We start from the raw sequence: 117,570 nt of genomic DNA, 5'->3' as shown, positions 1-117,570 counted from the left end.
CCCAGCTCACTGCCCCAAAATCTGTCCCAGAGTGAGGAACAAGGCCAAAAGGACCTGTAGTGCTGGTCCATCCTAAAGAACAGCACTTGCCTGAAGCAAAGAAGCTCTTTGACTTACTTTAGATTTACTCATTGTCTTAGGCTTCACCAAGGGAATGTGCAAGGCAATTTCAAGACCCAGTTTCAGGATTATCCATTCTCTGCATATAAAATTCAGGGCAGGTTCACCCCTGTCTGAAGCACCATGGTTGATACACACTATGAGATTTGAGTATCAAAAAGCTTTGAATGCCACTTTCTTTTCTTGGACCTCCAGGACATCTTTTTTATTAGTGGTAATTGCTTGGAGGCTTTTGTTTGTAACCCTAAGAACTGGAGACTTTTTCTCTAAGATAAATACATAAATTGCAGATTGCTGTACAATCAGATGACCCCAGGAGCTGCAGCCTTAGGTAATACAGAAAGCATAAGTGTGAGACTGCAGTGCAAAAACTCTGATTGCCACCTTAACTAAACACTTTCTCCCAGGGTGAAATGCTCATTTAGTGCCGAGTACACACAGAAGAAATTTTGCATCATATTATCATATAATTATATGGGCTTATTAAGAGCAATCATGGTAAGAGCTGGACAAGTCTGAATTCCCATGTCTGTAATGAGCACATTACTGAGTTGCCTTGGCTGTGCACAGCTTTCTTTCAAGGCAGCAATTAGAGCAGACCTGATTGCAGCAGGGTGAGCTGACACACAGCGTGCAGAACAATTTACTTTGACTGAACTGCTGTCACAGGTTGTTGAGTTTACAGACACATGCAATTCTCTAGAGCTAATAACAATCTGATAACACAGACAACATTTTTTTTTTCTCCTTCCTTCTTTAATGAATATCTGAGAATTCAGAAATCTAAGTTTATAGAATAATCTTCCTCAGTCCTGACCTTATGATTTCTCTGTGTCATTGAATGGTACAAGTAGAAGTGAGAAGTCAGGTCTGCTCCAGGTCTGATGTACAATTAGATCAAATTTAATATGGCAATATTAAAATGATTGTACCATTTTGGTGAGGTAAAATACACATTAATCATAACTACCTCTATTTTCATTTAATCTGAGCAACATTCTCCAAAACACATCAATGTGTATGTCTGTGCCATCCTAGAAAAGGTTCTTTAAAATGAATGAAATTCAGCACTGGTCACTTGCCTGGGGATGAGTGCTGAAGGCATTTCCCTTTCCTGCAGGAGCAATTGTTAACTGATGACTGCAGCTGTACTGAGCTGAGGCCAGCCACTACAGTGCTACAGTTTCAGGGCAGCTGCTGTTGGGAATGGCCACAGCTGTGTGAACACTTGAGGACAGTAAATGATGATCTGAAAACTTGACTTGGGTGAGTATCATTTGCTTCTAGCAGTATCCACCTGCAGAAATTGGGTGGGAGCATGAAAACATAATGGCACAGCAATTCTCTTGTGCCAAAGAAGGCAGTTTTTGTCTGTTCTTCAATAACCTCTGAGTAAATTGTAGTTCAAATTTATTTGTTTTCAAGAAAATCACAAAATGCAAATCAATGCTTCTGTCTCAAAATCCAAACATAATACATTTCTAGCTTATAGAACTGATCAAAGATGTACTAACACTGTTTGAAACAAATGCTGGTTTTCACATATTCCTCAATGCAAACATTAAACATTCCCATAATTTCAGAGAGCTTTATTAGGAGGCTTTCTTACAAGAGTCATAAAGAAATACAATGCTCATCTTCACTTTCTTGTTCATGGTAATGCAAGGACAGGCTCTAAAGCAACACAGATTGTTGTGCAGATTCAATTTGTAACTCTGGGAACTTCTTAACATCTTCACAGGCTTCACTCTGGATTGCTGCACAATTGATCCAAGATAGTGAAAGATCAGAAAGGTGTTTCACACTGTTTTAACTGCAGGAGGATGGAAAATGGATGCATCTTTAACAGGATGCTAGCAAAGACTGGCATTGTTTAGCAGAGCCTGAAAAGCACCAAACAGGATGGCATCCTGTCTAACATCTCATCAGCCTTACAGCCAGTACTGAGTCCTGTCTTTAAAGGCTTCCTTTAAGGGTTCTGCTACATGTGCTTTTGCAGCTGTACCCACGGCAGACCCCACTGGCCCCTCTGAGTTCTCCTTCTTGTCTTGTGCTCATACCTGCACTACTCAAGCTATACCCAAGTGAGCTTTGTGGCTGAGCCTTGCACTCAATAAGATCCAAAGCTTTCCTCCTGAGCTCAGCAGCACTCCTGAAAACACAAAGTGGTGGGTGAGGAGCAGCAGTCCCTGGGTTAGTGACCTTCCTTTCCACTGAGAATCTCCCAAGGCAGATGGTGCTGCCCTTCCCCCTCATCTGGTGGGAGACAGAGGGCAGAGATTACAGATGGGATAAGAACAATTCACTGGGAAGGACAATGAGGGAAGAAAAGGAAAGTAACAGCAACAGTATTAATAATAAAAGGTATAAAACAAAGAAACTATTTACACAGGAAACCCATGGCAAAGTCTGAACCAGCTCTTCCCCCCACACCATTTTTCCCTGCCCTGAAGGGGTGAGTTCATCCCTCACTCTGCACCTTTCAGTGATGTGAGATGGCTCCAAATCAGCTACTGTAAAAAATGAACCCTGCCCTGTCCCAAAACAGGGACACACATCCACTTCACCCCAGCAGTCCTCTTCCCCTGCTGGGCATGGTTCCAGTGTGGCAGGTCCTGGCAGCTGACGGGAAGAAATGAGTTTGAACTGGACTGCCAATGCTTGCTGTGGGGCTTCACACACATTCTCCTCCCTAAACTGACCCTCTTTTTAACATCCAGCCCCTCCTCCCAGTTTGTTTATTCCCTCCTACAAGGCCCTTCTAACACCTGAATAATCTCATTTAACCTAAGTGTCCTATTTAACCTGGTGGCTCCCACTGTGGCTTAACAGAAGAACCCATATGGAAGAGTGAGGTCATCAGAGACAAGGACAGTGCCCTGGCACACCAAACAGCAGCTGCTTTCCCAAAAACGACCCTGTTTCACCAGCAGTAGGGAAAAGATGGAGATAAATGCAACTTTGAATTAGTGTACAAACTGGGTTTTCAACAATTTCTCATTTCAAAAGTCAGGACCACTTTTTCCAGAACATCTGGCATTGAAACTAATCAGTTCTCTATCTTTGATCCAAACTATTTTACTGCTTTACTACTATCTCTTTCACAATTAATGCAAGTTGTTTGTGCCCCTGTATGGCCACCATATGTTGGAAGGCTGAGCTCTGAAGGCAGACTCAGAGCTGCACAAGCTGTTGCAGTGTTTGAGTGGAGCTGCTGGAGCTCTGCCAGGGGAGGCTCCTCTGGACCATCCTGCTGTACTTGCAGCTGATTCCCAGATTCAGTAACAATCCTGAAAGCTCTAATGATCAGGGAAGACACTTGCACAAACACAAGCAAGAGTATTTCCTATAATCCCCACGGATTGTCAACAATGAGAGACTCAGCTGGAATTTGATATCTGTAAAAGACTCCAGTGAGAAATTTTCCTGGTTTATATGCTGCTCTGTTCAGCAGTTGTTTGATGCCCAACTCAGAAATAAAATACACCATTGTCACCAGAAATTCTCTTGATGAATATCTGAATAATACTTCTAGTAGGATGACTATTTCTTCTGATGTCTCTATTAAAAAATAAATAAAATAAGGCAAGTTACTTAGAAAACAAATTAAACTTCTTGTATATTTTTTTGACAAGAAGGCCAGTCAATTCCCAATGTTTATATAAGTATTCTGTCCTGAAAAAAATAGAGTCTTTGCATCTGGGATATATAATTTTCTGTAACTTTTTTCAGGTAACTTGTCTGTTTTCAAGCTGCAGTACAGGTGTTTTCAGTGCAGGTGATTTCAGTGTAACTGCACAGTCACAAGTGTCTGAATCAGAGTCTTGGATCCCTTCATGTAACAGGGACTATAGTCCTGCACAAATGAAGGCAGCACTAGCTCTGGCTGTCTAAGATGCTTGACAAAAGTACAGCTGGAGCATTTGGCTTGCAATTTTTGGATATCAGACATCCCTTCTTCCTGTGGATCTTCTTCATGGCAAACACTGGCAAATAAAGTGCAGCCCCTGCTTCATTCTTTTATAGAGGTGTCCATACTTCTGCTTGGGCTGTCAGCATCAGTAGATTTGGAGCTCTTGTCCCATTGTATGAAAAAAAAACCCCAAAAACATAATGTAGAACACAATTGTGTAAATAGAAATGGTTGGTTTGATTTTGAGGCATGGAGGAGATCTCCCTGATCAATGAATGCCCCAAGGGAGGCAATATTCACCCAGCAGGGATAACAGAGGGGTGGTGAGGGATGAGGGCAGAGTATGGTATGGACCATCACATAACAGGCTGCCCCAGAAAATACTGAGAAAAGACTCCAGACTGAACAAAAATATCTCTGCTTTTTTGCAGTTGGAAATTGAAAGAACTGTTTGGTGGGTTTGGGGTTTTTTTAATGAGTTCAGAATGCCTGTTACTCCAAAACAGAGGAGGGATAGGGTCTGCCTTTAAGCTGGCTGTCCTGATGGTGAGCACAGTGAACACTGAAAAACAAGACAATTGCAGCATGAACCAGCTGTCAGGTTGAGGATGGACTTCTCCTTTTTTCAATCTTTCTCCAAATAGATGATGGGAGAGGTTTCAGCATTGTCATTTTCTTGGGGAAGAAGTAGTTCTTCCTGCTCAGGAAGAAATCTGAGGAATTGCATGAGTGACACTTATTCTCTCTCTCTTTTTTTTTTTTTTTTTTTTTTCCCTCTTTTAAGCATTGTTATTTCTGTGTCTTTAAGCAGCTTTGCACTGTGGAGCACATCTATTTTGAAACCTAAAGACTGAGTTTTGTACGAATACCAGTTAGAGAACCTTATCAGCAAGATTCAAATCCCCTTAGTATTACATTTTGCATAAAGTATTCAGAATGAATTACATATATTTGTATGGCAAAGGAGGTATAAATTGATAAATAAGAAAAAAAAAAATATATATATATAGGAAAGGATAGCCTGAAGTGTGTATCTGAGATTTGGGAAGTTATGCATAATGAATAGGTAAGCATGCTGTTGAATTTGGATAGTTTCTGTAGGAGGATGATGGAAATTGCACAGCACTGATGTGTAAATAATGCACAATCACTTAATAACCCTGATCTGTTACTTATGAAACAGAGGAGAATGTGCCAGGAAGAGCCTGACAATGATGCTCAAAATCAGCATGAACATGTACAGCTCCCAGCAGCCATTACAAAGGCAGTATGGCAATTTGGGAATGGTATTTTGATGATTCCCTCACCTCTCCTGCCCTCACTCACCACAAAGGGCTTTTTACAACTCTGTGAATGAGGGCTACCATTGCAGGATGTTCAAATACTGAACTTTTCAGTTGCTGGAAGGAAAATTCACTTAAAATGTGTTTTCTCTCTATGTGCAACTAAAAAACAAGTATATGCACAATCTAATTTATTTATAAAATCTCAGAAATGGGCATGTGCTGCTATAGATGAATCTAAAAGAACAGCTGGCTCAAGTTAGATGCTGTGGATTGAAATACTAATTAATGTTTTCCTAAAGGCTGCATCTCATACTGCAATTCACCCCAGGACTAGAGAAAGAAAAGATATTCACAGCAAGAGGCTGAGCATTGCCAGTGTTTATATGCTATTGAAACTTCACTCAAGAGCAGCATAAATTTACCCTGAGCTCTTCCTCTGCTCCCACAGCCCTAAATGGTTCAGTGTTTGTATTTGGAGCAAAACAATTGTAAATACAGAAGCCAGTAAGCAACTAGTGTTTTCCATATCCTGACATTTTATCTACTGCCTGTCTGCTCTGGCAATTGCCATGGTGCTGGCAGTGGAGGGACCCCCAGGTAACTCTGCCCAGCAGGAGCATGAAAAATTGTGTTGTCTCCAAAATGAGCCAGGTGCTGGGGAGTCCTCCTTCAGACCCTCTTGTTTTGGTAAGTAAAAGTAACCAGATCTTTTGGAACCTGGAGAAAATAAAACCTCTACATATTTTTCCAATTACAGAGGACAAGAAATCCCCTTCACCTTCTCTTTGATTTCCACAGATTAACTGGAGGGGACTAAGTTGAAGGCCTGGGTCTTTCTCCAGTTGGCAGCAGTTTTGGTCTTTATTTCAGCCCCCAACCTCTGAGGCACCAGGACTCCTGCTGTTCTGGCAAGTCACTCCAAAATAAATTCATATGGTGGCTTCCCATTGGGCTTTTATTGCCTCACTGGTGAAATGTTCCTTCTTGCTTGGGAAGGGAGCTATAACAGTGTCTTCATTTATTAGTAAGACCAAAGGAAGGTCTTTCCACGGTACAGAATTCAGAGCTTTGTCCCTGTCTGACATGCTGCCTAAAAAAATCAATAAAGGAATCAAATCTTCCAGGAAACATCTTAAATATTTGTGGTATTTCTGCTTGAAGGTGGTGTATGTTTGTCTCTGAATATAGAAAACTAACTTCTGTCCAGTGCATTCAGAATGGATAAACAAGTTTTCATGCATAATTTTAATGGCAAAAATACCTTTCCATGTGTGAAAGAATGAGGATAAATGCATTCAATATGAAATCCTTGTTTATATATGGACATATAGGCTATATTTCTCATACAGGGTCCTGTAATTTCTAAAGTGTTTTAAGGGTTTTATGGCTCCAGTTCTGCTCAAAAGAGAATTCACCAGACCATGTGGGAATTCTCCCCTTTCTTGAAGTGGTTTAGTACACGAGCAAAAGAAGCAGCTGCTGAAGGCAGAAGCCTGATAGGGACAGCAAAAACCCCACAAGAGGCAGCCACTGCCTCCTTTGCCTACAGAAGAGTAATTGCTGCTGGTGGTGAAGGTTTTGGCTGTGTGGGGCAGAGGCAGCTCTGCCCCATCCTTCAGTGGGAGCTGTATCAGATATGCACTGCAAGAAAACAGAAGTTCAGCTCTTTCTGCTCTGTCAAGAAGACTTGCTCCAGTCTTGTCCTGTCCTGACCCACGTAACATTGAACCTCTGAGGAGGATGAGTCTGTGTTTATAACAGGACACTGATCTCAGCTGAGCTTCTCTGGTGTGGTGGGGGAAGAAAATAAAAGCATGAAAAAGGGGCTAAAATATATTTGGAATCTTCTGCCCTGATGTCAGTCACAGTTGCCATGCTGAAGGCAGCCTTTTTCTCAATCAAAACACAACAAAAGGGAACAATTCTCAATGTTGGCACTGTAATTTCATTTCTAGTGGGTATTCTACTATCTGAAGTGAAAGCCCAGCACTGCCAGAGGGCTCTTGAATGCTTTTGACTAATATAAACAAGTATTCAGATGTGATTCTTCCTTTGCAAGCTGATCCCATAGTGTATTTACTTAAGCCATTCTCTTCTGGGGGTAGCTTGATGACACACTTCCAGCATAAGAATCACTAAACTAGATTTAGTCATGCATACTTGAGTCAGTCTTGTGTTACTTAATTTAGCACAGGCCATTAAATATTTTTACCTCTGTATTAGGGTCAGGATAGGAGAACTAATCAAGAGAGATTCACAGAGGCTTTATGTGTCATACAAAGTGCTCAAGCTAATCTTCCACACTCAAACTTACTCCTCACCACACGTGACTGAGAGAAAAATACACAGAGGTCACACATTTCATCATGTATTTACAGGTGAGTTTGCTAAGATGTGTGCATATGTGCAAGGGAAATATTAAACATTTAAACTATCTTCATTTCAAAGCAAAGCTTTTCAAGGTGAGGATAAAGATGTTCCCAGTGGCAGCCAGAGCAGAGGCACAAAATCCCCAGCCTGGTCTGACCTGAAGATGTTTTGTTGATGCACCATGCAAGTATTGCAGGGGCACAAAACACTGCTTAGTTCAGCATTGCTACCTTGGAGCAGGATATGCTTGTTGGGGTTTCAAAGCACATAATTTATTAATATATTAAGAGACAGTTACACTGGTGCAAACATCCTCACTACACAGAGGCCCTAAGTAAAAAGACACATTTGGCACAATCATTTTAAAAATCTTAATCTATTTATCCTCTTTAGTATTCATCTTGTTAAACATGTACAGCACTAGATAAATTGGTGCTACTTAAATATTTATCAAATGTCTCCCTGCATGTTTAAATAGCAAGGAGGCAGACAGTCATAAACACCAACTTTTTTTATCATTCCTCCAGGATCATATGCATTTCTCCTCTGCCCCTGAAAGGCTCAGCATCCCAGCCAGCCCAGTGCAGAGCAGGGAGAAGCAGGGCAGGGTCTGGCAGGCTGTGCCAGGGTGTGGGAGCAGAGCCCAGAGCCCCAGGTGCTGGCACAGCAGAGCAATCCCAGCCTGGGCTGCAGGGCTGCAGCTCTCAGCCTCCTGCCTGTTACCCGGGGCTGTGGGGGCACCAGGCAGGCATCTCAGCACATTTCCATTCACAACAAGGTTTGTTTACCCCCAAGATCCCAAACCTCACTTTGGCTTCCAGCTGTTGTATTATCTCAACCTTTTCCTGCAAATAAGCTTTAAAAACCTGGTTTGCATCACTATCAGGGAGCTTAAAAGCAGAATGGAAAAAAGAGAACTCTTTTAATATAAATTACAAAATCATAGCAACAGCCATGAACACAGTCTCATGCCACCCTATTTTACTGGTGACTGGTGCATTTTAGCAGTGCTGATGTTTGTGCCAGGTGCACACAAGGAATTGCAATTAGAATTTGCTTCCAGCCACGTTTCACACACAGCCAGTGCCAGCCAAGCACAAACATGCACCCCACTGCTGGGTGCTATAAGGGGAGAGGGAAGCAAAGGGTCCTGAGCAGACCTGGGTTCTGACACCAACAGTGCACATCCTACAGGCTCACTGGGCTCAGCACAGTTTGTTTCAACTGCATCAGTGCTGACAGGGCCAGAGCACAGCCATGCACATCCTGCACTGCAATAGCATCTTCCCCTGAGGAGCCATGCTCTTCACACCATCCTCACTTCCCCTTTTACAGACAAGGAAATCAGTGAAAAAACAGGCTATAATAACTTTCTGCCATATGTATTAAAAGTTGGGGACAAGTGAACCAACAAAATCAAACCTCTCTGACTCCTAGTTTTGTGCTATTCTCACAAAACCATGTTTAACCCTGCACCAAGAATACTGATGGTGCATTATTCTTTTCATTGTACACAATAGGACACTTAGTATCAATGATTAAGTGACAATATTTGAAGTTGTTTCAAGTAGTTTTTGGGGGCCCAATTCTGTGCTCTGCAAAACTTTCCTTAATGATAGAGATAAAGCAGTGGAGGGTGTCCTTATAAAATATGTAACTGATGCCAATTTGAGAGAGAGCAGCAAGCATTTTGGAAACAGAATTATTCAAAATAAGTCCTTAGAAACCGGGAAAGTTCTAAATCAAATGTATGAAATCAAATAAAGCAAAGTGAAAAGGAGGAAAAAAAAAATCAAACACACACCAAAAAACCCCCAACCCTGAAAACAGATGCCTTATCAGAAGTACTGCATAAGAGATTCTGTATATTGCAGGAGCCAACACACACACTGAGTATGTGCCTACAAGAAGGCAGATTCATCAGTGCATGAAAAAGAAACTCTTTATGATGTGGGATATTGTTAGTTCTCAGGAAAGAAGAACTCAGCTGGAGTAGCATGTTGACACAGGGGAACTATATGTTTTAAAGGATGCAAATTGGAGAGTGGTCACAAGACAGAAATGACAATATGACTGTTAGGATAGCTTTGAAAAACTGGGCTTTGATCCAGAAACCAGAAGACCAGTGAAAGGACAGGATAACACATTCCAGTGCATGTTTCAGTATTCCAAACACTGTTACAAAAACGACAATCAATTATTCCCCATGTCCACTGAGGGAAGGATGAGTAGAAATTAACTTCATTTTCAGGTATAATATAAAGAATATTTAGGTTAAATATTTGGAAAATCTTCTTAATAAGAGCATAATTAAGTGTTGGCCCAGACTGCCTGAGGGATAGGGTCTGAGGCACTGCCTTCAAGGGAGGTGCTAGAGCACAGGTTGGACAAGTGCCTCAGGATGTTCTGGGGAGACTTTGCAGCTGGGAGGGGGATCTGGGGACCCTTCCCACTCTGTTTCTCTACACATGTGATACATCTCCCGTTGTGAGATACACTGACCCAATGAAATGTAATATTCTTGACACTACTATCTCTCTTAATAGTCATCTGGTCTTCATAGCAGCTTCTGGAGCAAAAGAGAGAGGCTGTAAGTTTGCTCCAACTGATTAAACAACTTAGTTGATAAGACTGAATAAAAGCACTCCAGAGAAATTATTTTGGTCACAAATAAGTTCAAAATTACTTCACATTATGATCAAAGCACTGCTAAATCTGTGCTAAACCTCTTCCTGCCCACCAAGAAGAACTGACACTCTGCAGATTTGAAATACAGCAACTGAGGCAGCCTGGATACAAAGGTTAACCTAGACAGATTAATATGAGCTTGTATAAAGCTCTTAATGCTATTCCAAATGCTAATAGTGACTGACATTATAGGGTTTCCTGGAACTGATTTAGAAAGACAAGAATTGTTTGCAGTAAAAGTCTGTTTATCTAACAAGAAGAGCAGGAATTCCTTAATTTCTTAATCCAGCAATTTAACCAATTATGATCTCATTTAACAGAAAAAAAATTTCTAAACATGGCATTTATCTGCTGATTTCCCAAGACACTGTACCATACACTGCTCTTCAAACAGGGTTCCAGAAGCACTTGTGAAATATCTGTTGGCACAAAGCTGTGAAAAAAGACAAGTTTTATTTTAGCTGTTTTGCCAGTCAGTAGAGTGAACTGCAGAAAGTGCAGTGTTTTCCTCAAGTGAGAACAAGTGGGACAGAGAGATTCCTAGTGAGGGGCTTTACATCCTCAGTGTCCATCCCCATGTCTGCTGCTCCAAGCCCTGGGATGGACAGCTCCTGGGATGGAAGCACTAAAGGATCCTCAGTGCTCTTCAGCACACAGGTGCTCCATGCAGTTGCTTTTGAAGCCTTTTAGCCATGCACATTTCTCCTTTTTATTTCAGCCAAACACATAATTTTCCCTTTCTGTTTTTTTTTTTCTTTTTAGTGAAATAACAAATGTGAGACTATTGTGAATCTGGCAGAGGCATAAGAGGAATTTTGAGAACCTCAGGGAGCTGAGCCATTTCACTGAGAGTAATCTTAACTCACAAATAGAACAGCAGTCCCTGGTAGTATTGCAAATCCTGCTTCAGCAGCAAAAATATCATAGACTTCTTTTCCCCTCTTAAAGAAAAAGACAAAATAATATACTTTGAAAGAGACAAAATAATATACTTTAAATCTTTAAGTGCCTCTGCCAAGAACTTTAGACCAGATGATCCTTGAGGTTCCTTCCAATCTGGTACTCTGTTTTAAGCTTCCAGTTATAAAATACTATCTCCCCTCCTCCATCACAGAAGAACCTCAATGTTAAAAAAGAAATTGAGCTTCTCAGTAAAAATCAAAAGACAAGATACTTACAGAAAATAAATATCAAAATGACTATAATATAAACTAAATTAGGCTGGAAATTCAACTGCAAGAATTTTTCAAGTGTATGTGGTATTCTGTGTCATTAAGTACAAATTAATAACACATATTATTTGATCATTATTATTTTATATTATTGATATCACATATATTTGATATATACCAGAATTCAAATTTGGCCAACAGCTAAACACACATTTATCTCCTCTTGTTGAGTGCAGTTAAAACTGTATTCATTCCCATCCAAGGGAACGTTTCCCAGTATTTCTGGGAATTTTCATAGATTCACATAGGCAGGAAATATTTTTGATGTAATCTCTCTTCTTTTTCTTTGGCAACCCTTGGGCAGAATTACTATGCACACTTTTTATAACATTTTTCTGGGTTTGCTCTGTGTATTGAAATATTCTGCAATCTACTTAAATCCAATTACAAAACCACTGCACTGTGCATGTTTCATAATATGAAACAGCTGCTAAGGAAAGCTCAAAATACATCTCATGTGCACTTTTTAATTATATGCCTTTACTGTACCAACTCTCAGCTCATGCAGAATATATAAACTAATACATTTTACTGCAGTGAATTGTGGATTACTTTTTATAGGATGATTGCTTCTACAACTACAGCACAAATTGGGAATTTATTTATTTCCATACTACAAATAGCAGAGGGTAACAACTACAAAGCTGAAAAAGCAAAAATTCAAGCCTGTACAGAGGCAAATGCTAGGATGAGCAAGCTGCAACAGAGAAAGCTTAGCCAAAACATGGTGAAAATTACTATTATTTGGACTATGCCTCTAATTCCCTTGTAAGGCCTTTCTGTGGCTGCCTCATCAAATGGGCAGAATGAAATGCAGAGGAATTTAATGAAGTGTCCTTTTAGCAGGAGAAATGGGAACAGGAGTTTGCAATCTAAGCTCTAAGCTATTAGATCTCAGATCTTCAAATATCTGTAATACAATGTCCAGGGAATTAAGGAGCAGAAAGACTGCCATGATATGAGTGAGTCCCAGATTTATAGATAAAGCATTAGAATTATAAATAATTTTCTACTTTAGCAGCTGTGGAGGATTTGCAGGCTTCATATGCTGAGGGAATACTGCTACTTTCTAGTTGGAATTGGCACAAAAATCCCAATCTTTTATCTGTCATGTCCACTTTGGACCATAGCCTGTTCCAAGAACAGACTCTCTCTTTAAAATTTTGTTTAATTATTTAATATGGTTTTTTTCTTAATATATTATTAAGAAAAAAAAAAAAAAAAAAGCATAGAAGTTCTACCTGGCAAGATTCAAGAATGGTGCCACACTATCATAATAGCTTCAGTTTGTCAAAGGAAATAAAATAATGGAATAAAATAATGGAATAAAAGTCAAATGGCACCAAAGAGTGTTGGACCAAGATGCAGAGATCAGACTTGAAGACTTACTATCACCCCTGAGTGGTACCACACCTAATTCTCTGGTATTGCTTGGCAGTGTGGACTCACTACACTGATCATCACTATTGTGAGGCTGTTCAAAGGAGAGAAGAAGAAACTGGAAAATTTCACTAGTCTACTGGGGTGAAGGCTAAAGTTTTAGTCTTTAATGATGACAGATATCCATTCAGACATTTTACACTACACCAAAGTGCACCAGGTACCCAGGTGCCTCTTCCCAGGAGTCTGCCATACCTGCTAGCTTAATATTGAAACTAATACAAGTCTTCCTGGGTTTGTGTATGTTGTGCATATGAATCAAATGATGAGTAAACTTGATGGAAGCTAGTCTTTGCTTTGCTCAGATCATGTGTGCAATGTCTCTGTTTTCTATTCCCAGACCAGAGGGTGCAGAATGCAGGATGGACTCAGGTGAGTGACCTGCACCCCCAGACTTCACTATTCCTTGGACTGTACCAGTCTGGAGAGCCATGTGGGCTCATGGAGCCAGAGACTGGCCACTTGAGAAAGATCAACCAAGCACAACAGGGTGGCTGCACCCTGCTGCACTCATCAGCAGAGGGAGGGGAGCTGGAGCTGCAGCAGGGCAGAGCCAGGAGCCATTCTGTGGCTCCTGGAGCATGAGGCTGGCTCTTGCTCTGCTGCCTGCACAAACACAGCTGTGTGCTACCTCAACATTTTAAGATTACAGATTAATTTTAAAGCAGCAAACCTCAGGTGTCCTCCAAAATACATGTTCTCTGTTCTCAAAGGCTTAATGTTGCCATGAAATAGAGCCAATCTTCACAAAATTCTGAAAATACCTTCCTTGGGAAAAAAATCATTACATTACAGAAAAAAAACCCAAGTATTTTTTCTTAGATCATGTTATCATCAGGGCTGCAGCCTTTTGCTCAGCCATAATGAATGGTTTTGTTTCAACCTTAAGAAGACCCAGGAGGGGGCTGGAGCTGTGAGGTGGCAAAGGGGAGAGGCTGCACTCCTGTTTTGTGTGATAACAGCTTGTGGGTAGTAGGCTGCTATCCCACCTGCTCAGTGCAGACTGGGAGCTTGGGATGGGGACAGAAAAATCGGGGGAATTTATACTTGTGAAGCTACATACAAGGAGAGGGAGGGAAAAGTTCATCACCTAGACCATAAAACCTGGACAATGCTAAAAATTGCTCTCTACTCACACTGTAAGAACCTTAGAGATCAAGTGCTCATCATAACTCTGTGAAGGGCTTATAACACCCAGGCCTTTACTACCCTGCTAATAAATTTACAGCTGAGCTCTTGTCTGTATTAGATAAATTGTTATACCTCATATAGTTCATTTGAGGAGACTTGCACTAGGTGTAAAGTTAATAATAGAAACTGGAGCGAAGGGGCCCTGTCAGGTTAATCCTGCACGTGTGTTGTTTATGAGCTCCCTAAAGATGTTGTAGGTGGTGGTGTCATTCTCCCTGAAAACAAAATGAACAGATGACTTCCTTTCCTGTGTTTTGTTGTGCTACAGATTATTTAATACCAATATTAAAAATAACCTTCTTCCAATCTTCTTTACTCATGTCAGACAGCATTTACTACAGAGCAAGCAGACAAAAGAAGGTCACTGCAGCAGCTAAGTTCCTGAGGTAGGATTACATTTTGTAGAAAGCATGGGATAGCCACTCTGTGCTGAGGGGGCTTCTGTTTGTCAGAGAGTCACAAACAGAGATGAAAGCCAATCTTTTTTTTTCCCTGAAAAGTGACTATCCATATCAATGACTTTGCTTCTGTGATAGTGTTCACATATGTACTTGGTTTGGCTGATTAAATATTTTTGCAGTGTTCTGTTCTTACTGACATACAGATGCCTTTATTGGATTCATAGTTTGTGTAAACTGTGTATTACAGCCTTGCCTCTGCCCAAGCAGTCCATCTCAGGTCCCAGCTTTCAGAAGAAATCTACAAATACATTCATTAAAAAACCCAAAATAAGTAAACCACACGGGAGAAAAAGAACCTACCACTTCTAATCTCCAGGTGTCCATGACAGTAGCCTGAGGTGAGGCCACTGTGTAGGCTAGTGCTGTCCCACATGCAGCTGCTGGCCACTTGCATCATCTGCATGGATGAATTCATTAGCCAGGACTGAACTCTGTGACTGTGCCTGTGGGACCCAGCCCAGCTGAAGCCTGTATGCCCCTCACAAAATATCAGTATATCACAAGAAGGAGCTGTACTGGCAGCCAGTGCTTAACTGGTCACATCAAGGAATTATCAGTACTGAGAACAGACAGTCCTATGTCCCATGGCAGTACCCTGATTTCTGAAGAGGAAGGCACCAAACTGTGTGTTTAAATTTGGCAAACAGGAGCATCCTTATTTAAAATCTCTTTAACCCATGTGCAGGAGGTTTTCAGGACTTCATCTGAAAGTGTTCACTCAAAGCCAAAAGTTGCTTTTCAACAAACTGAAATGCCCTTGCTGATAAGGCCATGTCCTCTATCAGACAACTCAATACATTCAGTTCCCACAGAAAGAACCTTGGAGATGCTGACTGGGACTTTTTTATCACTTGAGAAGTGTAAGGTGCTGGAGATGGAACCAAAATCTGGAGTGGTAGTTGGACATTGCACCCCAACCTTTATCAAACATCATCAGGACCAAGTCAGGAACTTGAAAGTAATCTGAAAACACAGAGGAGAAGAGCATGGAATAAAGCTGCAGAAAATCTTGACTTGCTGGAGCCAAAGACATTTTGATTTTCTTTTGGGTTACTAATTTTGTTCTAGTGTCAAAAAGACATGTGCCTTTCCCATTTTTGTTTCAAGCATTCCTGACTTTGTAGTTTATCAAGATGCCAAGAGCCTAGGCTTGCAAGCAGAAATAAAACACAGAAATGATGGAAAGACAGAGTGAGTCGGGGGTGGGATGGGGGGAGCTCACAAAAGAAGATACAAGCTCCTAGTACATGCATCATGTAATCCCTGTCATTTTGTATCTTTGTTTAGCTGTGAAATTGGTTATAGCAACTACTACTGGTTTGTTTCCTCAGAAGAAAAACAACTAATGTCATTTTTAAGTTCCCTGAGGAGTTGACATGCAGATTTATCACAGTCACAAGAAAGGGGCACAACAGAGTGTAATGGCACAATGTATAGCTGACAAAACATCAACTCTCTGAAGGCATCCCAAAGTGATATAAATCTTCCATTCAAATGAAGGCAATCCTTACTGAAATCAGACCCTAAACTGGCATGAATCAAAGGTCTGTAATGCAATGTCACATATTGTTTTCTAAGCTTGAAAATTAATGTGAATAGCATTGTCCATTTCATTTTTTATTTTTCCTTGGGAGTAATAAATTAAGCAAATACATGTCAGAGGATAGCACACAGCAATTGTACTGTTTCCCACTATTTTTATGGATTCCAATAATTCTTTCAAATTTTGCATGTTTTGTGTCTAATACAGCAACATGTTCCTCCTGCTTGCTCTAACTCCAGTTCTCTACTCTCACAGAGCCTGCAGAGCCTGGGTTAGCCTGGCTCCAGCCTCGAAGAGTCACAGCTTGGAGTTCGGGTTGTGAACTCATACAGCCTGTAATCCTTTAAGCCTTGCATCCCACAGAAGAATTAAGGATGAGGAAGGCTGCAGCTGTGGATGTCAGAGGGGAGAAAGGGTGATGATGGGGAGCTGAGCAGAAGGAGGGCATGGGCTATGCAGGTGGCTGGTGAGTGCTGAGCAGAATTTGCTGCCTGGGAGGGCTGGCAGAACCCAAAGGGCTAAGCCAGGCCTGAAGGGAAGGGTGGTATTGAGTGGCAGGAGGAAGAGCAGAGCTTGGCAGGGTGCACAGGGCAGAGGACAGGGAAGGACTCAGGGGCTGTAACCCACAGAAAGCAGAGCAAAGGGGGCAGGCATAGGGTTAAAGGGTAGAGCTGTCAGGAGAGATAAGTAGGCTGGTTTGATTTTGGGATGCTGGCAGAATTCTGGATGCTGTCCCTCTGACACGTTCTTGGCAAAAGGTGTACCTAAATCACTTTTCTCCACAGCCCTGCTGCAGGGAAGGCATGCTGCTCCTCTCCCACACTTCCATGCACCCTTCTCTACTTAAACAAACATCCAGAGGAAAAATAAACACAGCATAAGAGGTTTTCTACCTTGTCCTTTTCCTTTTTGGGAGGTGGAAAGTTTGGAGTTATGATTTTAGTCTCTTCAGGGAATACTATTACCTTGCTTGACTCAAACTAATGAAAAAGGCTATTTATCTAATAGACCTTTAATCACAAGCTCTACTTAAACATCAATTATATGACACAACCATTATAGTTAAGCTCTAAATCTCATGTATCTTCCTGTTATCTGAGGATTTTCCTCTGAGACAACGGAGATGATTGATATGCAGCCAGATTTTCAAATGCTCACCACAGAGTATGGGTCAGGTTATTTTGTCCAGCTGTTACTGTTGTGGATGCTTATACAGCAGGTTTTGGCATACCTTATCACCTACTGTGCTGTGGTTTGAAAGGCTGCTTCCTCATTTATGTGAGCAATTAGGGTTCAGCTGCCTCAGGAACCTGACCACAGCTCTGAGTGCTGACATCATTTAAAAATTTTGGCCATAAAGAACAGAGCTAGAAGGCATCCTGATTAAATTTAGCCCAATTGCCCTAATAAGGCACAAAGGGCCACAAATAGAAGATGATGCATTCCCTCAAAGACAGGTTTTCTTGATGTCTCTGGGCTTGCTAAGACTCCAGCCTGTTTTTACACACTGTGCCTCTCTACTTGACTGTGTTCCACATGCAGGCACACCACAGAGCAGCCCACCCTTCGCTGTGCCCACAGGAGCGTGCAGCTCAGCCAGCCCAGGCAGGCTGTGATTTGGATGGCAGGGACACAAGAGGGAAAGGGCTGCAAACTGCTGCAGTATTTCCCACTATACAGTTGTCTGCATCTACCTGGCGTGCAGTTAGCAGAGAAGAAACATCAAGGAAAGGTCACCAGCTGCTCAGAGCAGTTCCAGGTCCCACACACATGCTCGGGGTTGCCAGCGGTGTAACGGGAGGCAGCTGAAGCAGTCATGCTTCCATTTACCATCTCACAGTGACAAGCTCTGACATCTTAACTAGGTGCTACTCAGAAAACACATTTTCAGGACCCAATACGTTATAAATTATCTTAACTCAGTCACTTCCAGACACCTTAGGCAAGTCCTTTATTTCAGGGTAGATCCAAATAGTACAGAGAAACTCAGATACAACTGGAAAGCTTTCTTACATTGATAGCAACATCCATGAAAATGAACAGGAGATCTGTCATACGTGGATAATACTAATCATAAAATAGGTGTTGACTTAGTCTGCTGAACAAATGCCCCAATTAGTAGTGTTGTTCTTGATTCAGGTTCAGTTTTTGTCTGAAAGCTAATATCTTTTTCCTGTTACTTCAGGTTCATGTCCTTGTTTATGCAAACTACAGACATTTCTCATCCAGAAGTACTGTGGTAGCCTACCAAAAATGGTAGAAAACCTATAACTTGTATAAATTAGTAACCCAAGTGGAAATCTAAATGTCTTTGCCTCCAGCAAGTCAAGATTTTCTGCAGCCTCATTCCATGTTCTTCTCGTCTGCATTCTCACATTCTCTTTCAGATCCTACAGACTATTCCATCCTTGCAGATATCTACCACTGTAGCCATATGTCTTCACTCTGCATTTTAAAATCAGTCAGTGCATCACTGAGGTCAGTAGGACCTGGCTTTTCTGGTTTAACCCTGAATGGAAGCAAGGGAATCAAACTCACCATATTGTCTCAATAACAGTATTGGGCACTTGCAACCCATTACCTGGAAGGAATATTCTCTTGTATTTAGAACAACTTCCATCCAAAGGTTAAGACAGGAATTGTAATTCTCTTTGCCATACTATCTGACTAATTTAACACATTTGTCTGTCAGTCAAGGTGTTCTGTTTTCCCCAAGGCTACTCTGTTGCTCCTCTGACACCTGGCTTAGTGTGCCTATGAGAACTATACCAAGAACTCGGACTAGAGCCTTTCTCTGTGCTCTGTACCAATCCATTTCGGGTTGTGCCTTTAAATATCCTCCTGCTGAACAAGCTAAGATTAGGTCTGGTCAGTTTAATTGTTCTGTTTGCAGCCAGCGTAACAACTTGTTCTTTGATGTACATTGCTGGCAAATGCCCTGAGCTGAAATACAGGTAGATTTCAGGAACACGAAACACCACCTATGGGAAAACAGACTTAAACTGGCAAAGCAGAGTGGTGCCATAGCTGTGCCCTTGATTTGTTTCTGCCTGCAAAAAGCCAAAAACCAGAAACTAACTGCCTTCTCCAATAGATTTTTTTACTGATTTCCAAGGAACCAGCATAACCTTGGATGTCCAGCAAAAATTCCTGCTTTGTCTTGCAATGCATTTGTGATGCTGAATAACAGGTGTAGTAACAGAGGCAAGAATCATGCTCATATTTTATTACTGAAATAGAGTAACTACATTAATACACCGAAACTGCAAATAAAGATCAAAAGCACAAAAAATTCCGCACAAGGCAGAAGGAAAGTACAACACCCTTTGAAAGTGTATTTGCAACCTGTAAGAAAAACGCTTCTCATTTTACCAGTAAATCACTGGCCTTCGGGGACAGAGAACACTTAGGAACAGAGATAACAGCCCCAAAGGAAATGCTAAACCCATCAGGAAACAAGGACAGCTCTCGAGAGGAATAAAACAATTTTTTTTTTTTTTTCGAAAGCTAATGGGTAAGTCATCTTGATGTGAAAAGCAAACCCGCCTGACCTCGAAGCAAGGCGCAGAGGAATGGCCAAGGGGGACGGCAGGGCCGTGTCCGGGGCGGCTGCTCCCGGCTCTGCCCCGCGCGGGCCGGGAGCGGGCGGGACCCGGCCGGGATGCAACAGGTCACGGCTGAGCTGCTGAGAGGGCTGCGGGGTCTGCCCGACCCGCCCGGCTGCGCTACACCGGCCGTGCCTCCCAGGCTTCCACCAGCTCCGCTCGCCCAGCGCGGCCCGCCGGGGTTAAACCCCTCACGCTCCTCCTCTTCCTCCCCTCACCATCCCGGCCTGGCGGGGTGGTCCTGTAGCCCCGGCCCGGGGCAGAGCCCGCCCTCCATAATCCGTGCGCGGGCGGCACCGCCGCCACGGCTGCTGCGGCGCTCTGAGGCGGAGCGGGCCGGGCTGTGCTCGGCTGTGCTGTGCTGGCCGTGCCCCGCCGCCGCCGGCTCGCTGCCCCCGCTCCACCGGTGAGTGCTGCGGGCGGGGGTGCGTGAGGAGGGGTCCCGGGCAGCCCCGGCGGGGCCGAGGGGGGCGGCAGGCGGGGATGAGGCTCCTCCGCCTTCTCCCGCTGCGGGCGGGAGGTGCTGGCCGGGAGAGCGCGGCCCCTTCCCTGGCGGGAGGAGAGCGTCGGCGGGCGGGGGAGCTCCGTGGGAAGCCGGGTGAGAGCGGGTAGATGGATGGCCGTCGAGGGAGGCGGCTGCCCGCGGGAATGGGATCCCAGGGGGCTCGGCTGGGAGAGCGACCTGTGGGAGCGGCGGGATGGAGGCGCTCTGAGAGGAGAGCGCGGGGTGAGGCGGGGGCAGGGGGCGGCCGGCGGGCGGGTCGGTGCTGCGGGGGCTGGGGAGCGGGATGGCGGGAGAGACGGGCTGCGGCACGGCGGCGGGATGCGGCCGGTCCGCACGGAGCCAGGGCGGGTCCGCCCGCCGAGCGGAGCGGGGTGCGCGTTCGCACCCCAGGGGTCGTGTGTGGCGGCGGCGGCTGCGGAGGGATCGGGGACAGCTGTAAGCAGATGAACAGAGAGGAACGGCGGGAGCAGGGCGGGCAGAGCCCTGGAGATCTCCGGTAGCGGGGAAGGCGCTCCGCGGGGAGGAGGAGGAGGAGGAAGAGGGCGGCCGCTGAGGGCACCTGCCCGGTGCGAGGAGGGGGGAGGCGGGCGGTGGGGCTCCTCTGAGCCGTCTCGGGGAGCCGGACGGGGTCGGGGCTGTGCTGTCCTCGAAATCGGCTCGTCAGGGGCGGGGAGGGGGAGGCAGGGCGGCGACCCGCAGGCTGGGCTGTGCGGTGGGTGTGAGCGCGGAGCGGGCCCGTGCGCTCCCGCGGGCCCGGCTCCACGGCAGCGCTGCGGCGGATGCCGCCCGCCTCGCCGGAGCTCTGAGGCGGTGCTGCTGCCGCCGGCTGCTCGCTGCGCACCTGGGCAGAGCGCGCCAGCCCGCCCCGGCTGGCCAGACGCTTTCCTCAGCAGAGGTGAGCTCTGCAGCGAGCCGGGGACATCATCCCAGAGCTGCGGAGAAGGGGCAGTTGTGGGAGTAAACCTGGGCTGTGTCTTCTGCACAGATGCGGAGGAGCCGCTGAGGAAACTACCACATGGGTCGGTATTGCAGCAGAGGCAGAGCTGCGGTACCCGCGCTCCTCTGCAGCTTGCGGATAAGGACTAGGCTGCCTGTTACAGGAGGAGGTCTCTACAATTAACTAATTGCAAAGAAGGTGAAGGAAAGGCTCGGTCTCAGTTACTAGTGGAAAACATGTGCATCGTGTTGCGGTGCCTTGGTGTTGGGACGTGTACACAGCGCTTATCAGTTCACATTTGCCAAAAACTGCCTGTTTATGGGCTGCACTTACTGTGTATAACAGTGTTCTATGTGATGCTGAAAAAAGTAATTTAACAAAGAATGCTCTATGAATACTGGGGTAAATGCACCACTTAGAATCAAGTTAAGTAAATTATTTTGTTGGTTAGTAAAAATGTACTTTAAGTATTTAGGCAATCAGCTGAAAATCAGACCTGCTTACACTTGGGGAAAGGTATCTCACCTGGAATTTTTACAGGTGTGCTTCTGCTTGCAAATGGCTGTGGCTTCTAAAACTGAATAATTTTTTAATGTTGCTTTTATTAGTTTATTAATTTTGAAATGAATAAGAAGCTGCTCAAAGCAATTTGGATTCCAAATATTCAATTTTTCCTGACCTGAGCACTTACTCGATTTGAATATACAGCAGACAAGTCAGATGGGTACCAAAGCTGCCTTGTGTGGAAGATGCTATTTGTTTAGTTTTTCTCAGTGCTGCCAAGCTCTGTTCTGCAGTCCCTAGTGTTTATTAGGTTTATCTGCTTCTTAATCCTCCTATGGCAACAGGTTGTAATTGTTGGTAGGCCTAGGCAGGTTTTGTAACAGAAAAATATACCATTTTAGCCTGCCAGAATCTAACTTGGTTTGTTGTGTTGGGTCTCCTGAATGGAAAGGTGGTGGTTTTGGTTTTTTTTTTGGTTTTTTTTTTTTTTTTTTTTTTTTTTTTTTTTGTTTGTTTGTTTTTTGTTTTTTGTTTTTTTATGCATGCTTAGGAGTTTCAGTCTGCCTATGTTACTGTGTTTTGTAGCTGTTTTAATTTAACTTCTGGTGGCTGCTGGCATGGATTTTTGGCACCGGGATTTTGGCCTTGGATTTTCAAATGTGCAATTGAAAAAGTGTAGCAAATGTACTCAGAACCTTTGTGTGGGCTTTCTATGGAGAACCACATCTACCATCATTCCATCCCATGCTGGTTCACTGCCAGCAGGCAGCACCCCCCTGAACTTCAGCAGTCTAGCCCCTAGTTGATTGAATTTCAGTTCACGAGGTTAATCGTGGTTGCATCACTGCACTGCAGTGTTGTATTTGCATGGATTGCAGTGTTAAACAGAAGGAGGCCAGTCCCGTTGGAACAAAGAGCTGGACAGCATGCTGCCTCTGAGCTCTGTTATTCAGGGTTGGTGTATCATGGAAGTTGCTGAACTAAAGCATCTAGCTCTGTCTCCCCTTGTTAAACTTACAGCAGAGGTTGGTTTTGGAAAATATTTTTTAATAACAGGATATGATACATCTGAGATGATAATGCTGCTGCACGTTTGAGTGATGCTGTTCTCCACAGGTAGTGTTTAAAACCCCAGGAGTTATGCTTAGTGACTTGTACATATGGAATATTAGTTTCAACCAGAGAATAAAAGGCAAAAGCTTGAGTCTTTTCCAAACAAACATTTGCAAACCATACATAATAATGAAAATCTTCAGTTTATTTTAACTTGTTAAGCACTTCATAGGGTGTATAGTAATGAAATGGGTAACTGATTTGATAATTAGTGTAAGCATGTCAGTGTTTCACACAGCTTCCTTTCATTCACTGTTTACTTGAACTTGGAGAGAGTGGTACTGGCAGCTCCTGTAACTCATTGACTGCAGTGATGCCACACTGTGTGTGAGGAAATGAGATGCCCACATGCTGCAGTGAAGATTAGCATAAACTGCTATTTAGTTCTCTTTATTTATGTCACTCCTGTGTCTGTCATTTTTTAAGTTCTCAGAATTACAGATTTCAGGGATAGATTTTTCCTCTTTAATGCTGTTTGTCTAATGTATTTAACTACTAATAAGCTCCTAGCTAAGTTTCTTTTAGATATCAAGAAAGGGAGAACTTCTGGGACCTTTTTACATCTGGGTTATTTTTAGGTAGGTTGAATACATATTACATACTCAGAGGTATCTTAAGTTACAGGCTTAATAGTGTTTCTGCAAGTTCCTGATTATTATTATTAATGTAACCTTGAAAATATTAGTGTTTTATGTAGTATAGAGAGGAACTGGTGTCAGTCTGGAGGAATTGCCCAGTATAGATTGTACATACCATGTTTACTGTAATATACTTGCCAGTAAAGGAAAAGAGTACGGTCATAATTCAGCAGATTTGTTGATTTGCAGGAAACTCACCTGAATTTTATAAGAGTTTGACTGAAAATTGTATAGAATTGGAGACTTACATTTTTTCTATTTAGCAAAATATTGTTAGTTTTCACGGTACAGGGAGTATAAAAAAATTAAAGGAGGAAAATGAACTTTCGGATTTTGACATTTTTTTTCTTTCATTAATCTTTAACAGACCATTCTTTTCCAGATAGGAAAATCCTCATGATATTATGTGTTCTAAATTACTGTGTGCTTGTGTTGAGCATGTTTCAGGGTGGTTGCTAACATTGTCTTTTTGAAAAAAGGTTGGATAATTGTGCTAATTGTAATTGTAATTGTAGCATTATTACTGTTCATTCTTCTTGGTTTTCATAAACCATGAGAAGGAAAGATAGGTTTCTTAACTCATTTGAACAGTGGAGAAACAAAACTATTTCTTAGTCTTTGATCTGATCTTTTATTCCTTTGTTCCATGTTTTTCTTGATCTATCCTTTGGGCACGGCACAGACTACTAAACAAGCTTGCAATTCATTTTCGACTTCTTGCAAAGTATTGGCTTTCAGAAAGGCAGCTGGTGCTTTACCAGAGACTGTAAAGCATGGGAGAGTTTTAAGTCTTCTGTCTTCAGCATCTCTGTGACCTGGAAGTACCTTGGGAATCAAGGTGTTGGTGCAGCATTGGGCTGACTGAAGCTGCCAGGTGTTTGTGTTATTTTGCTGTCGTTTCTGCCAGTGAATGGTCTGAATCCCAAGGTGGAGGCTGAAGGCGTTTCTCCTGGGTAGTGCTGCTGAAAGGGGTGGCAGAGGCCCAGCAGTGCTTGGGGAAGGCAGTGGGTGCTGGTGCTCTCCAGTTGGAAGTGATGTCCTGTCATGAGCAGTGTGCTCCCACACGGCCCTGCCAGCAGCACTCTGGGGGATCATCACAGGCATCCCAAAGAGAAGCCAGCCTGATGGGTGGGAACGTCAGCATGGTGCTCACTGGCACACTCATCAAGTATGTGCAGCTTCCAGAATCAGAGAAGGGCAGCAGCTTCTCTCTTGCCTTTTATTTGGTTGGTTTTGGTCTGTTTCCTCAGACACTGTTGCACACTGAAGTGAAGGAGTCTTACCTGGCTTCTTGCAGGTCAAGACATGGTCACTTGCTTTGTTGGAAACCCAGGAGTGTTTCTGCTTACATTTCTTAAGTAGTAGGAAATTAGACTGCTGTGATTTTGTAGATGCAGAATGTTCTTAAACATGTAAAACCATCCAAAGTCATCTTAATGACACTCAGCTTTAGCAAGCTGTAAATAAAAATTGTTGACTTCTCCAATTTCTAAGGAGAGCCTTAAGATACCTTGAATTAATAGAAAGTAATTGCTGACACCCATTGTCATCTGTCAAAAGGGTGATATTTTGTTGGGTTTTTATTTTGGTTTTTATTTTGGTTTTGTTTTGTTTTGGTAATATGTAATATTTTTCCTCAATCTTGGAAGACAGTTAAGAGCATCTAGGATTGAAGGTTTTGTTAAAATGTGTGAATTAAAGAAATACTGGGTATGACTTGTAATAAGTGTTGTCAACTACAGAACCATCAGGTAGTAATTAACTGCATTATGTAATTGTTGTGACATGACATATTGTACTTAGTTAGAAGCACAATTCATGCAGTGCTCCTTTAGTTTTGTTTCCCTTGGAACTGTACCAATGTTCTGCTTTGTTTTTGAAAACTCACTGACCTGGAACTGTGCATAATGCTTTTTCCACCTCCTCCAAGTACAGTGTATGGAGTATAACATTTTATTCACAAACTTCAATATTTTTTTCTTCCTTGTCTTATCAGGCTCACTTTTGCAACTGTTATGATATGTTCAGTTTCCACAGAAGATTGCAGATTGTCTTGCACTTTGCTATTTGCTTGCACACACCTTAATGAGCTGTTTCTTCTTTCTGACAGAGATGGTGCGCTGAGTCATTTTCAAGAGAGGCTGCTGTACCACTCTGAAGTAAAAATATATTAAAGAATTGAAGGTGTGAGGGTGCACCAGCATTGTCCTGGCTAGAAAGCCACCCCTCAAGTGAATGTATTGAAGATTTCTAAACTTGGTTGGACAAATACCTCTACCTCCAGTTTTATGAATACTGCTCGCTATGGCTGTGGAACTCTGTTTGCTGCTGCTGCTGTTTTGTGGAAGTACTGTTTCAGAGGTACAGCCTATATACAAACCACCTCCTGGAACTTTGGATTTTGGATTTGTGCCAGCCAAGACGTATGATACAGGTGCATACCATGAACCTGGGGCAATAGGAATTTTGTTTAAAATAGTACATGCATTCCTGTACTTGGTGCAGCCAAATACTTTTCCTCAAGGTAAGCAGTTAAACTACTTTTGTTTAAAATGTAGATTTGTTCTTGATGTGTTCACCCTATTGTAGATACCAGGGCCATAATCAGAAAGTAAAATATACGAGGGACATGTGTTATGGTTTGGAAATCTGTACGGTTCTGTATAAAAGAATATTTTTCTGCTAAGCACGATGGGGAGGAGGTTGTTGATGAAAATGAAATGTTGGTGACATTTCACCGAACTTTGCTTACATATATCAGAGCTGTCACTGGTAGATTTGGGGCTTGTTTTCTTAACTGAAACAGCATGTGGTCGAAGTAGAGGATAAGCTGCTTTGTATTTACCATGAAATCCATAAGAGACAGCTGAATTTTGCCTATTGTGATAGGTGGTCATGATGTGATGTGTCAGATAGTTACAAGATTTAGCCCTGGAAATTTGAAATAAATTTTATTTGTTTCCATATATGTGCATCCATGGTCAAGTTTTATGTAAGAGCAGTTCCATTACATAGCCATTTGTAGCTTCTTGTTCCTTTGAAAGCTGCCAGGTTAAAACTGCACTTGTTTTAATGAGACTCTTTTTTCCCATTCGTTTCCTACCCAACTGTCCCTTCTAAAGGAAAACTTAAGATGTTGGAGACATGTGTGCAATCTTATTGAGGTTGCATTGATTAAAACACACTTTTGGAAATTATGTTTTTGTGGATGTGGTAGTTTTATTAACTTTTCAACATGCTTTTTGTTTCATTTCTCTCTTAAAAGTGATAAGTGTTTGTATAATACTGGCATTTAAAATTATGTCAAGGTGAACCTTTAATTAAGGCATTGATTTGTAACTGATTCCTTCCAATTTATGCATTTAAACTTTTAGTAATCTAAAGCCATAATTTTTTAGTGTGATTGGTTACATACATGTATGATATCTGTGAACTACTGTTTGCTTGGATTTTTGACATTTCTTCATGGATCTCTGACATAACTGTAGAAGAGTGAGCTCAGCTGAATTTTAATGAATAAATTAAATGAAGGCAAATATTCAGAGTCCCAGGGGTTAATCAACAGAATAATACCCTGGCCTGTTTTCATGCAGGATGTGTCTTTTGAGCAGGTCTTACTCAAGGTGTAAGGAGGGCTGTTGCATGAAGGTGACAGTAATCTTACCAGGCACTGTTTCCAGATACCTCTGCCTCTTCTGCCTCTTTCCTTCTGTTAAATATGCAGGTGAACTATTTGTGTCTGTGTGAGACCTGATGGTGAGGAGTGCCATCTGCATTCAGCACCTAGAAACAAGCCTCCACTCTGCCTAAAGCCCTGCTTGGATATTTTGTTCTCTTATGATTGTGGAAACTTGAACGTTTACTGTGTTTCTGTGTTACCAAGAATTTGGTCTGTGGTCTTGTATGTCAAAATTAATATCCTGTGTCCTAAGCATGTGAATAATTAGTGAGTATAGACAATAGGTCAAGGTTATTGTCCAGTGGGACTGTTCGTAATAAGTTCTGCATCAAGTTGGTATTGTGAACTCCAGCATTGAAGAAGCAAAGAATTTGTTCTTAGCTTGTAAGCTTTGAACATCTCATGCTTCCCCTTACTTCCTTGAAGATACTTTTTGCCAAATCAGTTTTTTTCAGGGCTTTGCCTTTGTTATTTGCATTAAGTGAAGTCATGTTCCCATGGCCCCACATACTTCGCTGCAAAACACAGATTTGACGGATCATGTCGGTTTGAGTCATACCATTTAATTGGCTAATCCCCATAATCTCTTTTGCCATATGCTGTTCTATTTTCACATTCAGTGTATTAATGGTGCAGTTACGTATTTTAAATGATTGTTTTGTTTTGTTTGGGTTTTTTAAATTTTGGCTTGAAATAGAGTTAATTCTGATTCAGAGATGAAAATAAACACGATGACAAATGGGCAGAGAAATCAAGCCTTTTGATGTTTCTGTTTCAGACTTCATCATTCTGGTGGGACTGATGCTTCAGAGCAGTTAGCTCCAGGTTGATGTCCCAATGCGTATAACCACAACATAGAGAAGTATCATTTGTGCATAAGCCTTGACAGCAGTCACTTAAAACTTTGATTTTAGAAGTCTTATATTTTTTTCTAATACTTGGAAGCACTCAATGTTCGGTTTTGCTTTCTATTAGGAAATCTATTATTTTCTGGAAAGAAAAGAAGTGATAGGAGTGTCTAATTGCACGTAGATCTCCTGCCTTTGCAAGTCATCTTCTAATACTGCTCTAATGGGGCTGAATATTTTACAGGATAACATTCATACTACTTCAGTCTGAAGTATACCTTTGTACTTTTATGCTTTATACTACATAAATATATATTTTATATTTATACATATACTGTATGCTTTTATGCTTTATACTGCTATGATAAAACAAGATATGAAGTGCAAGAGAGTCATTGGGAAATGTTATTCTTAATTGCATGCTGCTAAGACTCAACAGTAGAAAGGGATCACATAAAGAAAAAATCAGTCAAGAAAAATTTTGTGAGATGGTTTTCTTTTAAGTTACATCTAGATAAGTAATTATTTATTCCCTTCTAAATTTGTTCATGCCTTCAAGTTTGTGGAAATGCAACTTTTAAGTTTAGATTTAATAAGTAAGGTATTAATCAGATTAAATATAGTTCTCTTGTAAAGTACAGTAACAGAACCAGGGCAAGGAACTGTAATGCCTTTAAGATTTTTTAAATTGCTGAATCTCTAAGACCAGCACTGTGCTCTTTGGATATGGCAAGAAACTAACTCAAAAGAAGTGAATTAGCATATCTGGTTGCAGTGCTTCAGTGAATCTAAATAGATTCTGCTTTCAACTTCACCAGGCAAATATTTTTGTATGCTCATTACCAGATGATGTACTGCTGTAAACAGGAATGAGTTTACTTAACTGTAAGCTGTTATTAGGGAAGCAGCCTCCACTTTGAGTTAATGATACACTGGAGTGGAAAGGAATGGTCCCTGGTTTGCTAGCTGAGGCTCAGTGGGTCACTTCAATCTCAGTGTGCCTTTGTTCCTCCATGGTAATGAAAGTGCTGCTACACCTTGAAGGCTGTTTAGAATGGAGGTATCATTTTCCTTCTTGTTAATAACACCATTTAAAATAAAGAGATGATAATAGGAAAATTACAAGCTGCTTCTATCACTTAGCTAAGAAAGAGGATGTCTCACAAAACGAATAATCAGTTTTTCTTACTTAAAATTTTTCATAACTTCTAGCATTGATTTATTGATAAAGTTGTCACTTCATGGTTGTAACATAGTGCATGTCATCTGTTGTGTTGGAAACCTTCAGATATGAACTTGGTATGGACAGGGCATGGTCAGTATGATGCTGTGGCTGCTATGAATTACCATAGTTTTGTCTTGGTTCCCATGGAAACAGTTGTTAGATGCAACAAGAGAATGTTAATCTGAGATTCCAGTTGCCAGCAGGATATTTCCAACAAATCTTTGGCTTCACAACTTGTGTCTTGTAATAAAAATATGAAGCCTTCACAAAGGAAAGAAGCTGGGAATAAAGCTCCTGCTCCTGTTTTTAGGTGAAATAAGGAAAATACTTACAAGCCTGTTTACCTTATGCTACTGTAGCTGAACATGCTGCAGAACAATTCTGCCAGTTAAGTTACAAGTGTTTTTCTTCAGCTTCTGGCTTTTACTCTAGATAAGCATTTCTGCTGAAGTGGGAGTACAACTAACATAAAAGTCAGCTGTTGAATGCAGGTACATTCTGGGCAAAAGAGTATGAAGAGTTAAATGTATTGTTTGCTGTGGCAAACAAAAAACAAGATGATTTTTAGACCTGGTCTACACCTCTCAGTTCTTTCTGACTGTGGAATCTTGCTTGCTGAACAGTTTAATCAGACTGAGGATCAGAATGTGAATATTTTAATGTCAGGTCCTGTGTCTGACCCCTTTTGGTCCTTTTCTCCTCATCTAGTCAGCTTTAAAGCAGCTGCAGATTGTGAAGTTCAGCGGGTTAGTCTTGTTATCTCAGTAATAAATCACAAAGGTATTCAGCAATTAATTTATTTCCAGATATTTTTAAGAAGAAACTTGTAACTTGATGCAAAAAATAAACTGCATCTGTAGCTACAATAGCTGTAACAGAAAATGTATATGCAAAACCCTGTTGTTTTGGTAGGTTTGATGAGCTCCTAGGATACTGACTTTTTTTAATCTAGTGGCTGTGTTGAGGCTTTAAAGCAAGTAATCAAAACACTTCATCACCCCCTCACTTAAAATTAGTAAGGCAGAATTACTTGTGTGTGCAGCTAACTTATTTGCCTTTTGTAACTGATTCTTCAGTGCTCATTTTTACTTTAATTTTGCTTCCTGTTAGTAATAAGTCTTCCACAGCTCCCCTACAAGAATAAATATATGTGTCTGGATGTTGGGGCTAAGCTCAGTTGTGTGTAATTGGTAGTGCCCCTTTATTTTTAAACATAAGATTTTCCCAGGAATGTTGAGCATGTCTGCACAAGGTGAAAGGATTGTGCTCTGGCTCTGACTCTGCAGGTGCTACAGTCCAGCACTATAAAACTTTGCACAGACACCTGTAGCCATTATGATGTTCCATAAAAACATAATTTGGGATATCCTTTTTTCCAGTTGTGTGGTGAAGTTTCAGTTTTAGTTTGAATATGATATACTACTTTTTTGAGCTAGTGTTTGATAGCTTCCCCCATGTGCAGGTGGGTTAGTTTTCTCAAAGTTCACGTCATAGAGCTGGGAGGGAACTGAGAAGAAGGGAAGAACAATCTGCCCATTAGTAATTTAGCTGTTAGCTTGGCTTGTTAGGTCGGCTCAGTTCTGTTGTCAAGTGACAGTCAGTGCCTTCACTCCATCCCTGTGGTGTTTTTCCACAGCTGTGAGGAGAACTGTAGTGTGAATTTAAAACAGTGGCTTAAGTGTGTATATCAAAAATGCAAGTGTGACAGGTACACTGCCAAATCCAGTGACAGGTGTTGTATACAGCGGTGGTGGGGAACTGGGATAATAGTGCTCCTTTATTTGGAAATACAGTGTTTACATTGAAAGAAATTTCATGTACATAATGTTGGAAATACTGGGGAAAACGGAGCAGCAGAAAGATATGAGATAATTTAGCCTCTTCTTTTTTCTGCCCACTTGTATACATTTAAGGAAATAGTGTTTTAAAAAGTCACTGCTCATTTCGTGCTGGGAGGTTAAGAGCTGCTCTGTTTGGTTACATACCCATATAAACGAGGAGCAGTCTGAGAACATTTCTGAAGCAGATTTAAGGTTGGCTTTTTAGTTTTCTTAGGCATCAGAAGAGTAATTCTTTTCCCCCTGATTTGTTCAAAATGATAGAGTGACAGATTGCTTGTCAAAATTACTTTCTGTGGGCAGGGAGGAGACAGGGGTTTTAGGGAGGGGAGGCTTATATAGATAATCTACTGGAGGTTACCACAAAAAACTACAGTTGCAAATGTTAAGACTTCTCTGATGCCTTCCTGCCTGCTTCTTTTGGATTATATAAACAAAGACTCTCTTTTGCAGACAGGCATTTTATGAAAAATATGGAAGTAATTTTTTAATCATTATAGCATAGTTGATAATCTGAAATTCTTGCTCTTGCCCAGCTGGCATCCTTTCTCTACCATATCCTTAGTTCTTTCCCTGATCTGGTATAATTCTGCCTGCCAGCTGTGTCTAGGAGGAAAAGCATGCTTTGACAGCAATTGGAAAACATCATCTCAGCTTTACAGTTTCAAAGTTGCACTTAGGACAGAAGGGAGAAACTAAAGAAAACAAACCTCAGCTAGAGCTTCAGGGCATTGGGCTACTTTCCATGGGAAGGGTACTCTAAAGTGGCATTAGCACAGATGGCTGTTTCCTGCAGGGTACCTCAAACAGCCATGCCTCTTGGTGTTTAATAATAATCATAAATTAAAGAGCCTTACAGTTGGGCAAATATTCAGACAGCTCATAATTTCCCAATCTAAACTGCCTTCTCCCCATTCCAAATGGGACAGCTGCATTCTTTCTGTCTGGAGGAACATCTCTGGCCAGTGGGTTCAGCATGTTCTGTGTGGAGTACTGAGGAACTCGGGAAACCTGCTGATGGATACAGCATGGAAAATCCTTAAAACTGTCCTGACCCTGTTCTGTTTGTCTGTGGATGTTAGTGGGAGACACAAGGTATAGCCAGAGAGCTGGTCAGCAGCATTCCCTGCTTCAGTGCACAGGCTTAATTTCTGGATGCAACTAAATCCAGGGGTGCTGACTACAAGGAAGGGAAGGGTGTGAGTACAGGATGGTATTGTGAGTGAACATGACCTTCTTATTTGTTTGTCATGCTAAGCAGTGTCTTCATTGGTGGGGTTTGCCTATTTTTAAAGAAAAAAAGCAAAGAGACCATAGAAATGCATGTATTTAGATAATTAGCACTATTGTACTTTTAGTACCACTAAAAGCATGATAAACACAAGTCTCATTGTTTGAGACTTGCAGAGCATACCTGCAGCATCTCCTATAGTGAGAAGTGGCACAGAGCTGGTTTTGGATCAGCCGCATTCTGGCACCATGGATGATAACCTCTTTGAAAATTACCAGCAATTGCAGACATCTTTTGGGTTTTCAGGCAATTCTGCTGAGGCACCATGGTTTTCCCAGCTTACCAGTGGCTGCTACTGTGCTGTCCATCCTGCCCCTTTATTTAATTTTTACAGGTTTATCTATCTACGTAGTGCTGAATCTCATTCTCATTTCTAGCTTGTAGCTCTGAAACCAATGGGGGGAGAGAGGAGGGGGAATATCACTGAACTTACTGGAATTATGTTTGCACAAGCTTCTAAGGGACTTCTCAGTTCTTTCATCATCTTGGCTGTTATGAAGCATTTTGAGTTAATCATGTGAAATACTGTATGAAGACTGCCTGTTACTGGATAAGCAGTCATTTGAGCCTCTCTTTGTTGCAGACCATCATAATAAGATAGCACAGCCTAGTGCTATTATATTTGTCTGGTAATTTGTTTAGGTGATTGTTCACAGAGCAATAAACTTCCAAGTCTTGCTCAGTGATGGCTTTTTCTTGAATTATGTCAGCTGAAGGAAGTACAGCTTGATAGAACTTTGCAGCAAATCTTTCCACAGTCCTCTACTTAAGGTTTCATTATATTGAATATGACAATCAGTATTTTTTCCTCCCCCTTTTTCTCACTGTTGTTTTTCCTTCTCAAGATGGTCTGTCTACTTTCAAATCTTAACCAAAGTGGTGCCTTTTCCAAGTGAGTACACAATATTCAAAAGTTGCTGGAGCAAAATAAATGTGTAAATATTAATTATAATGGATAAATATTAATTATAATGGATTTTGTAATCCTTTTAACAGCATTAACATTTTCCATATATGTATTCAAGCTTTCGAATATACTTCTCCCTTTTTCCAAAAGCGAGTTGTCTTCATGTTAGAAGAGAAATCAAGTGCCACAAATGCCAGTGTAGTTTAAGCTGATTAATCTGTCAGTATATACATTTTAGTGTAAGTCTGCCAGTTATAAAAAAGCCCCACAAACTTACTTTGGCACCTTTTTCAATAAGCACATAAATTTCTCACTTAAAACACTTGTGTGATCAAATTACGACTTTTTTGCATCCTAACCTAGTCAGGATCTATCTTTTGACAGAAAAGATGCAAAATTACTTTATTTTGGTGAATTTTAAAATGTGATTACACTTGTGAATGTGAATATTGCTATTACTATTAAGTATTGCTTTGGCTGTTTAACTCAGCTGAAAGATGCCTGTACCTGTACCAAATAAATCCGAGCATCAGGCCTAAGTAGCTCTTTTCAGAGTAGCAATCTTTACTTTTGCTTTGATTTTTGAGTGAAGTAGTGGTCTCTGTAGTACTTTGAACCAATATGTATGCCCCAGTTATCAAACAAATGTGCAAAGTTGTGGCTCTTGCAAAAATGGGGAAGCAGAGAAAGGGAATTCTGAGGAGTCTCAGGGAAGCTGCCACAATGCCAGTCACTGAGGCAATCTGGTAGCAGGGCTCCAGCATGTCATTCTCAATTGATTATCTGTGTTCATATTTCCAATAATCCAAGTTATGCAAGAGAAGATTTTCTGTGCTTTCCTCAGGTTACAGCAATTCCTGAGGAGATAAAGGAAGAGGAAAAAAAATGTTGTTCATACAGTCCAAATATTTACTACTTTGATCAATGCTACCAGTCCAGTATGTCTACACAACCCAACCTACCAAGGAGTTGCTCAGCCTGTGCAGCATGCTAAACCAGACAAACATACAGTGCACCAAGTTAAATCTTTGCCTGTAATCTGTTGTAAATCCTTACCAGATGGTGGCCTAGGGAGAACTTGGGGTAGCTACTGCTAACAAAGCAAAAAATAGCTGTCGTGGCAACAACAGTATGCTACAGAAGTTTTGTTGCCTTCAGAAAAAGAGAGAATGTACTTTCTATGTGGAATACTTCAAAGCTTTCAACTTCATTTTGTGTCTGCGTGATGCATGCAAATTCATTGCAACCTCCTAAGGAAGGATTTTTCTAAAGACTTCTCTCTCTTTTTTTCTTCTTCCAAAACTTCAGCAAGAACAGAACTTTCTTTGTAGCAAGGAACAGCTATAAAGCCCCTGCAAAGGTTATTTTCAAAGGAGAAATCTTTCATTCCCTGCATCCTGTAACGGTCGATATTGTGGCTATTTCTTTTTTCTTCAAACCTTTTCCTTGGCCAGGCTCTTTAATGTGTCTGTGCATGTCAGTGGAAAGCAGAATGTGCCTAAAAGAAAATGTGACTGACCTAAAGAGTAACCTCAAGTTCATAACCTCAAGTTTGGGACAGCTGTATGGTGTGAGGATTTCCCGTGGAAGACTTAAATTATTTGTTTGGTCTTCCTGACTAATAACTTAAATTTTTGGGAAATGAGGAACTTTTTTGTGCGTGTGAACAAAGCTCATTGACTTTTATCTGATCCACTGCTGTGCAATTTATTTCTTTAGTAGACTAATGTTTTTTTCTTTTAGGAAGGGTGTAAAGAAAGTCTCCTTAATTTCACATTCCAGTTACCTTGGAAGCTGTTGCTGCCATGCAATTCCTTGTCTTCAGCAGTTCTAAAGCTCTCCCTGTTACACTACTCCTACAGGTTCAGCCCTGCTCATAGCTGTTCATCTCCTCATTACCTACTTCATACTGCATCTCTGCTCCCCAGTGCCTCTCATGTTGCCTCACACTTTATGCAATATAAACTAAGATGCACTTTTAGGTGGTCTGGTACCTTGTCCTTTCTGTTGTGGATAAAGCAGCATACGCTTTACAAATCTGCCAAGACTTTAAAAAAGTGTTTTTCGTGGTTTTGCTTGTGTCATATTGTGTGTTGTTGAATTTTGTGACAGCCAGAGTGCTGTCAGATAACCGTATGTAATTAAAGAATGCAGAGTCAAAGAACGAGAATGGACAGTGATCATGTTGAGGAGAGGAAACTGCATGCTGAAAGTGGAAGAGGATGGCAAGACAGATTGCCATAGCAGATGAGAGGTTAAAATACTTCAGCAATTTAGTATCCATTTGTTGGATTTTTACTTCCATTCAAACAAGTTGTTCTGGGCATTGTGTAATAACAGGTTCTAGGGCTTTATTTTGCACATTGGTGGTGAGGTACAGCACCAAAGTTCCTTTCTTGCCTTTTTCTCTTGTCCGAAAGGCATGGTGATTTTTTGCTCATCTGATGTTCCCAGTAACTCAATGGTAAGAAAAAAAGTAAACTGTGGAGAGAGACTTTGCCTAAAAAGAGGGAGGAGAAATTAGCTAAGGAGGCTGGGGTTACTTTCTTAATTAAGGACGAGGGCTATGTCCCAGGTCTGTCTGAGGAAAGTATTGTGAAGAGGGGAGTGAAGCTTTTCAATCTGAAATTCAAATAGTGTAGACTGTATGAAAAAATGCCTGGATTAGATTCCTTATCTGTGCACCAGTGATCTCTTATTGTGTGGGAATTGGGAAGAGAATTCCCCCTTGTCCTACAGAGTGAGTTTTCTTCCTGCTCTGCAGGGAGAGAGAGCAGAGTGCATGGGGTGAGCAGTGTGAGTGTGTCAGGGCTCTCCCTCTCTGCAGTCACAACTGTGCATGATGGATTCTTCACAGCCATCAGCATTCCTGAGCTCTCACCTTGCTCTGCAGTGGAACCAGGAGGAAGCGATGCTGTGGGATTAGGGAGAGCAAGAGTGAGCAGAGCCCTCATGGAGGCAGGGACAGTAAAGGGGACCAAAGGGAACCTTGGGTTACCTGAAGGAGATGTCTTCAGGGGCAGCTGAGGCTTGAGGCTTTGGGGAAACAACCAAAGCCCCACTCGAGTCAAAGCAAGTATTTTAAAATGTCAGTAAACTGAACTTGCTGTAAAACTTGCTTTAAGACATCTGGAAGGTTTTTGTCTCTTGTAAGTCTGAAAGGCTTTCCTGGTTTTCTTGGTTTTGCAGGAGGTATTCATTAGTGTGATTTATAATTAGGAAAAAAAAAAAAGGACAAGTTTGAAGTACTTTTAATTCATTAATGCCAGACTAATTGACCTATGTTCAGAGAGGTTGTGAACTATTCAATGTGTATGTAGTCCATTGACTCTATTATAGTTGAGCAGGAATGGACTGAAATATTATTTTATACATGAGAATAAGGTAGCAATAAAGTAGTTACTAATTGATCATTTGTATTATCGGTGTAATTCTCTCCTGTTGTTTGGAAAAAAATATTTTAGTGCAATATGAATGTTTCAGTCATGGCTCTTAACAGTTTGTTTGAAGATCTTTCAGAATAAAAGCCTAATATATTATATTATGGATAATTCCCAAATATATTATATTTATACATAAAAAGACATTATTTTCTGGCATAATTTGATTAAGGCTGGAGTTGCACTACAGCTGAACTGGCTCAATAGAATTTTTTGAGGGAAGTGGAAGCATAGCATTCCCAAAGGTTTTACTCCAGCTATTTTTCTGTCACCTAGATTTGAAAAGCTTCCTTGGCAGAAGAATTTGTAATTAATTTATGTTGGTGCTTAATAGCCAGACAGCTTATTTTTAAATCTCTATTATTTCTGCTATCCCTTTCTGTAGAGCAGTTCTAAGAAGCACACTTAGTGATAACCTAATTTTCCTGCCAGAGTAATGAGATATAGAGTCTATATACACAGTACTCTTGCAATGCAGGAGTTAGTGATTATGTTTTCTTAACTGGAGACCCTCAGAGGTGCTTAATATTTCTTCACAAATTGCATTGGTAAATTAAGAGTTCATCTGGCTAGTTAGATTTACTAGGGCAGATGGCATTTCGCATATGTGATGAGAGCAGGAAGGAATCAGCAAAGCAATAATGTAATTAGCTGTGTAAATGAGCCTCAGAAGGTAAATCTCTTTAACCCCAATGATAAAATGTGTTTTGTGCTAAAGCTGTGGATTACTGGTCCTGTGAAACAATGTGTACGGCTAGTCAAGCCAGGATTTCAGGAGTAATCCAGTTAATTTGAAAATGAAGGACACCACTTTTTATCATACCTTCCTAGCACTTTTATGTTTGAAACAAAAATTGGCCTCAAGATGGTAGTTGGCAATAATACAAGAGAGAGTTGTGTGGAGTTACCTGAATTCAGTTGTAAGTAAAAGCTTATTTGAGTGCTAGAGATGAGGTGTTCTAGCTAGGGAGGAAAGATGCTTCATAAAAGCAGACCAAAATCCCAGGCTGAATAAAATGTGAGCTGAGCTGTCTTTTCATTGTGCTACAGTGAGCAGTGTAGCCATATGTAGCTCCTGTTTACACAGTACCTGGCACAGGATGTTTCCCCATTTAACCTTTAAGCTCTGCAGTAGTAACTGTGATTATCAGTGTGCAGTAAAACCTGTAGAATCACAATGGTTTGAGTTGCAAGGGATCTTTAAGGATCATCTGAGCAGGGAGGATTTTGGTGCTGCGAATTCACCAAGGCCTGTTTGTGCCTACAGATATGTAACTGCATTCAGATCTAGCCAAAAGTAGTTTTAGTGGGAATATATACAACTTCCACATTTCATTTGAAATTAATCAAATGAGGATATGTCTAACCATGTTGATATTGAAAGTTATTGAAATAATAAATTCATGGTAAAGACTGGTCAATCACTGTGTGCTGCCTGGTTGGAAAAACACCTGGAGCATCGCGTTACTTCTGAAAAACCATTGCAAAGTAATCTAAGTAGTGAATTTTTATTCAGCAGGGCAGTCTCACATTTTGTAAAATTCAGTAGAAAAAATTGGCTGTGTAGCAGCCCTTTGTGTTGTGCATGTAACCTGTAGTGTTCTCACTATTAAATTTACTCAATCCATGTGGGAACCTTTCGTAACGATTTTCAGACTTTCTTATTTTATTAAACCTAAAGATGTTTTGCTTTTTGATGAACAAAATTTAGTCTCTCAATTTCAAAAAGAAGTATAAAGTGCTATTTTCTGCGGAAGTTGTCATAGTGTATTCAGGCTGACTTGTCATTTTTTTTACTCACAGGCTATAAAATACACAAATAGTATAAATAAAACTATGGATCAGGGACACTCTGAGCAGTTTAGGCATTTCACAAGAAGTTAGAGCAAGTTTTGGGTTGTTTTGGTCTGGGTTTTTTTTTGTTTTTTTTGGTTTTTTTATTTTTTAAGTATTGTATCTTCTTCTAGAGATACTCAAAACCTGCCTGGATGTGGCCCCAAGTAACCCGTGGGGGAGTCACTCTGGCCTGAGCTGGGAGTTTGGACTAGATGATCTTGAGGGGTCCCTTCTGATCTCAGCTATTCTGTTTCTCTTGAGTAGTACTTTCATATGCATAGTGTATGCCTGCAGAGGTCCATGAATCTGTGTGAGTGTGGTTATGGGTGTGTGTTTCTACAAGTATGTAACACTTAATGTAACATGTTTGAGGGTTTGATTTGTTTTTTTTAATTTTTAACTTATTATGGGGACAGACACTCTCATTTATTATTGGGACAGACACTCAACTAGAAGAATGAGTAAATGCCTTCATTTTTTAAACAGGAAAAGACAATACTTCTAAGATTTTCTTGTACCAATTTTCAAAAGTAGGAAATGTATCAAAGGACATTTTTGTCAATAATAAAATCTTGCTTTCTTACATGCTTACTGGCAGTGTTTTTACTACTGCACTAAATAAGTTAGTCATTATGATTAGGATAACTGTGGAATAATTCACATGGGAAAGGGTCTTCAGACATCATCAGGTCCAACTGTTTTCCAAAGCAAGATGAACTTTGAAGTTAGAAGTCTGGAAATGAGAGCAGGTTTCTGGGGGCTCTTCTGGTTGCCTTCAGAGCAGCATCAAGGAGAGTGATGCCACAGAATCTTGGGCAGTTGGCTCCTGCATCCAATCACCTGCTCACAGTCTGTGCTGCTTCATGCACTTAGGGTCACAAAAGCTTTTCCTTTTTATTCCTCTCTATCATATTCTGATTGAAGCTGGCCAGTTTCTCATCAGTGGCTGTCAAACAACGCTAAATAGTTGAATCAATATGTAAACAAGAAAGTTATGTTACCTCTTTTCATGTATGCTGAAAAAAAATGTAGCTGTAAAAAAAATTATTGCATTTATTATTTCATGCGGCCATATTTCTTACATTTATTTGCATAGCATAGAAATGAGTGGGAAGAAAGAAATGCTACTTCTGTTGAATAAGAAAAAAATTCACACAACAAATGTGAATCACGTCTTTGGGGTTGGTGCAGTTTTGCCTCACTTAGACTTGTATCTCCTTGTTAGTAAAACTTTCAGAGAAACACAGATGCTGCCTGTGATGGTCCCGATGCAGGGAGGAATCTGCTGGTCCCAGTGTGTGAGATGTTTCAGAGTTGCAGCAGTGGTTCAGTTGGGTATTCCCCTTACAGTTGTGTGTGCCCTTTTTTTCAGCAGTCTCATGACTCTCAAGATGCAGACTATGAAAGGAATTGCAGGGTTCATAACTCTTTTGTGCTTCCCAGGTGCTTATTCCACGTGTGTTTTGGTTTTATTTCTCTTATTGTGGGATTCAGCCTTATCTTGTACTTTATGTATAGTCTTGAGGTTGTCTCAAAATAGACTCCTTGCTTATGTCCACCAGCACTCTCTTGAGTGTTTTGTAGTGTACTCCTCATGCAAGGAATGGTTTGTGGCTTGGCACTTCACTGATGCATTAACAGATCTTAATTTTTTTAGTTGGCAGTCTTGCTGGCTGCAGCTCCCTTGCAGGGACTGCCTGCCTTAAACCAGCAGTCGGTGCTTTGCTGTTGTGTGTTTTCTTTCCTTCAGCATTTTCTGTGAAGAAGTTTTCAGTATCTCTTCAATCAGTCGAGTTCATGTTCCCACTGCGGGAGGTTGAGGGAGGAGAACTATGGACACTGCTTGCTTAGGAATTTGTTTTCCTGAGCCCTGTGTGGGCTGAGAGAGGAACAAGATCACAGCCCCTGTGAACTTTCTGAACATACTTCACAAGTGCTACAATAAATTCTGAGAGGCCTTGTATTTTTGGGAGGTGAACAGTCGAGTTTTACACCTTCAGGTCCTTTATGAATCTCCAGGTTAGGTAATTTACTGGGGATTGTTTATTAGCTATGTTAATTTGCACATGGGCAGACTGAAAACAAGACAATAGTAGGATGAAGTCCATCTCTGTATGAGCATAGGGAGTAGAGTTTTTCCTTGAGCTGTTTGAGGTGTAGTGTGCTTCCTCCTCAGCACAGGAGACCAGTGGTTGGTCAATTATTTCTCCCAAACATCCAAACACTGTTGCTTTTACACTGCCTAGCATGGAGCACACCCATGGCCTCCGGTGCTTCTCTGGGGCAGAGGGGCTGCAGAGCTGGAGTGCTCCTCTCCTTCAAGTGCAGGGTGTACAGAAGTGACTGGGAGCCACAGTTCTCAAATTAGTTTCCATAGGGTTGTCAAAACCTTAATAATGGTTGTCCAGTGATGCTCCAAAAAGGAGATCCTTTTGTTGCAGCTGCCAGGGTTTATTGAAGGTGCTGTTAGTTGTGTTTAATTCCTACCTGTTCTTTTGTGATTGCTGTATTTTTTTATACTGTGAATGAATTAGAGTGAGTGTTGGATCAATGCACAGTAAATAGTAATAGCACAGTAAGTAGTAACATGTTAGGCTGATTTGTTTTGGTGGTGTTACATACCCTCTGTTGATCCAGAGATCAAAAAAGAAAATACAAAAATAAAAAGGGAGAAAAGGATTGGGATAATGCTTTCATGATAAGGTTCTTCTTTGTACCCTTCAGTCAAAAAGTTATCATTAGCATGCTTGTTTTGCACATTATGTATCTGATGCTGTGTCTATGTATGCATGTTGGCATAAGCATGAGGCCAAGCTGATACCCAAAAGATTGTCCAAGTAATTGATACATATGTGATGAACTTTCAGTGATGATTTTATGGTACAGAGGAAGACCTGTGGTACAGAGGGAAAACCTTTATTGTAATTCAGTAGCAACTGGTTAACTGATAGACAACCTGGCTACATTCCTGTGAGCTCATAAAACACACAGTTGATTAGAAATGTTGTTTCTAGACAGATTTATGGGGACACTTACATGCTTTTTTATGCTGTTGATTGCTTTTCTTAATTCCATCTTGCCAACCTAACACAGAATTCATAGTGTTCTCTTTCCTCTGCTTTTATCAATTATGTTGTTTAAAACTGTGGAATATTCTTGCTTATTTTCAGATCTCATCAGAAAACTAGCACAGCAGCAGTTTGGAAATACACAGGGCGATTATCAAAAGGTAAATTGTCTATGTGTATCTGCATAAAATAATGAAAATAATTATTTTGAAATTCAATTTGCTTGCTTGCTTGGTGGGACTGTAGACAGTGGTGCATCACAGATTATTCCTGCACACCCAGGGAGGAATGTAAGAGTAGGGCTTGGATGAGAGAGTCTCAGGACAAAACTGTTAGACCTTGGATGGTATCCCTGACCACAAGCAGGGTATTTAGTAACTAGTATGTAAGTCATGAGAAATCTGAGACTAATAGGGGATATAGGGTGGCAGTTAAAATATTAGGGTGCTTAAAAAACTGAACAGATACAGGGCACTCATCAGTCCAAATTCTGACCTGAATATAGTGCAAAACCTTGAAACAAATTTGGGAAATTAAAATACATCAAGACAAGTAGAGTGTGCTTCAGAAGAGGGAAGCATCAGTGAGTCAGTTGTGAAGCAGCCAGCATGGCTGAAGATGTGCCCCTGGAAGAATTTCCAATGGAGACAGAGAAGTGTGAATGTTGCTGAAGGGTGTGAATGAGTAGTTAGAAGTGTTTGCTTGTGGTTTTGATCATTCAAATTCAAGGAGAATGATTTCAGACTAGGATGAGTTCAGGAAGTGCCCATTATGGTGATCTGGGAAACCCGTGGATCTTCAGACAAAACTGGAAGGGTTTGCTTAGCTTAGGAAAAGATTGATAAGGGGTGTTGGTTACTGTTTTAAAATACATATGGAGAGGAAGCACTAGGAAGAAGGTTCTGATTCTTAGGCAAAATATAGTTGTAGCACAGAAGCATGGGGGCTAAAATGGACATGTGAGAAGAAGACTTGCTCACCAAGAACTGAGAACAGCCCTTCAGCAGCAGGAACAGGAAATCTGCTTCTCCTATTTATCCTGTTACATTTCTGCTGTCATTCCTCTGTATCATTTTTAAAACCTATTTATAGAATGTGTTAGAGACCCAGGAGGCCCTTCCCACTTCTGTACTGTGTGTTCTAGTGTTCCCAGTTGGACTGTAACCATCAACATCTCCCCCTGTCCTGCCAGAGCAGCAGTCTGCCAGCTCAGCCCAGCAGCTGAGCCATGCCTGCTCAGGGGAGCCAGCTCACTGCTGCTGCCATTGCTTGGCTTCTGCTGGGAGGCTGATGAAATGTGCTGGAAATGTTCAAAATCATACTTGGTACCAGATTAATAAGGGAGGGGAAGTGTTAATCATCCTTTCTTTGATACAGGAGAAAATATGTTAATATGTACAAAATATGATTTTGAGCACTTTAAGTAGTACTGTACAGTAGAAGTTTCAAAAGGATGTGTGTGATGCTGATAAATAAATCACTAAACCTTGAGCATTTCTGATTCTCACACATCAGACTTTGGGCTGAGGGGTCTTGCCATCTTTAGCTTGTCTGCTTTACTTCCACTTAGGAGAAGGGAGAAAGCACTGTCAGCTGGGAATTTGGCAGGCCAAGGTGAAGAGGAAAATACAACAAATTAATTTTCCATTGTGAAAACAAAGGGGAAATTGGGTTCTTCTGAAATTCTGTCATTTAATATTTAATTTTCAGCGTTTTTCTGGTTTTACAGATTAGAAAATAGGTAAGCACTGTTAAACAGATTTCTTAAGTCTCTCTTGAGTGCCTTTTCTTTTTTTCTTTTGAATAATTTAAATTGAACCTTTATATGGTTAATTAAAAGTGAGGGTGAATTTTGTGTATCATGTGTGTATGATCCCAAAACTGCTCCTGGAACTACTAAAATAAAATAAGCACTGAGAAGAAAAAGTTAGTCAAGAATATAATATCAGTTATGACAGGTAGAATTCATGAAGAAATTGCCATACTGCAAAATAAGGCAGTCTCTGGCCTTCTGCAAGATACATTGGGAATTACATGAAATAGATGCTCAGTTAGAAATAGCTGGTCTGTCATTGTTTTAAGGTGAAAGTATTTGTTGGACAAATCCTAGATTCCTTTCATTCACCAGGGAAACCAGAAAATAGCTGCTATGTATTTTATTGTAAATATTTTTCCATAATTATTTAATGGTGCTTCTGTGCATTATTTTACTTTAGTGTTTGTTGTTGTTATTGTTTCTGTGTTGTTAATTGTTATGGTCTAGTCACAGTTAATAATTCATTATTCACGGGATTTGTTTTTTGTGCATGCTGCCTGTGTATTATACACATTCTCCATTTGTTTTGACTTCCACAGCCAGAAAATGTTGTCCTGACTCTTCAGGTAATGTCTTATGGTAGATGTACAGCTTTGAAAAGAAACTAACCATGTCTGCACTGCTCCTGTTAAAATTTCATAACCATTTTTAATGTTACTTTAGATACTATTTTTCCATCTAACCAATCTTAAAATAATATATGCTGTCATACACTTTTTGAAGTGTTCAGCTATATAGAAAACAGTGATTCTTTTGCAAAATTAAGCCAAATTCTTCTTTCAAGCTTGTAGTTCACATTCTTCAGAAGGAAGCACAGGTTTTAACAAGCAGTTAATAATAATTAAAAGAGTAGTTTTCATCCTAGAATTGGTAATTAGGGCAGAAATTTGCAACTCTGCTAATGGTGGTAGTTGCTGTATTTGGCTCAGCTGGTAATTAGTTATTGTGAGGAAGGGCATCAGCAAGGCTGGAACTAGAGCATGATTGATATCTTGTGAGAAATTGTAACTTATTTTACAGGACAGTTATGCAGCCTGAATTTCATCCTTTTGCTGCCAGGCTGCCCTTATGCTGATGGATCTGTAAAACAAAAAAAGGACCCAAAGTACTAGTGTGAGAGTTAGTTCTCCTAAGATGTGGAAAGGAAAGGAGAAAGATTTATCAGGGAAGAAGGACTCCTGGGGTGTGCCCACATCTTTGTGCACAGACACCTCCCTGGTCTGGTTTCAGCTGGGTTATGTTTTGAGCAGAAGCTTGGCCAGCTCACAGCATGGCCAGCTCACAGCAGTCCCCTGGGAGCCACATTTCCTCCCTGCCAGGGCTGCCTGGCCCAGCTCCTTGGTCCCAGGGCTCTTGCAGTGTGAAGGCAAGTCAGGGTATTGCATTGCACCATCCCCTTTCACTCCTGCCAGCATCCTTTTAGTTGCTGCTGCTTTGCTGTTTGGCAGCAGAATGAATGTCTTTACCTGAGAGATCTTAAAATCTGTCAGCTTCTTGATGTTTTCCAGTCCCTAAGCAGTTTTAAATTCAGCACTTTGGAGTAACCCTAGCCGTTGTAATTGATCATCCAGTGAAATACTTCCCTTTGGGGTTCAGATGAATTTTTCTACTCTTAACTGAATAAAAAGGAGAAAAAACGAAGTCTCCATTTCCCTCTGATGAGGTGTTCCTCTAGTTAGCCTTGCTGACATTTGTGGAGCATTTTTGGAAACAGATGCGTGAAACAGTAAATTTGTCATCTGGGAATTCAGATGTGTTCATTTTTAACCTGTTTCCATTGCATTGATTCACATTTATTTCTTGTAAGCCTGCTTCTCTCTTAGCACTCTCTTGTAGTTTGCCTAGCTGATACTCTAGTGAAATAATTACTAGCTGTCAGTATGTAGAATGTTACGTATCTTTTTGTTAGAAAAGTTGTCGATTATTGATAAAATACACCAAGTTCATAACCTCAGTAACTTAGTAGATGGTTTAGTATGTAGTTTGATTTTTAATTATTTGCTCTATATTGATTGCAGTTACTGTGTGATATCTTCTATTACCACTATTTTTGTCTGAATTGCAGGCCATCTACTATGAAATCGGTTTTATAGTCTCCGCAGCCTTGGGATTGCTATTTATTTTGTTACTGCCTCTTGTGGGACTTTGCTTCTGTATGTGTCGTTGCTGTGACAACTGTGGTGGGGAAATGCATCAAAGACAGAAGAAAAATGCTGACTGTCAGAGGAGCTGTTTTGCAACATTTCTTTTTGTTGCATCTTTAATAATAAGGCAAGTGTGATAAAGAGAACAATAACCTTGGTATAGCGCTTACTTAGCAGTGTCATATGACAAATAATATTGCTGTGTTAGCCTACAGGTGCAGAAATTATTTCATTAGACTAAGTACTATTATTGCTTATTAAAGAAAATGTAACTGCATTATAAAAAATGCTGCCACTGTTGCTATCCACAGGTCATTATGTACTTACCCAAGCAGAATGTAGGTGTGAAACAAACAAAATAATAATGTTTGTATTGGGAAATGACATTTTTGCCGGTCTCAAAACAGCAGTTGCAGAATGTTACATTACACTTGTGAATATGAGAGACCGTGTCCTGTGTTCAGTCCCTATCCCATAGAGAACCTGAGATGTCTCATACTGCTCTGTTCTTGGTGAGTGATGTGTAAGTTAGAACTTTACAAGGCTGATGCTACTGATCCCAGACTGACTGCCCACTGCAGTCAAAGAGATTCTCCTGCCCTTCTTGAATCTTCTTAACCAAGGGATGAGAAGATGCCATGCCTGGATCTATTTAAGCCCATGTCAGGTTGCTCACTGCTGTGCTGTAACACAAAAGCACAGTCTTACTGGTAGTCATTGCCCTAACAAAAAATACTGGAGGAAACCTGAGATTTACTTAAAACTGTTTCTACATGTCTTGTACTGTACTCAAAAAGTATCCTTGTGGTGACTGATTTGTGGAAACTTTATTAGCTACTTTTGCCCAAAGTTCCTATGCAATTTCAGCTTAGATGGAAGGTTTACCTGTAATTCTTCCCAAAAAATTACACTTCTCAAGGACTGTGCCAGAGCTGAGTATGTAAACTGTGACAATAACCTGAAGAGTTTAGTCCTGTGGGAGTAAATGCTTATGGCTACTTGCAGGCAGAGCCAAAAGAGTGAAAACTTGATCTCCATTAATACAGGGTTACATTGAGATGTGCAGTGAATTTACTAACTCAGGTCCTGTCATTGTTTGGGTATAATTTCAAGTTCATGCAGCAGGGGAGGCCTTCTTTGGGAGTAGGTATCCAAAACCCCTGCCAAGTGACTGGAATGCCACAGACTCCTTCACCCTGAGCTGTGCTGCTTCACAAGGTGCATTTAGTAAGGCTGGATGCCTCAGAGTACCCTGAAGCCACACCTTTGCTTTAAAGGCACTCCTGTAGAATGTAAGTGTAGGCCTGGGAAGGATTTCAAAGAGGTGGCCTTCTTCAGGATTGCTATCTAAGTGTATGTTCTCCATCTTTTCCCTGTCTCTTGCAGTGCTAGACATTCTGGGATTCTCTTATTGAGCCATTTTTTTCTTTTTTTTTTTTTTTTTTCCCAGTCCTTGATATGGAAAAATGGTTTCAAACTGTCTTTCCTTGGCTGGGAAAGACAGGTTAAATGCACAGTGGAGAGTATTGGTAGTGGAAACACTGTGGATCTTGCAATGGACTGTGTATGTAGGCAACAGCTCTAGAAAACTCTAGTAGCATTGGGATGGGTTTTGTTGTGTGTCAGGATGCAAGGTGACAATGATATGTATGCTGTTCATGCAGATTTTAGATATTTCAGCCAGTAGATTTTAATCATGATGAACATTTATTCTCACTTTTCAACTGATGTAGTGCTGTGGTAATAAGAATGAGGTTTTAATCTCAGTTTACTGAAGTGATGTGTAAAGGAAATAGAAGTTTGAGGTTTTTTGTTTCAATTTAAAATAAGACTCCAGCTAGACCTGCTTTCTGCAGGTGTGGTTTAAGGTGAGAAGTACACTTTCCTCGAGGAGAGGTATAAAAAAGAAATCAGAAAACCTGTGATTATATATGCAATTGTTTATCTTTGTAGGCCTTCAGGGTGTCATTTTTCAGTACATGTGCTTTCTGTTTGAAATACTTCTTTATAGATTGAGTCAAAAATACCTGCAGTGTTTTTGGTAGTTCATAGCTTTTATATGTGAATGTTTCCCTACAAACTAGGATTCTGTTGCTAAAGAGTAGAGGATGTAGAAATAATCTATCAAAGACATAGCTAGGTGGATTTGATATTCCAGATTTACCATAAAAACAATTACATGCTTTTCTTCAAATGTAAACTGAAAGTTCAGGGACAGAGACATGGTATTATATCTTACTCACTAGTCATCTGCAAGCTTAGGCAAACGTGCTTTCTCTGGGAAAGAAATGTAATTTCTTTAGTTCTTGTACATTATAAAGGCAAGGGAGGAACCTTGTATGAATTGCAATAACAAATTTTCAGGTAATAGAATGTGTCCTGATTATTGAAAACCACATATAGAAAACCACATAGTCAGTTTTCTGTGCCTCCAAGAAAGCTTGTGTTATAACCTCTTTTAGAAGTAATAGATGTTAGGGGAAGCCAAGTCTGGAGGAAGTAAATGGTGTTTGGCATCTTGGCAAGTACCTCATCAGGCTTCACATTTCTCCTCTTGGCTTTGTAGGATTGGTAATGCATGTTGTTCAGAAATCAATAGTATCTGAAAGAATTGATGGAAAAGTTGTTACAGAAATTTCTATCCTATGATATTGTTAAATTCGTTATCTTGTAGCAAGGAAGGGGCTATTCTTCCAATATCTAAATGAGCTCAGGTTTTCTATTTTGTCACCTGAAATTTTTTGCAAGTTCAGCTAAAGGAAAAGTTTGGGTTCCCCCCTGCAGCTGGTTTAGTAATATTTGTATGCATTTGTTAAACCTGACAAGAAACTTGAGTGTGGAATATTGGACTCCTGAAGACTTGTCAAAACAATTTTGTTAACCTTTACAGAAGTGGCATGTCTTCTTCATTCCTGCTTTATGACTTTCTCTTCATAGCTGCTTATTGAATGTTGACTCAAGGCTCAGTTACATAATAAATAGATTTTTCCTCTCATGTTGTGTTTGTTTAGTTACATTCAGAGTATAGTTACACTTGTTCTGAGTACCTTCACTGCATGAAGTATCTCCACTATCTTGTTTCCTCCCACTCCTTCCATTCAGGAAGCTGAAGAGAAAGATGATTGTGATGAGATCTTACAAAATACTGTTTTCTTAGCTTCCAGTTGACCTTTCAGATCTCTGAGCATAGAATTGAAAGGACATAAAAATGCTGTCTGTCTAAGGGATGTGGTTATAAACTCTGAGCCTCGGAGCAATATATACGTTTATCTCAAGCTACCAGGAAAAGTAGTTTGTCTTCTGATTAGCAAAGAAAAGCTGAAAATGTTTGGATAGCAGTTGCCATCACAGTAGAGTGAAAAGAAATAATGTATTACTTATATCTAAAACAAAGCTGTTTACTATGCTTGTCATAGAGTTATAGAATGGTTTGAATTGGAAGTTACTCAGTTCCTTGGTATTTAGGCATTCTGAGTTCTCATTCCTTGAGTGGTAGCTCATGATAGTGTCTGCTTGAGTGCTGGTCATAGTGTCAATAAAACTATGCCATTTGCTGCAGGTTGAGGAGGATAAATGTGTGTCCCTTTGTTCTTTAGTGACTTTTGGGAGGTTAAGTAACAGCCAGTTTTAAAGACACAGCTGTGTACATTTGGGTAGAGAAGCAACTTCTTTGTGTCCATCTGGGTCATCCTGTCATGACCATTTTTGGATATTGAGAAAAATGTTAGTGAATGAATCATAATAGATCTGACCTGTAACAAATTGTTCTGCTGTTTCTCCCTGTGACCTGCTTTGAAATTACAATTTTCTTTCAGAGAGTATTTTTCAGAGAAAGAAGTTCTTGCACATGTTATCAGTTTTATGAGGAGAACATGCCTTTACATTGTCTGGAAGAGCAAAATAAAGTTGAAGTTTTAGTATTGATTCACTGAAGGAGATGAGCATTATAAATCAGGGTGTTTGTTCTGTCTTGTCAGGATATACAGATCGAGTTATTTTAGGTACCTGTTAGCTCTCCGTCATTTAATTTATGTGGCTGCATTATGGCTCCCTTCCAATGCATGTTCTTTGGAGCAAGAATTATACTTACCATGTATCTTTTTCCCCATAGACAGTCTGGATTAGGTTTTCTGTAAGTCTTATTTAAAAATACTAGTATTTAAGTCCTCTTGACACCCCAGCTTTAGAAGGGTGACAGTTGGGCAGGAGTCCAGTACCATTTGTGTTAGTGATCCCCTTCTCCTGTGTTTGGGTGTCCATAATGGCCTTTCAGGATACTGCCTCTCTGGTATGGAGCTGTTGAATTGCAATACAAAGTAAGAGACCTAAAAAACGTGCCAATCAGGAATTGTCTGTAACATGCCTGACTGCAGCCTCAGGGCAGTGCCTGTCCTTTGGTGAAATATCCTGCCTGTGGTGAGGGCATCTCAGCTTTCTACTGGTGAAATCTCAGAGTCAGTGCTTAGCCCATCAAATGGGTTTGTAGTCAGCCTGGTTTTGAAGCTGTTACCACTCTGGTGGTTACTCTTGAATTCTCTGGTACTTGTCTGCAAGATTAGCTGTTGTGAGTGTGAGATGTTTAAAATCATCTTGCTCTTTAAGTCTGTTTTACACCTAAACTAAACAAAAACCTAAGGTTCATGTATAATAAGAGATCTTTCATAAGTCTCTCATGGACTTTTAATTGCCCTTTAACATACTGTTAGTGTAGATCTGCTGTGCCATAATTAGAACTTTACAGTGAGGAGTGATCAAATAGAAAATAATCAGCAGCAGTGCTGGCAAGAAGTCTAGCTCACTTCCCACCTTTTGTTTTGGTATCAGGAAATGCATATTATTTTAGCATTAATAGGGACTTTGTGTGCTTTTGGATGATCCATGCAATTATGTAAGTAAATTCTGTTATGAATAAATCTTGCTGAAGTTAGCAGATGAAAAATACTACTTTTCATGCTTAACTGGCAAACTTGCTTGTAGCTGTATCAAGGTTAATGATTCTTGTGAAAGAGCCTAATGTTTCTAAGTCTCATACAATTTGCTTAGGTTATACACATTTTCTGATAGTACCCATGCAAATGGATTAGTAGCTGTACATAAATAACTTCAGAAGACTTTGGAGTAACATTGATTTTCCTGTTTGTTTGGGGTTTTTTTATTATTAGTACAATATTGGCCCTTTTGACTTAGTCTTATAGTCTGCCCATGGTGTATATGAGAACTTGTAGTAATTTATGGAGACCTTTCTTTCTTTTGATAATATTCACTTTCTTTTTGACTATAATTTTTTTGATATGTTAGAGTGTGCACTTACATTAACAAATACCTGTTATCTCTATTCTTTGTAGTGTTGGAGTGCTCTGTGCATATGCTGCCAACCAGCATTTAACTAACCAAGTCCGAGGAGCAAAGAAACTGGTTAACAGTAATTTTAAAGACCTGAAAATTTTCCTTAACGACACTCCAGCGGTAAAGAATTTATTTTTTATGGGGAATGAGGGTGGGAGGGAGAGGTATAAATAAGAAATATTGCAGAAAATAATTTTTTCTTTCTGTACACCTGCAGTATTTTGTTTATTCTTTGTATGTCAATCTCACTAAATAGAATAAATGGTGCAAGGTAAGGTATTTTCACACTGCAATAAGTGCCTGGGAGTTATCCTGATGGATCAGCATTCCTTGAACAATATCTGAGCTGTACTTCAGGAGTATTGGGCTAGTAGGCCCTTGTGCTTCTACTGAACTAGTGTAGATCACATGCAGAAGAGAAATAATTTGGAAAAAAAAGGTTTTAAAAGAAAAACTATAAAAAATTAGTATGACACGGAAATTGGATTCCTTGCTGCACTTTTCTGTTTCCTTATATTTTGAGAAGACTTCTGTGGGCTCTGTGACAGAGCCACAATAATTTCTTCTCCAGGAATATTTTGGTTTTCTGTAAACCAGAGTCACACTGTACCATACTGAACAGAAAAGAATATTTTCTTTCAAATTTCTCATAGAGTTCCATAAGAACTCCTTTGCATATCGTGTTTTGTGTCGGAATAAAGAAAAAAGCGAGTTAGGAAGACTTGTAGACAATGTGCATTTCAACTCTTTGTGAATTTGTAGAGGTGAAAAAGTCTGACACTTCTATTAACGTTGACTTTCATTAGATTTAATTATTTGAATTCAATTTTATTAATCTTTTTACTTTTGACTGATAAATTAGAAATAGGTGGAATTTATGCAGTTATGTGGAATCCACGAGTGTGGCAGCATCTCAGTCACAGTAATTCTGGGGTGCTTTTCTGCTGGCCAGGGCTGTGTGAGAACAGGAAACATCTTGGTGAATGCTTCAAATGTTTTCCTATCTGGAGCTGTTCCCCAAACTTGTTTGCATGTGGTGTTGTGACAGGTGGGTGGTGGATGTATGTGGCAAGAATGGAGGTCATACCAATAATCCCTCTTTGAAAGAGAGTGCTTTTGGTCAGTCTGGAGGTGATGCTGGGCACAGAAGGATCAACCCAGTCACATCAGAAACCACCAGAGTCCCCTTGACAGTGTGCTGCTGACAGTGGGAACTTCAGAGGAGAAAATCTGTTATGTAGAAGTAACTACTTTCATAGAGAAAAAATAGATGCTAGCTAAATGTTAATAAAAACACCTGATTATTAAAAGTGTCACGACTTGAACACTTCTGCCAGAGGTTAGTCAAAGTCTCAGTAGTTTTTTAGTTTCAGTGTGGGATTATTACCTTTTCTTTTTTAGATTTGGTATTAATGCAGTCATCAGATGTATCTCCTGAGTCATTTTATCAGACAAGGTGCATGAGTATCCTGTATACACATGCATTTGTAAGAATTTCTTGAGGAAAGGAGAAGAACTACAGTTTTCTGAAAAAAAGTTCTAGTATTCAGCTAGTTGTTTATAAAGCTCTGAAATTCAAACTGATGTCCTTGACTCATCAGTATGAGGTGTGTACAGCATATAAGAGGATTTGAAAAATAAGTCCTGTGTTAAGAGTTCATGTCACAGGAGATTTGCAGACAGTGAGTATTGAGCAATAACACTATTAGTTATACAGAATTGCCTTTTGTCTGGGACATTGCTGGAGACAATGCAAAACCTGTAGGCCTGCAAAATTTTAGTCCTTTGGTTAACCTAGGTAGACCAAAGCAATAAATAGGCAAAAATATACCTACAGCCTTCTTAGTAAGAAACTCTCAATTTTTTTTTCTCCTATTTTAGAAAAAAGGAGGTCCACTTCCTGATTTGTCATTTAATTTGATTCACTGATCAATAGGTTGTTTCAAGGGTGAATTTTTCTTTCTTTCTTTATTTCACAGAAAGTTTGAGGCTGCAGGCCAGATACACTTTGGAACACATTTGAATCATGCTTAAAATTGGGAATCCTTTGTGAAGTGCATTAACCTCTATACCACTTCAGCTCAGTTGGGGTAGAATTCATAGTGCATTATTCTAAACATGCAGAAATCAATTAATGTCTTTTCAAAATTAGAGTAAGTTTTCCACTTGGAATGGTTCTTTATTAGCCTGTTTTTCCAAACCCAGGATCTGGTGGTAACTGAGTTGCTGGTTTATATTATTACTGTGCCTTGGTAGAGCTCAAGTTGAGACTGGGCCAAATCCACTTGGGGGTAAGGAAAACTATTTGTTTTAAGACAGAGCAACCAACTCCTTTCCACAAGAGAAGCTCTGAGAGGCTGCAGAATGCAAATCTGTTTGTTTGGTGAATTGTTTCAAAGCATCAATGCCATTCCTTTCCATGAAGGAGGAACTAGTGCCGCCAGAAATTCAAATAACAAAGTTGAAGAGCAAGGAGACCAACTGGCCTGACTGACTTGAAGCCTCCATAAGGCCACTGTTCCTGCTACTTCATATTTTTGAGCTGAATCATTGACCACAGAGATGTTCCAATTAAGTAGATGTTCCAGTTAAGTTCTGTTAAGCAAATAAAATAGTTGAAAACAGTAGAAGGCCAGTGTTTGGAGGGGCTGCACAAATACTTTGACTGTTTCAGTGACTATTTGACACATTCAAAAGTGTTACTTTTTTCCATTCTTTTAATAATTTTTAAAATAATTTTCTTCTCAGCAAATTGATTACTTGGTGAGCCAGTACAACACAACCAAGGATAAAGCACTCTCTGACCTAAATAGTAAGTACTGTTATTTAAAGGGGGTTAGCAATGTATAATGTAATTAGCTCATAGTGCAAAGTGAAGTTTCATTTATGAGAATATGGTTTTCAAGTAGAAATGCTGTTCTCAATGGTGAATGAGAATAAAATCCTTTCACATAAAATGTCTCAGCTGGTATAATGCATAGTATTTCCCGAAATAAAAGTATTTTATTGAATTATTATCCAATAAGTCAGGCTAATATTTTATTTTCCTTTTCAGTTTTGGAATGTTTGGAATATTTTGGAATATTTGTCCTCAGTTTTTAAACTGGAGTCAAATATCAACGAACAGAGCTGCTAGCAGTTGTGTTAGTTCCAATGAGAGATCTCTGTTTATTTTTCTTGTTCTACCTTTGTCCTCTATTTAGCTGGAGGTATAAGCTTATCTTCTTTCTAAAGCTGCTTAATGTATTTGCCATTTCAGAGCAAGCAGTTGAAGAGCAGGAGATAAAACTTGAAGTAGAAATGCTGCACTTTCCCCTTTAGCACAGTTACAGTATGAGGCATCACCTTTAAAGCCCTCAGTAAGAAAAAAAAAAAAAAACAATGAGAAAACCGACTTTTTTTTTTTTTTTTTTTTTTTTTTTTTTTGTAATTTAAGATCCACTTTCCAAAATTCCCAATACAAAGGGATGACAGTAATCAGTGCACATAATGATTCAGGGTACATTGTTACCAGGTGTTAATAAATGCATCCAGGTGTGCATTGTTGGATTCAAGGGTTGTTGCTGGGATCAAACTGTGCATCTGTGGCATTGTGTGACTTACAATAAATTAATTCTCATGCCTAGAATATCTGCTTCTCTGTAGGTTAAAAATGTATATCAAAGTAGTTTTCAGTTCAGCCAACTTGGCATACCCTGAGGTTAATGTGTCTTGTCTGTGTAAGGCATTATTGCATATTGAATATGCATGTGAAAGTGGTACTAGCAGTAGTTAAGTAGTCTTCCTACCTACTTAATTCTCAGCGGGAACACTCTGGTCTAAAAAATAGATGTAATCTTTAAGTCTCTGATAATAACAATAATAATAAAAAATTGATGTTTGTATTCTGAGTATTAGCTTGAAGCTTCCCAGCCACTCCAAATTGAAACTTCAAATTAAATGATTGTTTGTTCTCAAGGCAAATTTATAATGTTAGCTAACAGAACCTAACGGGACTGTGATGAGAGCAATCATCAAATAAAGATAGCTTTTATTTTCTTGAAATACCAGAAATAACTGTGTGACACTTGGTTACAGAAGGATTTTTTCCTAAGGGAATCAACAGTAGCAGAAATCTCTAGAAAGCTGTAGAGAGTTCAGTTTGCCCACCCTAAGGAAATGCTGAAAAGTGTTTTCTGCTTGGTAGAAATTCTCATCCCAAGCCAGACATGATAGTGCTGACAGTAAGGGATGCTTCTGTACCATGCAGCATTCCCATCCTATCAAAAGGAAAGCATCTGAAAAATCAGTTTACTGTGGTCTGGAAATGGAGAGGACCTGCTGATTACCTAAAGGATGGGTCACATTAAAATGCTTCACCCAACTCTACTCAGTGTTTCTCTGTCACTTTGCTGAGCAAAGGTTCATTTCTGTTTGTGGCTGGAGGGTTTGGAGGTGGGGGTAGCTGAGCTGTGAGTGTCCATGCTGGATGTACTGCAGGAGGGTGCAGGGGCTTAATGTGCTTAAGGGATTTCAGAGCTGACTGCCAGGTCTGACTTGTGGGTGACCTTGATGTTGCTGGATACATGAGGAGCAGGAAAAAGGAAAGGAATCCACATTTTAGTTTCTCTTTCTCTATGAAAACACAGTGTGTAGTGAAAGAATGTGCCATAGAATTCCTGTCTAGGTGCTGGACCTCCTCAAGATAAATTGTGGAAAAAAATCCTATTTCCAAAATAGTAATAAAAGCAGTGGGGTTTGTTGAAACTCAAGTGTGTCTTTACCCATGTAGTCAGGTGTTAATGAATACTTTCTACCATATTTTGATTTACTTCTTTCATTTATAGGCAGCTGAAACAGAACTGTGTCCCTGCATTATCTTCTGTCACTTAAGTTCTGTCAGGCCTTAGAAAAATTTCAGTAATATACATATATTTATTCATATGTATATGTAGGTATAAATGAAATTGTATATATAATATATATATATAAGCATGCATATATGTATCTGCATAATACATGTATTTGTTAAATTAAGAGTATAGCAACAGGTAGTTTGAGACAGTTTAAAAGAGTTTAAATTGAGGTGGTGTATAATTTGTTGGGTTTTTTGTCTCTCCCTACCACAGATGTTGGACCTGTGCTTGGAATCAGAGTTCAGGAACAGCTGGGAAAAGAAGTGCGTCCTGCACTCGATGCAGCTCTGACAATGGCAGGAGGTAAAGATGTGCATGTTGGTGTAGAATGTTCTGTTGCCATGGTAAAACAGGCACAGCATGGGATAGCTTTGTGCAATACCATAAGTCAACTTAGCATTTTTCTACATGCCTGGATATTTCATTCAAATGGAGGATTTCAGACATCTTAAGATTTATAAATACATTTAAAAGCTAAATCAACATTTATAGGCTATTGTTGATACTTAGTTTTAGCAGTCTTTGAATAGAGAAGAAATCTGAATTTCCTCCCTCTGGTTGCTGTCCCTTTCTGTTGAATGTAAGGGAGACTAGGAAAACTGTCCTTTTAGAGTTGTATAATTATTATAGGCATAACTATTTGCAGATTAGTCTCTAGCAGGTCAGGGATTTTTTCCTGTGCACTGCCAGGGTGAGAGTACAAACCAGCAGTTCTTCATTATATCTTTGAGTTTGGCATTGCTCATTCTTTAGAGAAAATTCCCTTTAGAGAAAATACTTCTTTATTATTTTTCCATTTAAGGCTTCTTTTTTCAGGAATCAGATATATCTTACAGAGCAAAGAGAAGGGATCCATGAACTTGAGTCACTTTGGGTTTTTTTTTTGTTTTTTTTTTATACCCATGAATTCTTTCTCATTCATTTGTCATCGTTCTCCTTTTTTTTTGCTTTATTTCTCTTATTTGTCTTGAAGTCAAAGTGGAAAGGGCTATCAAAGGTAAAAACCACGTGTATTGTGTATTCTTAGTCGTGTCTGTGTGGTTCTTTGTGTACTAAACACCTGTTCAGTGTTTGGGGTCCTTTTCATTTTCTTTTGTTTGGTGCATTTGGGATGGAATCTAAAGCCAGACAGTGTTGAACACTCAGTAATGCTTGGCTGATGGAACATGATCTCCTTACCTTTCATCTTGCAGCTATATGATTTGTGAGTTGGATTATAAGGAAAATCCTGAAAATACAATTTGGTGGATATAGGCTTTTAGTTTGTAATGACCAAGTGTTAAGGTTTTTTACTGAAACCACAGAGGAAGGAGAGATAGAGGTTAGAAAAGTAGGAAGTGGATGAAATCTCAATAAAAGTAACCTGAACACATCAATTACTCTGTAGGAAAGGATAAGTAGTGTATTTTTATATGCAGTAAGTACATATTCTGTGCTAGAGGGTTTTTGTGAGAGGGAGGCAATATTTAAATCAGTATCATTAAGAAGATCATATGATTTATGCATGTACACTTTCTCTTCTTGTCTGTATCTATAGGCTGCTTTCTAACAAAAGTGTTCTTTAAAATATTTCCCATGTTTGCAGCCATCAGAGAAACAAAGGAAGCACTGGAAAATGTGAGTGTCTCTGTAGAGGTTTTGCAAGAGGGAACAGAGAGACTTCATGCCAACTTGACAGAAGTTAAAATGCACCTAAGCAACACCCTCAATGACTCTGCGTGCAATGCAGCTCAGGCTGCCTCAACTTGCAATATTATCAAGAACTCATTAGGGCAACTGAGCATCAATGCCAATTTTAGTGGGGTAAGATCTTTTAATAATATTTTTCAGACTCTTAAACTGTGATTGCCTTGACTAAGCCCCAGTAGTATTTCTGCAGCTCAGTGGCTTGGTGTGTGCTGGGGGTAGTGAAATAATCTGCCCTCCCAAAAATGCTGAGGGTTAAGCTTTGCTTTTATACAGCAGAGTTTTCACAGGTGTTTAGGAAGATTCTCCTGAAGATCACTTTAGTTTCTTTACCCTCTCTCTTAACTTTGAAATATTTACTGAATTAGCGAAATAGCTATTTTGATGTAACTCAGTCATGTTTTTTTCTTCCCAGTTGCCAGGTGTGAGCTCACAGCTTGCAAAGGTCAATGATGTCCTTAAAATAGACCTTTCTAGTCTGGTTCAAAAGGTATGTTTCTTGACAGATTTTTAAACTGTTAATGAATAAACTGGGATATGTGTATCACTTGTTTCCTCTTTGTTTCTCAAGCAGAATTCTTTTGTTGCCACCTCAACCTGCTTCATGGTTGGATATCTCTCATTGTTTTGGCCAAGATTTAACACTTGAAAATATGAATGTAGTGCTTTGTATCTCCAGGATAATAAAAATTTAAAATGTTTTGCAAGTTGTCTGCTTGAATGAACAGTCCTTAAAAAATGAAAAGACGGAAACATGGATGCAGTAGCATGCTCTCCACTTTTTGGTTCAAACTAAGAAGGGGGTTGAGACCCCCTTTCTGCTGCTGCAGTGATCAGGCTTGCAGGGAGTAAGGCTTCAAGTATCTACTGCAGTGCTTTCTCCTTTCTGTCCAAATGAGCTACTGAGCTTGGTCCCCATAGTGTAGACCCCTTCTTTCTCCTTCTCACTGAAGAAGGCATTGCAATGCCTTTAGAGGCAATTGGATTTCATTGTTTATAATATGCATTTCATGTTTGGAAGGCATAGGTTTGGAAACAGGAGGTGCTCTATAGACTGGTACAGGGTAACTCCTTTCACTTGGTGAATCTTCATATGTGTGTTTCTGGCTTTAAGATGAGCTAGATCTGACAGGCAGCAAAGTTAGAAATATCTCTGACTGTTTCATATGTATTTAAATATAGATTTTTTTTCCCCCCCCCAAGTAATATTCTGGAAATAGTTTCTGGAAAACTAAATCTGAAATACGCTTAGAGTTCCTATTTGGTTTTTGCCTTTTCTAATATGCAGTGATAAAACCATATTTTTCTTAGTATTGCCATCTACATTTTAGTATGTGTGTACTTTTGATTTTTGAATAAAAGGAAAAAAAACTGCAAGCAGTTTGACAATGAGAAATATGCCATAATTTTTTCCCCTTTTCTTCTTAGGGTTATGCAGCATTTAATGATACTCCAGACTTGGTGGTGAATCAAACCAGGAACATTTTATCAGGTGACGACAAACTAACTTTTCACTTTCTTTAATGTTTTTGTTTCCTTTTATTGGTAATACATTTTCTTGGCTAAATATCATTAAAAATGGAAATGTGAAACTTTTTTTTTTTAAATTTAGTGCCAGAGTTAAAAAATGTAGAAAGCAACTGTGTTGTTGATGAGGACTCTAAATTAAATTTAAAAATAGACCATGTGGTATTTTATGGAGGAGTTTTATCTGTTAGGCTTTTTACTACTCAAGTAATGAGAAATCTTGGGATCCTCACTCCACACTAATGCATTATTTGGTTGAAGAGCTAATTTTCCTTGACCTATGTGTTTGTGACTTATTTAGGAGTGTGATTTAGAAAAGCTGACCCTGCCTGCTGCTGTATGAAAATGTGCTGGATGGCAAAGTGGAAGTGGATATATGCCTTAAGGATAACTTAAATGGCTGTCTCAGTTGTTTTGTTGCTTAGGCTTTACACTTTCTGCTCTTTGACTGTACCTGTATGGCAGTATAGCATATGTATACTAATCTGTTTCAATTTTTGTTCTTGCATTGTGGACCTGTTCTGCATTATATATAAGCAGCTGTTCCTTGTAAGTTTTTCTGGTTTGTTGTTTTTTTTTTTTTTCTTCCTCTCCTGGGCAAATTAAAGCACAGTATAGATATAAGCAGAGTGTACTGTGTGAATTTGCCTGTAATGAGCCAGTTTTCTAAAACTGATATTATGCTTTTCATTAGGAAATCTCGAGCAGATTTACTAATTTTTCATATCTGAGATGTGTAAACACAGACAAAGCATCTTAATTTATCTATTTATAAATTGTTGGGGCTTTGTTTGTGTAAAAACCGAGTTTGAGTTACAAAAGCAAATAAGATAAGTAGGTTTACTAGAAAAAAGTTGCACTTATCTGTAAACTGCTAAAACAACTGTGATTTGTTACCTGGTTGGATATGAGGAGTAATCATCAAAAAAAACAAAGGCTTGTCCAGTTGTGTTTTGAGAGAGAAGGAAGTGTTGCCTACTACAAAATTACAGCCTGTAGTTACACATTGTGCTTTTTCAAGTATGTTTCTAGTTGAAGGAAGGGAAGAGTATAGAGAAACTTCATTTTACACATAAATTATATGTATAGTAAGTGAATTAATCATGTCTTTGTGTATTGAAATAGTGTCTCTGTAAGCTATAGGTAGAGGGTAGCATGTTTGGTCATAATCTGAGGGGAAAATGGCTTAATGGATTGTTACCTCAGGAGTGTTGCTAACTAATTGGAATCAGTTTATTTAAGTAATCTCTTTTAATAAGATGGACAATAATCAGTGTAGGTTTTCCATATAGGCAGTCCAATTTCTTTCACAGTATTGTGTTCCCAAGACATGGAGTTTAAATAGATTTTGTTCTTTGTAAACTTGGTGGCTAATTGTCTTGCTTAGTGTTGCCATTTGCAATATTGCATGAAAGGCAAGATTTAGGTTGGCTAGATAAAAATTGACACATTCATTATATTAAGAGGAAAGAGGAAGAACTTTGGCTCCACATCTGCATCTTGAATCATTAAACTGAATGCTAAAAGCAGAGTGTGCATTTTGAAATGCTGTTGTGCTACTTTGAAGCTTTATGCTTTTGTTGCCTGCTTGTGTCTTCCTCACACTTGTCTTCATGGCCTGCTTGTTACATGTGGCAAATGGTTTAATAGCATTTTATAATGGATATGTGGAATGTAAATTTCCTCTGTGGATCTGTAATAGTGAAATATGTTTGTTCTTTTAGATATCAAAAGTGTGCTTGAATCCATTGGTTCAAATATTACTACCTTCACGAGAGCACTCCCTGTTCAGAAGATTTTGGCAGATTTGATGGTGCATCTTACACAGACTGAGGCATATGTTCAAGATTATTTTCCAATAGTGGAGCAGTACGATTTCTACAGGTATGTACCAGAAAGAAGGCAGGACTGAAGCACTACCTGTTGTTAATACTTTGTCATTTTTAATATTCTGTAAAGGCAAGTAAACTGTTAATGATGAACACAATGAAGGAAAGATGTGTAGAGAAGTTGTTTGATACTGGCATTTTGGAAAAAGGGAAAAACACATCTAATCACTAACTGACTGCTGTTTCACCACAGAGCAAGAGCTAATTTCTACTCTGTAGACCATCAGGTCTTTTTCAGGGAGGATAGATACAGGTAGATGTCAAAGACATAATGCCCAAAGGAACTGATTATTTCATAAGGCCAGGATGATTTTTATCTGCTTGCTGGTAAATTGTGAGGGCAGAGGACCAGTGAGACCTTGAAGCCAATCCATTGTGACTTCACCTTTTGTACTGCAGAACAGGAGTAGCAGGGATTCTGTTGTATATCTTTGTGCACTCATGCTTGCCCCTACTAGTGTAGTACTGGTCTTTTTGGTTGATTGTACCTTGAGACAAATGCACTTTTTGAGACTTCTGTATCTCTTATTGTTGAGTAACCTCGTATTTTGACATGTAAAGCTTTTAATTTCAATACAATCTGTCTTGGTCCAGATTTAGTAACTTCTGTCCACAAACCCATCAAATTCTCCCTACATTTTGTTTAATACTTTAGTTGATTTTGTGACCAATATTTGCTTCTGTGTTTTTGTCATAAGCAGTCTCACTGCTACAAAATGTGTATTGCTGACTTTAATTCTGTGATAAATAAAAGTGAACAGAAAACTGAACTTCTAGGTTTTTTTATCTGACAGTTTTTGTGATGAACCTTAATTTGACACTTTTATTGATATTTTCATTGAAGCTCATATTGCATTTAATCAAATAAATATTTTGTTTTATTCTGCTACAGGAGATTATATCCCATCTATACAACACTTAAATACCTGGTTTTGTCAAACCTAGCCTAGCAGTATTTCAAGTACAAATGAAACCAATAAGCCCGTAGTTCTCCAAATTACTTTCCAGCTATTTCTTTCTTAATTGCAGGTGCATTATTTGTAGTTCTTAATAAGTGTTCATTTATAAATATGCCTGTCAGCATTCATGTTTTTCTTTTTATTGGCTGTAATGATCATGCAGTATTTTTTTTACAGATTTTTCTTTACAAAAGTGCAGGGAGGAGTAAAGGGAACTTAAAAAATAAAAACCGAAGAAGTGACAGCAGAAGGGAGAAAGAAGTGCAGAGGGCATTGGGAGAGCATGAAAGGATAGATGTGTTGTGTGAATAAATGGATATGCTTCAAATATCTGGACAGATAGAACTGTTACGTGATGTAATCAATAAAAATGAAATTTAATTTCCTGTCCATGATTCTTCTCCTGATCAAGTTCCATTAACTGTTCCATATGTTGAAAGCAGTCCAGCACAGACACATGAAGCCTTGGTTTTTACAGTCTTAAATGTAGTTATTTACAATTACAAACCTAACTCAGTGTGCAAATGTTAGTAAGCCTCACAGTAAGAGCAATTATGTACTTCAGGACCAATGGCCAGTCCACATTCCTAAATTTCTCCATTTATTCTTGAATAAATTGCTGTATGAACATCTGCTTCTTCTAAGTAATTGTTTGCTGCACTTGGAACACTTTGATGCTTCAGCACAGTTCACCTGTGTTAACTGGGGAACACCTTTTTCCTGTGTGAGTGTGTGCTGGCCCAAAATACATGCTAATGTAAACAAATAAGTTTATCTTTGCTGACACTGGTTGCTCAAACAGAACCACAAGTGTGGTTCTGCTATATTTGGGAATATAGTATTGCATGATGTCTCCTGAAGGTCCCCATGTGTTTTTCTTGTGAAAATAACCAAGAACTTTATCTTTTATTCCTTAGGTGGCTGGGTTGTCTCATTCTGTGCTGCATGTTGGTCCTGATTCTGGTCTTTTACTACCTTGGATTGCTGTGTGGCACCTGTGGGTATGATAAACATGCTTCTCCAACAACCAGAGGCTGCATTTCCAACACTGGAGGAAACTTTCTTATGGCGTAAGTTACACTTACCAGTGAAAAGGAAAATAAAGGTAGAAAGTTGGTTTGGTTGAGTTTTTGAAGTACATAGCTATGAAAAGAATTTGATTTGTTGCCTAGGTTTATCTGCTGAGAAAGATAGGAATATTGATTTCACATACTTGCATTGAGGGACTTGGGGATTTGAGGTTGTTCTTTCATTGAGAATCAGTGCTGAAGGATAAAAGATCTGAATTTGCCATTAGAAGGCGAGTGCTGTGGCTAATGAATTTCTGTGCAAGTCCCTTTGGAAACTGCAAAAACTGCGGACAGGTTGTAGAACATATTAGAGGAAATTCATAACTTTCTAGTAGACTTGGAATATTTGTTCAAAGTTTCAAAAGAAGCCATGCAAGAAGACAAGAAACACTTGACCTGAGAGTGTTTCTGGATGTTTGGGGTTGAAAAGTGCCTAGGAGTGGGTTAATGTCATTTCTGCTGGGTACAGGAGAAGATTGCAATTTGAAAGTCTAAAACTTTTTTGAGAGCTCAAGGCTAGAGAGTTGAATTTTAAAAAGAAAATTGTATGGTTTTGTCTCTTAAATGTAATTCTTAACACAATTTGCATTCACAATGCTACTGTGAGGTTTCAAATGCATTTTAGCTGAGGACTTTACAGGGCTGAAACATTTAAGGTGTTTCAGAGAGCAAGAACATATTTGGAAAACAGAACTATTTCAACCATCAATCATTTTTCATATTTCTGTTATAACTGCTAACTGTTGGCTTCACTGTTGCCCCAAGTATGTATGTGTGTATGTATATATGTATACACAATGTGTTTTTATAAAGCAAAAACTTACTCAACTTCTTTTTCAGTGGTGTTGGATTCAGTTTTCTTTTCTCCTGGGTGCTGATGATTGTAGTGGTGCTCACTTTTGTCACAGGTGGAAATGTAGAAAAATTGGTCTGTGAGCCCTTTGAAGATAAAAATTTATTCAAGGTGAGGTTATTCACATTATTAAACAATTAACAGAATCTGCATGAGTCCCAATGGTCTTGTCTGCTCTGTATAACATATCATTTTTATAGGATACTTCAAGTGAATTTGGATCTGGTTTTACTTGCTACTTACAAACCAAATAGAGACATTCATCCTTTCTTGGTTTAATTTGCTTTGCAGTATTAGTGCTGCATGGCTGTCTTCCTTTGGAGACAGACTTTTTTTATTCAGTTGTTCTTTGGTAATGGGGAGCTTTAATATTCACTTTCCGCACCAGAGAGTTTGAATTTGCTGTTTTGCTTGTATTTTTGTTAGTGGGTGATAAGCTTAGATGTGGTTATATGTCAAAAGATCACATGAATAAATACATAAACTTGAAATTATAGTAACATTACTGAATTTTGTCTTCTAGGTCTTGGATACACCTTACCTACTAAATAAGCACTGGAAAAACTATCTTGCTGGCATCATCTTCAAAAATCCAAATGTTAACTTGACTTTTGAAAAGGTGTACAGGTATTAGAGTTATGATTAATGTTTAATTCAGTTCATATTTAAGTCTTCTATTTCATTCAGTTTATACATACTGTTTTTGTGGTATCTTCTATGCTTCATATTTTGAGTACATCTAAAAATTGCACATGTTCCAGAAGACATTCTGGTTATAGTGATTCACAAGCAAAACCAAATTTTTCCTATATATGAGTTATTAGAGATAGTCAGGATGCTACTGTATGACAATACCAGTCAAGCTAATTGATAAAATAATTTGCATCTTTCAGAAACTGTTAATCACTTCTCTTATTGTCTGAGCTTCAAAAATATAATTAGTATTTTGTTTTCTAAAGGACTGATTTTCTTAGAATAAGAAAACATTTTAATAATTCTGTTAGTATTGGTCCTCAAGGTGGTTTTTAGGCTGATCTGTGTATTTGTATTCTTTCAGTGACTGCAAGGAAAACAAAGGAATTTATACTTCCCTTCACCTAGAACATCTGTTTAATATCAATGAGCTTTTAAATATAAGTGTGGTAAGTAAAGAAACTGAGTGAGTGCATGTTTCTAAAGGATGTTGGCTCTTGAAACACCATATAGCATGTCTGAGTTTTATGGTATTTCAGATTTTATACACAAAACATCCTACAGGGAGGCAGGAGCTGATCAATCTAATCTGAAAGAAATAATTTTATTTACAAATAAGGTATTTTTTTTGTCAGGGAAGTGGGCCAGGGAGGATTTTCTGATGTGCTTGTTTTAATGTTCTGATAATATGTTTGTTTTAACTTTGAAATTTGTGTGGAAGGTTGAAGTATATCTTCCAAAGACTTTATGGTGTTCAGTGACAGTCTTCTTTTTATATAAACATCTGTCTGGGTGTGTTCTTTCATTCCAGTCAGATTTATGTTGATCCAGGATATGATGTACCTTGATTCTAAGAATTATTCTAATTTTGGTTGGAAGTAGTTGGGGTAAAATAGTCTTTTCAGTTAAGCTCTAGTGATATATCATTGCACTGTCATTACAGGACTGTACTAATTTTGGGGTTGCCTGTAGTACCTTTCTTCGTTACAGAAACCCCTTGGGGATTGCTCCATTTTGCCAGGGACTGTACCCACCTGATAGATACAGTCCTGCCCTAGGTTAATAGACAATGTAAATTAATAGGCAGGTTCACTAAGAGGGAAAGTTACTTTGAGTTTCCACAATGGACTAATGGAGGAGGCTGCAGAGGAAATCAGGTTTTCAGATTCCTCAACTGTAGGTAGCTCTGCAGCCCCTGCAGGTAACATAGGTTGGGTGCAATGCAGAAAGGTTCAGGTAACAATAACCAATCACCTTTAGTCACCACTAAAGGTATTTAGAGGACTCTCATCCAGTCCTGTGGCAAGGAGTGTTTGTCCTGGCCACAACTGAGATACTGACTTTTCTAGATTCCTTACTTAGGGCCAGGGGTAGAACTTAACATTCTTAAAGGATAACGTTTCCTGGAGGGATGTTAGTTAAAACAGAATGGAAGGCAAGTAATCCATTGCTGTGAAAGAGAAAAAGGCAGATTAGAACATGGCCTGAACATTAGAACATTAGAACATTAAACTAATGTGAGCAAAAAATCAATGTGTGCTTCTTCATGGAAGTGAGGAGTCAGCAAGAGCAGGATACTTTGGGCAGAGGCTATAGCTTGAGTATGTGCTGGTTGCAAACTACTTTTGTACTTTCTTTTGTTTCTCTCTCAGTATACAGAAGATGTAGCACTTAAAATTGAACACATTCAGATAAACCTCAGCAAAATCATTCTGCTGGATGAAATTGGGAAGGAGAATCTTCTGAATTTCAGCTCCTCGGGAATAGATGGGATAGACTTTTCAGCATATTTGACAGAGGTGAGGCTGTACAACTACAGACATGACTGGCACAAAACATAAAATAAAATGTTTGTTTACCAACAGGCAAAACACCAAAATCTGCTTTTGTGTGAAGCATCATATTTTGGAGGTTCAAACAAGTTGGGAAAAAAGCACTTAAGTTAATAAATAAGAGTAGACAGAGTAGGCATTATAGTTAAGTGCAAACTGTCTGTAAATAAAATAACAACATACTCCTTTTCTTACTGCTCACATTATGTTTCAGATCAACAAAAGTGTTACGAAGGTTGATCTTCTCTCATTTGCTAATGATTTAGAAGCAAGAGCAGACCAGCTGGTAAGTTCAATTCAGCAATATAATCATAGATAAAATATATAATTTGTATATCATATAAGGATTAATACATAGCAAAGTAGACTTTATATGGGGGAATTTTTGTACTTCAAACATTTGCATACCTGGTGCATTTAAGAAAAAACATTGAAGAAAAGCGTTGCATATGAGCTGTATTTTAAATGTTACCAATTATTGGCTTTTGTATACTCTTGTACATTTTCTGCTTTGAAAGTGTATTTTCTTAATTCTACTCTTTGCTTGTGCAATGAGGGGAATGGTCCATTTCAGTATTTCCTATTATGGTCTTTACATTTTAGGGTCCCAGTTGGAAAAAAAATTGGTTGGATCATGATGGAAAAAAAATATTTGAATTAATTTTTTTCAGTTCGTGAGCAGGAGATTTTTTAATTAGCAACAAAATTAATACTATGGCAGCTTGTAAGGACTACAGTGAGAACTGAAGGTCCATTGTGAATGGAGAATGCACAAAAAAACCCCTGTCTTCTCTGAAGGGCTTTTTGAATGCAGAACAATGGTCAGAGGGTATTGCTACAACATTGCCCACAGTGAATCTGTAAGTGGCACAGATCTGCATTAACAGACAGTGACTGTTCAGTTGATCTGTTTGTTATGCATGTCCAGGTCAGGTCATACCCACTTTTCAGAATGAGTGTCATGGTTTGGATGGTGGCCCAAGACAGATTCTTGCACTGTGATGCACACTGCAGCATAACAGAAAAGCTACATTGCACATCTACTACAATTTCTTGGATCACTGAGGGACAGAGCAGAGTGAGACCATCTTGTTCGAATATCTGTCCCCCCTCAAGTGGAGGAGGGCACTGGGGAGGCTCCTGGTGTGTTCCTTCCTCCTCTTGCATCATTAATCTTACTTGTTGCTGGGTTTTTTGGTTTGATTTAGGGTTTTTTCCTGCCACACGTGCACTTTTGTCAAGGTTAGACAGCTCTTAAGTGAGAGCTGGGATTTTTCAAACATAGTTCCATAAAGGAAAGTGTAATGTGCTGGTAGGTTGCTTTCACTATTTTTTGTAGAAGACTCTTAAGGAAGCATCAGAATTGAGAATAAATCAGACATATAAAAAGGAATAATTGTGTAAATAAGTGAATGTGTTCACTGTTACAGTGTATGTTTTTCTTTCTTCCTTTATATGCTATTTAGTGTATCTATGAAATGTCTTTAAAAAACCCCAATAATATAATGTATTGTAAAATTCAGATTGTTAAAAAAAATCGTACTGGTTTCCAAGGTAATTTTATAATCTCACTTTGTTAGTAGTGATAGCTCTTAGAACCAAGTAAAAATAAACTAAAAACTTACAGAATTAATTAATTTTGGGTGTCTAGTTTGCATCTTTTGGCACCTTACACAAAATTTAATGTAGCTTTTTAGACTGTAATAAAACTTGGATCAAACCAAGGGGTCAGGGTATGGAGCAAGGAGCAATACCACCAACATATGGTGTTAGGTAAATGGATTCACTTTGTCAATATGGGAGGTGAAGCATCTTGAAGCTGCTCAGTGACCAGCTGAGTGAACACTTCATAGGAAACAAGCACATCTCTGGGCACTGAGGGCTGCCATTGTTATTATTACACCTCCAAAATTGAGTTAGCAGTGTGGATTCCATGTGTATGCAGGGAACCAAATGGTTTTGCCATCAAAAGTAAATGGAAAACAAATTTATATCTGAGAGTAAAACCAAATTTTATGCTATTTGGCAATGGGCATGAGCTCCAGACAGGCATTTGGGCTTGAAAATCCCAACAGAAACTCATATCTTCTGACTGAAAGGTGGGAGCCACAAAAATAGGAAATGCCCTTCACAGGTGTCTTTTTCAAGTGACTGTCTGAAAATACTTCAAATTCTGTGCCCCTCAGAAGGAAGAGGGTGCCTCAGGGTGATGTCCACATTTCCAAAACAGAAGCAAGTACCCATGACTGGGAGATGCTTGTCCCAGCTGGGGTGCAGTGCTGCAGGGTTCTTGCAGTTTGGCTTGTGGCGAGTGCGTGGGAGATGTGCTCACTCTTCTGTATGTAAAATTACTTAGTGCATCATGTGAAAATTCCCTTCAGTTAAATCTGTCCTGATAGTGTTATAGCCAGAAAAGCAAGGTAGTGTGTCTGCTTTTATTGCTGAAGTTTGAATTATTAATTCAGTGTTGGTTTTTTTTTCCCTCCTTGTGTTGAGGAATTCATTTTGCTATGTACCATTTTTAGCATGAGTTATTCTGGAGTGGATGTGTAGCTTTCATTGTTTTTTGCTTTGTTGGAAAGCTTTGAAGTAACTGAACAATACTGCACCATTGCATCTTTTTGCAGCCAAAAGGAGCACTGGAAAATGCCTTAAAAGGACATGCAAACAACATTCGAATGATTCATAACCAGCAAGTAGTTCCACTGGAGCAAGCTATGGTAAAACATTAAAGCAATACTGAAACATACTTGTAGAAAATACAAATCTCTAAATCTCTTAAAGAGGTTAGAAAGGTGGACTTCAATGAGCACAGATTGTATCAATGAAGAGTAATCTGGCTAAAGTATGTATTATATAGTTTTCTTAGTTAAAATACTACCATTTTATAATGCTGTCTAAAAAAATTGCCTTTTTCTTCCCCATTTTTTTCTATAGCTATTTGTGATTATATATGAATAGAAGAAGCAGCAGGAGAGAACTTTATACAACTCTTAACCCTAAAGCCCCCTAAATCACTCATTTTCTTTTTTGCTTGTCAGTGGTCTTCAGTAATAAAAGCCATTATCACTTTGACTCTTATTTCTTGGAGTTAGCAGTCAGCTAATAGTGTTGGAATTGGAAGCTCCTGGGAGTAGTATGTAGAGCCAGTCTTTTTTATTGATGCTATGAAAGGTGCAAAAGACCTGATTCTGCTTTATTTTGACACAGACTTGGATAGTATCAAGCTGTGAATCTCCTGCATGTTAGGTGTTGCTTTTTCCTCTACATAACATGAAGACTTTTAGTTTATCCTAGAATCTGATCTTGTGTGTCTGTACCACTTACAGAGAAATGCTAGGTCTTCTGGTCCACTCTGATTCTATGCTGTTCTTTCCCAATTAACTCCTAATTATTCTCATCTCTTTTTTCTTTTACAAAAACTGACTGTCAAGAAATATGTTAAAGCTAGGGTAAGTGCTTTTTCCCTTCAGAAATTGCACAGTATATAATTCTCTGAACTTGGGGTCTGAGTATAACTGTTCCATTTTCCCTCCAATCTTAGTTTATTGCATCTAACTTGAATTAAATCAGTGCTGTTGATGGACTACTGATTCAGTTATTAAACCCACAATGTATTGATTTTAATGCAGTTGTTGTTGCTGTTGTATACAATGTGATATGTATTATTAATAACAAAATAATCTATAAAATATCAAAGCATGAATATAAGCCTAAAACAGGTGGGCTCTTACCTATAGTAGTGACTTGAAGCTTTTTTTTCTCCCCTCCTTTCCAATAGAGCACTTTAAATCAGAGCATTAGGTTACTGAAGAGGACATCATCTGAACTTATGGTAAGCTGTTCTTTCTGGCAACAGGAGCTTCTTTGTATTTATGTGCATATGCAGGGCATATATTTTCAGTACAGTTTTCTTCTATTTCTAGCTGTTCCATTATTGCAAGAGATTGTAATGCATTGAGGAAGTAATCTGGATTTAGATCTCTCTTCTACATAAAATGAAAAACTAAAAAAAAAAAGAAGATTTGGGATGGTTTTGAGAGTATGAATTGTAAACTGAGCTGTAAGGTGATAAAATAGGCTTCAGTACCAGTCAGTATAGTGTGTTACTCATTTTCCTCAGAGCATAGGGACTTCTTTTCTAGAATCCCTGAAAGCAAAACCTGGGGGGAACAAACAAAAAACACAAGGCAAAAGTACAACTTAGAAAAGAGATCTTTGTGATTAACATCCTTAACCATTTTTTGTTCCATGCCCAGCTCCCACTGGGGTCTGGTTTTTTTAGGTTGTACTCATTACCCTTCTGGTTCTGCACCATCAGCCTTGCTCTGGATTCCTAGATCTGTGTAGAGGCTTTTCCAGGGCAGCCCATGTTTCCCCTCTAAGTAGTGCCTGCACCACAGTGAGACCAGCTGGCTTCAGTCTGGCAGAGAGTGAGCAATAGGATGATTGCTTTCCTGGAAGTAAAGCTTTCAGCCACCAGCCTGACTTGGCTCTGGTAGCAAGACTCCAGCCACGCTAGTGGCATTACAGCTTTATAAGAATTACCTGCCTTAGTGCTTCTCATTGCAATTTTCACCCATCTACAGCAGCACAGTAGTTAGATATCTGTTAGAATCTGTGATTTGAAACGGGGTGATACTGAAAGCCATGACATGAGGTGTTTGTAAGGAACGGGTGATATTTGACTCTAAAGGATATTTAAGAAACATCTCTACATTTTCAGGCTCTGTATACACTGTCCTTTGTGTGTGTTCTGTGAGAGAATTTATGGGGTTGTGCATACATTGAAAAAACATATCAGTCCTTCAGGTAATTGATTAGGGGCATATTCTGGCTGTACAGAATCCTACTTCAGCCATCAAGAGTTGTTGCAATGGTATATGGCCCACTGTTTTCTTCCTGTGCACTTTGTGTGTCTGTAGTGTATATGCAGACATTGGTTTAAGGAAAGAGAGTGGGAGATAACTTATCCAAGTATATAAATTAGTTATGTAGGTTTGAGGACAAGATACCATGCCATAATCACTGACACATCACTTTTCAGAATGAGACAATATTGAGATGATCATGAGTCCTTTGGCAGCTCGGGTTCTGTCTGGAATTGCATTTTTTGTCAGGTTTTGACAGGACAGTGATGCTGGTTTATCAAGAGAGTAGATACCTGGCAGTGGCTGTAGAACCATTGCAACAGCCTGGAGGGGATTTGTTTATATTAAACAGCATCTCTTTCTGTCCAGGTTAAGGTGAAAAATGTCATTAGTGCTGTTAATGCTGCCCAAAATCTCATAAATAACAACGCTTCTCAAGTTATTGTGCAGGTAAGCTCTATTTGATCAAAGTACATTCATTTATGGTGTTAGGGAGATAGAGATTAACTTGCTTTTGTTCTCTTTGATCTGGTCCTAGGAGACAAAAAAGTATGTGGATACCATAATTGGCTACTTTGAGCAGTACACTGAGTGGGTCAAGGAGTCGGTAAGATGCATTTACTTTATTGAGAGATGCTGTGTTTAAAAATAAGAAATTTGAACAGTATTAGTAATAAAATCAATAATAATAATAATAATAATAATGTTACTTTGATAGCCTGTTTATAGTATCAGGTTTTAATGCATTTGTACTTACTGTGAGTGGAAAAATCAGTTTCCTATAGTTTTGTTGTATTTTCAAAATGAAAATGATGAATTGTGTTGGTTGGAATGCAGTACAAATTTAACAGTATTATTTTCAGGGCTGGCCTGAAATCCACCATTTGTGTTAGTACTGTACTGAACCTGAGCCTGCATAGTTCAAATTGATGTTATTAGCATCTTGTTTTATTTTTCTCTTCAGCTACAGCCTTTGAAAAAGTACACTGATGTTTAAAAGCCTTTCAGTTGATAGCATATTTTACTGTTATTTATTTTGAATTTGGATAAGGGTAAGACATAACAATTTAGTAAACTATAACAGTAAGCAAGTTTAGAGATTCTTTTTCTGTTAGGTACTTAAAACTGTAATTTTTTAATTTTTTTTTCAGATTTCCATGGAAGTAGCAGCATGCAAGCCTATTGCCAATGTGATAGATACAGCAGTAGATATTTTTTTATGCAGCTATATAGCTGATTCTGTGGTAAGAAACATTTTGTTACTCAGAATTTGGGCATCAAGGGGAAAATTCCTTGAACATACATCTGTGTTTAATTATTCTGGCTAGACTATTCTGAAGTAAGATAAAAAAGTATCACATACAAAGTTATGCAAGGAAAATGTTCTGCCCTGGATCAAGTCCAAAGACAAACAAACCAGTGCTGGACTTTCTAGATTTTCAGTAAACTTAAGCTTCTATTAGCAGAAGTTCTGTAAAATTAACTGATTCTGCACCACCTTGAAACAAAAAATGGAAAAACAAAGATCTGAAGCTTCATCTGTAACTATTGATAACCTTTAGGTGTGAGATGTGGGCCGGAAGTGAGTGGAAAATACTAAGGAAAAACTTTTTCAGGTATCTTTCCTGAAATCTAGAAAACCTGAATGAGTTTTTATCACTAGACTTGTATCAGACAGATCTTGATTAATTTCTGTGTTTCGGAGAAGTAGCAGGATAGAAGGGCAATATTGACTTTTTCATCTTGCCAAAAGAACTTGGAAAAAGGACAGCATGCATTAGAAGTAAAGTAAGACACCATGTGCCTGGAAAGTATCTAGAATGCCTCCTAACATACTTAACTTTATGGCACTTTCAGTCAGATCCTAATCACACTACCAATAATACATGTAAATCAGTCAAAGCCAAAACACTCTGGCCTTGATAATGCTTAACCATGAAATGTTTGATCTGGCTAATGCTTAACCATGACAATCTTGTAATCTATGTTGTACTCATTGATTAGCTCATACATTTCAGAGCTTCTGTTCTCCTTTGTGAGGGCATTACCCATCTGGTGAGAGGTGGTCCTTGATTTTCCTGATGATAGAACTTAGCTGAGTCGCTTGGAAGTCAAAATGCCTCCAGCCAATACAAATGCCTCCAGCTAATACAAATCAAATCTCAAAAATCATCATTTTAACACCAGGTGATAACTCAATTCAGCTGTATAATAATTAAATTAGTTATACAAATAAGGCTGCAGGTTATAGTTTACAAATTATAAAGTGCCTTGAGAAAGTGCTGGAAACTCGTATTTTGACAAGAGCTGCAATAACTAATTTCTGCTGTGTTTTTTGGTAATAATGGTTAGAGTATCAGGGTGTTCAGTACTTTACTTATTTTTAATTAGTTTTCTCCATTACCTTTTTTCCTTGATTTTATTCTTGCTTTTGTTACAGAATACCTTCTGGTTTGGTTTGGGAGGCTCTTCAATGTTTCTAATTCCTGCCATAATTTTTGCTGTAAAACTCTCTAAATACTATCGTAGGATGGATACAGAGGATGTTTATGATGAGTAAGTATATATTCCAAAATAAGCTAAATGGTAAATGGATTTTTCTAGTGTTTCAGTGAAGGCTCTCTAATTCTTAAACCTGTCCTGCCAGATTAGAACTGCATGTTCATGTGTAATGGTGCAGATTGGGGTCAGTGCCTGCAAAGTGCTTCATGCAGGTGGCCTTTGCTAGCCTGGACTTGCCATGAATGCAGATAGTGCTGGCTCTGACTTTGAGAATCTTATGTCAAAATGAGGTCTTCAGAGCTTTGTGAGCAGCATTTATATAAATCACTTCCAAATGTGCAAGTCATTAGCTTTGCTAAGTAAGCTGTTAAAGTGAATTGTGCCTGATTTTCAGTCTCCTTGAATTAATTATTTGCTTTCTTGCTGTCTTAGTTATTCCTAACCAGTCTTTCCTTTTTCAATTGCAGTTCCTCTGTCTCAGGGACTTGGCATTTTACTTTATGATAACTATTCTTACGTATTTTCCTATCAGTTTTTTTACTGTTTTCTTTTCTGTTCCTTGTTTTTTGCTCATTGTTCAGTTAGCCTGTGCACTGCATTTCTCCCATTCCACAGTGGTTGTTTTTCATTGCACATTCACAAGTCAGTAGAGCAGAAGCAGGCATGTACAGCAGAAATTACTCACTTATTAGTGTCTAGTTAATTACTCCTCCTTTTCTGTGTTTTTTAGTTTTGAAAATATATCCATGAAAATGTAAGACATTTTTACTGATATTTATTAAATTATTTTGTTAATGTGGGAGGGTTTATATTTTTAATGTAACTTGTTACTTCAAAATAGGTAACATGTTCTGTTTCTCCAGACTTGATAGATTATATTAGAGTCTCCAACTCAACAAAATAGAAAAATAATTTATTGATTTTTGGAGGATATAAAAATACTATAAAATATAAGATTATAATTATGCCATAACTCTTGAATGTTACAAAGGAAAAGTTATATTCTATTGTACAGACACAGTTTAACTTTGCATATAATGCCATCATCCATGTCCATGTCTTAGAAGCCATATTGTACATAGTGCATCTTATAGTTAACATGGTCTTTCTTGGTATATTTATTTTATTACAGTACGGAAAATGGTAATAATGGTTATCATAAAGAGCATTTATATGGTATACACAATCCTGTTTTTACAAGGTAAACCAAGTCTGAAACTGCATGCCTTCATGTATCCTTACTTCAGCTTCTCTTTTAATCACATTTCCAATTTTCTTCATGCTTTAGAGTGAATCTCCTAATTCTCTGGGATTTTTTTTTTTTTTTGCATGATTATTCACTATAGCAAATGCTGTAGGATGTTTATTTCTCAAATATTCTTTACATAACAGCAGATATAGAAGTAATTTCCTGCAACTTAAAGTAATTGGTAAATCTGATCTTAAAAATCCATGTAATCAGTAATTTAGTCAGCACAGTGGGTGGTCTTAAATTGACAAACCTATTAAAATGCTCTTATAGCAGATGAAAGTGATAGGATGGAAATGCATTTTTACTCCTAAGTAGGGTTTTTTTAAAAGTGGTGAGAAGAGATGTCCTGGTTCTGCAGGTATTCAGAAAGCATGACCATAGAAAATGGGTGTTTGTGCATGGGTAGGACTAGAATCATAAAGCAAGAAGCTCAAGTTACATTTAAAAAAGGAGGACATTGGAGTTATTTTCTGCCTCTGCAGCTTCTGTGCTGTAGAACATTAACTGCAAGACTCTGTTTCCAGGGGGATAATATTCAGTATCCCACAACTTCATTATTTGGTTTTGCAAAATTTGCAAATTGCTTCGGAAAGAATTAAATTTATGTTTGAAATCTGTAGCTCACTGTGCCTTACTTTGCAACTTCATGACTGAATGGATAGGTGGAGTATAGAGAAGGACACCACTGTGCTTTAAATAACATGTGAATAGAGAGAGCTCTTAAGTTTGGTTACATCTGATGATGATTACAGTGATGAGGATAGTTATTATTATCTAGAACTGTATTTTACAATAATTTATTACTGAACAAATCTTTATTCCATATCTCCTTCTAAAGGAAGTCTTCATATAAAAATATTTTTAGTGATATTTATGATCACAATTGTTGTGGTCTGTTGTGCACCTTAAGGGTGCTTACTCCCCAAATTAACTGACAAGGAGTTTAAGTCAGAAGATCTCTCCACTGGCATATCTAAGGACTCTCAGTTTTAATGACTTTCAGTATTTTACATAAAAGAAAATGAATAATTTCCCAGGCTTTAGAATTCCTTTTCTGGTCTTTGAATCTTTTATATTACTTTTAATATGCTTGAGGTTCATAGCATGTTTTCTTATGATATTTCAGTCATGGATAAATAGTTCAATTCAGTATTGCTGAACAACCTAAAAATAACTAGCATAAAATAATCTTTTACACAAGATCCACTGGTCTGGTCCTGACTTATTTTGATAACATGATAAAATTTAAAGATTCAGTTTGATGCAGTGATGTCTTCTGATGTGCTAATGGAGGTAATTTGAAAAACTGCTAATTATGGCATACATGCTTTGAATTTCTCAGTATGGAATTCCCATATGAATAAAATCTTGATTTTAATTTTCATTTCAGCATACTCTTTGCTTTTATGCTATTCTTGATTTTTCTCATTTCCTACAAATTACTTTAGGAGATACTTTGATAGCTATATGACTTTGAATAGACCTCTGTACACCTATACTTTTGCATGTGTAAAGAATCCCATAGGATTGGGGGATTTTTATCCTTCAAAATCTGTTGGATAATTTTGCTGAAAAGAGATGCAAATATTTTTGTAACACTAGGACATGTAAATGCAAGTCAGAGCTGCATGTCTCACACAGGTATTTTTATACACATGTCAGAGATACAAATAACCTCAAATGCAGCCACCATTTTTGTGAGATCAAAATGTGAGGCTGGATTAAATTTGCAAGAGAGAGGTGTTAAATAGGCAGTGCAAGTATTCATTTCAATCATGAAACAAGATAACCCGAAAGGTTGGTGAAGAAAACCATGAACCCACTTCCTCTTGTTTGAAAAATGCTTGATTAAATGAGTAAAATATTGAGAGTATCTTAGGCCAACTGAGCTTGTCTCACCTAAGTTAGATGCAGTATTTCTGTGTAGGCACAGTTCCATTTGTGGGCAAAAGAAAATGATATGTTTGTTTTTTTTTTTTTCTCATGTAGCTCTGTGGAACAGTGGTAACACATACTGGAAACGTTAAGGGGTAAGTAATAAGCTTAAATCAATTTTAGATCTATTACTACTTTACTATTTTAGGAAGGGCTGCTCTGATTGCTGCAACTTGAGTGGGCTGTAAGGTCTAAAACAAAAAAAGGTTAATCTGTCATATTGATGTTCATAATAAAATGCATCCGTTTGTTCTGTTTATATTACATTAAAATTCAGTCTTTATGAATTTTTTCCTGAATTGTTTTTGTTGTTATTTCCAGGCTATATAAATGAGGCTCAAGACTCTTCTATGGGAGCACATCATTTTTCTTCCAAGCATATTGGCTTTTCCATTCGTCTGACAAATCCTGAGCCACTTGTTTTATGTCAGCTGTACTGTAAATCCCAATGTACTATTGAATGTTCTGCCATAAACTACTGTACAGAATATTTTGTGATCAAGGCACTGCCTCTCAAATACCACTGTTCAAGGCTTGAATTAAAATGTTCTTTTAGTTTTTTACTTTTTTACACTGGGCTTTCTACCTTATACATCACAGTATATAAATTAAGTAGATTAACAGCCTTTGTGTAGTAATTCTCTTAAAATTGTTCAAGTTCTTATCTTAAATTGTTGATTTGTGTTAAATACAGTACATACACGTTTACATAAAAATACATTTTGTATACAGAGACTTTTGTATATACATTTTTCTTAAAACTTCTAAGTGTTTAGTTAAGATTTTAATATTGTATAATACTCTTCACAAATGAATTTACCAGCATGATCAGTGTTGCTATTTGGTGCTCTTGAATGACTACATTGGACTAAATTTGGATTGTAATGGGGTCCATAGTGTCTCTGTGTGTCTCAGAAGCTCAGCTGCAGTTTTGTTGTCTCCCTCTTCATTTTTTTTTTTTTTCTTAATTATTTAATATTTAGTGGGTTTTGCTGTATAGACCTGAAGGGGACTTTTTGGAGAAGTTTGTTTTTAAACTTTGGGTGGGAGGGTCAGGAATATGTGGGATGCATAATGTAGTGAAAAAGCTAAGCTTTCTAGAGTTCAGTAGTACTCAAAAAGAGCATGAGGGATGTCCTATGTTGATGATTTTTAGAATGCTTTACATTCTCTATCTTCCTTTTCTTCTTTCAGACCCACTTCTGTAATGTCCTTAATAGTATCACTGTGGCTCTTTTGGAGGCAGTGATAGTATTTTTGCTACATAATATTAAACTGTGATTTACAATATTGACATTCAAATCTGTTTAGCAATTGGATTTAACATTTGTACTGTTAGAGTTTTTCCTTGAATTTAGGCAAATGGTTGAACTGATGAATTAGTTAACAGCAGACTTTATGAACAAGGCCAAAACTATGTTACCATATTTTACTATGTAAAACCTTCTGGCAAGTGAAGTAGTCAATATATTGATCTAAAATAGTATCTCTTCATCTATCAGTATTGTTCACTTTGTTTCAAACAGAGTTCATTGTCTTGAAGTAGAGATAATTCTGTACATCATTATTATAATTTTAAAGAAATGCTGAAAAGTGATACTAGTCTTTAATCCAGAATAACCTTAAATTTTTCATTTTTATTTCATAAATGGAAACATTTCTAATTGACAGGATGTAGCATATGTGTATATGTAATGTTCAGAACTTCAGATTTTTAAAAGTTTCTATTTTTAATTTGAGAAAATGTTCCCAGCTCATTTAAATAAAAAAGATCTTGCTTAACTACCTTATGTTTGGTTCTCCCTTGTTTTGTTGCACAAAAGTCTGTCAGAAGTGATTTGCACAGAGTTAAAATATTATGAGAGTGAATTTTTTTACCCTGATTAAAAATTTTTGCTATATTTGACTTTGGCAGCAGGAAGGATTGAAAGAACTTTGACTCTAGGTGAGGGAGCTTCCAACTTCCACCAAGAATATGAATTATGGAAAGATGGTAGGATTCAAGCTAATGAGCTATGCAAGCTCTCCATATAACCTCTTTCTGTATAGCACTGACAGCAGAATTAAACATTTGCAAGTTCTTCAGCTCCCCTGGTTCACTGCTGGCATCCTAGCTTACCTTGTAAAAGGACAACTGTTTTCCACTGATATGAGAGACCACAAACTGTTTAATCTGAAGCACAGGCAGACAGGACTGAAATGTCAGATTTTAGAATGAAACTTGGTGGGAGCATGGTAACTTTAACACATAAATATATTTGAGTCCAAGCCTTGACATTTCTCCTAATCCTTGTAGTTTATTTGTTCTCATGATTAGACTTGAAAAACTTTGAGAACAAGAGATCTGAAACTGGTATAAATTAACTTTAGAATTCTTTTGCACTCTTCAGCAAATCTAAAAATTCTCAGTGCTGTTGTGCATAACAAAGTGTAAATAATACATTTGTTTGTCAGATAGTTGGAGGTATTCAAATTCTTGCAGTAGGGGTTTGAAATCTTTGAAATTGAGTGTGAGATGGGTAACAAGATTCTTCTGGCTTGCTGGCTGAAGGGTGAAAAGACTCCCCAGAAAACAATGGAAGAATGAATGGTAAGTCTTAATGGTAGGCTTATGCCACTGTTGTTTTAAGACTTGGCTGGAGCCATGTCACTGTGCCTTGAAAGAGAGAGGAGGAACTAATAGAAAGAAGGTGGAGATGAGGTCTCTGCTAAAAATGTTATTAAAATAGCCATGGAGAAGGAACAAAAAGAAAACAGGGTTGTTCTCTCTCAAGTGGTATTCAGTCATGGGAACTTGATGGAATATTGACTGGAAGGTTAGGATACCCAGAATGGCTGCTCAGGTGGCTGCATCTTCAAGCAGGCAGCTTTGAGATGTTCTGGGCTGCCATAGCAGCACAGTACTCCTGTCCCTCCTCTATTAACAAAGGTTTTTTTGTTGTTGTTGATGCTGTTCTGCTTTGCCATGTGTGTTAAAAGGGATGGTTTTGCCTTGGTATTTTATTTAGCACTACCTAGTGAGTGACTAAATACACAAAATACTGTTTTGGTTCATTATGTGTGGCCAGTCTTAAACCCTGAGTTCTAGCACCCCACAGTTACTGAAGCATACCTACACAATCCAGTAGCCCTTCCCAGGAGCTGGTCAGCTCAGGCTGGCTGTGGCATTTATGTCTTTGGAAGAAGTGCCTGGTGGGGATCTTACTAGCCATAATAGTACTGTGGATTGCCACAGCAGGGGAGGGATTTTTCTCATGACCTTCTGAATGCTAGGGGAGTTAAAATTATTTTTCTTTAGCTCTGTTTTTAGTTAGTGCAGCAGAAACTGCTAGGACAGGATTCCGCACTACAATATTTCTGTTCTCTTGCCTTTGTTTTACAGCATTTTTACAGCTCATTTGTTAGAAACAGGAAAATGTCTATTAAAAAAAAAGTGATGAAGCACAAATATCTGTCTGAAATGCTCTGTATTCTGCTCCCCTGCTGCTGAGAACTGTGACAAGTTAGTTCTGCTGCCTTGTTCTTTTGGCTAAAAGTGAATTGTGATGTGAAAATGATGATAAAACTTCCAAATGTTTGGGGTTTTTTAGACCTGTAATACCTTATTTTGCTCAAGCTTTATTTCTTTTCTTGCATAGTATTGTATTGCTTCTATAGCTTCAAGAATGTGCAGTTGATCCTTCCATACATCCCCACTGCATGTCAGGTGTGGACAAAAAGAAGAGCTGGAGTTGCATTCTTACTGTGAAAATCCACAGAAAGCCCATTCCACAAACCAGCTTTTTTACCAGGAGACTTTCACTATCAGGACGCTTAAAATCATTCAGATGCAGAGATTGCTTTGGCACTTCTTTTACTTTGATATGTTCTTACAAGCTTTAGCATGAAGATAGCTATAAAGCAGCTGGAGAATGGAAAATACCTGTTAAAAATCAAATACGACATGTTCATCCTGGGTAGGAATGTGCTTTTCAGTTATACAACTACCATTCTGTACTTAACTGCATTTACAAGACTTGTCTTGTTACCTTCTTGGGAGTTCACACTCCCAAGGTTATTTGACACTCCCTCAGGCTATAAATTATGGGCACTTGCCTACTGAAGTGTGATTTATTATTTTTATAAAAATGCCCAACCCTTACATCCCATGTTTTGCTGGAAAGAGGCTTCTTTGTGCACTGAGACTTTAAATTGTGAGCAGCCATTTACTTTCTGCTTTCACTTCTTTGGCTTGTGTTGTTCAAGGACCTCAGTTCACTCCTCTCACCATGAAGAGTTTTGCTCTCCTTTTCTTAGTTGTGATCTGTGGCATGGGAGGATTGGGACAGAAACTGAAGCCAAAGAAAAGAAGCAACGGTGAAGAAATCAAGTTTCGGACTAAAACCAAAGATGTGTGCACAATCACCATGAGTGGTGATGATGAGGAGATGCAACTTAGAATTGAATGTAAAAGCCAAGGCATGTCCTACTGGTGTGAATTCACTGGCAAGCCATCAGTCTGTCGTGCTTTTAGAAATAATCCAAAGATTTACTGGAATCAGATCGCTGCAGAACTCAGGAAGATCCCGCACGCTTGCGACTCCATGGATGTGTTGAAGATCACCATGTGCCAAAAGGCTCCCCCAGAAGCTCTCATGAGGCAAATAGCTGCTGGTGTGGAGCCAGAAGATCTAGCAGACCAGGAAAGATCAGCCCAGAAAGCTTCCATCCCTATGAGAGAAGCAGGACAAAACTCTGACCCAACCCAACATGGTCGAGGGTCTGAAAATGAAACAGAAGCAATGAAACTGGCACGGGAGCATTGCTGGGAATCTCTGCATGGTGTCTGCTCCTACATCATTGGCATCCTTAGGGGTTAAGGATTTGCTTCAGGTAAAACTAATCTGCAAGCACAGTAGAATATACCTAGGAGTAATTCTGTTGTACTTTGATTTTGGGGGTCTCAGGGATGTGGAAAGGAGGTGCTAAGCTTGCTTGCTAAAATTTTAACAATGCACGGCCTGTTTTGTGGCTTCTGAGGAGCTGGGCAGCTTAAATTTACAAAGATCCATATTGGTTGAGGACCCCCATACAGCCTCCTGTGAGGTGATCTATGTACTGAGATGTTTGCCCTATCTGTTGTTAATCCTGTGGTATTTCAGTTCTGTTTGAATTGGGCTAATTTTTGCCTTCTGTCACTCCTACCCTCTTGTGCTGACTTCTGGATTTACACCAGAGAAGTAAGATAAGTAACAAATGTATCAGATCCAGCAAATGCATCAGTTAGATCACACTACATTCAGAGACTGAGGGAATAAAGCTTATTCATCAAAACTGCTGGTTAATAATGAAATACTTAAATCTAAAAAATTAGTTCATAAATGCCTTGCAGAAATGTGTAAACCCAAGTGGACTGTCTTGGTTTGCAAGTCTGTTACTGCAGAGGCAATAGGGGATCACATACAAGCACTTGTTTGGTAAGTCTCAGGTTTTTAGCCAGTATTAAAAAAGACAAAGCCTCTTATTTCAGAAATAATTGGTTTGAAAACCACTTCTGTTCCAGCTCAGAGAGAAAGCCAGGATCTGGTGAGTGGACCTGGCAAACTTGAAAGAAATGGGAGTAAATGCAGTGTGAGCTGGCAAGTGTTTAGGCTGCTAATGATAATTTCTGCCTAATACAGCAAAGTGACTAATTCTTTTCTCTCTTTTTTTATTTGTTTTGCAGAGCAATGATATTACAGCTGAAGAAGGGTCCTTGCTGCATTGATAATTTAGACATAAGAATTTTGGTTAAAATCAATAATTTCTATAAATCTTTTAGCTGTTGCCTTTTTAAAGAAAAAATGAAATTTTTAAGAGCTCTGAAAAATTCACAAAACTAGAGTGACTGTGCTTGAAGTGTTAGGATGAACTAACTGCCCCTAGGCTTGTTACACACCGAGGTGTACTGCATTTATGTAACCAAGGATCTGTTTGACCTTGCATAGATGTTGGTGTGTACTGACTTGCTTCAGTTTGTTAGAGATGAAAGCTGTTGATGATGATACAGTTAGTGCAAACAATAAAAATAAGATTTTTGAAAAGTTACTTGGTGTGCTTTATTGAAATTTTGACTGGTTCTGTTTGTATAAAGTCACGGTATTTGACATGTTTCTTAAAAGACTGTTGGTAGAATGTGTAAGAGAAGTTACAGGTCTGAGTCATTGCTTTCCCACTGTGAACAAGTTTGCATGAATATTAATATTTTCAATGTTATGAGGTTTATATTACAATAGTGGGTTTTAGCCAGCAGGAAAAATAAATCATAGAAATAAGAGAATAATGTAATAATACATTTCTGAACATAGCAGATGAAAAGTGTTCACCAGTGATGCATCTGCAGAGTTCAGGGTTACCAGGAACTGTTAGTGGTACTATTAATGTTTGGTTTCAGTAGATATTCTGAAAAGTAGCTTACTTGGCAGCTTAAGCATTTGCCTAAATCTCAAAACACAAAACAAGACCTAATGGCCTGCTGTCATATTACAGCACAATCATGTTCAGTTTATTTTTTATCAATGATCCCTTTTGTTCCCAGGTGAGTTTCACAGCAGGAATGTAACTGGAAATACTTCATACTGTAGAATTTAGTAGTGCTCTGTGTTTGCCTTGCAAAGTTTCTTCTGGGTATTGTTCACTGAAGTACTTCTCCAGCTTTACTCACAGACTTGTAATTCTCACTACACTATTCCAGATCTTTATTGTTCAATCATTAAGCTTTATGCCTTGTAACAAAAGTCTTGAAATAATTTTCTTTCTCCTAGCCTCTTGATATATATGGAAAAGAATTGCAAGTCATGAACACAGAATCAGAGCAGAAGGTTGTCTGTACAAGGCAGAAATATAATTTGAATGCAGATAAAATGTGTAAGCTGTATTTTTTTTCTGCCGTGAATCCAATGTGGTTAATTTTCACTTGTGATCTCAATTACCATTGCCAGGCTCTTGTGCTGTGAGTAAAAAATGTACTAGTACCCCTACTCACCTAATTCTGTCATAGAAATTAATATAATTGTCTGATTTGAAAACGCACAATGCATCAAAGTGATATTAGAGAACTGTTTGCAATGATAAGGGGAGGTTGGGGGTTTTCTTGAGCTGTGTTTTTAAATATTTTAAAACTCCTGTTTACATATGATGCAAGAATCCACTCTGCAGAGTGAGTATTTTGCAGTAGTATCCACAACAGTAATGTCCTCAGAAATGAGACAGTGACTTGCATTGGGAGAATTCTGGGACAATCAGTTAGTGGGAGAAAAGAGGAGGTTTCATCAGGCCACCAAAAGAACATTTTCCCCTTTATGCCATCTTCTTTTTGTGTACAGTGTGAGCTCAGGAGGCAGCAGAGTTGTCTCTCACTTTATAGAACTCTTGATACAGTCTAAAATTTGTGGCCATCACTAACTCTGCTCAGCAGAGGACAAATGCCATCTGCCAGCATGCTGTTTTCCCAGGGAGCTCGTGTCTCATTTCAGTGGAGCAGGACTCTGCTGCAATGGGCTCCCTGTACTGTGCTGCCTGGAATGACCACCTGAAGTTTCACTGTGGGAAGCAGAGATCAAAGCCTTGCACTAAAGGCTCCCCTTTAAATAAATGGGTTTTGTAACTTACTCAGGACCATAGTTCAGCACCACATTTCAGAAAGAGGTGAAGGTGATGCATGCCATCAATTTCATTTTATTGGGAAACACTATGCACCCTCAGCAAGTCAGTAAAATAAAATGATCTTGCTTTCAAAATGTTTAAAAATTGGATATTAGCTGAAATATCCCACTTCAATGTAACAACACTGACTGTATTGGCTACATTGCCATTTAATTGTGTTTAAAACCAGAAACCTACAGTCATTTCACTTTCCTTCTGAGTATGAAAGTGCTATTCGTTAATGAAAGGATGAATTGAGAAGTGTTTTTGGTGAGTTTAGTGCAATCTTTGAGTACCTCATGAATAAATGGAACCTCCTGTTTCATTACTTTTAGATGAGCTAATTATTCCTCTATGTGTGAGTACTTCAGGAAATCTCTCCAAGTGGAGGTGGAATTTGTCTTTATCTTCCTGATTTCAGAGGCCAAAAAGGTTTGTCTGGGTTCCTGCAGACAGGGAGACAATTGATACCCAGGCTGGTACTTCTGCTGATAATTCAGTCCACCTGCCTCAGCATCCTCATGTTTACATTTCCATAGAGGCATCACAAGTACTTCCTAAAAAAAAAAGGAAAAAAAAAAAAGAAAAATTAAGTATTTGGAGAACCTGACCTGTGTATGCTGTTCAGCCTGGAGACTTGGGGAAGGAAGCTAATATCTGACCCTCAATCCATATGAGAAAGCTGTAGAGAATAGAGAACCAGGCTCTTCACTCATGTGTGATAAGTCCTGGTCAAAAATTGATAGAGGTGAGGTTCTATAAGTGAAAGGGAAAACATTAAGGAGGATAAATACAGGAAGGGATTCCTCAGAGCAGCTCTGGAATCTCCATCCATGGAGCTTTTCAAGACCAGCTGGACAAAGTTTAAAGCAACATATTCTGAATTAATGACAGCTATGCAGTAGTGCACTCTGCTGTTTTCTGAGAGAATTGTTTAGGTGTGTTCTCTGGTCATTCTTGCATTGTAGGCAGCATTATGTTTTGCATTCTTGATTTTTCAGTAGATGTCATAGTCAACATGACATGGATTTTAGGGACAGATATCTCTCACGAAAGGACAAAGGAAAAACTAAAATTTCCCCAAAGTTCCCCATTGCTGTTCCTACTTCTGTGGAAGCTTTATGGTTGTCACTTTCTTTTTTTCTGTTTCTCTTGCTATTGTTTTGCTACTTTTGAAAGTCTCTCCTTTCTTCATGGAAGAGGAATCAGGTACAGCACAGGAGATTTTTATTGTGTTCTCTGCTTTTCCCCTTACAAATGAGAATTGTTCTAATCAGTTTTCAGAAATTATTTTACAGTGACAAAAAGTATGTGGTAGATACATAGAGGTGGCATATACAAGAAAAAGAGTAAGAACTCAAGGAGTAAGAACTGGTGCAGTCAGTAGATGACAGGACATTGATGTTATCTCATGGACATGTTCACTTTCCCATCTTGAATACAAATTAAACTGCTTGAATGATAGGCAGGAGGCCAGGTCTGGATTTCCAGAGTAGCTGTGCCACTGTATGTACAGAGCAAGAATAAAACTAAACATCTGTCAGATTTGGAGCATAAGTTCTTGCTGCCCTCCTCAGCAGCTCATGAAACTGTTTTTGTGACCCGCTGCTCGCCGCAGGCGTCCCTGCCATGGTGGCTCCTGCTGCCTCGGGGCTCACAATGGTTGTAGTCAGGAAGGGAAACAGAGGTGTCCTTTAGATTCTGCTGGCTGCAGATGTAAAAAACCCTGCATGGCTCTGTCACTACTGCTGTGTACAAATTAATGTGCTGGTGGTGACATTGGTTGCCCCTTTATTTGTCTTGCTGATGTAACATGAGGGCACTCCAACAAATGCAGCTGTAATAAAGTGAAGAATGTGCATAGGGACTAGGCTGGAAGGAAATGGTGAGCACAATTCAGGCTCTGAATTTCCTCTCCGTTTCCTCTGCTGAGCAGCCCAGCAGGAGGCAGGGTGCTGTGCCCTCCTGCCCTGTCCCTGGTGCTCTGGGGCTGGGCTGTGCTCTGGGTGCTGAGTGGGCTGAGGATGGGGTTTGCTGCCAGGTGCTGGGCTCTGGCTGTGCTCTGGGTGCTCATTGGGCTGAGGATGGGGTTTGCTGCCAGGTGCTGGCTCTGGCTGTGCTCTGGATGCTCATTGGGCTGAGGATGGGGTTTGCTGCCAGGTGCTGGGCTCTGGCTGTGCTCTGGGTGCTGAGTGGGATGAGGATGGGGTTTGCTGCCAGGTGCTGGGCTCTGGCTGTGCTCTGGGTGCTCATTGGGCTGAGGATGGGGTTTGCTGCCAGGTGCTGGGCTCTGGCTGTGCTCTGGGTGCTGAGTGGGATGAGGATGGGGTTTGCTGCCAGGTGCTGGGCTCTGGCTGTGCTCTGGGTGCTCATTGGGCTGAGGATGGGGTTTGCTGCCAGGTGCTGGGCTCTGGCTGTGCTCTGGATGCTGAGTGGGCTGAGGATGGGGTTTGCTGCCAGGTGCTGGCTCTGGCTGTGCTCTGGGTGCTCATTGGGCTGAGGATGGGGTTTGCTGCCAGGTGCTGGCTCTGGCTGTGCTCTGGGTGCTCAGTGGGCTGAGGATGGGGTTTGCTGCCAGGTGCTGGCTCTGGCTGTGCTCTGGATGCTGAGTGGGATGAGGATGGGGTTTGCTGCCAGGTGCTGGCTCTGGCTGTGCTGCAGGGACTGCCTGGGAGCAGCTGTGCTGGGGCAGGGGTGGCTGGCAGGGCCCTGCAGGAGGGTGGAGGCCACAGCACCAGAGACACCAAAGTCTTTCAGGTCACCTTGGTAAACTTGGGCCGTGGACAGGTGGGTTTGCCCCCAAGGGGAGCACCAGAGCAGGTGGAGATGTGGTTTTTCAGAACAAGATGTCTGTCTTTCCCCAAGACCTTTCCCAAATGCTGCTGTCCCCATGGCCCATCCCATGCCACTGCCTCTCATCAAAGAGATGCTCCAAGACTTAAGTCCCTCTGCACAAATCCACATGGTGTTTGCCACGAAGGGAAGCTATTCCAGGACGACAGGAGGTATTTTTCACAGTAAACCAGACCAGGAGGGGTAAGAGCCATTAAATGACAGAACATCACCTGCAGTCACGAGTTTCCCCTGCCTTCTTGGGCCTGAAATCTTTTGCATAGCTGGAACCAGCTCAGTATCCTTTGGTTTTACTTCACACTGATCACATGGCATCTGGATAACTCAGCTCAGAGTAAATCAGCAACTGAAAGAAATCAGAAACACCATTTCCCTTCACCTTAGGGAACTATAAAACTTTTTATAGAACTCTGCATATTTCACCTCAGCAGCAGCAGAGCAGTTTTCTTTGGCAGGAACATAATTCATTGAAGCACAATAGAAACAATCATAATAATTTGAAGGAAAAAGCAATATTAGCAATCTTTTTTCTTCCTCACTATTATTTTTTTAATTGTACATAAGACTTTTTGTCTTTAGCACCAGAAAAAAATATTATTCTGGGTATATCATGGCCCTTTTTAAGCATCTACATTTTAGTTTAACTCAAATAGCAAAGAATAGTATATGACTACTTTGCAGCTACAGTGTAATTTACATAAGCAAAGAAAAGTCAACTGCCTTGGACAAGAAAGCTGTGTAGAAAATTGACCAATTTTAGCATTTGTGACAAGAAAGGCACATTGTAAGCATCTGAGAGACAGGAATAAATTCACCTGAAAAGGACATCCTCAGGTTTTTCGTGTCTGTGTTTCTTCTGCCATATATAAAGTTTATTTTAAAGATAATTCTTGCCATATAAAGACACGTATTTTATTTTCTAGTGTGCTTTCTGCAACAGCTTTGTGTGAGTGCATCACTTGTCAGCCCATAGACCTGGAAAGGAAAACTGAATGCAGCAGAATACTGTTCTCAGCTACGAATTTCTCAGTGGTAGATACTGTTTAAAACTGTAATACATTTTATTTCTGCATTCCCTTCTACTTGTGTATTTCAGGATGTTTAAAGAAAAAAGAAATACGAACATGACTTCTTGCATCTGTGTGACACAGACATGTATCATTACTTGTCTTTAAAAGGTTAGGAAAGAGAGATGTGTAAGGCAGCCTCTGACAGCAGATGTGTCAACAGAAACTAGGATGTTAAAGAGTTCTACAGGTGTATTTAAGCAGAAGCAAAAATTTAACACACAGTTCTGTCATTCTGCTAGATGAGTACACAGATGGGAACATGGCAATGTGCAGTGGGGGCTGCCAGGCAGAGCCAGCCTGTCCAGCTGTCTGTCTGTCTGTCCTCAGGGGCTGCTGCACATGGATACAACACTGCCCTGCAAACCTCCCCCTTTCTCAGCTCTTGCTGCTTGTGGTTCTACCTGCCTGCATATCTTCTCTTTCAAACATAAACCTGTCATGCTGCAAAGTGCAGATTAATATATATAGTGTGCCATTAAGATATATGTTGAGCCCAGTGAATACAGTCCTGCTATGTGTGCCAGCACAGGGTTTAATATGAATCTCCCATCTGAATGCAGCAGTGTTTCTCTGGTTTAGTTATGTTTATACTTAATTAAAACCATTACTCTTCACTTTTTTTCCATTCATCACCTTAAATACAACGATTTGAAGAAGGGAGAAAAAGCTGATAAGGAGAGGAACAAAGATAATATTTGAAAAACCTAGTCTTGTGGTTTTATATTTTATAAAAGCTTTGTGCAAATACTAAGCATCTAGTCTGGAGCAGCTAGACCAACAGAGAACATATTGATGGGTTAACAGGAAAGGGCCTTTGATGATGCCAAGGTTTCACTGATTACTCCAAAACTAAAATTTACAAGTGTCTATATGGCAAGAAGACAGCAATGAATAAAGTGGCTTTTGCACTTTGCAATAATTCCATTTTATGTAATGCTTAAATAAATTATGGTTTAAATTATTTTGTGAGATCATTTCATTAATTTTGTTGACCTTCAAAAATCTCTTTTTGTCCTTTCAGAAGCTGAAATGTTGCAATTTTTATTCTTGGTCCTGTCTGGTGCAGCCCATCTCAGCCCTACTACAGCAGTGGGTCAGTCATCAATAATGTACATAAAGTACTCACTATCTAGTAATTAAAGATTGTGTTAAATAGTGTAGGATACAGTTCCTGAAGGCAGTGGATGGGCAAAGTGGGAAGTGGTTATGGGAAGGTTGTTCTTTAACAGATACAGCATTCTGCCCTGTTCCCAACCAGCAGGTTTGCTAACAAGGACTTAGGTCCTCTTTAGCCATACAGGAGAAAAATCCCTGAATTCCTTGATGGCATGGAGTAGGACATAGATGTGAGATTCCTCTACAGGCACAGAAGAGCAAATAGAATTAAAAATTAGTAAAAGGTTACTTGGTTCAATTAATGTGACATCAGAGAGGAAAGCAATAATTTAACTAGAACTTGAATTGGGATTGTAGTGCTGCACCTTCAGCAGTAACATACTGATGCACTGCTTTTCACCCATTTACAGAAAAGTTACAGCTGACAAGGACAGAATTATTCTAAAAAATGTCCTAAATATTTAGAATATTGCTAGTTCTCTTCAAAATCATTAAAATGTATTAATGCCTCATGTTATGGATTATTAATTTCTTGTCTGTTGATGATCTCCACATGGAGGAGCTGTAGAGTTAGAAATGATCCAAGAAAAAGCACTTCAGAGATATCTTCTCTAGGTTAACTGAGCCACCCCCAAATCTATGATAAGTGTTGAGGTATGTGCATCCTTTCAGCATTTCCTAACCAATGTGAGCTCCAGAGCCTTACAGCTTGCACTGCTTCAAGGATAACCCAAGGATCATGGAGGGTAAACTTTATGGCTAATCCTGTCACACTTTGAGGCCTTGTGGAGGCATAGCTTGTGTTAGCCCAAGACCACTTTCTCTGTGTAGCTGAAACAGCTTCTTCAAAAGAAGAAGTAATAATCTAACTTAGTCAAATAGTTGTCACAACTGTGACTGCACCTTCTTCTTGTTTTTTGCTGGGACAGATGCTGTGGTTTAGGAGCCAAGGCAGTGTCAATGCAGCTTGGACATCAGTATTTTTAGTGACAGAAAAGAACCCTGTGTTCATTCCTTTTCACCTGGAAATGAAATAAAAATGCCTGTTAGTTTTTTCAGGATTTAGGTCTCTGTGATGGGTGACCCCAGGCACCAGTGGAAGCTCCCACAGCCACTCATTTGCTCTCTCCAGTGGGATGGAGGAGAGAGCTGTGAGAGAAATAGAGAGGAAGGAATCTGGGTAGAGATCAATACATTATAATAAGTGAACAGAAAAGGGGAGAAACAACAGCAGGTGATGAAAAGACATTTACTTTACACCTCCCCCAGGCATGCTGGTGCCCCCTGAGTGTCTGGGCTGGGGTTTCTCTAGAAGGACACCCCCAGTTTTGCTGCTGTGTGCAATGTCCCACAGCCTGGAATAGCCCTGTGGTCAGCTGGGCCAGCTGTCCTGGCCCTGCTCCTTCCCTTCCCTGGCACACCCCAGGCTCCTGGCTGGACAGGGGGCACAGTGAGGGGCAGAGAAGGCATTTGTGCTGTTCAGTGACAGCTACAACATGGGCACAGCATTAGCACTGTTCTAGTCACAAATTTAAACACAGCACATATGGGCTGCTATAAAAAGCTAAATCCATCCCAGCCAGACCCAGCACAGTCTCCTGCACTATGAAGTCCATGGTTTTCCATTTCTCTTTCCTGATTTCCTCTTCCTGGAACAATTTCTTGGTTCCTATTTCCATTTTCCCACTGTACTTAAGAAGTGTGCATGAAATGAGTGTTTATTCCATAGCGAGTGCTAGAAGCATCTGCTGTGCTTGGAGCCAGTGCTAAGCTTCACAAAATTATAAAGCAGTAATAAACTCATGAGAGTTTATGCAGTATAGTTTCTTAGTCAAGGTAGAACTATCCATTCTTCTCTCTCCACACAGAATATGCATCAGTCTTTTCAACAAATATAGAAACAAAATCACTAATATTAGTGACCATAAGAGAAAGAAATTATTTGATGTCTATTCTATTCTATTCTATTCTATTCTATTCTATTCTATTCTATTCTATTCTATTCTATTCTATTCTATTCTATTCTATTCTATTCTATTCTATTCTCTCTCTATATGCACATGTATATTTATGGATACAGCTTAATTTATTTACAGACTTAAGCTTTATGCAAAGGGTCATGAGAGTAGATGAGGACCAGAGTTATCACTATATAATTATCAGACTTTTGAAAGTCCATGTATTCTGATCAGGAATTAAAGAAAAAATAGAAAGGAAATCCAAGTGTCTTTGATTTCTGAAAGTAAAAGGTTCACATAATATTCTCTGGTTTACAGAAGCCCAGACAGAGCCTCAAAAGAAGTTGTCAGCATCTAGGGATGAATCTCTGTCTAATATATCACATCCTGGCCTGAACACACTCTGTCTCCAATTCCATTTGTGTTGATCTGTGTCATGCTGCAACACCATCACAGTGTGGAAGAATTTCACTACTGATCTACTCAGAATCTGAAATGTTCCATACTATAACCCTTTGCTGGTCTTGGTTCACTTCACCTAGGCAGGATCAGTTAGTATTTCTGCTGTGTCTACACAAAGTAATTCAGTACTGACTAGTGCATACATCAGAAAAAAACCCCAAAACAAATACCTAAGTAATCTAAAATTCCCACTAAGAAAGATAAATTTTACCTTTATGAGAAGGTGGATTATAACTAGAAGAGTTCTCATTTCTTACTTTCACCCTCCTGAACTAACTCTACAAGTGCTGCCCTAATGCAAAAATGTTTTTCTGCTGATGATTTCATGTACTGTGCCCATTTCTGCCTTCTCATAGTTATGTATGAATTGCAATCACCCTGTGCAGACTAAAGGCAGTCAGTAATTTACAATGGCATATTTTTGTTATTTTACTCATTTTAGCCCTCTGTAAGACACCCATCTTTTGTCTGATTGTATTTCTGAAGCTTTTCTGTTCAGACAGAGAGGCTCTTGCATTGCTCTAAGCTATGAAAGTCTTAGCAGACTAAGACTGCAATTAGTCAATAGTTTTTTTTTTCCCCCTGGCTGCCAAATCAACTTGAGTGTGTCCTGAATATCCTAAATCTATGCTAATAAATCTAGCAGCCAGCCTGCTCAAATAAAAGCACATGACTTTGAAATGACTGTATTTGGGGGATCTTTAGCTGTGCTTAAGGTAGAGAAGTGATTAACTTGCATCAGAGCCAAAAGTAAATGAAAATATACAAATTCAGATTTTGAGGTTAAGTTCTTGCTGATATTGGAAAGATCACTATGAAACACATTTCAGTCTAGTATTCCTTTTAAAATTTACTTTTATTCTGAGATTTTCTTTCTTTTTATATAAAATATATCCCCTTTTTCTGTGAAAGACAATTCCTACAGAAGAAAATGAAACATTTGAGGGTTTTTTATCTATCAGATACCATCTCTTATTTGGTGACCCTGTAACATTATCAGAAGCATTTAAAATCTTAGGGTCTGCTTAGATGTGGATATGTTTACTGCCAACTCTTGTCATGTATACTAACAGTCTTTTTTATCATGGCATCAGCATTTAATATCCTGCATAGAAGATGGTAATCATGTTTATTTAATGGCAAATATTTATACTTCTCTAAATTGTTTCAAAGTCATGGCAAACTTTCTTTAAGGTTGATCTGACATACTTTCACAATAAAATGAAGGGAGAGGAGACATCTCAAATGTCCCTTGTCTGAATTCAGAAGGCCTCCTCCTGCCAAGGCAAAACACTTTGTAAACTCCATTTAACATCAAAACTTTGGGTCTTCCATATATTATATGGGGCTTTTGTCTCTGTATTATCTCATTAAGCAAAAGGAATTTTCTCATTATTTCAAAAACATTCCTATGCTCCATCGTGGGCTTGGACCTGCTTTATTTAGTTAAAACCTCTTGTATTTTTGTGAAAACACTGCTGTCTTTGCCTAGAGAGATACAGCAGCTCTCTGCAGGTCTGAAAGCAAGCTCTGCCTTTTCCAGCTGCCCATGACAGTGCTCAGTGAGCAGAGCAGTGACAGACTGACAGCTGCTCACTGCCACACATGAGCTGGGAGCCAGGGAGCTGAACCTGTGCTGAGCAGAGCCTTGGCACTGGTGATGCCACAATTTTTTAATCAGGATGTTCCCTACACAATGCATCACCTAAATAAAGAAACACTACATGTAAAAGCTACTGACATCATAGATGAAGAAGGTAAACAGCAATACTAAACTTACAAATGGTGGATAAAATGATTAAGATTAGTTTCACTCACTGTATGAAGCAGAGTGTTCACTCAATTTACTAATGTTTCAGGAATTTAGTCCTTAAATGCAAATATGAACTTCTGCATGAACTGGAATTTGCTATAAAATAACCTTACTATTTAATCTTGTAAAGTGCTCTTTTTTTTTATTACCTTACAATATAAAGTAGTCATTTCATTTCTGTTGTTCTGTGATTAACTTATAGATAATGCTCTTTTGAATTAGCAAATGTTTGTTTCTTTTTATTTGGGTTTCATGTTATTAATTTTCATTTGGATGCCGTTCTGCAAATTCAATTGTCAGTTTTAGCTAGCCTGTGAAATAATTGGACAGTGTTAAAGACTCAATGAAGAGAGAATCTGATGTCTTTTTCTTGTATTTACTTAACTAATGTGAATCTAACCCCAGGTCAGAAGTAACTGAAAATTGTTAACTGATGAGTTTGCTTCCACTTCTTTCAAGTAATTGTGCCTCCATGTAGAATAATTAATCAGCAGATCTCAGTGCACTGAAACCACCACTACATTTTAAATTAAACAGCTACTTCCAGAGAAAGGCCAGTAGGGTGTGGAATATTCTGTGTTGGGCACAGGCAGCGAGATGCAGAAGAGTTGGTGATGGTGCCATGTGTGACAAGGATTTTATTGTGTGCAAAAGGGCTGCAGCACTTAGAGCTGTTAGCATATTGTCTTTTGTAAGTGCTCAACTCACTCAATCAAGAAGGAAATCGAGTTAGGAGTTCTTTGCCTGGAGGTTGTTTGCCTAGGGATGGGAATGCCACACCAGAGAGCAGCCACAGTCCCTGCAAAAAGGATACTGCACTGGGAGGCAGAGGAGTGACTGCCACCTCTGCCAGCTCACACACTTAATCTTTCAGCAGGTATTCCTAGAGAAACGATGTACAGCCTGTGCCTGATTATGTTATGTTAATGAACAGCACAAGGACAGGCCACTTTGTTTTAATTACAGTAAGAACTCCATATTGATGGTGATTATTACACTAAGAACCCATATGGATTGACACACCAAGAATTGCTTGAATGCTGCAGGATAGTACTGATAGACCCCAATTTGAAATGTAAGTAGCATCACTGATGCTGGATCTGTTTTAATTTGTTCTGCCTGAGCATTTGCACAGAGAAAAACATCTTTATGTCCACACATATGACTGACAAATAGCTGATATTCCATGGAATAGAATATATTTTTAGGTGGTCAAAAGAGTTCAATCAACCATTTATTATTCATAAATTAAATTAAAGTTTTACTGTTTGGACATAAAATTTAGTTTTTATTCTGTGAGGAAAAAGCTATGAATGAACAGGAGCCTCTTGATGTCACAGAGGTGATACCACAAGAAATTGCAGTTTGCAAATAATGCACCACTGCAACTAATAGTATAAATGATAATAATTTCCTATATAAAAATACATATATGTGGATAATATTTAAGCAGCAATAAGAACTAACTGAGAAAATACCATGCTTCTTCCACACCAGTGAATCATAGCTAGGAATAAGGATAAAATCCTCTTCTCTTTGCTTAAAGAGCAGAATTTAATTATTGATTTAATTATAACAGTTCTGTTGAAAAACTGAAGATGCTAATTACCAGTCCAAAGTTTCAGTCAAAAGGCACAGGAGTATTTCTGGGCTGAGATTTTCCATACAGAATTTCCACTGGGATTTGGATATCCATGTTTGAAGCTCTCAATAACTACCTTTATTTACTAGTGTTGCAAATTTTTTCCTATGCCTTTTTGTTTTAATAACTCTCCATAAATTTTACCTTCCCAAATTAGCTGTTCAGGTTTGCCATTTGTTGCATGGATCAAATTGTGATGAGTTGTCTGCATTATTTGTTCTGTGGCTAAACTGGGAGTGTATTTTACATGAAAACAACATTTCAGCTCAGCAAAGGGCAAACTAAGGTGTATTTTAAAGTGTGCATGACAGAAAGACAAAAAATGCTTTTAAGGAGATCATATCATAAACAGGTTTTGCAACAACTTTTTGTTGGCAATTAGATGCTAATTAAGCATCCAAGAAATTGAGCTCATACTTTAATTTTGTGTACTTTCTTTTCAAGATTAAAATTGAAGTAAGTGACTGTTCTGATCACCTGATAGGACAGCTCCCAGAAGGATTTCTGAGGCATAGGATGAATATGTACTATAAACACAGGTAGGTAGAAGACATGCACAAAACATCAGTTCATATCTAATAATAACATAACAAACCAAAAAGACATTCTGAGGGCATAGCAATAAAACTGCCTGTCCAGACCAACCTCCATAGACTGAGGCTGTTTTTTCATACACCTAAATGTGTAAATCTTGGTTTACTGAGATTTTGAGTTCATCTAAGAAGGTCAGGCAAGAGCTTCAACTGGCTCAAGACATAATCCCAAAGATGATAAATCCCAGGTCAGCAAGCACTTGCCTGCAGAATTCTCTACAGAAGCTTCTGCACACTAAAGAAGGAAGATCTGACATGACCAGCCTGCCACAACCTTGGGGAGCAGCAGAAACCAAAGCAGCAGAAAGCAGATCTTCACTTTTGCAGCTTTTCTATGCCTGTCCTCCCCCCTTTTTATGAAGTAGTAGATTAGGCTGATATGTCCTATTGACAATGGGGCAACTCAACTGAGAGTGACACTGAAACTTATTTTGCTCATCAAAGCCATCAAAACAGGGAATTTTGGAAGTGATGAATGGTGGTGCATAAATACTTTCAATACCTTGTGGCTGGTTTCACCAATACACTGACAAAAAAGTCATTGCAACATCATCTACAAGAAAATTCCCTTTCCAGGTGAAGAATCTGGCATCTCCTTGTGAATACCTCTGAGAAAGTCTGTGACAGAGCTGGGACAGGAACACACAGCTCCTTCCTGTGAATCATGTGCTTGGTCACATTTCCCATGGCTCTTTACATACTTGTAACCTTCCCCTCCTGCCTGTCTGGACACACAGTTCAGCCCCAGTAGGAAGGCATGTCTTGGTGGTTTGGTGAGGTTTTTGGCTTTGGCAGTTCCTTGCCAGAAGAACAGCTTGCTCAAAGCTCTTATAGCTGAACCAATACCCTCATCTGTCAAAATATTTCAATTTACAGTATGTTTACCCAAGCAATTGGGCATGTTAAAACTGTACCTAAATTAGTACCAGAACATGAGGTTAGCACAGCCCTTTGGCTTCATGCTGTCCCCAGAGTAATTAGCCCTGATGAGAGGATCATTAGCTACAGCACAGAGCCACACTAATGCAGCTGCACAGTTTTGAGGACCCCAGCTAAATACTAAATCCTTCAGATGCTACTGTGCCTACTATGTGGTATTAGTTTAGGATTCCTGAGCATGACAGTGCCTCCCTTACTTACCTCTTACATTGTCCTGCTTCTCTGATTCCTTTCCACCATACATTATATTTTCTGATCCCTGAGTCATCCCTGCCCCTAATTCATCATCCCCTGCCAGTGTTAACTACTAATCTCTCACATTTAGTGGACTGTGTGAATAATTTCAAACACATTCATGCCAATCAAAAGTGCACAAAGCACATCTGATGGCTGAGCTCAATCCAAAAGGAGGCATATCTTAGGAGACAGTCCTGACATACAGAACAAACCCTCTGGATTTCAAGTAAATGCATCCCATTCTCTGCATTTCTGTCTTGGACATGCTGCAGAATTGCACTTTTTGTTCCTAATTTTTGTTTCTGTTTTTTTTTAAAGAAAGTTAAGTCTCCTCAAAGCCAAACCAGTCCAGACAATGCCTTGTCTATAGATCTGTCCCTTTGTATCATTCCTTTTACATTGGATAGAAAAGAGCCAAAGAGGATTATCTGTCTATATATTACACCAGTTTCTGCTTTTCTCTGTTCTTGAATCCTTTTTATTCTGATATTCCCCAAACATATACAACAAATACATTTCTTCAGTAAAACCACCTGAAGCACAAGCATGAAGAGGGATGCCTATCACCATCTCTGAATGTGTTTCTAGATTTATCTAGTGCTCTTTCCTTCAATCTGGTCCCATAATGAGCACTCATGATGTAACCCACATCTTCAGACACATAAAAGCTGCAGAGAGGGGGGAACATAAATCATGGCTGTGCAGCTAAAACTTAGATCTCTGTCACTAATTCTGCAGGAGCTCGAATTTGTGCCTGAGTTTCATGCTTATGAACACTGTCCTAAATGCAGTCATAAAATCAGAGAATGGTTTGGACTGGAAGGAACTTTAAATCCCATCTAGTCCAACCCCCTGCCATGGACAGGGAACCTTCACTAGAACAGTTTGCTCAGGGCCCCATCCAGCCTGAGACCGAACATTTCCAGGGATGGGCAGCCCACAATCTCTCAGGGTAACTTATCCAGTGTCTTGCCACCTTTATCATATAAAAAATTTCTTCCTTATATTTCATCCAATCCTAACGTATTTCAGTTTAAAGCCATCACCCCTTGTGCTATCATTACATGCCTTGTACAAAGTCCCTCTCTGGCTCTCTTGTAGACCTCCTTCAGGTACTCAAAGGCTACTGGAAAGTCTCACTGGAACCTTCTCTTCTCCAGGCTGCATTCACAGGAGAGGTGCCCTCTGATCAACTTAGTGGCCCTCCTCTGGACTGGTATTTCTTACTATTCAAATAGTTATTTATTTCAGGAGTCTGAAGTTCTTCAATATAGTTTTTTTTTTTTTTTTTTTTTTTTTTTTGTGACACAGGGTAACAAAAGTTCAAAAGGTGACTTTGAAATGCTTTGTGGAATTGTTTTCATTATCATTATCAAATTCTGCCAAATACAATGATAGTGCAACACGTTGAGGGCGTTGCAGGATACATCCTTCAATAGGTAGTAAAAGATGTTTTAGAGAAGCTCACGATCTGATAAAGTTCTTATCATTGTTCAGGAGGAGGGAAGGACTTGGCTGAAGGAACACCTAAATTACACAAGCTCACCCTGCCACCCCCATAGCCAGGTGGTTTTTTGTACTGAGAAAGAGAGCTGGAGCTTTTCCAGGGAGGTGTGTCAAAGGTAAGTGAACCTGGCATTGAAGTATCCTATTGTGTTGTAACAGTCTCTGCAGACCCGAAGGTGTGTCCCTGCCTTTATAAACACCGCCTGCTCCCCCGAGCAGCTCCGACTCCTTAGGGAGAGGGGAATTGCATCAGGAGCTGTGTTTGGGTGTCTCCAGGCCCTCTGCAAGGTATGGATTTTAGTTATCTTATTTTGCACTGTTTCACTTGCAGCAGAAAGTCACTGCCAAATTGTTATCCATTTTGTAATGTAATTATTTGCAATTATTTGTTGTAATTATTGATGATAATAATAATAATAATAATTTGATGTAATTATTTGCTGTGCTTGCAACAGAAATGTGAATACCATGAGGTTCCCTATAGAAGGGTTTATGGACTGAAAATTTGTGTGTAGTGCAGAGCATGCAGCAAGTTGAGTAGGAACTGAGTAGAATGTGCTCACATAAGCTGCTACCTGTGTACTCTACATTCTAAATTCATGTAACTAAAGATATTTGTAGATAACTGAATGTTGAAATGGATTCTTTATTAGTGTGGCTGCACATGAATCTCTGCTAACACAAAAACTTTGCTTTCTAACACAAAAACATAGAGATAACTATAATGGAAACATCTAAAAAATACATTTAGGGACTTAATCATCAAAATGCCAGGTTTAAACCCCTCTCTGATCCTGAAAGCTGCTTTATAATGGCAAACACCTACAGAAATAAGCATGCTCTGTGCAGATGCAGGGATCACCTTGATAATAATTGGCTAACTAGCTACATTTCAAAATTGAAGTTGCACATTGATTCCCTGCAAGCTGGTGGCTTGAAAAACAGCCCACTGCACTGCAGGTTATCTTCAACAGCAAAAAGGTAGTTCTGCTTGTTTAGCAGTCAAGGTGGAAAAGGATGCAACAATAGTTACTTTTTTGTGTTTGACAAGAAACTATAACTTTTTTTTCAGAGTAAATTTGAAATACTGGCATAACCAGTGAATTACAAGGATTTTCAGGATGCTTGCAGAATAGTTTTCCTCAATTTGAACCAGTTTCCTTTCTATCTGGTATATTTTTGAAGAATAGTCAGAGGTTGGAGTCAAAAATGCTTATGAGAGATTGTGGGAACAACTGCTTTATTGTTATAATTTAAGATATTCATCTGAGATTAACAAATCCCAAGTTCAAATTCCTTCTCTGACTGCAGAAGAGATACGAAGGTACCTCAGCCACTGTAGCATGTCCTGGCAGTGATTCCTCTGTTACCTGTTTCATAGATGGCAAAGTAACTAAAAGTTACTCCACACATCTTACAAGGGTAATTCATAATGGTAAACCAGGTAATTCATAAAATGAACCAGGTATTACTTACACAAAGGACAGATCATTTTGCTGATAACATCACTTTAATAGGTACCAAAGAGCAGTGCAATGCCTTGTCTGAGAAACTCCAACTGTCAAATGTAATACAGCATTGAGTGAAAACGGTTTCACCTTTTTTTTTTTTTTTTTTTCTGTTTGCTTTGAAGGCAGATAACAAGCAGAACAGAGACCATGAGGATCAAAAGCTTTGGACTCCTTTGTGTGTTGATGCTGGTCTCTCAGATGCTACTAGCCAACTGTGAGAGACAGAAGGAAAGAAAAAAGGGAAGACAAGGCATAGAACATGGTGGAAAAAACCAAAAGGAATCTAACCAAGGAAATGAAAAAGGGCAGAAATCAAAAGGAGGAAAATCATCTCTTAAAGGCAAGTTTAAAACCAAAGAAAATGCTGAGTGCACCTGGTCAGTGACAGACACAAATGCTGTTACTGTGAATGTACAGTGCAAGCATGGTGACAATGAGTTCTGGTGTGAATTCTCTGGAGACCCTTCCAGCTGTGCACAGTATGCAGCAAACCAGAAATCCTACTGGAAACAAGTCTCCCGATCACTAAAGAAGCAGAAGCAGATTTGCCAAGACCCCAAAAGTGTTCTGAAATCTAAATTATGTAGGAAAGGCCCACAAAGTGCTCACCTCAGGCTGACTCGCTCAAGCCTACTGACAGCAGTGGGTCCTGCCAAAGAGAACTCAGTGCATCACACAAAAGAAGATGTTCAGACTCCAGCAGATGCCTCTGTGACTGAAAAAAGGCTGGAAGAGAGTCCTCAAGACTGTGTTGAAGATGTAGATTACATTGACCAGAAAAAGGTGGCTGAGGAATACTGTCCAGAAAGCTTGCTTTCCTTCTGCAACTTCTTTATCACAATGGTCCAAGACAAACGATGCTGAGCAGGTTCCTAAAACTCTGAATCATGCAAGCCTGGTCTCTTTTCAAACCATTCCAGATTTTATTCTCGTGTTATATAGTGTATATAAGGAAGAAGGGATATATTTTTCTGATTTTGTATATACACAACAGACTACTCTGGCATAGTTGAAGGGGTTATAGATGTTTTGTGCCCACAGATTGCTCCCCAGTGGATGTGTTACCAGTGGATGTTACGTGCTCTGTGCACAAGTGTATCAGTAATCTCCTTGTCCCTCTTTGAGCTGTGCTAGCCAAAGTGATGAATTCAGTGCCATGCACTTCTTGGTTATGTACAATGCTTTTCACCCAAAAATTATGAAGAACAATAAACTCCAAAATACATTAAAAAGTATTCCTTCTTTCTCTCTCTGTGTTTTAATAGATTTCCCTGAAAGTGCTAAGCCTTTGTCAAAGAGTGATCTTTCAGAATATTTAGGTGAAGTGTTGTTTATAAAGTAGTTTTAAAAATATTTCTGCAGCTTTGCAGATTTCAGCTTTTGATAACAAGCTACATTATCATTAGATTTTCACCACTGTAGTAATGAAGGGCGACAAGATTTTCTGATTTGTCAATAAGTGTGCAAATCTTCAGGTTTTAATCTCACCAAAGGATGTCAGAATACTTTTTAAACAACAATTTCCTATTTTTTCCTACAGTCTGTCTGAAGCACATTGCACAAACCTTCTGGTAGGTAAACAGAGACACGGGGATAGAGAGTTATATCAGTTTGTACATAGACCCAGGACTGGATCCTTTATTCAACAACTAAAGAGCTAATATTCAACACTACTTGCATGTTTTTTTGAAATTCCATAATCTTTTATCTTTCTGTATGGAGGACACTACTACTTTTTTCTTCATTAAACTTCATCTGTGTTAAAAAACTCAAACAAACAAACAAAAAACCACAACATATAAACCCCACCCAAAACTCCAAGAACAAGGTTTTAGAAAGTGCAAAGGTAAATAATGACTGCTTATCATTCTTAATTTTTGAAAATTCAGCTGGAAGAACTGTAAAGTAAAACTTGCACTTTTCCTGTGGATCTGGGCACAGAAGTATGGTCTTCTGCTAGTGGTCCATTTGAGAAAACTTGAAATTTCATGAAAGACAATTTCCTTAATAATTTTAGCAAATTAAACCAACATTTTCATGTCTTGAGAAAATATAGCCTGTTTCCTTCTGTTAATATGTCATTGCTAGAATATTTTTAAGATGGGTAGTTATCAGTTGAATGTGGGATGCTGCTATTAGTCAGACAAACTGTATTTGAGAAGGATTCAGATGCATTTAACCAAGTAAAAATAGCAAAAAATGAAGCAGATTCTTCTTACTGAAGTTCCAGTCTCTGCATGCCCTGTGGAAACACTGCTGTTAGCAGGCTATGCAGGATAAATTTGGTTGGACTGGCGCCCACAGCAAAGCAAAATTCCAGCAAAAAGGGGCATCAACACTAACACCTGTGAGGCTGGAAAGCACAGTCACTCTGGTGCCAAGTAGGGTGGGAAAACAGCTATTAGCTTCCTGTTATTAAGGGAGATACATAAATACTGAAAGGAGATGTAAACTGCAGCTGCTAGACACTGTGTGTGTTGGTCTACACCCCTTCACATTAGGAAATTATTGAGATTAGAAAGTCAAAAATGCAGAGGAAGCATTAGGAGCTTTATTTGGCCCAAGCAATCATACACTGCAGTAATTAATTCTTAATGTCTACTCTGGTATACAGACACCTTTCTATTAGTTCCAGATTGTAACCTGGGCACTGGGAAGGCCTGATTTAAGAGGCTTGCTTGCTCCAGATATTTTGGGAAATGTCCAACCCTACCTACCCTTAGCTGCTGTTCCTCTCGGGAGTGCTGTGGTGAGGACTCTGCTGCCTGAAGCAGGGTCACTCTGCTCTGAGGTGCCAGCAGGCTCTGCCCTCCCTGTGGCAGCCAGCCATCCCAGCACACCTGGCCAGTGACATGTCCCAGAGCAAATTCCAGCCAGGGATTCCAGGGCTCTGAGTTACAATCCTCTGTGCAGGATTGTCAGCACCTGACCCACGTGCTGGAGCTGCACGTTCCTCTCCATTACATTTCTTCTGCCTCATCTTGTTTCCATCCAGGGCTGACTTTTATCTTCAGGTGTGGCTCTCTGCAGGAGGAAGACATGTTCATTCTCAGCAGTTCATGGGTGCATTTCACCTCCAATGCAAGCAGTTGTGCAAGGACAGTGTGGAGCACCAGGAGAAAAAAGGGATCTCTGTGCAGCCTTTTTCCTCAGAAGGTGGGCTAATGTGAGACTGAAGATCTCAAAACTGTCTCAGCCAAAGGATGGAATTTTTTACCTCCATGGGTGTGTAGTTTTGAATGTTCTTCAGAAGAGTTCATTTCAGAATAGCAGGGTTTGAGGCAAATATATCTGGAGTCTAACTTCATTACAGCCTATTCTATAATTGTACTGACTCTATGACTCTATGACTAAGAGAGTCTAAGGTCTCATTGCACTTACCAAGCCTTGTATTTTTTCAGCCAACATCCACAAAGCAATCATTTGACAGCAATCACATGAGTCTTTCTTTGGGGCATTTACAGAGTCACTGTAGTCAGTATAACTTTGGTGGTTGTGGAGTCAAGCTACTTAACATCAATAAGACATTTTCTGGCATTGTTCCTCTCAGGACCTCTGCTCATTATGAAAAAGTTCATAGCTGAGCTCTGTTCTCTGCCCCTGTGTCCCAGGTGCACCAGTTGTTGTATCAGAACTTCATGTGTGAAGTGACTTTTCTGACACCTTCTCTAGCAGGGCAGGCAGGACTGCAGTGAAGGAAAACATGGAATGGGCTTAAATTCTGAGTGCATGGTCTAAGTCCTACCATATTAAAAACATAACAGTCTCAGCCTTCTTCATGTTCATGAGAGTTATGGAAAAATCAGCCCTTTTTTACACCTGGGGTAACAAAGTACAGGAAGACTGGAAGACCTTGACAATCATGGGAAGAAATCAGAGACTGGTTCAGCAACCAGACAGAGGTCTAGGGTTCTATTCTCCCATGCCTCATGTTTAGAGCATTCTGCACAAGAACTGCATGGACTTGTTCTTGAAGATATCCAGCTAACTCCTAGGCATTTAAAAATTATTAGGAGTATCTGGGCAAAAATTCAGAGTACTTTCTAAATAACATAGTTTGTTTTCTGAAAAACCTTTGGCGTTAAAATTTGAATATTTAGTTGGGAAGGAAGATAGGACTTTTGAAGGGAAAAAACTCATTTTAGCTTCAGAGATGAAGTTTCAGGGAATTTCTCTTCTCCTGCAATATGCAATACTTATACATTTGGTAAATGCATTAGATGATGGATGACCTTTTTGCATGGACCCCACCCCCATTCACACCCACAAATTCTTAAACTTTCATCAAACTGAGGACAGTCAAAAAATCAATTTTAATTTAAAAAGAGAAGTGGCAAACGTGGAATTTTCCCAAGAGTTATCTCCTAACATGTGGTGATTCTGTCTGGAAAAAGTTACATATTTCTTTGTATTCACTAGGAAATTGGAAGACATTGTAAATGCCCAGCAAATAGCCCTGGCTGTGCAGCACTACCTAAGAATCTGTAAAATTTCAGCTCCTTCAAAGTTTTATTCATTACTATTTACTGCAGTGTATTTTATGCCCACTCTCATAGACAATTTCATTTGAATGAGCTTCCGCTCCTTTTGCAACCTCCTTTATTCATTTACCACTTTGGCAACAGCACAGATTATGTATCTAATCTCACATGTTGCTTGACTACCTGAAGGAGAATAGAACTGACTCAACCTTCCTGCTCGAGGAGCTCCCCACCCTCCTTTTCCCCCCAGGGGGCCAATGGGTGTTTGCCACCTGATATCACCTCACCTGGGGCTGGCCAACCCTGGTGGAGGCTGTGCTCAGACAAGACACACTTCACACTGCCATGCTGCCTCTGTGCATACAGAGCTGAACCTAGATAATAGATCCCCCTCCCTTTTCCACTTTTGCCTTGTTTTTTTCCTGATGCTGCCCTGAGCAAGGCAGCTCAACACTTGTTGGTTGCTGCTGCACCTCGCTGGTGCCTTTGCTGGGTTTGCATTCCAATTCAGTGTATTATATAGTTTATTCCTCCAGGCTATTCCAAGAGTGATACCAAGGCAGGAATTGAACAAAAGGAAAAATCTGGCTTCAAGGATGGGAAATTCAGCAAGTTCCAGCCTGCAGGGGCTCCTTGCAATCTTGTCACTTGGATGATGCTCCTGACGAGAGCATGCATGTCCTCTGCCTGTTATCACCACAAATGCTGCAAATCCTAGGGGGCATTTCTGTGTTCTAAGACCCTGGAACTTCTTTCTTCTCCCTCCTTGACCAAGCAGGGGAACTCTGAACCCTGCAGTTGTCAAAGAGACAGAGAAAAGGGAGAATGCAAGGCTCCTGGTAGGGTTAGAGCATCAGACACTGGGCTCAGAGGAAAATCTGTGTGTCCCTCCTGCCCCTTCCATTGCTGTTATTGCAGTGAGACAATACCTGGTCACAGATAAAGAGAGGGGACTGGCCATGTCATAAAGCTTTTTACCTGCTTGCAGAGCTTTGTAGCAGAAAAGGATGCATTAGAGCCCAGCTTATCTCTTAAACAAGGATTTGTACATAAGGGATTTCTTTGGAAACACACTGCTATCCATGTATGTGTTTTATGTAGCCATCAGAATTTCTTCCAGACTTGGTTATCAACCCCACTGGAAATACCTGGATTTTAAAGAAGTGATAGTGAGTAAGTGGAAGAGCAGTGAAAGGTTCCCATCAAGCAAATATTACCTGCCTGCCTTGGCCACAGATCATACCAGGCCCCACGTGGAAATTATAAACTTAATTAACCCAAAGCTCTCAGTGGAACATGTAAGCCTCACACTGATTTCCAGGACAGACACATCAAAGGGACTTTGTTATATAATGAGAGCCTGTGACATGTTCAAAACCATCCTCCAGTGTGCACATATGAGTACTCTGTGGTGCTTTGTGTATGCCAAGGAAGAGAGCTGCTCCAGCCAGCCAGAACTTTTGATGTTAAAATTAATATTAAAATGAAGGAATTACAATATTATCTATAACAGGGATGTATTCTATACATCCATAATATGTGCACTAATTATATACAATAAGAATGCTTAGATAATAGAATATAATTTAAATAACATGAGTTACTTTTACATATTTTACCTGAAGGTGCTGTGGTCTCTAGAGTTACTCTAGAGGGGATGTGGGTCCCTGAAAAATCCTGCAGTGTTTTTGGGCCGAAAAGCACATCAGCTGAGTCCCACAGACACGTGTGCCATGGCAGCTTTGTTCCCACTGCTGGTTCAAAGCCTGCAGCCCTCAGTGTCCTCTAGGGAGGCCTCCAGGTGAGTGCTACACTCAGAAATGCTCTGATCCTCACTTAATGTGCAAATGGCACAGAAGAGAGCTAAAGAGTGAGCTCAGAAACAGCCAGCACCTGGGGTGCTGGATTTTGTGCAGTTCCAGAGGAAATGTTGTCTCCAAAGGAGCTGTGACACTCGGGCTGCAGGTGCTGGTGCAGGGGGTGTTGGGGGCACAGCCCCCATCTGAGTGACTGAGATTGCTGCTTGTACAGGGTCTCTGGAGCTCCCAGGCCAGTCCCACTGCCAGTGGGGACATTGGCTGATGATGTCCTGGCCACTGTCCAGAGAGGTAATTTCACTGTGCTGCCCAAGCTCTTCCCAGAATTTCAATAAGATGTAGCTCTCAAACTGCTTTGTGCTCTGACTGTTAATACTCTGGTGTGGCTGATCCCACGTAGGCAGGAGACTGGAAGAATATTTACTGAAGTCCTCCAGCTCTGAAGGAGGATCAGTAACTAAGACAATTTTCAACTCTTATTTAGAGAGAAGATATTAAAAAAAAAAAAAAAAAAAAAAAAGCAGAAAAATCATCGTTTTCAGACAAGCAGATTTAATACTAACAATTAGAAGTTTTCTTATCCAGTTGTTTCATTTTGAACATCCTTGTGCGTGCTGTTTCACTTATACTACAATCCACAGAACCCTATGAAAATGTATCTTTGCCCTCACAATGTGAGTAAGGCTTAAAAACATAAATTAAGTCTGCATCTGCAGTTCAAAAGCCAGTTTCCAAACACAGAGAGACCCCTATTTATTATTACCTTAAAAATTACTTTCTAACCTAATCTCATAATGGTGATCCACAACTTTTGAGTGCTTTACACTGTGAGGAGAGAGGTATCAGGAAACAAATGTGAGCAGTATTAGTAGAAATTACATTTGTAAAGTTGACTTTTTCAAAATAAAGGAGGGAAAATGTACCTGCAAAAGAAATGTTAAGAAGTGATCACATGAGATTCTGTGGGATGTGTAATTCACAGAAAACAGAGGCTGGTGATGTAGGGCTGGCGGTCCTACCTGCATGGCTCATCTGGATTTGCCCCTTGCTTGCTCCTGTAGAAAGGGCCGGCAAGAGTACAGCTGACATTCTCATTAATGTGTTGGCTTCATCCTCTGGGAGCATGGAAAGGTGTTTGGAGATAAAAGCTCTTACTTTCCTTATAGCACTGGTCTACAATATCACCGCTCCTGTCTCTTAAATGTTGAGTTTGATTTCTCTTTGCATTTGTACTCCTTGAGTGGCTTTGTGTTTTCCTGCTGAGCTCCACCCAAGTACTAGAGCACTGTTTTCTAGGATATATGTCTATTCAGTGCTAATGAAGCTCCTCTGGACTTGCATAAGCACAACCCAGAAGCAACATTGGCCATCATTAGGATCAATTTTATCTTTTGAAATAGCTACTGTAATTTATTAGTGATGAATAAGTGAGAAGAGGCCAAATAATTAGGTGCTTGCAAATAGAATTAATTGAAAAATCGAAAACAGGATCAAAGGAGGAAGTAGCAGAAGCACAATCAATGTCTGTAGCTCAGCAGCTCTCTCTTTCCACACTCCCATATGCCATGTGTTTTAGGCCATGTCTGTTAGTTTTCTTCATGAGCACAAGACACAACTGCTGTCAACGTGACCCCACTGGTGCCTAGAGGTAATGAACCTGACCTGATGGACATGGACATGGTCTGCCTAAACAATCCAGATGTGTTCATTCTGGCTGGTTTTGTGACTCTTAGGTTTGACTCTTTGGTTTGCCCACTCTTAGGCTGGGGGCTCCTGGTTTTTGCTGATGATGGGACTCTCTTAGGGGTGTTTCTCTCCTGCAGCCCAAAGTTCAGCTGGTAGTGAGTAGTAGTTTAATCCAGTGGCTGCTGTATTCTTCCTATTCACAGTATTCTTCCTAATTTAAATACAGAAGGAAGCAAACTTCACTGTTTGCAGCAACACTTGAAATGTTGGGTTTCTTTAGGCATGTTCTCACTAGTTTAAATGTTCTTGTTACTGCAACCAACTATGATGAGTTGCTGCTCATCAAAGTCACCTCAGATTTCATCGTCCAATTGCAGGTATGCAAGAGACTACAACATATCTGATGTTTATAAGAAACATCTTTGGGACTAGGCAATTTCATGGTGCTATTTTCTCTCCTTTATTTGGGGTGCTGGTGTTTCCAAATGCTTCTGGTTCTCAGAAGTCAACCAACATGCTCTAAAACTTGACCTCTGAACTCTTAATGCTGTAAGAAAATATATTTTTGTGGAATCTGGGAGTCTCTGGGCTTGATCCATCAGATGAGGAGTTGGAGGGAGCTGTATTATGATTCAGAGCTCTGATGGAGGCTGTTTAGTTCTCTTTCCCCTGTGTTCTGTTTAGTCATATGGCACTAAATCACCAAGCAGACATACTGCTGGTGCACAGAAAACAGCAAATCACAGCACAACCTGGGCAGTGCATCACAGTGCAGACCATTCAGGAGCTTCAGGGGCTCCAGACTGGAGTTATAAAATAAATCTCTTTTGAAAATCAATGTAGAATAATGATTACCAATTCTCTTTTTTGTACCCAGTTGACTTATTGCACATTGAATGTGCATCCATCTGGCAACAAGTAGGACAAATGAGCAATGCTTTCTTTGCTCTTTCCAGAGCCCAGTTTGCTTTACTGAGATTTAAGGATATGTCTCACTGTGGGGCTAATAGCAAGTGAAGTCTGTCTGATGAAGGTATCATTACTGGTGAGCTGCTAGGTAAAGTTCAGTTTGGAAAAAGAGTTTAAAAATACCCTTTTTCATCCACTGGCAAATTAATGTGCCTCTTTTGTGGTCAGCATCTCAAAATCCATGACCAATGGATGCAACAAATTAAATAAGCCAACAATCCCATTCACCACTGTGCGCAAAACTTAAAAATGCTCGTGTAAAAACGACAGTTTTCTACACAATTAAAAAAAAATTCTTATCTTCTACATCCACATTTAAATGACTGAAATATGCATCTTTCAAGAAATAACTTCCTTGGCCTCAATGTTTCTTTGGGTTTCTAGACTACACTGTTAGCTCTGCAGTATTCATCCTGCCTTGGAGGCAAAGCACCACATTCCAAGGAAGATCCCAGAGATGGAGGACAATTCCTTTCACACACAGCTGAGCTTGGCTTGTGCTTCCACTGCATGGATTCAATGGAATCCAGTTGGAATACAGTTATCACAAAGCTGTACATATAAAATATTGGCCTTCACCCAAAATTTTTGAAATGGCAAAGAGTAGTAATAGTATAACAATACAATCAAATATTGGTGCTAGACATTTTGTTTAATGGCCATTCATATGAAGAGGTGGATCAAATGTGTAATGAAATAGTCAAACAGTCACACCTAAGCCTTTAGTTTAGTCAAAAGCCTTCAGTTATTCAGTACTCTTTCATTCTCTATCATCTGTTAATGAAGAAAGGTGAAGTGCCTTGGGACACACGGGACGTGTTTGACTGTGTGTAGCCAAATATTTGCTGTTCCTAGCTACAAGCAGCAGACAGAGTACCTATAAGGGCAAGATGTTGCTGTTTTGGAGCAAGACCTGGGAGGGGGATAAGGTGGGAAATAATGAGCAGCAGCAGAGGAACAGCAATGGCCATGCTGAGCAGTGCTGCAGAGGGCAGTGGGACAGGTTGCAGGGTCAGCTCACCAGCAGCCTCATCCTATCTGAGGATGTTGAATACCTTGCTTGCTGGTAACAGCAGAAACCTCTCACAATAAAAACTATAAATATAGGGGGAAAGAGAAACTTGTTGCAGAATTATTTTCCTTTGAGGAAATAAACCATTAGACCAATGTGCATGGCTTTGCCTGAGTTTGACCTATTTTCCCATCAAGAAATGTAGTCCTGGATTTCTTTGAGGACTGCAGCATTCACCCAGGATTCCTAGTTTAAACAAGCTGAGATAAACTGCCATGCAAAGTATATTAATATATTATGGACTTCACATCCTGCCTGCAGCCACAGTTAAGTATGTTACTTTTCTGAGAGGAAACGGAGAGAACAGAGACAAACTTGCAGCAGCTCTGGGAGTGTGTGACACCAATGCTAATCTTATCTGTGCTTCTTACAGTTTAGACATTTGCCTTTGATGTGTGCCATTGTCCAAGGTCCTACAATTTACAGATTGAGTTTATGTTACTGCTGTGTTATTTCATTGAAAGACTTACCCAAAATAACCCTACAGCTTGCAAGCAGCATACTTTCCACAGAATCTGCTGAATACAGAAAATTTAAAAAATTAAAACTGAAGCTGACAGGTCAAAATCCAACATCAATCAGCTTTTGTTTGCTCAGTTCTATAGCCAGGAAAAGAGCCTTCACCTGAGGCTATTTTGTGAATTTTGCAGGCAGGAACATCCCATGAAACAATATTTCTATAGGGAACAGTTTGTTCTGTTTCAGTTGGTAACAAGAGCTATGGTTTTGTTGAGACCTGTGTTAAGATACTATACCCATGACAGGGAAATATATAATTGCAAAATTAAAAGTTCTCTATTATGATAGTCCATCATCATAATTAGTAATGCGTGCCAATTATTGTTTCATTCAAGCAATGATTTTTTATTTAAATTTGCTGCATTTTCTGAGAATAAAAAAAAAAAAAATTAAAAAAAAAAAAAAAAAAAAAAAAAGTGGGTGTTTGGTGAGGTTTGCTGGCTGCTAAATGTGAAAGTGCTCAGAGCAGGTGGCTAAGCCCCCTCTCTCTGGCTGCACTTTCAGCTGCAGGGTGCATGGTGAAACCTCTCTGACATTACATTTCACCAAGCACTGACTTTTCCAGGGCAATCAAAAATCCTGGCAATCACACAGGAAATAAAAAAATCACCCCTGCCAATGATGCATCACATTTCTTCACTTGTCCTGCAGCTATTTTTCTGGGAAATGCTGGGTCTCTACTGACAGGGCTCCTATCCAGCCACTGGGGACCTTTTCCCTGCAGTGGCTCTTGTTGCCTCTTCCTCAGTTTGAGAGGTTGGAGCTGGGGAGGGCTGATGCTCCCCTTCTCTGGGTGCCAGCACTGCTCTTTGCAGTGGTGTTCATCAGGAATCCTGGCCTGCCATGGGGCTCTGTGGACAGTCAGGACATTAAAGGCTCTGCTCCCTCCACGTGCGTGGGGCTGGGCTGTTTCCTGGTTGGACTCAGAACTGGGGACAAAGCAGCACTGAAGGCTGGCTTCTGTCTCAGTAATGATTAACTGGAATATCCCTGTCAATACCAACCAGGGTTTGAACTGAAATCAGGTAACACCAGTCTGGTATCTCTGGATATCCAGTATCTCTGGAGAGGGATGTTTTGCAACAGACTCTGCCGTGGGTTCATTGACCCACAGGTGCCAGTGAGCTCACGGGACAGCCCAGGCATTAACATTCACTGCAAAACACCCCTGCTGAAAATAACACAGGAACTGATATAGGAATCATTGCTTATTCATTTTTAATTTGCTTCAAGCTTTATCACGTCAAGTTGTGACCACAGTAACTTGTCCTGAACTGATTGAACATTACATCAGTGAAAAGAGTGAAAGGCAATTTTAGAGAGGCAGACTGGTATGTTCCTACTGTGGGACAGTACAATTTTTGACATTGCAGTTAAAAAGCATTTACCTTGAAACTGGCATGATTTGTCCAGCTGCACATCCTGAAATCAAAACAGGTAATCTCCCAATAAATTATCTCTGCTCCTTTGAGACAATATTGTGAGACTGTGAACACAGACAGTCCAAAACAAAAATACATCAAATATTAAGTGATTTTTCTCCTTTTGTTTGAAATGTAGGTAATCTCTTTTTGGCTTCAATGTTCAGTTATATTCCACATCCATGTGCTGTACCTTCCATTTATCTTACTTCTAGACATCTCTGTTTTACTGGAGAACTGAATAAAAATGACATGAACAGGAAAAATATGTAGAATTATGGTCCAATGGAACACTTGCAGAACACCTGCAGAACACAAGTGTGACACTTGAGCAGGGTTGGGAAGTTAAAGGTGACTGCAGAGCATCATCAGGTCTATCAGATCAGATATCTTTCCATGATTTTCTGTGCTTCATCAGGTCTACAGATATCTTTCCATGATTTTAGTATGCGAATCAGGAATCAACTCAGACATTGGTAAAGAGGTCTTTAATTTCCCAGGATTACTGTTTTCCTCCTGGTAAATTGAGACAGAGAAATGTTGATGCTGGTGAAATCTTTTAGGCTTTAAGGAAGGCTAATAAGTAAAGCTTGATATATATAATTTGTACTTGAAGGTATATTACTGTGTTGAATTCTTTTTCTCAAGGAGGATGGAGCGTCAAAAGGTCTGGATTAGGAAAAAATCAGTTTGTTATAATTGTGTTAAACTGGAATGTTTGGGCTAATAATTAAAGGAAAAGGTTATTTTGTAATCAATTAACCATGGCTGAATGATAAGAGAGTATTCAGGTGTAAATTTGAAAAAAAATCTTGCCTACCATAATGTGTTAATTGATGCCATGATGTTACATTATGCAAAATATTGTGTGAAATAGGGCAAATGAAAGACATACTTGGAAGAGAGGTTTCTTGAAACATCCCTGCAGCCAAGTATTTTAACAAGAGTGTCCAGCCATTTCTGCTGGTTATTGTAACAACTGGGCTGGTTTTACACAGCAGACAATCAGCCTCTCAACTTTGCCCCAGCAAACTTGAGAATACCTTCTGTAATCATTTTATTATAAGTCATTACTGATAAAGAGAGTAAAAGTAGGGACTGCATTTCAGTCTAGCTGAGTCAGTCAACAGGCCACAGTGAATACAAGATGAGTCTTTGCACTAAAAGAATAATAAAGAATGGGGAAAGGTGAAGAAATATAGATTCTAGCAAATGTATCATCCTGAAATGCTTAAAAAGTTTGATCTCTTTCATTCACCAGGAGAAGAGAATGAGAAGCGCCTGGATTAAGAATTCCTATCAGGAGGAGAAGATGCCCTTTCCCACAAAAGAAATTATCTTTAGCACAGGATACAAGAGGAAGTTGTTAACACCTGGGTATAATCACAGAATGGCCTGAATAGGAAGTGACCTTAATGATCATCTAATTCCAGCTCCCATCCATGGGCAGGGACACCTTTCCCTAGGCCAGAGCTCAGAGCTCTGTCCAACCTGGCCAATATAGGCAAACTATAAATTAATTTCCAGTAGTGGTGGTAAGCAATTACTGGAACAGCCTGTGATGAAAAGCACTTCACTGCCTCACATTATCAGAGAGCACAAGACCAGTGCTGCACTGCAAAACTTGTGTTACCTAAACCACAACTTGGGATAAAATGGCACAGGATGAAACTAAAAATCTATAATATTCATAAGATCAGTTTAGACATTATGATAACCCTTATGGTCTGAACATTTTTAAATATCAGCTTATCATGACACCCATTCATACAGGAAATCTCAAATCTGAAGATTAAATTGTTTGCCCAGTGTCCCATAGCAAGTCCCTAGAAGCAACCGAAATTAATCCCTGGCTACATAGTGCATTCAATGTCCTTGATTAATGAAAAAAATACTTAAACTGCTTAAACTTATCAAGCCATGTATTATTATTTTACTTCTTCACATGAAGCAGACCCACATATCAGCAGTGTCTAATGTTATTCAAGAAAATTTGGAACATAAAAAAATTTGGAGACTGTAACTGTCTTCCTGCTTCCTATTTTTAGTAGCATTTTTAGCTCAGAGAATGAGTAATCTGAATTACAATTGTGTTTATATCTATAATTTATCTCTGTCTAGACCACTTCTTAGTCTTAATGTTTCCCTACTGTAAACCAAGCACATAACCACAGACTGATGATGTTGAAAGTCTGACTTAGGGAAGCAAAGCTGGCTCCTTCAGGTCACCTAATGTTGGATGCAGCCTATTTTAGCCCAAAGTTGTTCTCTGTGTGAGGCCTCATCACCAAGAAGTTTATCCTCCCTGCCAGCAGGGCTCCAAATGACTGTTCAGAGAGTGACACATCCCCTCTGTGTCTGACCCACAGGGATCATAACTTTGCTGATGTTTTCAGACAAGAGGCCCTTTGCTCATTCCCTGAAGGTTCAGAACTAAGCTGCAGAGGTCCCAGGTCTAATTGTAATGGAGAGTTATTGATTTGATTAATATTCCAAGAAGAGGAGGAAAGGGAAAATGTTTTCCTCCAGAATTTTCCCAGTCCTCTGCAAACCCTTATTGTTACTCTCTTGTATTGACCAATTTCTAGACTCATTAAGAACATCCCCCCCACCCTTTATGTGATCTCAGTCTTGGAAATTCAGGCAGTCAACAGAAAAAAGGATTGAATTAGATTGAGGAGATTAACAACAATTTATTTTCTAATTAACTGCATTTGGTGTGCTCCAAAGACTTCATAATCATACAGTCAGTTCCTGAAATTGTCAAAAAATTTTAGGACTGTGGCTTTAGATAATCAGAAAATGGATTGTGAAATTATAGTTTTTAAATATTTTGCAAAAACTTTTTCTCTGCTGCATTTGAGAGGATGCTTAGATGTCCTTTGCTGTTTGCAATATTTCTCACAGGGAAATATATTTCAGGGTAATTTTATGCAACTTTAACCACCCGGAAGCTAATTTTATGAATTTGAGCTGACAATCTAGGAAGTTTTCCTAGGGAGTGGAGAGAGATAAGGATCTTGTGTTGGAATGCACATTATCCCTGCTGCAGAGCAGGGTAAGGGCTTTCAGGAGGTGCCTGTATTGTCCTTTTGTTTATAGAGAAAGTCTGTACAATCAGGTGAGCAACCTCAAATGGTAGGAATCCAATCTAAAGTATTTAGCATGGATTTTAAGCCTCTCTACTCTGCCTGCATGAATTGGGGGTAAAGTACCTGTGCTGTGAATATGCTGGTGTGCAGCACATGCAGCTCTATGTGCTTGTTGGGTCCTCTGACTTGGGCAATCACTGCCACACGAGAGGAGGAGCAGCAAGCAGGCAGCTGCCCCTCCTGCTCCACAGTGCAGTGCTGAAAATAAACATGCTCTTCACACTATAAAACTTTTCCCCACTAGATATATTTTTTTTAAGCAAGGAAAAAACAGACAATTTGCCTTTCTTGGTTCATCTCAGGAATTCAATGAAATTTCTGTTGGAAAAGCAGAGGGATAACCACTCAGACATACTATTTGTTTTTATTCTTTTCATCAGTCTTTGTATTTTACATGCAAAGAATTTTTCGATTAGCCATTGTTCCTTTCAAGCTATCTAATAAGAAGGATCAGCCTCTTAGTCCATTTAATTGTTATTTTAAGCCTGTAAATGATATTGCTGTTAAGAGAGTTTCTGAAATTCAGCCTGTTTGCAGGGTTTCCTACCTGAGTGCCTGCTGAGGTACTTTTTCTGCTCTTTCTACTGAGCTCTATTGCACAGGACAATGTCTGAGGGTCACTGTTTTAAATATCAGTGAGTCTTCCCAGGTGCCTGCATGGAGGGTAGCCCCAAAAAATAAGGGGAAGTTTCTGCCTCATACTGACAGACACTGCAGTGCTGCCCCTACTTCAAGTTCCATCCAAAACCACTCCAGAGTGCAGGGGGACCCAGACCTACTATGTTGCCAATATACATATAAATAAAATCAGAACCCCTCTCAAAGATTTTCCCCATATTACAGTGCCCAAGGCCAGGCTGAATGGGGCTTTGAGCAAGCTGGTCTAGTGGAAGGTGCTCCATGGGCAGGGGGGTTGGAACTACAGGATCTTTAAGGCCCCTCCCAACCCAAACCATTCTATATTATATGAAATCAAACATAAGGCCAAGTGCTGGCTGCCAAGGAGAACAAATCTCTCTATATTGCATTTGTTTCCCAATAAGTTTAATGATTGCAGGCTCTGGTCAGGTGAAGTGCATCACAGAGCAGGGGAGCAGCAGTGCTGTTGCCATAGGGTCACAGAAGAAGCTTTTCCAGCTCTGTGTGGCTCTGGGAGTGATAACGCTGATATCATCTTATCACACAGTAACTCAGATTCCTCTCGTGTTTCTGGGCAGCAGGCTTTAGCACTGTTTGATGTGGGCCTGAGGCACAAGCCAGCCTATTGGCCTTGAACAAATTATGAGAATTAGTTTTTTCAGACTACAAGCATACTTTCAAAATCCAACCTTTTCTAAACCATATAAAGAAACATTTATTCCAAATAATAAAAAAGCTCATAGTAATTTTTCCTTTTATTTATTTTCTGTGATTTGGAGCACTTTGTTTGAGGTGGTTTTTGCTTGGTAACTCTTCAGCAAAGCAATAGGATTTGCAAGCTTATTTTCTGGCAGGGCATGTCTGAGGGCCTTTCAGATGTGGGATCATGCATAATAAAAATGTTTGTTGGAAATGAGCTTGCTCATGCTCTGCCATGTATGTGATCCAAGCAGCTCAGACTTGCCAGCCACCTGCATTACAAAACCATCACTTACTCCAGTACAGCTGCCCATATTAATTGTGCACCTCAGCTTCCAAAAGCACTCACTCACTGCATAACCTCTGACAAGAACAATCATCTTTCTTTGCTATTATGGTCAAGAACAATCTATGCTCAAGATAAAGATGCTTCACTCCCAGCCACCTACAAAGACAATGACTTCTCTGTATCAGATGGAGAACACAGCCTGGGCAGGCTGTGCTTTGTTTCTCTGCTCTCCTGGGTGGTTGCATATAGTGTTTCATACATTGAACAGATTTCTCAGTTGTTCTTAGGAAGTGGCCTATTTTGGTCTTCTAAGAATCTTTCTTATGGTTATGTACAATGTGAAACTGAATCAAGAACAATTTTCATCAGCAATTTTATTATGGATTTTGATTTTACAGTCAATATTTTCTATTGCAACAGAAGAGGTACAAAAGTGAGCATGAAGACAAACGTTTAACTGATAGTCAGATATAACCCATTTAAAAATATTGGTATGTGTCTATATTGATGCACTTA

General features: G+C 39.4%; 4 protein-coding genes across 9 annotated transcripts in view; 3 read left to right on the top strand and 1 right to left on the bottom strand.

Annotated features, from left to right (window-relative positions):
* Window positions 1-20,019: 20,019 nt before the first annotated feature.
* Window positions 20,020-78,738, top strand: PROM1 (prominin 1). 5 transcript variants are annotated; one of them, XM_079307420.1, is made up of 27 exons: window positions 20,020-20,255; window positions 25,657-26,070; window positions 41,781-41,839; window positions 44,034-44,060; window positions 45,560-45,765; window positions 50,984-51,104; window positions 53,733-53,796; window positions 56,093-56,182; window positions 57,465-57,682; window positions 57,981-58,055; window positions 58,994-59,057; window positions 60,817-60,976; window positions 62,858-63,010; window positions 63,851-63,974; window positions 64,387-64,490; window positions 64,921-65,005; window positions 66,209-66,355; window positions 66,603-66,674; window positions 69,016-69,108; window positions 70,170-70,223; window positions 71,629-71,709; window positions 71,798-71,866; window positions 72,411-72,503; window positions 73,700-73,815; window positions 74,894-74,962; window positions 77,003-77,043; window positions 77,270-78,738. In XM_079307420.1, exons 2-26 carry the CDS (start codon window positions 25,851-25,853, stop codon window positions 77,019-77,021), a joined length of 2,583 nt encoding a protein of 860 aa, XP_079163546.1. In that variant the 5' UTR covers window positions 20,020-20,255; window positions 25,657-25,850; the 3' UTR covers window positions 77,022-77,043; window positions 77,270-78,738. The 5 variants fall into 5 exon arrangements, with proteins under 5 accessions (XP_079163546.1, XP_079163547.1, XP_079163548.1 ...); XM_079307421.1 differs by lacking the exon at window positions 44,034-44,060 and having other exon boundaries at window positions 20,021-20,255; XM_079307422.1 differs by lacking the exon at window positions 74,894-74,962 and having other exon boundaries at window positions 20,021-20,255.
* Window positions 78,739-81,097: 2,359 nt separating this feature from the next.
* On the top strand, window positions 81,098-81,807 carry FGFBP2 (fibroblast growth factor binding protein 2; the record flags this gene model as incomplete). Its single annotated transcript, XM_079306983.1, has 1 exon — window positions 81,098-81,807. Exon 1 carries the CDS (start codon window positions 81,217-81,219, stop codon window positions 81,805-81,807), a length of 591 nt encoding a protein of 196 aa, XP_079163109.1. The 5' UTR covers window positions 81,098-81,216.
* Window positions 81,808-98,967: 17,160 nt separating this feature from the next.
* Window positions 98,968-101,545, top strand: FGFBP1 (fibroblast growth factor binding protein 1). Of its 2 annotated transcripts, none has more exons than XM_079305739.1 (2): window positions 98,968-99,087; window positions 100,433-101,544. In XM_079305739.1, the coding sequence occupies exon 2, from the start codon at window positions 100,458-100,460 to the stop codon at window positions 101,172-101,174; it is 717 nt and encodes a 238-aa protein (XP_079161865.1). In that variant the 5' UTR covers window positions 98,968-99,087; window positions 100,433-100,457; the 3' UTR covers window positions 101,175-101,544. The 2 variants fall into 2 exon arrangements, with proteins under 2 accessions (XP_079161865.1, XP_079161866.1); XM_079305740.1 differs by having other exon boundaries at window positions 98,982-99,087; window positions 100,437-101,545.
* Window positions 101,546-117,409: 15,864 nt separating this feature from the next.
* Window positions 117,410-117,570, bottom strand: part of CD38 (CD38 molecule) — a 23,853-nt gene continuing 23,692 nt past the window's right edge. Inside the window, exon 8 of the mRNA XM_079307457.1 lies at window positions 117,410-117,570. This exon is cut by the window's right edge and continues 1,498 nt beyond it. The gene's annotated coding sequence lies outside the window, so the exon portion shown is untranslated.

Source organism: Erithacus rubecula (genome assembly GCF_903797595.1).
Source record: "Erithacus rubecula genome assembly, chromosome: 5".
NCBI lineage: Eukaryota > Metazoa > Chordata > Aves > Passeriformes > Muscicapidae > Erithacus > Erithacus rubecula.
The sequence above is the reverse complement of the archived record's forward strand: the minus strand, read 5'-3'. Positions and strand labels throughout refer to the sequence as shown.

Excerpts from the sequence above, each read along its gene's own strand:
- PROM1 (XM_079307420.1), top strand. The coding sequence starts at position 25,851 with ATGGCTGTGGAACTCTGTTTGCTGCTGCTGCTGTTTTGTGGAAGTACT. Across the intron at positions 57,683-57,980 it reads TCAATGCCAATTTTAGTGGG|TTGCCAGGTGTGAGCTCACA; the intron begins GTAAGATCTTTT and ends TTTTCTTCCCAG. Across the intron at positions 60,977-62,857 it reads GAGCAGTACGATTTCTACAG|GTGGCTGGGTTGTCTCATTC; the intron begins GTATGTACCAGA and ends TTTATTCCTTAG.
- FGFBP1 (XM_079305740.1), top strand. The coding sequence starts at position 100,458 with ATGAGGATCAAAAGCTTTGGACTCCTTTGTGTGTTGATGCTGGTCTCT.